The sequence below is a fragment of the Prionailurus bengalensis genome, chromosome E2 (genome assembly GCF_016509475.1).
Source record: "Prionailurus bengalensis isolate Pbe53 chromosome E2, Fcat_Pben_1.1_paternal_pri, whole genome shotgun sequence".
Lineage (NCBI taxonomy): Eukaryota > Metazoa > Chordata > Mammalia > Carnivora > Felidae > Prionailurus > Prionailurus bengalensis.
This window is the reverse complement of record NC_057352.1, coordinates 5979682-6123860: the sequence shown is the minus strand read 5'-3', so window position 1 is coordinate 6123860 and position 144179 is coordinate 5979682. Positions and strand designations below refer to the sequence as shown.

The window sequence follows — 144179 nt, the reverse complement described above, 5'->3', positions numbered from 1 at the left end:
GCACATTCCTCATAAATTTTCAAGCTGTATTTTGTTTGGTTCATCTTGTGAGTTTTAGGCAGCACGTGCCAAACAGCTCTAACCCATCTGTGAAGGATGCCTTTTGTAGATCTTCTCAGCTACAAAATGTTAAATTCAATATTCCCTCTCACTTGCTCCATTCTACTCTCAATACAAATACTAATCTTATTGGTCAGGTCAGACAGTGTTCATTTGTGAGGGACAGACCTCCTGGAAATCAGTGGCTGAAACAACTAGGTGGTTTACTATTCTCACATAACAGGAAGCCCACAGATGCAGGTTGGGATGGGATGGGTCCTGGGCAGTCCTCTGCATGCTCTACCTCCCTTAGCACTCAGCACTCTCTCTCCTTACAGCAGGATGACTGCTGTAGGACCAAGAAGGATGAATGGTAAGGGGCAAAGGCCTTTTCTTTATTAGGTTTTGTCTCATTTACATGGAAATAATCCCAGGAGGTTCATCCCAATCAGCTACACATTGTAATTCAATTTTGATAAGGGTCTTAGGGGGATGACTGGGTGGCTCAGTCAGTTGAGCATCTGCCTCTTGATTTGGGCTCAGGCCAACATCCCAGGGTTGTGGGATAGAGACCTGGGTAGGCTCTGCACTGATTGTGGAGCCTGCATAAGATTCTCTCCCTCTCCCTCTGCCCCTGTCCCCTACTAGCGTGCACCCTCACTGTAAAATAATAAATGAATAAATTAAAATAAGGGTATTGGGGAATTTTCAAATTTCATATTCACGACTAAACAACAGAAAGTAAACGATGGTAAAGAAAATATTTTGCAGACCAAATTTAAATATACCCCATAACTGGGGAATCTGGGTGGCTCATTCGGTTAAGCATCTGACTTTGGCTCCAGTCATGTCTCACAGTTTATGAGTTCGAGCCCCGTGTCGGGCTCCGCACTGACAGCTCAGTCTGGAGCCTGCTTAGGATTCTGTGTCTCCTTCTCTCTCTGCTCCTCTCCCACTTGTGCTCTGTCTCTCAAAAATAAATGAATGTTAAAAAATTAAAACAAAAAGTATGTACTCAATACTGAAAAGGTAGTGAAGGATAACTGTGGATAAGACCGATTTCATCACAGATTTTCTTTATCCTGAGTGTATAGTATCACATGCAACCCATGACCAGTATTGTAGGTATTCCAAATGAGTGAAAAGTTATTAGTCCTTAGTGTCTTCTAACTTACACATTTATTTCCTTTGAAATTTATTAATTTTATTTACCTGAATTTGACACTAATTTGCCAAGTTTCAATACAGAGCTTCCGATGCTAGTACCTTTTTTAAAAAGCTTCTTAAATTTTGTTTATTTTTCCATGCTCAGTGTTGAAACTGACCCAGGGCTCAATCCCATGATCCACGAGATCACAACCTGAGCCAAAATCAAGAGTTGGATGCTTAACCGACAGCCACCCAGGCAGTCCCTGCTTCTAGTGTCTTGGTAGCAAAATGGAAGGAATGATTTTGAGATTCCATTCTTTCCATTGTCCTTTAAAGTGAAACATCTACAGAAGGTTTGTAGCTGAGAATATTCTATCGTGTCTGAATGTATTTAATATTAGACCAAATCTTTATAGAAGAATTATGACATCACAAGTCTAAAAATATCTTCAGTAACTGAAATAAACAGTATTTCACAACCATTTTCCACAATCATACTGTGTGGTGGGGCTATGAATGCATCAGAAAGAAGAAGGTATTAGTTAGCACGAGGAAGATTGTGGTCTTTCCCCAGCAAGTCAGTAAACTTCAGTTTTGTATTACAGGATCTGACTGTACTTTTGATACCCGACTAATGATACCTGTGAAGCTTCATTACAACCTCTTACTATTCTGCCCATCTGGGCAGGAAAAGCTAATAATGAAGGCAGACAAGCCTTTCCTTTGGCAGCAGTTGTAAGTTCAGAGTGTCACTGAGTATCATCAACCTGACGCTGCACATTATGCATCGTAACAAAGTAGTTCACTATTCCCTGTTCTCCCTAGCCATTTTCAGAACTTGAGAAATCTATCCTGGGCTCCCAAGAAAGCATCATCAGATACTCAACTTCCTCCTAACACTTAGCTGCATGCAGCCATCATTCTTGACATGTGAACATCCTGTTCCAGTGGAGTAAGCACAAATGCAAATGAGCAAAAAATGTTTTAGAGGGTAAATGGAGATTTCTAGTTTTCAAATAAGATTCCCATTGTGTAATGTTCATTCTTGAGGGTAAAGTCATTACAATTTATCTTTTCAAATTATTCTCTGAGCACTATAGCACAAAATAAAGATTGTGTTACTTTTCTCCTCACATTTTCTCTTAGTTCCTAATACTTTTCATATGCTTGCCATTTTTCTAATTTCATTTAATGTAAAGGTGCAAACCATGGGTCACATTTCAGCACAAAAGACAGGGAGAAACAGAATCATATGGTGTATATTCATGAATGGGGAGGCCGGTGGTAGAGGGTGAGAGTTTGAAATTGCATTGCAATAGTATTTTCATTAGAGCCACAAAAATACTATGGGATATACGTTGGGTAGGTAACTCTCAAATACAACTTATGAATATATACTTCCAAAACTGTATGTTTAAATCTAACATGAAATGACATTGTTATACATGACATTCAACCACAAACCCTAAGGATGTATTTATTATTAGTGTTCATTATGAAATGACCCCAAAATGAGAAATAGGGTATCCCAAACAAAATGGTATCAAAATGCAGTTTAAGTGGCCAAAATTGAGTCTTTCTCAAGCATATTACATTTGAGTTTAGTTTTTCTTTTTCTTTTTAGAGCACAAGTAGGCGAGACGGACAGAGAGACAGAGACAGAGAAAGAATGAGAACAGCAAGCAGGCTCTACACTCAGCAGAGAGCCCAGTACAGAGGTCAACCCCATGACCCTCAGCCGAAATTGAGTCAGTCACCCAACAGAGTGAGCCACCCAAGCACGCCTACTTTGGTTCCTTTAAATGCTCTAAAATTTTCTCTTCAGTTTCCAAAATTAAGACTAGTTTTTACTCATCTGTGATATACAACAGTCATTACCTTTCAAAACATGGACAGACCATCATCCCCCCTCTATTTTCTCTAGTACAAATGCTATCCCAAGTAACCCATACTTCTCACATGAAAATCTCTTTCTCGGGGCAACTGGGTGGCTCAGTCGGTTAGGCGTCCGACTTCGGCTCAGGTTATGATCTTGCGGTCTGTGGGTTCGAGCCCCACGTCGGGCTCTGTGTTGACAGCTCAGAGCCTGGAGCCTGTTTCAGATTCTGTGTCTCCCTCTCTCTCTGACCCTCCCCTATTCATGCTCTCTGTCTCAAAAATAAATAAATGTTAAAAAAAATTAAAAAAAAAAAAAAAAAGAAAATCTCTTTCTCCATGTCCCAACCTACTATTTCATGATCATCTATCTGACAGAGTAATTCACTCCTATAATAATCAACAAAGGAACTCAATCATACCATCAAATCCAGAGAAGGGGCCATGACCTCAGAAAACATGACAATTTACATATCAGTGTTAGGTTTATTCCTTGCCACTCCCTATGCTTCCAAATGTATAGTACACTTTATCTTAAGCTTAGAATCCTAGCTTTTCCAGGGTATATATGCATGGCTAAGCACCCCCAATGAAAGAGGTTCCCTTCACCTTACCAATGCTTTCTCTCAGACCACCACTACGCTTGACAAATGAAATGCGTAAAATTGAAGTATAACATCAGTGGAGTCCAAACTTGAGGTTACAAGTCATCAATGATAATTCAGTGTCAAGAAACCTAAAATAATTGAGTAAAAAAAGTTATAGGGGTACCTGGCTAGCTCAGTCAAAAGAGCACGTTACTCTTGCTCTTGGGGTTCTGAGTGTGAGCCCCATGTTGGATGTACAGAGGAAAATAAAATCTTTGAAAAAAATTTTTTTAACATTTATTTATTATTGAGAGACAGAGAGTCACAGAGGGTGAGCAGGGCAGGTGTAGAGAGACGGGGAGACACAGACTCTGAAGTAGGCTCCAGGCTCTGAGCTGTCAGCACAGAGCCCGACGTGGGGCTTGAACACAAACTGTGAGACCATGACCTGAGCCGAAGTCAGGTGCTTAACCAACTGAGCCACCCAGGCGCCCTGACAATAAAATCTTTATAAAAAGATTTCAACGGAATATGATTAGGTCTTTCCACATATATACTTATTCCATTGACACACATCATCTCATGAGTTTTAAATACTTTTTATTTTCTGGAATTTAACACCTAAGATTGGTTAATTGTCAAAGCAAACCGAGGTCCCCCTAGCAGGAAGTTTTAAATTGTAGTCCATTGAAGAATTGGCGAAGTTATCGCCTTCATTACTCTTTAATGTTCCTGTCCAGTAAGAATTCTTTGGTGTATGCTGACGTAAAGACTTTGACACATTTATATGGTTTCCATGTTATGTGAATTCTTTCTAGACCACAAAGCACAAAGTTGTATATATATATTTTTTATCAATGGAAGTCTGTACCTCTTAACTCCATTCACCTGTTTTAACCCATCCCCAACTTGTACACTTTTTATAACCCAGATGACACTCATTTTATTTGTAAGGGTTCTCTCTAGAAGAAATTACATTCCCCAAACTATAAGAAGCTTTAGATAAGCCTTGTCATATATTCCTAGTGTGTGCTTTCTTTCAGAGGCTTCTATTCTATCAGGTGAGGTATGAACCCTGGTTACAAGCTTTCCTACTTATGTTAGTTTCATATGGTTCCTCTCCATGCTGAAATCTGATACTGAGCAAGTCTTGAACACTTGCTCATTGTTTATTTCTCCTACGAGTTCTTTGATGCTTCCCAAAGCTTGAGCTTTGAATAAAAGCACTGCCACACATATTAGGTTCACATTGAGTAAGATGTGAACGCTCCATAAAGGCTTTTCCACACTGAATACATTTGTATGGTTTCTATCCAGTATGAGTTCCATCATGACCCCAAAGGTGAGAACATTTGATAAAAGCCTCACCACATTTATTACATTTAAAAGGTTTTCCTCCTGAATGAATTCTCTGATCTTCCATAATGCTTGAACACTGGATAAAAGCCTTGTTACACACATTACATTTGAGTGGTTTATGCCAGTGTATATTTTCTGATGCTTAGCAAGGTTGCCCAATGGGGTAAAACACTTTGACACACTCATTACATTAGTAAAGTTTCTCCCCAGTACTGATTTTTTTTTATGTTGAGTAAGATTTGAGCACTCAGTAAGGTTTTGCGACACTCACTACATTTGTAAGATTTCTCTCCAGTATGAGTACTCTCATGACCAAAAAGGTTTGAACTTGTGCTAAAAGCTTTACAATATTTAGTACATTTACAAGGATTTTCACCTGTATGGATTCTCTGAAATGACAAAAGGCTTGACATTTGGATAAAAGCCTTGTTACACACATATTGTTTGTGTGATTTCTAGCCAGTGTGTATTTTCTGTTGATAAGTAAGGCTTTGAAATTGGGTAAACGCTTTGTCACACTCATTACATTTATAAGGTTTCTCAACAGTATGGATTCTCTGATGATTTGCAAAGTTTGAATTAGTAGTATAGACCTTGCCACATATGTTACATTTACATGTTTTCTTTCCGGTATGGGCTTTCTGATGTCTAGTGAGTTTTGAAGGCTGGGTAAAGGCTTTGCCACACTGATTACATTTGTGAGGTTTGTCACCAGTATGAATTTTCTCATGACTCCAAAGGTGTGAACGTTGGGTAAAAGCCTTACCACATTCATTACATTTGTAAGGTTTCTCTCCTGTATGGATTCTCTTATGCTGTGTCAGACGTGTACGCATCGCAAAGGCTTTGCCACAATCAATACATTTGTACGGTTTCTCTCCAGTATGGATTTTCTTATGCTGAGTAAGATGTGAACTACATGAAAAGGCCTTGCCACAATCAATACATTTGTAAGGTTTCTCTCCAGTATGAGTTCTCTCATGACGCAAAAGTTCTGAACGTTTGATAAAAGCCTTATCACATTTAGTACATTTATGAAGCTTTTCTCCTGTATGAATTCTCTGATGTGCCGTAAGTCTTGAACTTTGGCTAAAAGCCTTGTCACACATATTACATTTGTGTGGTTTCTCCCGAGTGTGTATTTTCTGATGCTTAGTAAGGTTTCCAAATTGGGAAAATGCTTTGGCACACTCATTGACTTTGTAAGGTTTCCCTCCAGTATACATATCCTGATGATTTGCAGGGTTTGAATTTTTACTATGGACCTTGCCACATACATTACATTTATATAGTTTCTCTCCTGTATGGACTCTCTGATGAGTAGAGAGGCGTGAATACTGGGTAAACTCTTTACCACACTCATTACATTTGTAAGGTTTCTCTCCAGTATGAGTTCTCTCATGTCTGCAAAGCTGTGAATGTTTGATAAAAGCCTTATCACATTTATTACATTTATAAGGTCTTTGTCTTGTATGAATTCTCTGATGTGCTATAAGGCTTGAACTTTGGATAAAAGCCTTGTCACACACATTACATTTGTGTGGTTTCTCACCAGTGTGTATTTTCTGATGCCTAGTAAGGTTTCCAGATTGGGTAAACGCTTTGGCACACTCATTACATTTGTACGGTTTCTCTCCAGTATGGATTTTTCTATGTTGACTAAGATGTGAACCATCGGTAAAGGCTTTGCCACACTCAGTACATTTGTAAGGTTTCTCTCCAGTATGAGTTCTCTCATGACCCGAGAGGTGAGAACGCGTGCGAAAAGCCTTATCACATTTACTACATGAATAAGGTTTTTCTCCTGTGTGAATCTTCCGATGTTGATTAAGCCTACAGCTTCTGATAAAAGCCTTGCCACACACATCACATATGTGTGGTTTTTCTCCAGGATGTGTACTCTGATGTCTAAAGAGGTGTGAGCACTGCTTAAAACCTTTGCCATACTCACTACATTTGTAAGGTTTCTCTCCACTATGGATTTTATCTTGAGTAAGGCTTGGACGCTCAGCAAAGGCTTTGCTGCATGCATTACATCTGTAAGGTCTCTGTCCAGAAAGAATACCCTCATCACTCATGAGGTTTGAGGTGTTGCTAAAATCCTTCCCACAGTCAGTACATTGATAAGATTTTTGTCTAGTGCATGCTCTCCTGGCCTGTGCAGGTAACAAATGAAAAATCTTCCTAGATTTATTCCAAATGTTTTGGGCCCTGGGAATTCTTTCAAGTGGTAAGACTGAGGAACCACTGCTGACAGACTTCTCAGTTGGATTACATTCATACATTTTCTCCTCACTGTCAAATCTCTGGAGCTCATCCAGGTGTGCCTGCAAACCTAATCCCATTCTATTTTCCAAGCAGTTTATATACTGGTTTCCAGAACCACTTACGTTACTGTCCTGTTGTAACAAAGTCCTGATGAATGGTTCATTATTCATGACATACTGGTAGGTATTTTTTCTCACAGAAACACTCTGCTTTTCAGGAAGAGTAACTGAGGGCTGATTAAGTGGCTGATCTTTCCTACAAGTGAGATTTTTGTTATGGGTCAAAGGCACTTCTTTGTAATTTCTTGCATCATCTCCCCACCGATTTTCAAACTCATGCCTATTTTCCCAGACTTCCTTGAGACCAAAATCCTTGATGCCATGGCTTTCATTTCTCTCCAATATCACTAAGTGGTATAATACTTCTTTATAAATGTCCTCTACTGGTGAAAATTCCATGAGTGCAAATCCAGCAGAAAGGCTTCCTATCAAATAGAGTCGGAAGGTAAATATTTTATACTAAATTCAATAATTACACACCTAAATAATTATAGTAAATAAAGGAAGTTAGTCAACAATGGTCTTCAAACACTTTTGTCATATACAATGTTTTTGAGTTCTCTTTTTATAACGTTTTCCATATTAACAATTTCTCTGATTTTAAGGTAATTTTTCGAAAAACATTTTACATTATCCATAATTTTTGGACACATAACTGGATGATTAAATGACACTTCGTGATTACAGAGCCCATCTACACACTGGTTATTTTATAACTGTGCATGAAAATCATAGAGATGTCTATCTTCCTTAAATCTTAGTCTTTATAAAAATGTGTTTACCTGAACCCATTATCTCACATTTCAGTGATGCTCAATGAATCTTTCATTCCTCCTAGTATGTGTTCCTTATGGAATGTAAATCCTGTTTTTATGTCTCCGAGAAAAACTGCTTTAGAATCCCAGGGACTACTAGTTTGTGTAACTATGGTTACTTATTAACTTAACCTCCTAGATCTATCAATATGTAGGTTGTAACATACAGAGTCTTTAAATATCTTGTTTCTCTCAACATATGTTCACACATTATTAAACACACAGTATAATTAACCACCAGATCAAGCTGCTGTCCTGAGCAATTCATACGCATGTTCCCCTGTATGAATAGGGATCCTTCTGCAGTACAGGGGACAGGGGAGTCAGGTGCTGTGTAAACTGAGGTGCTTTGTTGATCAAAATTAATGTACCAGGATATACGAGGATGGTTTGTTTAGCTCAATGAAACATCTGAGGAAAGGCCAGGACTTGGATTCAGAAAAGCAAGAATGAAGCATAAGAAGTAACTGACCATGTGGGGACAGGGCTTGTGCCTGCACATCTATGGGAATATGATTGTGGTGTAAGTTTAATGCAGGACCTTGGGGAAAAAGAAAACACATTCAGCAAAAGGTATAATACGGACACATTCTGTAGGAACGCAACTATGGGCATGAAGCAAAGGTGGAAAACATTCAATAGGGAGACAGGGTTATAGGAAGACTGTACAGTTGTATCTATTTCAGTATTTGCTCTAAAAATTATCAAACTATCCCATGAATTCCACTTCTAGGTATATACTCAAGAGAATTACATAATGTATACATGTTCCAGGAGACATGTACTAGAATGCTTTTTAAGGTTGTTGCTTAGAGGGAGCGAGCTTGCAAAAGGGGGAGGGGTGGGGGAGGGGGAGGGGGAAATTCCCCTGAGGTCTCCAGCTTGTAAGCGCATTGTGCAATGCAGGGCTCAAACTCACATATTGTGACTTCATGATCTGAGTCAATATCAAGAGTCAGATCCTTAACTGTCTGAGCCACCCAAGCACCCCAACATAATGTATCATTACAGAAAAAACCTATGGCAAATCAGGTTAATGATATTTCTGGGACTAAACAGGAACTTAAAAAATATGTTTTCAAGATACCACAAATTCTTAAAGAATACCATAGCATCAGTTGCGGGGCTCAGTCAGTTAAGTGTCTGACATCGACTCAGGTCATGATTGCAGGCTTAGGACTTCAAAAGCCCACAACACGCTCTGTGCTGATAGCTCAGAGCCTGAAGCCTGTTTCGGATTCTGTGTCTCTCTCTCTCTGCCCCTACCCCGCTCATGCTCCCTCCCTCCCTCCTCTCTCTCTCTCTCTCAAAAGTAAACAAACATTAAAGAAAAGTCATAACTTTAATTGAGGAAAATATCTGTTGTAACAATTAGATATCACTGCACATTTATAAGAATGGCCAAAATCCACAACACTAACACCAAATACTAGTGAGAATGTGGAGCCATAAGAACTCTCATTCATTGCTGGGGGGAATGTAAAATGGTACTCCTCTTTGGAACAGTTTGCACTTTCTTACAAAACTAAACATGCCCTTAAATACAACCTAGCAGTCCCACTCTTTGGTATTCATACAAATAAGTGGAAAATTTCTGTCCACATGAAAACATACCCACTAAAGTGAAAAACCCTAAAATTTCTATGGAGCCACTAAAGATCCTGAATGGCCAAAGCATCTTGACAACAAAGTACGAAGCTGGAGGCACACATTCCCTGATTTCAAACCCCCTGACTACAAAGCTGTGGTAATTAAAACAGTATGGTATTGGCATAAAAATACACAAATAGATCAACAGAACAGAATACAGCCCAGAAATAAACCCACACACATGGTCACTTAATTTACAATAAAGGAGACATGACTATACAAAAGGGGAAAGCACAATTGATGGTTTGGGAAAACGGGACAGCCAGAGGCAAAGGCATGAAACTGTACCACTATCTGACACCATAGTTAACTAAGAATGGATTAAAGACTTAAACCTAAGACCTGAAATAATAAAACTCCTATTAAGAAAAGCTAGGGGGTAATGAGCTTCTTGAAACATGTCTAGGCAATGACTTTTGCTTTTGTTTTTTGACTCTCAACACCAAAAGAAAAAACAACAAAAGCAAAAACGTTTGGAATTATATCAAACTGAAACATGTCTACACAGCAAAGAAACACTTTTTCAACAAAATGAAAAGGCAGCCTACTGAACGGGAGAAACTATTAGCAGATCATGCATCTGATAATGGACTAGTAATCTAAAACATTCCTAAAGCATGCTCAAATAACCCAATTTAACAAATAGGCACAAGATCTGAATAGACATTTTCCAAAGACTTAGAGATGGCCAACAGGACCATGAAAGATGCTCAACGTTATTCATCATCAGGGAAATGCAAATCAAAACCACAATATCGCTTCACACCTAATATTAGAATGGACGTTAGTAAAAAGACAAGAAACAACACGTGTTGTCAACAGGGTGGAGAATCAGGTATAGCCAAGAGAACTACTGTGTGATCCACCAATTCTACTGGGTATTTATCTGAGACAACAAAAATACTAACTCGAAAAGATAGAAGCGTTCTGATGTTCACTGCAGCACTATTTATAACAGCTGAGATACGAACACAATCTAAGTATCCGTTGATGGGTGAATGGATAAAGATGTGTATATACAACACAATATTATCTAGCCACTAAGCAGAATACAATCTTGCCATTTGTGACAACAGAGATGGACCTTGAGGACAATATGCTATGTGGAATGAGTCAAAGACCACTACAGTATGATTGCTCCTATGTGTGCAATCTTAAAGAAACAAAAACCCATTAGATACAGAGAACATATTGGTGGTTGCTACACGCAGGTAGGTGAGCAGAAATGGGTGAAGGTGATCAAAAGGTTAATAAACAAAAAAGAGGGCTGCCTGTCTGGCTCAGTCAGTACACCATGCAACCCTTGACTTTGCAGTTGAGTTCAAACCCCACTCTGGTTGTAGAAATTACTTAAAATCAAAAATTGTTGCTGCCTCTTGAGTTCTTAAAACAAACAAACAAAACCAAAAAAATCAATATGGTAGTTACAGTATACCAGGAATGCAATAAACATCTGTAGAATGATACATGTTTTTCCTATAGAAAATCTTGGTGATATAGAGATATCACCAAGCTGAGCTGTATTTACACTACATCTACTTCTGGATTTTTCACTTTTGGAATTATCCACATCGTGACTTATGCCCAATTTATGCACAAGGCAGTGATCTTCAGAAGCCAGGATGGCCGAGGAAAGACACAGACTTTTATCTACTTTATTAGACAGATGCTATAATATTTGTGTCTCCTGAGAAGTTCTCCAAGGATACAAAGTGGAAATGCAAAGTGAATACATCCTGGGGTCTGCACTACAAAGGCCTCACCTCTGACCTGTATGGAAGAGAACCAAGAGGGATCAGAGAAAAGACTCCGTAGGGACAGCAATCCCAGTCCCTCTCAAACCACGGCTCCAGTATGGTCGGAGGGGCTAGGTAACAGGGTTGTAGGTATAATAGTGGAAGTTTAAATTTCTACACATTTAACAGATTGAGAAATGTTTGGGGGGTGGAGGTGGATTTCCTTTGAAAGTTCCTAAGAAATAAACTTGTATTTTCTCACAGATTCTTTCCAAACGATATTTACTGGAGCAGCTTCCTCTCTGCTCATCTGAGCTCTCACTTGTGCTCACACCCCAATACATTGCCCACTATGTGGATGTTCCCCTGTCTTCATTTCACTTTCCACTATCCAAGTCTCTTTCTCTTTTTCCAAAACAGAGATGATATTCAGCTCAAGAACAGATTTTCGTTTATCAAGAAAAACAGAACATGATCTGCTTGGCTCTTCCAGAACAAATTCTCTGCTCTTGGTTCAGCAAACAAGAAAGGATATTCATTTTAAGTGGTGTAGAAATATATTTCAAAAATTACTCAAATGAGTGCCTGTGTGCTTAAGGATTATTTTAGGTGTGCAGACATCTGGGTTTTTCCCAAGAACCACTTAACCAAAGGCACAAGGGTAAGACCACAGAATCAGAGATTTAAATAAATTCACCACGAGGTTTCCTTTTTTCCCTCCTACTTTAAATACTGTTTTTCTCTCTGAGCCTTATCTTTCAAGATGTCAGCAAACTTGGACTTTGCTAAGAATATAAGGGTTTTAGATCCTATTCCCCAACTCCGAGATTGTTACTTAGATTCTAGTTAGTTAACAGAGAATGTAATGCTGGTTTCAGGAGTAGAATTTAGAGATTCTTCACTTACACAGAACACCCAAGGCTCCTCATCACCAGTTCCCTCCCTTAGGCTTTTCTGACTGCTAAGTTCTGCAACCACATCAACAAGGAGGAATGCAGAACTTCTGAAGGAAAGGGAAGTTAGAGTCCACTTGCCACATTATGAACCCTTTCCACTCTCAATCAAAACAGCTGCAATCACTCCCTTAAGAACAGGAATTGGAACTCTTATGATCAAAACAGGGGCTCTCATTAGAAAATGCACAGCACACAGATAAAAAGTAACTACCGACTTCTGGAGGCAAGTTATCCTCACCCACGGAGACCAGGTTCCTGTAGTTCTCCAACATCACATCCCTGTACAAGGCCCTCTGAGCAGGGTCCAGGCACTCCCACTCCTCCTGAGAGAACTCTATGGCCACATCCCTGAAGGTCAACCGTCCCTGAAAGGAAAACACATTTCACCAAATGGACAGGGAACATGTTCTTATTTGACCAAAGACAAGAGAAGCACAGATGTGTAAAGACTGACTTGACTGGAGTGAGTGTTCTTTGATCCATGTAAGATAATTTTGAGTGAGTTACAATGAACATAAAATTAGCCACTTTCAAATACCATTAGGAGGCAATTATTGCACTCAAATATTGCACAAACATCACCTCTGTCTAGATCCAAAACTTTTTTATCAGCCCCATAGGAAAGACTTTACCCATTAACAGGTGCTTCCTATTGCCCAGTCCCTGGCAACCACTAATGCTTTTCTCTGTGGATTCACCGATCTTGGATCTTTTCGTGTAAAAGGAAAGGGATCAAAAATGTGACCTTTTGCATCTGCCTTCTTTCACACAGAATCATCCTTGGGGCTCATCCACGATATAGTATGTATCAGTGGTCCATTTCCTTTCTTCTGGCTGCAGAATATTCGATTACTGGAGTAGACCATATTCACTCAACTACTGTAAAGCATTTGGTAGTTATGACCTTCGGCTAATATTACTAAGTTCCAGTAGAAGTTAAGTGTTTGGATGCCTGTTTTCAATTCTTTTGGTTATATACCTAAGAGTGGAATTACTGGGGCACATGGTTTAATTTTTTCAGACTCTGTCACACTCTTTTCCACAGTACCTATATTTTTACAGCAACGTGTCATGATTCGAATTTCTCCACATCTTTATTTTTGTTTCACAACAGTCATCCTAGTGGATGTGAAACGAGAGCTCACTGTGGTTCTGATTTTACATTTTAATAATGCCTACTTTCATTGAACATCTCTTCATGTGCTGGATTCATTTGTGTATCTTCTATGGAGAAATGTCTATTAAAATCCTTTGACCATTGTTCAAGTTGGGTTCTTTGTATGTTGGTTGTGAGTTGTATAAGTTCTTCACATATTCTGGGTTGTAAATGCTTAGTAGATATGTGTTGGCAAATTATTTCCTCCCATTTGCTAGATTGTTCCACTTAGGTGATAATGTCCTCCAGTGAACAGACATGAATAATTGAGATGATGACCAATTTATCTACTTTGTCTGGTTCTCTTTTTCTTTTGGGAGCATGTGTAAAAATCCACTGCCAACCCGAAGGTGATGAAGACTTACCCCCTATGTTTTCACGTGAGACTTTTATAGTTTAGGCTCTTACACTTAATCTTTGATTAAATCTGAATTCATTTCCTTACATGGCACAAGGTAGTTTCAATTTCATTCTCACACAGATATCTAAATGTGTCAGTACCATTTAAGCGACTTTTATTTTTCCAGTGTCTGTTTTCAGCACACTTGTAAAAAAAGGAATGGACTGAAGATGTGTGGGTTTACTTGTGGATGCTCAGTTCTATTGTTTTGATCAATATTTCTAGCCTCTGGTGCAATTATGCTTTTGATTACTTCACGTAACTATATTAGTATTGATGTTGGGAAATGTAGGTCCTCCAATTTTGTTCCTTCTGACATTTATTTTGGTTATGTGGTGTCCATACCAATTCAACATGAGTTTGAGAATCACGATTCCCAATATAGCAAGAAACACTGTTGAGGTTTTGCCAAGGACTGCATTACTCTTTATGTTACTCTGGGGAGCTCTCCGTTTTACAGTCTTCCAAGGCAGAAACACAAGATATCTTGGCATTTACTTAGGTTTTAATTTCCCTCACCAACATTTGTAGTTTTCACTCTGTATACAACTTCAAACTCAAATTTATTCCCATTTGATGTCTTGCTCTTGTAAATGGAAGTGTTGACTTACTTTCCCTTTGTTGACTGCTAGTGTACAGAAATGCAACTGAATTTTGAGTGTTGATATTGTATTCTGTAACTTCAGTAAATTCACTCTAGTAATGAGTATTCTTTATTTCTAAAGAGGAGATCATGCATACTATAAGTAAACATAATTTGATTTCTTTTCCCATTTTGACACATTTTATTTATTTTTCTTCTGTAATTTCTCTGGTTAGAACTTCCAGTAGAGTGCTCAGTTGGAGCAGCAACATGGGGCATGCTTGTTTTGTTCTCAGCTTTAAGGAATGTTTTCAGATGTTCACGAGCGAATATGAGGTTAGCCAGGGAAATTTAGTAATAAGCTTTTTCAGACTAAGCCAGTTCCCTTCTACCCCTAATTTTTGAGTTTTTGCAGGATGCATTGTTCTGTATATGTCTGCTGAGCCTTGCTGGTTTACAGTGTTGCTCACTGCTTTATTACTGATGTCTGGTTGTTCTATCAACTATTAAATAGGGAGCATTGAGTGCTCCAACTAGTATAGTAGAACAATCTCCCCAATGTTTGCTTCAAATGCTTGGGGGCTTTGTTGCTATGTACCTATTATTTATAGTTGTTTTATCTTCCTCAATGATTTGCCCTTTTTTCAATATATAATGAGTCTCAACATGCTTGGTAACAATTTTACACCTTCAAGCCCATTTGGTCTGAAACCTGTATAGCTATCCAGCTAGGGTTCATTACTATCCACATAAATATCTTTTTCTATCCTTCAACTTTCAACCTATTTGTATATCTAAAGTGAGCCTCGGAGTGCCTGGGGGGCTCAGTCGCATAAGCATCTGACTCTCAATTTCAGCTCAGGTTATGATCTCACAGTTTATGAGACCGAACCCAGCAATGGTCTCTGCACTGACACTGCAGAGCCTGCTTGAATTTCTCTCTCCCCCCCTTTCTCTCTCTGCCCCTCTTCCACTCACGCTCTCTCACAATCAATAAATACTTTGAAAAATAAAGTGAGCTGTATGTAGACATAGAGTGGAACCATTTTTAAAAATTCCTTTCTCTTTTATTGAAGAGTTTAATTTAGGTACTTTTCAAGTTGTTACTGATAAGAATTACTTCTAACATCTACTGTTTGTATGGCTAACATTTTGTTACATAATTCCTTCCTTCTTCGGGTGTCTGTGCGTGCATACCATTTTGATGGTCTATTTATTTTTCTGTATGTTTTCAGGTTATATTCTGAGTGGTTATCCTGGGGATTACAGCTTACATATTAAACCACTAATATTTGAATTTCAGTTGATGCTAACTTAGCTTTAATGCCATACAAACAACTGCTGTTACACATTCTCCCTTTATGCTGTTGTCAAAAACTACTTCATAAAAGATATGAACAGATGTTGCATACACTCAAGAGCAGATTTTTCTGATTGTTTTACTTATCTATCTCTTTAGACATGTAGGAAAAAATCGGTTACAAAACAAACACAATAATTAGCTTTTATATTTACTTATGTAATTACCTTTACTAACGTTACTTGTTCCTATGGCTTTGAGGTACTGCTAGTTTCTATCCATTTCAGCCTGAAGAACTCCACGTGGCATTTCCTATAGTCTAAGTCTGTAAGTGTGAACCCCCTCAGCATTTGTTCATCTAGGAATCTCAACTTCACTATCAATTTTGAAGTATAGTTTGCCTTGTAAGGAATTCCTGATACAGCTTTTTTTTTTTTAATTTTTCAATCTTTTATTACCAAAGGAGATGGATTCCTGGCCTCCACAGTTTCTAACAAGAAACAGACCATTAATCTTATTCAGAATCCCTGTACATGAGAAGTTGTTTCTGTCTTGCTACGTTCCACATTCTATCTTATAAAACTTGACTGATTATGTGACTGCCAGGGATCTCCATGCATTGGACTTAGTTGAAGTTCATTGAGTTTTTTGGGCGTGTAGGTTCTCTTTGATAAATTTGGGAAGTTTTCAGCTCCTTTCTTCAATTATTCTTTCTGCCCTTCCTTCTAGAACTCCTATTACGTTTATAGGAGTATTAGTTATAGTGTCCCAAAGGTTTCTTGGCCTCTGGCCATTTTTCTTCTTTTATTCCCTTTTATTCAGCTTTATTCCCCTCTCTCCTCCTCACACTTGACCATTTCAGTTAACCTCTGTTTAAGCTCACTAATTCTTTACTCTTTTTATCCATCTGCTGATGAACCCTCTAGTGAATTTTCAATTCTGGTGTTTATACTTTAACTCCAGCATTTCTATTCCATCCTTTTGCTATAATTTCTATCTCTTTACTGATATTTTCTATTTGTTGAAACATTGTTCTCCTACTTCTTTAGTTCTCTTCCACGTTTTCCTTTAGCTGAGGATGGTCAAGACGGTTGATTTAAAATCTTTATTTACTAAGTGGAATGTCTGTGCCTCCTCAGAAAGACCATCATCAACCTGGTAATCATGCTTAAAAGATGTACAATCTTAAAACATCCTTAGAAGTCTGTAGTGAAGTCGGCCTGCTCAGAAGCAGCCACCGTGGCATTCTTTGAAACAGTAAGGAGTTGTAAAGGACCCATGTTATCTTCATTTAGAGAATGCTCCCATGAGGATCTAAAAAAGCAGTAATCTCTTGCTGACTTCCATGAAAACGACTTCAAGTCATATGGCATGTAAAGATACCAATTTGCAGAATAAAATAGGATTATACACTTACAGAAGAATATATTCTAAACTCATGCTACAATATATAAACGCACGTTTGGAAAATATGTACGAAAGAGAACATCAGTTCTTAATGAAGAAAATCAGTGATGGTGGAAGATATGACAGGGAAGAACATGTTTTACTTCTTAGTTTCAAAAATGTATTAGTGTGTAGAACTGAACTGCAAAAATCTGTACTACTGAAGTTTAATACATACACACAAAAATAATAAAAAGAATTTAATAATATTATGTAAAATTAAAACTGAGCACCATCCTCTGTGATGAAAGTTCTGCTCCTATGTCTGGCTAAATTATACACATTTTTCTCTAAAAGATGTGCAACGTGTGAGAGTTCCTAAAAGAACACCATGGTCTTTATGAGATGGATGTGCTACCAATAATTTATAAAACATTTACTATTATGGGGGAAATAGGTTCTAGAATCACTTATACTTACCTAAATAAGTTACGAAAGTTTACGGCGGAGGGCGGCCACCAAGGGGCAAAATCACCCAAGATTCGTTAGGGAAATATTGTAAGGGGATACCGAGCAACTTGTTACATCACTGGCAGGAAATTACTTTCCATCTGACCCCAATCTACTAATGTATTTTGATCACAAACTCCACTTGCCCCCAATACCCTCTGCTTCCTACACACACAAGTTAATGATTCCCGTCTGATGGCTTTCTCCATGTTCACATGTGTAAGATCTTCTTTTCTTCATGTTCCCAACGTATGTACTATCTTGAGAGCTCAATAAATACAAGATGAAACCCATGTTGGGGGCTGTTGTCTTCTCCCAGGCAGTACCCTCTCTCGTATCCCATCTGCATCTGCTCTCTTGCTGGGCAAGAGAGAACTCCAGGCTCCTAGTCTTCGCCAGATGGTGACCGCGACAGGATAGAGGTCGACATGATAAAAGCTGAGGTGACAGACGTCCACGTGATAGAAGGCGACGAGAAGTCAACATGATTAGAAGAAAAGCCAGCGTGACTAAGAACTGGATGTGTCAGCAGGAGACGTGGCTAAGAAGGCAATGTGGGAGAACCCATTGTGGCTAAGGGCCGACGAGACTGGAAGGCGACATGGCTACGAAGCCAACATTACTGAAGGATGCGGAAAGCTGTGTAACAACTAGAGCTCCAAAAATAGAAAAATGCATGGGACTATAATCTCTCCTGATGAGGTAAGAGAAACCGAACTTATGGGGATTCACTGCCACTGAACTTTTGAGAGAATTATTATGGGAGACTCTCTATCCCTAGAACAGAAAAAACACATTCATATAGCACTCCTTAAATCATTAATGACTATCCAGCAACACTGTCTTGGGTCTCCTAAGCAAGGAACCTTTCACTTAGACCCTTGGGAATGAACAGGTAAAACACTAAAGGCATGACATATGGAAGGCGCCAATGTTCTGCCTGAGTTATTCTTACATGATCTATTGTTCTGACAGACACTCTCCCCTTATGTGCAGATGATGTTTATGAACATATAGACGCACTCAAAGTAAATAAAAACTTTTTGTACGGAACCTAAACTTCCTTATTGTCAGCCAGCCCCTTCAGCATCCCTACATCCTGAGAATGCCAACTATACCATTTGTCAATGGGAAATATCTGACCTGTCAAAGGAACAAAAGATTCCCTCTGAAGACATCCTCACTCCTTTGCAACTACCTATTAAGAATGCCCTTACTATGTTTACAAACACCACGGGAAAACTCACAAGACATCTCGCCCTTGGAAAACTCGAAAGAACTGGGAGCATATATTATACACTACACCGGGGTCTACCCAAAATTCATCCATATTATGACCTATAGAAACCTTTCCCAATCTTTAAACATGGTCTCTGATATGTCAACGAGCCAAGATCATCCACTTCAGATTTCCTCAGCAGTGTTTCAGGTAAAAATTAACCATGGGGAACAAACTGTCTTAGGGGGACCCGAATGTAAGTTTGTTGGTTTGAAATACACCTGTTAATCAAAGGTCAAATAAGCTCATGTTACAACTTAAATTGGAAACTTGGTCTCACAGGTTTCATGAGTCATTGTTACACTAGCTTCCAAAGGCTTTAGTAACTCGAAAAGTTTTCCGTGCATGATAAATTGGGATTGAATTTGTTGGGACATCTAGGCCTTTTCTAAATAGGATGGGATGCTAAATCACTGATTACTAAGTAAAGCTTATCTGCTTTCAGCTTCTTATTGCAGGGAAAGTGAGGATATTGGGGTCTGATGGTAAACACACTTGGTGCATTACAACTTTCTGAGTATTTTACTAACAAATTTTCAAAGATTTAAATTGTAAATGAAGTCTTTTTGACTGATTAGGCTTCTTTAGAAAGTTAAATTACTCTGGAAGCACTGTCAAACAAATAATAATCCTTAGGTTACATTTGAGTACATGCTATACCTATTATAGAGATTATATGCAATTCCTAGTTTTAGTGTTTTTTGGCATAAGGTCATCACTTGATATTCTGATAATTGAAGTGTTATGTGCCACAGAAGTAACTGAATTTCCTTCTCACCTCCATTAGATCTTTTAATCACGTCCATTTTTGTGTCTTTTTTGTCATAGTTTTGTGACTCCTGTTGGAAGACTTACTCACCGCTATCACTTCCAGTAGACAGATAATCCTTTATGCTCAAGGAGGCTGTTTCCCCTGCACTGTCTTTCCTTTTCCTAACTCTGCTATACCTACCCCAACTTACCAATGTTGCCCCTAGGGATGGACTCTCTATGACCCTATTCAGCAAGAAGAAGTTACAGAAGAGAAGACCATCCACCCTCAGCAACCTTCAAGATTTTAAGAGTCAAAACTTTCACAGGGAACAATGTGGAACAAAGGAAGAAGGAAATGGCAGATAAAATTAAAATTCCCTACAATCCACAAGGACAAGCAGTTGTAGAATGAGCACACTAAAAAATATGTTAAAAACAACAAAAAGGCAGAATTACCCATGGTTATCTACATTACAAGCTCAACTTCTCCTCGATCACACTATGATCACTCTTACGTTTTCAAATCTTGACCCTCAAGGACTAACGCAGCTAAGCTCCATTTTCCTAAATTCCATAAACCCTCTCACCTATGGTGCCAGTTCAAACTTCTCACTTGGGTCTGAGAATATGCTTGTATTCTTTCAGATTCTGGACCTCTGGGGATTCCCTCTTGGTAGGTGAAGCCGTATTATAGCATGGGGGAGACCCCCAGAACACCTTCCCATCAACCGGGACTTCCAGAGAATGACTCAGAATGAACCACCACCGCTCCATTTTCAGGATGGAAGAAACCACTTCACTGTTCCTCATCCTGAAGTCGCTCCACAAATGCAATTCCTAGCTCCTCATATAACATGAGGGAAGCCTAAACGCCTGTCAAACCAGGCCCACTTCCTCTTACAACGCAGTGGTATTGCCTACACACCTGATCTGCATCTGATGGCAATGATCACCACTGGTATTAAGCAGGCAAAGGCGTTTCATAGGCCCCTTAATCATGGGGATCCAAGCCATAGTAAGCGTTATAGCCTCTGCTACCATTTCTCGAATTAGTCTTCAGCACACTATGAAACTGCACATGTAACTTAACCCAGTTATGGTCAACCTTATCAAAGAGCTAATAAGCCAAACTTCTACAAACAAATAATGGCACACCTAAAAGCCCTTATGGCTGCCATCCAATTTATAGGAAAAGGACAAAAGGTGCTAATCCTCTATTGTAATTCTGTGAAGTGGAATACTTATATGATGTCTCCTTTTATGCCATTGCAGAATCACTCTTCAAACCTTGAGACAGCAAAATATGGATCAGGTAGCCATCATGACTGTCCTCACACGCAAACTTAAGATGAAAAAAAACAAACGGGGAGCCAGGGGGAAATAGGTTCAAGAATCCCTTAGACTTCCACAAACAGGTTACAAAGCTTAGGGCAGAAAGCTGCCACCACGGGACAAAAGCACCCAAGGTAAAGTCATTAGCTAGAGAAAAGCTTAGGGCGAAAATCTCCCACCATGGGGCGAACGTGTCCGAAGTTAGCTAGCGAGATATTGTAATGGGATCACGAGTAACTTCTTACAGCACCTGCAGGAAATTCCTTTCCATCTGACCCCAATCTACTAATGTACTTTGGTCACACACTCCACTTGCCTCCAGACCCTCTGCTTCCTACACACACAAATTAATGATTCCTGTCTGATGGTTTTCTCCATGTTCATGTGTGTAAGATCTTGTTTTCTTCACGTGTACCTCGTAATATCTTGTGAGGTCAATAAATACTGAGACAATACCCCTGTTGGGGGACCCTGTCTCCTTGCGGACATCACCCTTTCTCGTATTCCATTCTGCATCTGCTCTCTTCTGGACAAGAGAGAACTCCAGTCTCATCGTCTGTGACACTGTTTGACATGTAAGTTGGTTCTACATTTGAAAACCAATTGTGTTAATAAACCAAGACACCCTCTCTACTTCTCATTCCTACTTTCAACTTTCTATTCTATTCCAAAGTATTAATATCGTGGAGTCAGAAGCACAATGAGTCCCTGGTTTAACATCAAAATGCATTTGTAAAACCGGATGAAGTAAATTTCCATCACTCTTATTTTCCAGGGTTCCTCAGGTACTTTTGCACGTTAATACCTGACTTACATACATAATCTCTTTAATCCTGGTTTATATGAGCTGAAAAAGGATCCAGGAGGGATCTCTGAAGAATCCTTCCTGAAGAGACCAAAGAGCTAACTCCCTATCTCCAGTCCTAGCCTGTGTAGAACAACATTCCCAGGATGACCTCCTAACAGGTGCCTCTTCCTAAGTTCCGCGTCACTTGGTCACAGTTAAGATGAAATATGCATGGAGAGGAGGGGAGACTGGGAGAAAGCCCTGGGTGTGAGTAAACAACTCAGGCAGGACACCTCACAGACAGACAAGATTAACAAGTCCAAAGTGACATTTTAGGAAGAAAAATCAACAAAAAATGGGATTTTACCTGGAAAAGAGCCATTCCTTCTTTTTTCCCCCCTTCTTCTGGTCTTCTTTCTCAAGTAAGGTTATACTGTGTGACAAAAAGGATGTTGTTTAATTTTCAGAATCAACATAACCCCATCCTCTGCCACAATATACATATGGGGAGACACTTGCCATGGGAAAAAGGCCTTTGCTGCCCACTGCAACAGGAGGGATGCGGAAACAATAAGGTCCTATGTGGAGGCCAACAAGTGCATTTTTTACCCACTTCTTCACGAAGGCCTCCCCTACCGCTCAAACTTACACACTCACTGCAACTGCATTGTCTTGTCTACCTGGCACTTGGCCAAAGGGAATGGGCTCCTTCTAGTTCTTGGCTCCTCCCTAGGTAGCCCGCATCCAAGGAGTGGATGATGCAGGACACAGAAACCTGTCCATGCCATCAATATGGACCAACTCTTAAGGGCCACCCAGCTCCAGAGCTCCCTGGAAGCCGTACTGAGAAGTTTAGATCTTTGTCCTGATGCTGACGGGAAGCCTGTTAGAGGGTTTAATGTCAAAAGATGACACAATCAAATTTTTAAGATTTAGCCAGGATACACAGAGAGGGTGGAGGTGACAGAGGCACGTCCCTGTCTCTGAGCTATGCTCCTGCTTCTTTCCCAGTGGCTTTCGATATTTTTGGAACTGGGTCACATTGTGAACTCCCATTATAACTGCACACTCTCTCCCAGAACACTACCAAAGACGCACCTAGTTTTGAAAATCATTTCACGCATCTTATTAACTCAGGTTCAGAATTCTTGGTCTATTGTCTCCTGTTACAGGTGGGTCCATTGGGGGTTACAGGGGGAGTGAATTTGCCAAGTTACCCTGAAGAAGTCTCAGTTGAATGAGCAGAACTGGGTGTAAGAAATCTCTGAAAAGGTGGCCTGGACAGGTTGAAGTAGAAAGGGCTTGTCCTAATTCCAGATTACCTTTCATGTTCCTGAAGGAGAGAAGCTTCTCTTTTATGGGTTTAAGCAAGCCCAAGCATTTAATTCCTCTTTTCCAGAAAAGCTATATGAAATTACAAATAGTTACTGGTCCTGGAAAACATGAAAAAGGGTCACCTGTGGGCACGAGGTCTGAACACTCTCTGTATTATGAACGGATGAGCTCTGCTGGAACCAAGTTCCACATCAATCAAGACCACCCTTCAACATCTGTACAGAGAAGACAGAGGGGACCTGAGGCGATCATCTACTTAGCTGGAGAACTCACCTCAAAGCTTGATAATTTATAAACTGCTTTAACGCAAGAAGAGAACTGCTGAATTATTAAATTAGCACACTAAACTAGGTTTTGAGTGTTAAAAGGTTACCAACATCCTTAACGGATGTGTAATGAAATACCATCAAGTTCTTTAAGAGACATCAAAGAATCCTTGCAACATATGGTAGAGTAGAAAGCATAGAAAACTCATACTCTGAACAATAAAATTACAGGAGAAAATAATTTGGAAATTGAAAAGCTCTCCAGTGGAATCTGAGATTAACGTCACAACAAGTGTGAGGATACATCAAATTCAGAAAAGAATGCCGTGAGCCACGAAAAAACGGGGAGAGACAAACAGTATTGTTAATAATGGCCATCGTAAAAGCACCATGTGGTTACAGAAAGTCCCCTTTAACTGACAGTTCTAATCCCCCTGGATGAGTAGGGGTTGCCAATGGCATTATCTTCTGATGCAATGCTTAGAAAGTGCAGATGCCTCAAACACCAGGTTTCACAACTCTCGATCTCTTCTCCACAACTGAAACAATTCACCAAATGTTGGATTAACGAGGTCATAAAACTTCAAGTCGGTACTTCACAACTTAATATCCTCGGTTCTTTACTAGGGTTTGGGTCCTGTGCCTTGTCTGTGACCCCTACGCGTTTTTTCTCCGTATAAGTCTGTGTCCTTGTTTCTCTTGAGTGCTTTTGTCCACTTCCGTTTCCCTCCGTCGCTATTCCTCCTCCAACAGACAGTTTCACCCTATTCTGCGGCAGCCTGTTTCAATCCCCGACGGATTTTCTCCCCACGCTTTCTGATGACCCTCTAACTCCGCAGATTTCTGCGTCCTTCCCCGCCAGCTCCGTCCACACCCTGACGGACGGCCACCCTGCGGCCAACTGCCTGCACCCACCTCCCTAGTGACGACTGTGCCCGACGCAGTATGGGGTTGGGGGCACGGGGGACACTCGGCAGTCACAGAAAGGTTCTGAGCAGGAAAGTGACCGGCAAGGATATCGAGGTCTGCAAGGGCCACAGGCAGAACGGCTTGGCCCGAACCTGCCTCGGAGCGATTTTAACCGAAAACGACCACAGACCCCCGGGACCCGCCCCGAGAGAAAGGACTCGGAACGTCTTAGAGCCAGGCCGCGAGAGATGAAAGGGAGAAGACGGTTCAAGAATTTTACCTTACCAGGCGACCCCGGAACCTGGGGTGGAGCCGGGCACTGAGCAGCGCAACCGCCGGTGCGAACCAGAAAAATGGAGACTCACCCAACCCACAGCGCACGTTGCCCTGCTGGATCAGCTTCCGGGGCTGCAGAAAATGGCGCACGCGCGTGCGTCGCGGGGCGGTGCCGGGGCGTGTCCAGGACACATCCGGTGGGGCGGGTCCAGCGCACCACTCTCCTCCTAGCGTCTGCGGGTCTGTTTTCTCTTCCGGCCGCCCGGTTTCGGGTTCCGCTTTTGGATTCCGTCCGATCCCGCTGGTGTCGTTTCGAGCCAGGCTGGGTGCAACCTCAGGGAAGGGTGGGCCGCTTCTATTGGGAGCGGCGGTATTTCACAAGTTGCGCCCGGTGCCCGGGGAAGCAATTTTTGGAGGGCGGGGCGGGTTGGGGTGAGAGAAAAGTCTTTAGAGAGCGGTGGACATGCGCTCTAGGGGGAGGCGGAGCAGTGTGGGGACCTGGCGCCCGGGGTCCTCGTGGGTCGACTGAGACCCGCATAGTGACAGCTCCTTGTTTAATGAAGTAAAAGCCGGGGTGGTCAGTGTCGGTGATGGACGCTAGAATGCGACACGCACAACTGTTCTGGGGGGCGGGGGGCGCCTGTGTGGCTCAGTAGGTTAAGCCTGACTTTGGTTCTGGTCCTGATCTCCCTATGGTGGGTTGGAGCCTCCCATCGGGCTCTGTGCTGACACCTCAGAGCTTGGAGCCTGCTTTGGATTCTGTCTCCTTCTCTCTCTGCCCCTACCTCGCTCGCACTCTCTCTCTTTCAAAACTAAAATAAACATTAAAAGAAATAAACACTGTCCTGTGGGAATTGTGCTGTTCGGTATTAACTCGTCATCAGACTTTTCACTCAACTGTCACTTCTCGCCATCCCTTGCACTGCACTCCAGGCTTTCCCCGCCGGGCCTTGGGCTGTGGGAAGGAGCGCTGGCACGTTGCTTTAAAGGAATAAAAGTTTCTGCGTCAATGAGTGTTGATTAATGTCTCTCTCTTAAATTTGATATTCAACTCCACACCTCTCCAGATGAATTACAAATCCAAATGTCTTTGAGACCTACCAGTGGGACCTGTATGTGCTTAAGCCCTTAACTGCCAAATGTCATTGCAATTTTAATTAAACAAAGTGTTTGTTCTCAGGTATTTTAGAAGTCTATTTTTTTCTTGAAAATTAGAGTTTTAAAAATTTATTTATTTTGAGAGAGAGCACGGGAGGGAATGCAAGCGGGAAGGGGCAGAGAGATAGATCTAGAATCTCTAGCAGGCTCTGAGCAGAGCCCTCTGTACGCCGCCCCTCACCCCATGTCTGGACTGGATATCGCAAACCCTGAGATATGACCTCAGCCGATACGAAGAGTCCCTGGCTCAGTCAACTGAGACACCCAGGTACCCAGAAAATTAGATATTTTAACTGATCCTTTTGTTTTCGGTTTCTGATTGCTTGGTGTCAAGGGCAGATAAGGAAGCTTCTAAAAGGTGGACTCCTGGGGCGCCTGGGTGGCTCAGTCGGTTAAGCGTCCGACTTCAGCTCAGGTCACGATCTCACATTCCGTGAGTTCGAGCCCCGCGTCGGGCTCTGGGCTGATGGCTCAGAGCCTGGAGCCTGTTTCCAGTTCTGTGTCTCCGTCTCTCTCTGCCCCTCCCCCGTTCATGCTCTGTCTCTCTCTGTCTCAAAAATAAATAAACGTTAAAGAAAAATTAGAAAAAAAAAAAAGGTGGAATCCTTCAGAGAGATTAACTTTTCCTAGTACTGATGAAATTCTGGTTTTGAAGTATTTCCACAAACAGGTGATAAGGATTTCTGTTCTGTACGTAAATGGTGCAAGCAAACTCTACCACTAGTGTTTCACGTTTTCAGCAGCGTCATATACACTCTTAATAATTTTTAATAGGAAATGTGCCAGTTAATAGCTCCTCTTCTGTTTCCTGTGGAAGTTCTGAAGGTGGTGCTGGCTGCATTTGCTTTTCACATCCTCTCTATTATGTGACTGCCCCTTCCAGGGCTTAAATCTCTGCGAGGAGTGAATTAAAAAGTAACTACACGTTGTCTAACAGTTTACAACAGTTTATAGGTATCTTGTCATTTTAGACAGTTGTGTATTCCTGTTGTGTATTCCTTCTGCAGCGTGCAGAGACGATCCTGGACACAATAAGGTCAGGGCTCCGGAGAACAAAAGGGCTGACTTAAGAAAAAACAAAACAAAACATGGAGTGATTAGAGCACAGGGGTTCAGCTCCCACCAACTGGGATTTTCAGAAAGAGCCAAATGACATGAAAAGGTGGACGAGGGAGCTTAAAAAGACACAAAGGTGCTTACCAAGACAAGGATGCCTTGGGTAGACCTCACCTCTGGGGAAATTCTGGAGATGTTGTTCCTGTAAATGTGCTGGACCCACTGCTTGTATCTTAAAAGCTTGAAAACTAGGGAGATACTGCCCCAGGGCATGAATTCCCAAATGTCTGACAGGAGGGAAGGTTAAAAGTGGTGATTGGGTGATCTTGGTATTCAGCACCCCCAGTCATGTTTCTATGTGATGTTTTCACGGTTCAGTCACAGGAAGATTGAAAGTGGTATTTACCACCAAGTTATGATTGGGCAGCTGACTGTTAGGCAGGCACGCAGAGCCTCTATTTTAAGTTCTATCATCTTGGAGTTCCTGGGGCCAATCGTGATGTCCTGGAAGACACTCAAGAAGCAGGTGCTGCCAATGGATACACCACTGGCCACTCGGAACATACAAAACAAGTTGCATCAAAACTCAACAAAGATGTTTTTCAAGCCAAAAGTGTTGCTGAGCAACTTTTTTAATGAAGATGAGCCAGAGGTTGGCTATAGTCAGGTGCTTGAGAAGCAGGTCTTAGGAAGGTATTTAATCATTTTTAATTATTTTTTACTGTATAGACTTCTCTTTTGTTTGACCTTTATCCCGCTCTAGGATGTGAAGAATAAGAACACTTATTGTCATTTTGATAGGAATTCCCATTTCCCACATACCAAGCATTAATATTATCCCCACTTTAGTTTTTGCTGGTTATTAACTTTTCTTATGCACTTTGGCATACATTTAACTTTTTAACTTCACTGATATAATAGTCTGTTTATAAATAACATCTCATAAGTATAACTATACTCATTTTGGGTTTTTTGTTTTGTTTAGACTTTTTGGGCTATTCTTATTGTTTAGTATTCTGTAACATTTTTGCAATCACATTATTAGTTCGAAAAACTAACTGATCATATCTATATCAGGATCAAATTAAATTTATAAATTAGCTAAAGGAGAATTGATAATATTGAGATTTTCTTTTATAATATTGAGATTTTATATTATTGAGATTTTATAAAATTGAGATATTCTACCCAAGAACATGATGTAAATTTACATTCATTTATTTCTCCTTTCACATATTTCAGGAATGTTTTAGTTTTTTCCCCATATAGGCTTTACACATTTTTGTTAGATTCATTCCTGGTAGTTTCTTTCATTTTACTTTTCTAAAGCTATTTAGTTGTTTATTTGAGAGATAGAGATGGCGGGGGGGGGGGGGGGAGAGAGAGAGAGAGAGAGAGAGAGAGAGAGAGAGAGAGAGAGAGAGAGAGAGAATGAATCCCAAGTGGTTTCTATGCTCAGCACAGACCAAGACACAAGGCTTGATCCCATAACCCTGGGATCACAATATGAGCTGAAATCAAGAGTCGTACTCGTAACCGACTGAGCCCCCCATGTGTCCCTATTTTATGTTATACTTTGGTAATTGCAGACCCTCCTACTAAAACCCATAAATGATTCTTTGTTGTACATAATCTATTGTACAAACAAATAATATATACAGCAGCACCTAGGTGGTTCAGTTGGTGGAGCCTGCCACTCTTGACCTTAGGATCATGACCTGAACCTCATCTTGGGTATAGAGATTACTTAAAAATAAAATCTTGTTTTTAAATATAATTTACTGCCAAATTGGTTTCCATACAACGCTCAGTGCTCGTCCCAACTTAAAAATAAAATCTTCAAAATAATACCCCATGTACAAAAGGCTATGGTTTTGTATATCAGTACCAAAACCTATTAGCCTACTGAATTATTTTTCAAAGTGGATTTTCTATGAGGTCCTTTCTGTTTCCAGAGGTATACTTGTATCGTCTGCAAACACAGTTCTACATCTAATTCCTCTACCATTTTAAATGGCCCTGGCTAAACCTACAACACAATGACAAATGAATAGAACAGGTGATCATGTACTTTTTCTACTGGGGTTTTCTGGCCTCAGTGGAATATCTCTAGCGCTTCCCTATGACCAAAATGAAGACTTTGTCAAGTTGAGAAAGATCCTAAAGAATTCCCTAATATCGAGTGTTTTAACATTCTTATATGATGAATTCTTCCAAATAATGTTTTTGTAACTACGAGTAAGATATCCTGACTTCTCTTCATAAATATGATGAAGTATATTAATGAACTTCCTAAAGGTGAATCATTTTTGTATTTGAGACACAAATTGCTTTCTTCATCATATTTTCATATAGTTTCAGGAGTTTTGGCTATTTTATTTTACATGGTACCATCTGTATGAAGAGGTGATTTTTTCTGTGGTATTCTTTCTGGTACATACTTTATGATGTTTCAGTATCAGAATTTTATGTCATGTATAAAGATAATTTGGATATTTTACTTCCTCTTTAATGCTCGCGAATTGAGTAGGCAGCATTAGCTTATATGCTATTTAAAAGAATGCAAGAATCTGGCTGCTAATCTGATCCAGGTGCTTTTTATTTATGAGGGATACTGATAAATGTCTTCGTCTTCTCTATGGATTTTGATCTGTTTAGATTCCCTCTTACTGAGGTCAATTTTGGCAAAATGTATTTTGCTAGTAAATGTCCATTTTATGTAGGCTTTCTGGTTAACTTGTTTTGAGTTGGGGAAATGGGACAAGTAATTTTTAATGTCACTTATTGACCTCATGTCCTTTATTTCCCTTCATTGAAAATTTAAAATGTATTGCAGATATTGAAAAATTTAAAACTAGAAAATCCTTCTTGGGTCATATGGAGGATTCTTTCTCTCTGCCCATAAGTTAAATGGTGGTGGTACTTGGGTCTGAAGACTAACAAAGAATTAGACAGGAATAAAAAAAATTCTCAGGGAGGCACAGAATCCAATGAGGCTGGTCTTTAATGGCTCAGACCTCAGCATTTCCTCCTTGCATGTGAGACCATGTCTGCTTCCAGAAATAATGGAAAAGGAAGAGTCTCTCTCAAACACTCCAACGGTCCCTTTGGACCTGCTCACTACAAACTTCTAATAGATCCTGGTAATTAGAGTTTTTCAGAACCATTCTCAGTTCCCCAAGTGTTGAACTATCATTGTCACTACAGCTGATATAATGATGGCAATTCTTTGGGGAGGTGAGGTCACAGAATCACTAACCTCTATCTCAGGGTTTGGCTCCCTCCCTCCCACACATGCTTTGCCTGCTACTTTACACCCAGCTTCCAGTCCTGGCAGCAGGAAGGAGTCTGTGAGAATCTTCTAGTTTAGTGTGAGAGCACAGTCTCTAAGGTTGGGAGATGCGGCAGGAATCTGGGTAGGTGAGAATGTCAGGGGAAGAATCTTCCGGCACAGGCTGAGCTTGTGAGAGAGACTGCTCAATCAGTGCATGACTGCTGCTAATGTAATTTACCAAAATCCTCATTGAAGGGGTGCTTTGTGTTTGATCCAAGTGCTGTCAGAGGCTGAATTTTAAGCTGCTTCAAGATTATAATTTCAGGGGGGGCACGTGGGTAGCTAAGTCATTTAAGCATCCAACTCTTGATCTCACCTCAGGTCTTGATCTCAAGGTCACGAGTTCAAGCCCCACACTGAGCATGGACAGCCTACTTAGAAACAAAGATTATACTTTCAGATTTAATCTGCTTTTCAATACAGTGAGCAAGAGTCACAGAGATATTTTCAGGAGCAATACTGTGAGCACTGTAAGGGCATGTGCATGTGATAATGAGAATGATGGAACTAACTGAAATACTTGATTCACAGCAGAAACAGCATGTCTAACAGGAATTGCTGAAATTTATTCTTCTGTAATTTGAGTGTGATGTGCTTAATGGAGACAGTAAATGTGTCTCTACTGAAAAATCTCTGTGGACTCTCGATCTGTGAGACAATCTTCTTTCCAAAAATTAGGAAAGGTCCTTTAAGAAAAAGTTAACGTCAAAAAAAGAAAGAAAAAAGAAATGAAAACGTCAGTATAGAAGGTTTTAAAGAGTAAAATATTAAGGACTATGTTTTTAAAATGTAATTTAAATAAAATAATAAATTAATTTAAAAATATAATCTCATCAAGAAAAAAAGCAATTTTAAGCTATGTTTCTACTGGTGAAAATCATTTCAATAGTATTCCCAGCTCACCACTCACCTCTCTTGCTTTTCAATTCATTAAATGCTCAAGATTTCAAGTCTTCAAATTCCATTTTGCATGTTTATATAGAATTTTAATAGCTTTTCCAACTCAAATATCAATTTAATTTTCAATTTGTTTATTCTAAAATAACAAATATACAGTTATGTGATCTTTAAATAGGATTAATTTATTTTCTGCCCTAACATGTTTTATCACTATGTGATGTTTCATGTCCCGTATGTTAGCACACAGTGCAGTTCCACACAATAATATCTGTTATGGATGCCATTATCCTTTTGGTCCAAGAAAAAAATGAAGTGAGTTCTGCTGTCATCCTAACATTGTCTATATTAAATAAATCAGACTGGCTCATATAAAATTATTCAGTGCATGTATAATTTATTAAGACCTTTGAATCTTCACTCCTTAGTTATATTACTCACAAAGAATACTTAAACAAAAATGGGAAATGATCACACCATGTTAAGTAAAATAAATTTAAAATATGAGAAGGTGTCTGTGTGTGTGTGTGTGTGTGTGTGTGTGTGTGTGTACCCATGATGAGGTTCCTGGCGGTGTATAGTACAGTAGGATGCATTCTTGTCATGGCAACTAGGCTACCAAGGTTCAAATCCTGAGTCTACTGCTAGTTACATGAGTCACTTAACTTCCCATGGTTAAATTCTCCTTGTCTATAGAATGAGAGTAATGTTAGTTCCTAACTCATAAGGTTAGGGAAGTTCCATGTCAATTCTCAGGGGAAAGAAAAGGTAAGTGATTTTATTTTCCAGGAAAATGCAGCCTGTAACTCATATTTTCATGCAGAACCTTCTGCCTGTGCATTTGAATACTGAGTTTTGGACAATAACAGAATGGCCTCGGTGGATTTGAATATAGCAGTGATCTTCCTATCCCACATTGTCATCGGAATCCTGGGCAATTTCTGACTCTTCTATCATTAGATGTCCCTTAGCTTCAGGTAATGCAAGCCAAGATCCACCAATTTCATTCTCAGGCACCTGATCGTAGCCAACTCCTTGCACATTCTCTCTAGAGGAATCCCAGAGACCATAGCACCTCTAGGGCTGAAACATTTCACCAATTATTATGGATGCTACATTCTCTTATATGTTCACAAAGTGTTCAGAGGTATCTCCATTTGTTCCACCTGCCCCTTGTGTGTCTTCGAGGCCATCACGATCAGCCCTGGAAACTCTAGATGGGCAGAACTTAAAGTGAAAGCTCCAAAGTACATTGGTCCCTCCAGTATCCTGTCAGGGTGTTCCACATGTTGATAAATATGTTTTTTTTTCCTATTTATATGGCTGTAAATGGAACAACAAAACTATTATCAAAAAAAGTAGATTGGGGGCGCCTGGGTGGCGCAGTCGGTTAAGCGTCCGACTTCAGCCAGGTCACGATCTCGCGGTCCCTGAGTTCGAGCCCCGCGTCGGGCTCTGGGCTGATGGCTCAGAGCCTGGAGCCTGTTTCCGATTCTGTGTCTCCCTCTCTCTCTGCCCCTCCCCCGTTCATGCTCTGTCTCTCTCTGTCCCAAAAATAAATAAACGTTGAAAAAAAAAATTAAAAAAAAAAAAAAAAGTAGATTGGGATATTGTTCTGACTTATAGTGTACTGACAAGATCACAGGCTCATTATATGCAGCAATGACATCTTTCCATGGCATTTTGTGTTTGAGACTCATGACCTTAGCCAGCAAGTCCCCCATTTTGAAGTTCTGTGAGGGAATTCCATGGTTTTTCTCCTTCACAGTCACAAGCAGAGGGTCTAAGGCATCCATAGGAACAATCTCTCCCCCAGACCCACCCTTGAGACCATGAGACCAGAGCCATCCAAAGCATCTTTGTCTTGGTGACTACCTTTGTATTGTCTTATGCCGTTTTGCCTATCATTCATGATTAAGTGGCTCTCGAATTCTAGTTGGTGGCTGGTGAATGTCACTGTACTAATCACTGCATGTTTTCCAATTATTAGCCCTTTTTCTCTCATGCACCATGACCCCAACATATTCAGGCTGTACTGTGTCTCCTGTGGAAGAAATACATAATTACCTCATCTCATCAGGGAAATATGAATTGTCTTCACATGTTCAGACATGGATGCACAGAGATCTCAAAAACATTAAGAAAATTATGAGTAGTTTCTTGCAGAGACATGGCTGAATGAGACAGACTGACACCCAGCCTAATATTAAAGAGCATGGTACATGAAATCTTCTTGAATTAATATGTGTGTACTTATATAGTTTTATTTTTATTGATAACCATGGAGAAATCAAGATTCTATAACAGGTTTTACTTATCGTTGGCTTTGGGGGTTATGTTGTGAATATTATGCCTCGTATCTAAGAGATATTGGGGATGTTTGAAATATGATCACGTTTGTGGAGCAAGATGAGTGCTTTAATTAAAATACTTTCTGGTCAACATTTGAACACTAAACTGCAGAGAACAAAAAGGAACACAGGAATAGGTGTCAGCTGAATTTTACAAAGGGTGCAGATGGGTGGCAGCCAGTAAACACATTGGGTATGTGGGAAAAAGACTGAATGTACTTTTGAGATGTTTAGAAGGTAGAATCTTCTGTGTTAAATCTTGACACCAGTTGGGTGTGTTGGTGAGAAAGAGACACAAGCAAGCAAGATGGTCTTTCACTTTTCTGTCTTGAGGATACAAGACATTACAGAGGACCCTTTCATCAAGCATGGTGCAGGAGGCAAGTAGCAATTTGCAGGTGGAGTATATGAACATATTTTGTCTAACAAGGGGCAGTATCACTTTTGAAATCATCAAAAAAACAATGTAGACACCGTTGAAAGGAAAAAAAAATGATGTAACTCAAACATAGAACTATTTTAGGGCGACCTGGTTGGCTCAGTAGTAGAGCATGTGTCTCTTAATCTCCAGATAATGACTTTGAGTCCCATATTGGGTGTAGAGATTACTTAAAAATAAACATATCTTAAATGAAATATGTTAGGGGAGCCTGACTTGCTCAGTCCATTGAGCATCTGGCTTCAGCTTGGGTCATGAACTCGCAGTTCGTGAGTTCCAACACAGAACTTCAAAATGGGGTACTGGACACCTCTGAAAGACCAACTACATGATTGGATGGAAACGCTCAGCAGCCCAACCTCTGGGAAGAGAAAGGAAGCTGGCTGGGGATTGGGTTCAGTCATACGGCCAATGATTTACTCAACCAAGTCTAGGTAGTGAAGCCCTGATTAAACACCTGGAGAAGCTCCTGGGAGCTTCTTGGTGGGGAACAAAAGCTACTGTATGGGCAGTCCTCCTCCCAAACCTTACTCTGGATGTCTTCATCTGGCTCTTTACTGCTATCCTTTACAATAAAATGTGAAATGACAAAGCTAAAACAATTTAGTAACAAGTTTGCTGTAATTTATTCCAGGGAAGACAACCCTTGATTTGGGGGAGGACAGAGCCTCTCATACAGTGAATGGAGTGCTCTTCCTGAGGGATTTGGGGCAAGATTGAGTTTTAGAAGAGGCAGTACAGAAACAGGGCATGACTGGCCAAGAGATTGGGGATTTCCTTACAAGACCTGCTGTTTTCCAGGGTAAGGTCCACTAGCTGAAGCTGAGTTGGAGGATTGTGATTGGTGTATGTTAGGTTTCCTTCTGATGTTTCACATAAGAGCAGGCTGACTTAGGTTTAGGTTTGTGATGTGGGTGGGCCACTGGCACGGCCTCCATTTTTGTGGGTCCCAAAATACGAGTTAACTTTATCAAGGATTACCATACAGATAGCACTTTCCAAGTTCTGTGAGTCTTCCCAGCAAATATTGAAGCAGAGAGGGTTGGAGGAAGCCTTAAATTTGTAGTTGGCTGGAGATGCACAGGTATGGGAATGCCTGACTTGTAACTGGTGTCTGAAGTGGGGGCAGTGCTGGGAAGGACCTTGATCTTAACTTGTGGGGTCTCTACTAACACCAGATAAAAGTCAGAATTATATTGAATTGCATGACACCCAGTTGGTACCAGAGATTTGGTGACAGGCTGCAGGAGCTCTTTCAGGTTTGGCTATTATGTCCCTTTGATATGTACATTTTTTTTTTTTAATTACTTCCTTACTCTTAACATTCTGTCACTTCAAGATCCTCTAGGCTCCTCTTGTATTTTCCCTGCTCCTGCCATAGAATCAGCCATAACTCCAAGGAGTCTTTTTCTTAGAGAATTGTTAGAGACCAAGATGTGGGTGCTGAGTGTTCTCCTTGCTACTGGGGTGTCATTGCTCTTAGACTCTGAGTAGACCGCCCTGGGAATTACCTGTCCTCACACAGATCTATAGTTTTCTCTTTGCCATTTTATTTACTTATCTACAGCTACTTCTGTGCTCATAGTGATGCCCCTGACTCGGATCCTGTATTTCAGAGTTCATTTTAGCCTTTTCCCCTTGCTTTTCTGTACCTGTCTGTATTTACCAAGCACTATGGCAACATATGCCTTTGAAGAGTTTTGTGTCTATTCCTCCAGACTCCCATGCTCTCTGCACACGAACTATAATCCTCTCCCTCTGGCCTCATTTGGACCCTGCTCTATCACTCTGATAGGTTACCCTGAAACCTATCAACTCTGCCCCGTTCGCCTGGACTTGCAGTGGCAATGCTCACGGTAGTTTAAGATACTGCATGTGGCAAATATTGTTAGGGGTTGTTGCAGGGATGGAAGAAGTAAAAAACATGGAAAGTCCTCCCCATTTTTAGGCATCCAAGGTCAGAAGATTCCTGAATTCTTCCATCATGTGAGAATATTGTCAAGACACGCATGTGCATACAGACTGTTTGAATGTAATTACATACACGGGACTGGGAATGTGGGAGTATGGGCAAGTGCGTGTAAACGTGTGTGCTTGTATTTCATGAGTGAGTGCATGAGTGTGCGTTTGCTATGGAGTGTATGTGAGTGTGAGGGTATATGGCTGTGCATTTGAGTGTTATGTTGCCCACATGCATGTGTTTGCATCTATATGTAATATTTATGTATGAGTGTGTGTGTTTGTGCACACATCATGGTCCTACTCTGTGACTTGGATATGGGGAGTATTTGATTATGTATTTGTGTGTAGTGAAAACCAAAGGGATTAATTAGGATTCTCATGTCATTCTGGTGAATGTAACTCTTTATGATTAGGAAATAGATTTCATTATCCCATCATATTACTTGCTCTTGAAATTACTTTGATCTTAATATAGCCATTCTATTTTTTATAGCGTTTATCTTTTGTACAGGATTTTATTTTGTGTTCTTAATTTGTGAAGTGAATTTCTCATAGGATATATTGTGTTGCCTGTCTTTAAAAAATCCAATGGTCAGGGATGGCTGGTTGACACACATGGTTATTGGTATAAGACTCTGCATTTCTTTCAAGTCATAATCTCATGGCTCTTGAAATGGAGCCCCATGTTGGGCCTATGCTGACATCACAGAGCCTCCTTGAGTGTCTCTCTCCTTCTCTCTCAAAATAAATAAAACTGAAAAAAAATCCAGTGACAATTTTTGCTTTTCAATAGGGCCTTTAGACAATTCCCTTTTACAGATAAATACAGATAAATTGTTTTGCTCCTGCTTTTATAAAGTCTCCTTTCCTCTATTCCCTCTGTCTTCTTTGAAATCACTGATTTTTACAGATGATTTAAATCCTTTTCTTTGGCTCACTGGTGTTAGCTCTTCGTTTTGTTTGCTCTTCCTTTTGTTTGCAATGGGGGTTATCCTATACAGCTGACCACAGTACCTTCAAAGAGTTTATACATCTTCATATAGATCATCCAACCTTTCCTTTCCACAAAGACTTCCATTTCTCCACTCCTGCCCTGTGCTACCATTAGTATAGGTTTCTTTTACATATGCTATACACATAAACACTAGACTGTTAGTTTCTTTAATGAGGCTTAAAAATAGGGAAGACAGTTTTTATTTACCATATAGTTACTATTACTATATAGCACTCTTAATTCCTTTGGGTAGATCAGGGGTCTGCCACCTACAGAACATGAGCCAAATGCAACTTATTGTCTGTTTTTAAGTGAAGTGTAACTGGAATGCAGGCACACTCATATTTAGGTGTTTTTGACTCAATAAGGACATACTGGAAGAGTGGTAACAGAAACAGTGTGCCCTGCAAAGAATAAAATATTTACTATATATTCCTTACATAAATATTTGCTGACCTCGCACATAGTCCCATTCTCATCACATCTGATTTAGTATAAAACTGGAATATGAAACATACTGAAGTCAATTTTATAGCCAAAATATTAGGCAATGCTGACAGGATTGGTCTCAACTGGAAGAATAAAACCAGGAATAACTGGGAGTTACTAGGTCTTGAATTAGTAAGGAAAACATGAATATGTTTTATGCGATAGTTACTATTCAATTTGTAAGTACAGTATTTATTATATGTAAAAAATGTTTTTGATGATATTGACATTGAAGATATAACTGGGGCATAAAAGACCCAACTAGTATTACTTGGTACACACTCGTAAGTGGAAGAAGCAATATACCCTTGTCTGGGTATAAGCATAGACAACAGGATAAGTATGTATCTTAACAACTCCTGGGATCAATTCCCTATACAGTTTTCACAAACGGTATTTAGCAACTTTCCATTAACTCATTACTCCACCCCATGGCTGTGTTCTCTTGGTAGGGGTAAGGCTGCCATAAAGAAATAGGTCTGTGTATGCTCCAAACAGGTCATGGTTTGGATCTATCACATATACTCTTTAGCCTTCTGGGGAGTTTTGTTATTAAAATTTTTAAAATTTTAACTACAAGGAGTCCATAATTTTAAATATCTCAAGTAGAAACTTGGCCTCACATTTCACCAAGCCACACGCCAATTGTAGATTTTCCCAATCCACTATAAACATGTTCCCATGTGGGCAATTTTCTGCCTCTTTCCTCCACCCCCTTGCCCTTCCTCATTGGTATTTGCATGATACACTTTCAGTGGTTCTACTCAAAGATGACCTCATCATGTGGACATTGCCTGAAAACATTGTTTAAATTAGGAAACCCTGTGATCTATCATTGTACATGCACATGTTTATGATACTTACCACTATCATATTTCATCCTTATAGACTCAACTTTATAGAATATAAGTTACTTGAAGACAGGAAGTTTTGTTTCCTGCTAATATCAGTGATTAGGCTAGTTCCTGACTGGTAGAATGAGCAAATGAATTTTATCTGTGGAAAGTAAAAAGTTACTATAGTGCATAAGGTCAGAGACTAAGTTCACATGCTCAACTTTCTACCCTAGCATTCTGAACATTCGTCATAAATTCTCAAGCTGTATTTTGTTTGGTTAACATTTTGAGTTTTAGACAGCACGTGCCAAACAGCTATAACCCATCTGGGAATGAGGATACCTCTTGTAGCTCTTCTACACTATAAAATGTCAAATTCAGGATTCTCTCAAATGCTCCATTCTACTCTCAATACAAATATTAATCTTATGGGTCACATAAGACAGTTCTTATTTGTGAGTGACAGACCTCCTGGAATCAGTGGCTGAAACAACAAGGTAGTTTATCATTTTCACATAACAGGAAGCCCAGAGATGCAGGTTGGGATGGGCCACCTCCTTTAGCACTCAGCACTCTCTCTCCTTACAGCAGGATGGCTGCTGTATGACCAAGAAAAATGAATAAAGGGCTCTTAGGTGGCTGAATCACTTAAGCCTCTGACATTGGCTCAAGTCATGATCTAGTGGGTCAAAACTTTGAGTCCAACATCAGGCTCTGTGCTGACAGCTCAGAGTCTGGAGCCTGCTTTGGATTCTGTGTCTCGTTCTTCTCCGTCCTTCCCCTGCTCACAATATGTCTCTCAAAAATAAAAACATAAAAAAAATAACACAATTTTAAAAGGGTATTAGGGGGGCAGTTGGGTGGCTCAGTCAGGTGGCTCTGGCCAACATCCCAGAGTTGTGGGATCGAGATCTGTGTACACTCTGCACCAAGCGTGTAGCCTGCTTAAGATTCTCTTCCTTTCCCTCTGCCCCTGGCCCCCACTTGTGTGCACTCTCTTCCTAAAATTAATTTAATAAATTAATTAAAATCAGGATATTGGGGAATTTTCAAATTTCATATTCACACCTAAACAACAGAAGGTAAAAGAAAAAGATGGTAAAGAAAACATTTGGAGACCAAATTTAAATATACCCCACAATAATATTAAATGAAAAAGTAGTCAAGGATAACAGGATGACAGATTTAATCACTAGACTTTTTCTTTATCCTGTATGTATAATATTGCACACAACCCATCACCAGTGTCATAGGTGTTCCAAATGAGTCAAAATTTATTAGTCCTTACTGTTTTCTGAGTTACAGATGTCTTTCCTTTGAAATTTATTAATTTATTTTTTTTTTTAATTTTTTTTTCAACGTTTTATTTTGTTTTTGGGACAGAGAGAGACAGAGCATGAACGGGGGAGGGGCAGAGAGAGAGAGGGAGACACAGAATCGGAAACAGGCTCCAGGCTCCGAGCCATCAGCCCAGAGCCCGACGCGGGGCTCGAACTCATGGACCGCGAGATCGTGACCTGGCTGAAGTCGGACGCTTAACCGACTGCGCCACCCAGGCGCCCCTGAAATTTATTAATTTAACTTACCTGAATATAACACTAATTTGCAAAGTTTCAATACAGATATTCTGATTCTAGGACCTTTTTAAAAAGTTTTTTAAAGTTCAGTTATTTTTCCACTCAGTGTGGAGCCCAATACAGGGCGTGATCCCTTGAACTGTGAGACCAAGACCTGAGCCAAAATCAAGAGTTGGAAGCCTCACTGACTGAGCTGACCTGGCAATTCCTTGATTCTAGTACCTTGGGAGAAAAACTGAAGCACTGATTTTGAGATTCCATTCGATGCTTTCTCCCTTAAAGTGACAGATCTACAAAAGGCTTGGAGTTGGAAAATATTCTCTTGGTTTTGAATATTATTTTAATATTAGACTATAACTTAATAGAAAAAGAACCATGACATCATACAAGTCTAAAAATGTCTTCAGTAATTGCTCTAAACAGTTATTTCACAGCCATTTTCCATAATCAACTGTGTGGTGGGGCTATGTGTGCATCAGGAAAAAGGAACTAGTAGTTAGCCTGAGGAAGATTGTGGTCTTTCCCAACCAAGTCAGTCAGGAGTAAACTTCAGTTTTGTATTACTGGGTCTGACTGTACTTTTGATGCCCGACTGATGATACCTATGAAGCAGCATTACAACCTCTTACTATTCAGCCCATTTGGGCAAGAAAAGCTAATAATGAAGCCGGAGAGGACCCTCCCTTGGCAGTAGTTACAAGTTCACAGTGCCTATGAGTATCATCACCCTGGCCCCACACAGGATGCATCATAACAATGTAGTCACCATTCCTTGCTTTCTCCAGCCATTTTCTGAACTTGAGAAGTCTACCCTGCTCTCCTGAGTAAGCATCAGTATATAATTAACATTCTCCTAACACTTCAGTGTATGCAGTCAACATTCCTGACATCTGAACATCCTGTTCGAGGAGTAAGCACAAGTGCAAATGAGCAAAAAATGGTTTAGAGGCTAAATATGTGAGATTTCTAGTTATCAAACAAGATTCCCATTGTGTTGTTCATTCTTGAAAGTAAACTCATGACAACTTATCTTTTCAAATTATTCCCTGAGCAGTCCAGCACAAAATATTGTTACCTTTATCCTTACTTCTCAACTTTTCTTTTAGTTCCTAATACTTTTCACATGCTTGCTATTGTTCTAATTTCATTTAATGTAAAGGTGCAAACCATGGGTCTCATTTCAGCACAAAAGGCAGGGAGAAATAGAATCATATGATGTATACTCATGAATGGGGAGGCTGGTTGTAGAGGGTGAGAGTTTGAAATTGCATTGCTATGATATTTCCCTTAGAGCCACTAAATACTATGGGATATACAATGGGTATACTCATTTGGGTAACTCTCAAATTCAACTTATGAATATATATTTCCAAAACTATAGGTTTAAATATAACATGAAAATTACTACAGATGACATTCAACATACAGAGCTTAAGGATGTATGATTAGTGTTCATTATGAAATTCCCCAAAGAAGTGTGATGCACATAGGATAATAAGGCACAGGATTCATTTAGGTTTACACAAAAGCTTATATTTTACTTACTTAGATATGAGAAATAGGGTATCCTAAAAAAAATGGAATCAAAATGCAATTTCAGTGCCCAAATTTGCGTCTTTTACAAGCATACTACTTCTGGGTGTATTTTTGTTTTGTTTTTTTTGAGAGCACAGGTAGCAGAGAGTGGCAGAGAGAGAGAGAGAGAGAAAGAGAATTGTAAGGAGGCTCTACACTCAGTGGAGACCCCAACGTAAAGATTGATCCCATGACCCTGAGCCAAAATGGAGTCAAATACTCAACATACTGAACCACACAGGCAATCCTACTTTGGTTCTTTTGATTTAAATGTCCTCTAGAGCTTTCTCTTCAGTTTCCAAAATTAAGACGAATTTTTACTCATCCATGATATATAATAGCTATTACCTTTCAAAAGGAGAGACCATTGCTCACTGTCCATTTTCTCTAGTACAAATGCCATCCCAAGTAACCCATCGTTACATGAAAATATTCTCTCAATGTCCTGACCTACTGCTTCATGGTCAACTATCTGATAGAGTAATTCTTTCCTGTAGTAATCAACAAAGGTGCTCAATCGTACCAACAAATCCAGAGAAGGGGCTGTGACCACAAAGAAAACATTACAATTTACGTAAGAGTTTTAGGTTTATTCCTTGCCACTCCCTATGCTCCCAAATGTATATAGTATAGTCTATCTTAAACTTAGCATACCAGTTTTCCCGGGTATATAGGTATGACTAAGCCCCTCACCCCCATTGAAGAGGTTCCATTCACCATACAGATGCTTTCTCTGAGACCACCACTATGGTTGCCAATGAAACACATATAATGAAAGTATAACATCAATGGAATCCAAACTTGAGGCTATAAGTCATCAATAATAATGTAGTGTCAAGAAACCTCAAATAATTGGGGTGCGTGGATGGCTCAGTCGGTTAAGCATCCAACCTCGGCTCAGGTCATCTTGTGGTTCATGACTTCAACACTCCAGTCTGGCTCTCTGCTGTCAGCTTAAAGCCTGGAGCCTGCTTCCGATTGCCTCCCTCTCTCCCCCTCTCCCACTAGATCTCTCTTCCTCTCACTCTATGAAAAATAAAAACATTAAAAAAAAAAAACAGAAACCTCAAATAATTGAATAAAAAATGTTAACCTGGCAAGCTAAGCCAAAAGAGCATGTGACTCTTGCTCTGGGGGTTGTGAGTTTGAGCCCCATGTTGTGTGCACAGAAAATAAAATCTTTATAAAATATTTGAACAGAAGATGATTAGGTCTTTCCACAGATATACTTGTACCATTGACACACCATCTCATGAGTTTTAAATAATTTTAATTTTCTGTGGAACTTAACACCTAAGATTGGTTAATCCTCAAAATAGACCTACTTCTCCCTAGTGTGAAGGTTTAAATTGTAGTCCATTGAAGAACTGGCTAAACAAATCACCGCCTTCATTATACGTTAATGTTCCTGTCCAGCATGAATTCTTCAGTATTTCCTGAGGTAAAGACATTGACACATTTATATGGTTTCCGTGTTATGTGAATTCTTTCTAGACCACAAAGCACAAAGTTGTACATTTTGTTTTCTTATCACTGGAAGTCTGTACCTCCTAACTCCATTGACCTATTTTTATCCCCTCCCCAATTTGTACATTTTTTATAACCCAGATCACACCTATTTTATTTGTAAGGTTTTTCTCTCTAGTAGAAATTACATTCCACAACTTAAAATAAGCTTTGGATAAGCCCTGCCATACATTCCTTCAGTGTTCTTCCTTTCAGAGGCTTCTATTCTCCTATCAGGTGAGTTGTGAACCCTGGTTACAAGATTTCCCCCTTATGTTAGTTCCATATGGTTCCTCTCCATGATGGAATCTCTGATGCTGAGCAAGTGTTGAACCCTTGCTCATTTGTTTTTTTCTCCTATGAATTCTTTGATGCTCCCCAAAGCTTGAGCTTTGAATAAAAGCACTGCCACACATATTAGGTTCACATTGAATAAGATGTGAATGCTCCATAAAGGCTTTTCCACACTAAATACATTTGTACAGTTTCTCTCTAGTATGAGATCTCTCATGACACCAAAGGTGAGAATGTTTGATAAGAGCCTCATTACACATATTACATTTGTAAGGTTTTTCTGCTGTATGAATTCTCTGATGTGCCATAAGACTTGAACAATGGATAAAAGCCTTGTTATACACATTACATTTGTGTGGTTTCTGCCCAGTGTGTATTTTCTGAGGCCCAGTAAGATTTCCAAATTGGGTAAACGCTTTGCCACACTCATTACATCTGTTAAGGTTTCTCTCTAGTATGGATTTTTCTGTTAACATGTGAGCGCTCAGCAAAGGTTTTGCCACACTCACTACATCTGTAAAGTTTCTCTCCAGTAGAAGTACTCTCATGACTACAAAGGTCTCAACGTGTGCTAAAAGCTTTATCACATTTAGTACATTTACAAGGTTTTTCTCCTGTACGGATTCTCTGAGGTGCCAAAGGCCTGACATTTGGATAAAAGCCTTGTCACACACATCACATTTGGGTGGTTGCTAGCCAGTGTGTATTTTCTGATGATTAGTAAGTTTTCCAAGTCGGGTAAACGCTTTGCCACACTCATTGCATTTGTAAGGTTTGTCGCCAGTATGAATTCTCTTATGACACCAAAGGTGTGAAAATTGGTTAAAAGCCCTCCCACATTCATTACACTTGTAAGGTTTCTCACCAGTATGGATTCTCTTATGCTGAATAAGATGTGAACTCCTCCAAAAGGCCTTGCCACAGTCAATACATTTGTAAGGTTTCTCACCAGTATGAGTCCTCTCATGACGCAAAAGTTCTGAATGGTTGACAAAAGCCTTACTACATTTCTTACATCTATAAGGTCTTTCTCCTGTGTGAATTCTCTGATGTGCCACAAGGTATGACCTTTGGATAAAAGCCTTGTCACACACATTACATTTGTGTGGTTTTTCCCCAGTGTGTATTTTCTGATGGATAGTGAGATTTCCAAATTGTGTAAATGATTTGCCACACTCTTTACATTTGTAAGGTTTCTCTCCAGTATGCATTCTCTGATGATTTGCCAGGTTTGAATTTTGACTATAGGATTTGCCACTTACGAAACACTTATACACTTTCTCTCCTGTATGGACTCTCTGATGTGTAGTGAGTTTTGAACGCTGGGTAAAGGCTTTGCCACACTCATGACATATGTAAGGTTTGTCACCAGTATGAATTTTCTCATGACGCCTAAGGTGTGAAGATTGGATAAAAGCCCTACCACATTCATTACATTTATATGGTTTCTGTCCTGTATGGACTCTCTGATGTTTAGTGAGTCTTGAAGCCTGGGTAAAGGCTTTGCCACACTCATTACATTTGTAAGGTTTGTCGCCAGTATGAATTTTCTCATGACACCAAAGGTGTGAAAATTGGTTAAAAGCCCTGCCACATTCATTACACTTGTAAGGTTTCTCTCCAGTATGGATTCTCTTATGCTGAGTAAGGTGTGAACTCCTCAAAAAGGCCTTGCCACAATCAATACATTTGTAACGTTTCTCACCGGTATGAGTTCTCTCATGACGCAAACGTGCTGAATGTTTGATAAAAGCCTTATCACATTTAGTACATTTATAATGTTTTTCTCCTGTGTGAATTACCTGATGTGCCTTAAGTCTTGACCTTTGGATAAAAGCCTTGTTACACACGTTACATTTGTGCTGGTTCTCCCCAGCATGTATTTTCTGATGACTACTAAGGTTGCCAAATTGGGTAAACGCTTTGGCACACTCATTACCTTTGTAAGGTTTCTCACCGGTATGGATTTTCTTATCTTGAGTAAGGCTTGAACACTCAACAAACGCTTTGCTACATGTATTACATTTGTAAAGTCTCTGTGCAGAAAGAATACCCTCATGATTCATGAGGTTTGAGCTCTTGCTAAAATCCTTCCCACATTCATTACATTTATAAGATTTTCCTCTGGTGTATTCTCTCCTGGCTTGGGCAGGTAACAAATGATAAATCTTCCTAGATTTATTCCAAATGTTTTGGGTCCTGGGAGGAATTCTTTCAAGTGGTGAGACTGAGGAACCATTGCTGACAGACTTCTCAATTGGATTACTACATTCATACATTTCCTCCTCACTGTCAAATCTCTGGAGTTCACCCAGGTGTGCCTGCAAACTTAATCCAATTCTATTTTCCAAGCAGTTTATATACTGGTTTCCAGAACCACTTACGTTACTGTCCTGTTGTAACAAAGTCCTGATGAATGGTTCATTATTCATGACATACTGGTAGGTATTTTTTCTCACAGAAACTCTCTGCTTTTCAGGAAGAGTAACTGAGGGCTGATTAAGTGGCTGATCTTTCCTACAAGTGAGATTTTTCTTATGGGTCAAAGGCACTTCTTTGTAATTTCTTGCATCATCTCCCCACCGATTTTCAAACTCATGCCTATTTTCCCAGACTTCCTTGAGATCAAAATTCTTGATGCCATGGCTTTCATTTCTCTCCAATATCACTAAGTGGTATAATACTTCTTTATAAATGTCCTCTACTGGTGACAATTCCTTGAGTGCAAATCCAGGAGAAAGGCTTCCTATCAAATAGAGTTGGAAGATAAATATTTTATACTAAATTACATAATTACATACCCAAATAACACTTTATTATAAACAAAGGATGTTAACCAACCATGGTCTTCAAACACTACTGTCATATATAATGTTTTTGAGTTCTCTTTTTATAACGTTTTCCATATTAACAATTTCTCTGATTTTGAGGTAATTTTTCGAAACACATTTTACACTATCCATGTTTTTTGGACACATAACTGGATAATTAAATGAAACTTCATGATTACTGACCCCATTTATACAATGGCTATTTTATAACTGTGCATGAAATTATAGAGTTGTCTCTCTTCCTTAATTCTTAATCTTTATAAAAACGTGTTTACCTGAACCCAATATCTCATAATTCAGTGATGCTCAATGAATCTTTCATTCCTTCTAGTAGGAGTTCCTTATGGAATGTAAATCCTGTCTTTACATCTCCAAGACAAACTGCTTTAGAATTCCAGAGACTACTAGTTTGTGTAACTATGGTTACTTATTAACTTAACCCCCTAGATCAATCAACATGTAGGTTGTAACATACAGAGTCCTTAAAATATCTTGTTTCTTTCATCATATGCTCACACATTAGTAAACACACAGTATAATTAACCGCCAGATCAAGCTGCTGTCCTGAGCAATTCATACGCATGTACCCTGTGTATGAATAGGGTTCCTTCTGCAGTACGGAGGGCAGGGGAGTCAGGTGCTGTGTAAACTGAGGTGCTTTGTTGATCAAAATTAATATACCAGGATATATGAGGGTGGTTTGTTTAGCTCAATGAAACGTCTGAGGAAAGGCCAGGACTTGGATTCAGAAAAGCAAGAGTGAAGCATTAAGAAGTAACTGACCATGTGGGGACAGTGCTTGTGCTTGCACATCTATCGGAGTATGACTGTGGTGTAAATTAAAAGCAGGACCTTGGGGAAAAAGAAAACACATTCAGCAAAAGGCATAATACTGATGCATTCTGTAAGAACTCATACTATGGGCATGAAGCAAAGGTGGAAAACATTCAACAGGGAAACAGTAGGGGGTTATAGGAAAACAGTACAGTTATATCTAATTCAATATTTGCTCTAAAAATTATCAAACTAAATATACCAAGACTTCGCTTCTAGGTATATACTCAAGACAATTATATAATGTATACATGTTCCAGGAGACACGTTTTTAAGGTTGTAACTTATAGAGAGAGATATTGAGAACAAGCTTGTGAATGGGGGAGAGGCAGGGAGAGAGAGAGAGATTCCCCAGAAGTCTCCACACTGTAAGCGCACTGCCCAATGTGGGACTTGAACTCACTAACTGTAACTTCATGACCTAGGCCAAAAAAAAGAGTCAGATGCTTAACCGACTGAGCCACCCAAGCCCCAAAATAACATATCATTATAGAAAAAGCTACAGCAAATCAGGTTAATGATACTGCTGGGACTAAAGCAGGAACTTTAAAAAATATGTTTCTAAGATATCACAAATTCTTAATTTAAAGAATGCCATAGGATCAGCTGCGGGGCTAAGTTGGTTAAGTGTCTGTCATCAACTCAGGTCATGAACACAGAGTTAGGACTTCAAAGCCTGTGACACGCTCTGTGCTGAAAGCTCAGAGCCTGGAGCCTGCTTTGGATTCTGTGTGTCTCTCTCTCCGCCTCTATACTGCTCATGCGCGCTCCCTTGCTGCCTCTCTCTCTCTCTCTCTCTCAAAATAAATAAACATTAAAGAAAAGTGGTAACTTTACAAGGAAAATATGTGTTGTAACAATTAGATATCACTGCACATTTATGAGAATGGCCAAAATCCACAAAACCAACACCAAATCCTAGTGAGAATGTGCGACTATAAGAACTCTCATTCATTGCTGGTGGAAATGCAAAATGGTACTCCCCTTTGGAGAAGTTTGCACTTTCTTACAAAACTAAATGTACTCTTAAATATGACCTAGCATTCCCACTCCTTGGTATTCATTCAAAAAAGTGGAATATTTCTGTCCACATGAAAACATATCCGCAAAAGGGAAAATCCTAAAATTTCTATGGAGCTGCTAAATTCCCGAATCGCCAAAGCATCTTGACAAAGAAGTACACGTTGGAGGCATCATGTTCCCTGATTTCAAACTCCCGGACTACAAAGCTATAGTCATTAAAACAGTATGGTATTAGCATAAAAATACACACATAGATCAACAGAACAGAATAGAGACCAGAAATAAACCCACACACATGCTCACTTAATTTACAACAAAGGAGACATGACTATAAAATGGGGGAAAGTATAATCTCTTCAATCAATGGTTTGGGAAAACGGGACAGCCAGAGGCCAAAGCATGAAACTGGACCACTATCTGACACCATACACAAAAATTAACTCAGAATGGATTAAAGACTTAAACCTAAGACCTGAAACCATAAAACTCCTATTAAGAAAAGTTAGGGGTGGAGGGCCGGGGTGGCTCAGCTGGATAAGCTTCTGACGTTGGATGAGGTCATGATATCACGGCTTGTGAGTTCGAGCGCCATGTTGGGTTCTGTGCGGACAACTCAGAGCCTGGAGCCTCTTAAGATCCTGTGTCTTTCTCCCTCTGCCCCTTCCCCACTCAACACTCTGCCTCTCTCTGTCTCTCAAAAATAAACATTAAAAAAAATTGAAAAAAAAAAAAAAAGAAAGAAAAGTTAGGGGGTAATGAGCTCCTTGACACATGTGTGGGCAATGATTTTATTTTTAACTCTCCACACCAAAAAGGAAAAACAAGAAAAGTAAAAAAGGTGGGATTATATCAAACTGAAACGTGTTTACATAGCAAAGGAAACAGTTTTTCAACAAAATGAAAAGGCATCCTACTGAATGGGAGAAACTATTAGCAAATCATGCATCTGATGATAATGGACTGGTAATCTAAAACATTGCCAACACATGCTCAAATAACCCGATTTAAGAAATGGGCACAAGATCTGAATAGACATTTTCCAAAGACTTAGAGATGGCCAACAGGACCATGAAAAGGTGCTCAACGTCATTCATCATCAGGGAAATGCAAATCAAAACCGCAATATCGCTTCACACCTAACATTAGAACGGCAGTTAGTAAAAAGACAAGAAACAACACGTGTTGTCAACGGGTGGAGAATGGTGTAGCCAAGAGAACTACTGTGTGATCCACCAATTCTACTGGGTATTTATCTGAAGACAACAAAAATACTAACTCGAAAAGACAGAAGCATTCTGATGTTCACTGCAGCACTATGTATAATAGCTGAGATACGAACACAATCTAAGTGTCCGTTGATGGGTGAATGGCTAAAGATGTGTATATACAACACAATATTATCTAGCCACTAAGCAGAATACAATCTTGCCATTTGTGACAACAGAGATGGACCCTGAGGACAATATGCTATGTGGAATGAGTCAAAGACCACTGCAGTATGATTGCTCCTATGTGTGCAATCTTAAAGAAACAAAAACCCATTAGATACAGAGAACATATTGGTGGTTGCTACACGCAGGTAGCTGAGCAGAAAAGGGTGAAGGTGATCAAAAGGTTAATAAACAAAAAACTGGGCTGCCTGGCTGGCTCAGTCAGTACACCATGCAACCCTTGACTCTGCAGTTGAGTTCCAACCCCACTCTGGTTGTAGAGATTACTTAAAATCAAAAGTTGCTGCTGCCTCTTGAGTTCTTAAACAAACAAACAAAACCAAAAAATATCAATATGGTGCTTTTGGTATACCAGGAATGCAATAACCATCTGTGGAATGATACATGTTTTTCCTACAGAAAAGCTAACTAGGTATCACCAAGCTGAGCTGTATTTACACTACATCTACTTTTGGATTTTCACTTTTTGGAATTATCCACATCATGACTTCCTCCTAATTAATGCACAAGGGAGCAACCTTCGGAAGCCAGGATGGCCAAGGAAAGACATAGACTTTTATCTACTTTATTAGACAGATGCTACAATTTTTGTGTCTCCTAAGAAGTTCTCCCCAGAATACAAAATGGAAATGGAAAGTGAATAGGTCCTGGGGTTTGCACTACAGAGACCTCACCTCTGACCTGTACGGAATGAGAACCAAGAGGGATCAGGGAAAAGACTCCTTACGGACAGCCAGTCCCTCTCAAGCCACAGCACCAGTATGGTCGGAGGGGCTAGGTAACAGTGTTGTAGGTATTATCACTGGAAGTTTAAACTTCTACACATCTGATTTACTCGTTTGAATAACAGAATGAGAAGTGTGTGTGGGGTGGGGGAGGATTTCCTTTGAAAGCTCCTAAGATATAAACTTGTATTTTCCCATAGATCCTTCCCAAACAATATTTACTGGAGCAATTTACTCTCTGCCCTTCTAAGCGGACTTGAGCTCACATTCCAATACATTCACATCCCCTGTCTGGATGTTTCCCTATCCTCACTTCATGTTCCACAGTCCAGGGCTCTTTCTCTTCTTCCAAAACCGAGATGATATTCAGCTCAAGAAGAGATTTCCATTCATAAAGAAAAACAGAACATGATCACCTCTGCTCTTCCAGAACACGTTTCCAGCTCTTGGTTCACCAAACAAGAAAGAACATTCATTTTGCTTGGTGTAGAAACCACGTATTTCAAAAATTACTCAAATGAGTGCCTGAGGGCTTAAGGATTATTTTAGGTGTGCAGACATCTGGGTTTTTTCTAAGAACTACTCAACCAACACCCTTACGAGGGTAAGACCACAGAATCAGAGATTTAAATAAATTCACCACAAGGTTTCCTTTTCCCCCAACTTTAAATAACGTTATTGTCTCTGAGCTTTATCTTTAAAGATTTCAGCGAAATTAGACTTTGCTAAGAATATAAGCGTTTTTATATCCTATTCCCCAGACTCCCAGATTGTTATTTAAATTCTAGTTACTTAACAGAGTGTAGTACTGGTTTCAGGAGTAGAATTTAGTGATTCATCAGTTACATACATACAACGACCAGGGCTCCTCATCACCAGTTCCCTCCCTTAGACTTTTCTGACTGCTAAGTTCTGCAACCACATCAACAAGCAGGAATGCAGAATTTCTGAAGGAAAGGGAAGTTAGAGTCCATCTGCCACATTATGAACCCTTTCCACTCTCAATCAAAACAGCTGCAATCACTCCCTTAAGAACAAGGAATTGGAACTCTTATGATCAAAACAGGGGCTCTCAATAGAAAATGCACAGCACACAGATAAAAAGTAACTACCGACTTCTGGAGGCAAGTTATCCTCACCCACGGAGACCAGGTTCCTGTAGTTCTCCAACATCACATCCTTGTACAAAGCCCTCTGAGCGGGGTCCAGGCACTCCCATTCCTCCTGAGAGAAATCTATGGCCACATCCCTGAAGGTCAACCGTCCCTGAAAGGAAAACACATTTCACCAAGTGCACAGGGAATGTGTTCTTATTTGACCAAAGACAAGAGAAGCACAGATGTGTAAAGACTGATTTGACTAGAGTGAGTGTTCTTTCATCCGTGTAACATAATTTTGAGTTACAGTGAACATAAAATTAGCTACTTTAAAATACCATTGGGGGCAATTATTGCATTCAAATATTGCACAAACATCACCTCTGTCTAGATCCAAAACTTTATCAGCCCCATAGGAAAGACTTTACCCATAGTAAAGCAATAGCTGCTTCCTATTGCCCAGTCCCTGGCAACCACTAATGCTTTGTCTCTGTGGATTCACCGATCTTGGATCGTTTCATATATAAGGAAAAGGATCAAATATGTGGCCTTTTGCATCTGCCTTCTTTCACACAGAATCATCTTTGGGGTTCATCCACGATATAGTATGTATCAGTGGTCCATTTCCTTTCTTCTGGCTGCAGAATATTCCATTGCAGGAGTAGACCATATTCATTCAACTACTGTAAAGCATTTGTTTGTTACTACCTTTGGCTAATATTACTAAGTTCCAGTAGAAGTTAAGTGTTTGGATGCCTGTTTTCAATTCTTTTGGTTATATACCTAGGAGTGGAATTACTGGGTCACATGGTTTAATTTTTCAGACTCTGTCACACTCTTTTCCACAGTATCTACATTTTTATAGCAACATGTCATGATTTGAATTTCTCAACCTCTTTATTTTTGTGGTTTCATAATAATCATCCTAGTGGACGTGAAACGATAGCTCAGTGTGGTTTTGATTTTACATTTTAATAATGACTACTTTCATTGAACATCTCTTCATGTGCTGGGTTCATTTGTGTATCTTCTATGGAGAAGTGTCTATTAAAATCCTTTGAGGGGCGCCTGGGTGGCGCAGTGGGTTAAGCGTCCGACTTCAGCCAGGTCACGATCTCGCGGTCCGTGAGTTCGAGCCCCGCGTCGGGCTCTGGGCTGATGGCTCGGAGCCTGGAGCCTGTTTCTGATTCTGTGTCCCCCTCTCTCTCTGTCCCTCCCCCGTTCATGCTCTGTCTCTCTCTGTCCCAAAAATAAATAAACGTTGAAAAAAAAATTAAAAAAAAAAATAAAATCCTTTGACCGTTGTTCAAATTGGGTTCTTGGTATGTTGGTTGTCACTTGTGTAAGTTCTTCATATATTTTAGGTTCTAGATGCTTAGTAGATATGTGTTGGCAAATTATTTCCTCCCATTTGCTAGATTGTTCCACTTAGGTGATAATGTCCTTCACCGCACAGACGTGAATAATTTTTTTTTAATTTTTTTTCAACGTTTATTTATTTTTGGGACAGAGAGAGACAGAGCATGAACAGGGGAGGGGCAGAGAGAGAGGTAGACACAGAATCAGAAACAGGCTCCAGGCTCTGAGCCATCAGCCCAGAGCCTGACGCGGGGCTCGAACTCACAAACCGCGAGATCATGACCTGGGTGAAGTCGGACGCTTAACCGACTGCGCCACCCAGGCGCCCCAGACGTGAATAATTGAGATGATGACCAATTTATCTACTTTGTCTTTTTCACTTTTGCTTTTAGGATCATGTATAAAAATCCACTGTCAACCCTAAGGTCATGAAAATTTACCCCTATATTTTCAGTTAAGACTTTTATAGTTTAGGCTCTTACATTTAGTCTTTGATTAGTTCTGAATTGATTTCCTTATATGGTACAAGGTAGTTTCAATTTCATTCTCACAGATATCTAGATATGTCAGTACTATTTAAGAAACTTTTCTTTTTCCATTGTTTTCCGCACACTTGGAAAAAAGGAATGGATTATAGATGTATGGGTTTATTTGTGGATGCTTAGTTCTGTATCTTTGATCAATATTTCTGGCCTCTGATGCAATTATACTTTTGATTATTCCAAGTTATTGTAGAAGGTTTGATGTCGGGAATTGTAGGTTCTCCAATTTTGTTCTTTCTCATGTTTATTTTGGTTATGTGGCGTCCTTACCAATTCAATGAGTTTTAGAATCACGATTCCCATTTGGGCAAAACATGTTGGGATTTTGCTGAGGACTGCATTACTCTTTACATCGCTCTGGGAATCCCTCTGTTTTATGGTCTTCCAAGCCAGAATCACAAGATATCTTGACATTTACTTAGGTTTTCTTTAATTTTCCTCAGCAACATTTGTAGTTTTCACTCTGTATGAATCTTCCATTTCCCCGATTAATATTATTCCCATTTACTTTCTTGTTTTTGTAAATGGAATTGTTTACTTTCCATTTGTTGATTGCTACTTTACAGATATTGAGTGTTGATATTGTATTTTGTAACTTCAATGAATTCATTCTAAGTCTGAGGATTCTTTATTTCTAAATAGGTGATCATGTAATCTATGAATGGAGACAGTTTGATTTCTTATCTCATTTTGACATATTTTATTTATTTTTTTTCTGTAATTTCTCTGGTTAGAACTACCAGGAGAGTGTTGACTAGTGGAGGCAACATGGAGCATGCTTGTTTTCTTCTTGGTATTAGGGGGAAGTTTTCAGGAGTTCACCATTGAGTATATGGTTAGCCACGGAATTTTAATAACGCTTTTTCAGACTGAGCCAGTTCCCTTCTACTCCTAATTTTTGACTTTTTGTTGGATGCAGTGTTTTGTATGTGTCTGTGGAGCCTAGCTGGTTTACAGTGCTGCTCACTGCTTTATAATTGATATCTGGTTGTTCTATCCATTATTAAATACGGAGCATTGTGATCTCCAACCACTATAGTAGAACAAGCTTCTCAATGTTTGCTTCAGAAACTTGGCGGCTTTGTTTCTATGTAAGTATTGTTTATACTTGTTTTATCTTCCTAATGGATTGGCCCTTTTTTCAATATATGTTCTTCAATATCTTTGATGACTATTTTACAACTTAAACTCTATTTGGTCTGATATCTATATAGCTCCCCAACTAGGTTTCATTACTATCTGCATGGAATATCTTTTTCCATCCTGCTGTCAACCTATTTGTGTATCTAAAGCGAGCCTTGGAGCGCCTGGGTGGCTTAGTCACTTAAGCGTCTTACTCTCCGTTTCAGTTCAGGTCATGATCTCACAGTTTGTGGGTTCCAACCCAACACTGGTCTCCGGGCTGACAGTGCAGAGCTTGCTTGAGAGAATTTCTCTCTCCCTCGCTCTCTCTGTCCTTCCTCCACTCACACTCTCTCACAATCAAAAAATGCTTTGAAAAAATAAAGTGAGCCATATGCAGACATAGAGTGGAACCATTTGTAAAATTCCTTTCTCTTTTATTGAAGAGTTTAATTTAGGTAAATTTTAAATTGCTACTGGTAAGAATTATTCTAACATCTGCTGTTTGTATGGCTAATATTTTGTTACATAATTCCTTCCTTCTTCGGGTGTCTGTGCATGCATACCATTTTGATGGTCTATTTATTTTTCTGTACATTTTCAAGTTATTTTCTGAGTGGTTATCCTGGGGGTTATAGCTTACATATTAAACCACCAATATTTGAATTTCAGTTGATGCTAAATTAGCTTTAATGCCATACAAACAAGTGCTGTTATACATTCTCCCTTTATGTTGTTGTCAAAAACTACTTCATAAAAGATATGAACAGATGTTGCACACACTCAAGAGCAGATTTTCTGATTGTTTTACTGTCTCTTAAGACATGTAGGACAAAATGAGTTACAAAACAAAAAGACAATAATTAGCTTTTATATTTACTTATGTAATTACCTTTACTAGCGTTGTTTACTTGTTCCTATGGCTTTGAGGTACTGCTAGTTTCTATCCATTTCAGCCTGAAGAACTCCACGTGGCATTTCCTATAGTCTAAGCCTGTAAGTGTGAACCCACTCAGCATTTGTTCATCTAAGAATCTCAATTTCACTATCAATTTTGAAGTATAGTTTGCCTCGTAAGGAATTCCTGATACAGCTTTTTTTTTTAATTTTTCAATCTTTTAATACCAAAGGAGATGGATTCCTGACCTCCACAGTTTCTAATGAGAAACAGACCACTAATTTTATTCAGAATCCCTGTACATGAGAAGTTGTTTCTGTCTTGCTACATTCCACATTCTTTGTCTTATAAAACTTGACTGATTATGTGACTGCCAGGGATCTCCATGCATTGGACTTAGTTGAAGTTCATTGAGTTTTTTGGGCGTGTAGGTTCTCTTTGATAAATTTGGGAAGTTTTCAGCTCTTCTTTCTTCAATTATTCTTTCTGCCCTTCCTTCTAGAACTCCTATTACGTTTATAGGAGTATTAGTTATAGTGTCCCAAAGGTTTCTTGGCCTCTGGCCATTTTTCTTCTTTTATTCCCTTTTATTCAGCTTTATTCCCCTCCCTCCTCCTCACACTTGACCATTTCAGTTAACCTCTGTTTAAGTTCACTGATTCTTCACTCTTTTTGTTGATCTGCTGATGAACCCTCTAGTGAATTTTCAATTCTGGTGTTTATACTTTAACTCCAGCATTTCTATTCCATCCTTTTGCTATAATTTCTATCTCTTTATTGGTATTTTCTATTTGTCAAAACATTGTTCTCCTACTTCTTAGTTCTCTTCCACGTTTTCCTTTAGCTGAGGATGGTCAAGACGGTTGATTTAAAATCTTTATTTACTAAGTGGAATGTCTGTGCCTCCTCAGAAAGACCATCATCAACCTGGTAATCATGCTTAAAAGATGTACAATCTTAAAACATCCTTAGAAGTCTGTAGTGAAGTCGGCCTGCTCAGAAGCAGCCACCGTGGCATTCTTTGAAACAGTAAGGAGTTGTAAAGGACCTATGTTATCTTCATTTAGAGAATGCTCCCATGAGGATCTAAAAAAGCAGTTATTTCTTGTTGACTTTCATGAAAACGACTTCAAGTCATATGGCATGTAAAGATACCAATTTGCAGAATAAAACAGGATTAAATATTTACAGTAGAATATATTCTAAAATCATACTACAATACAAAAATGCACGAAAGAGAACATCAGTTCTTGATGAAGAAAATCTGTGATGGTGGAAGACATGACAGGGAAGAGGATGTTTTACTTCTTAGTTTCAAAAATGCATTAGTGTGTGAAAATGAACTGCAAAAATCTATACAACTGAAGTTTAATACATACATACAAAAATAATAAAATTTAATAATAATATGTAAAATTAAAATTGAGCACCATCCTCTGTGATGACAGAAAGTTCTGCTATGTCTGGCTAAATTATACACATTTTTCTCTAAAAAATGTACAACGTATAAGAGTTCCTAAAAGAAACCATGGTCTTTTTTTTTTTTTTTTAATTTTTTTTTCAACGTTTATTTATTTTTGGGACAGGGAGAGACAGAGCATGAACAGGGGAGGGCAGACAGAGAGGGAGACACAGAATCGGAAACAGGCTCCAGGCTCTGAGCCATCAGCCCAGAGCCTGACGCGGGGCTCGAACTCACAGACCACGAGATCGTGACCTGGCTGACGTCGGACGCTTAACCGACTGTGCCACCCAGGCGCCCCGAAACCATGGTCTTTAAGAGATGGATGTGCTATCAATAATTTATACATTTACTATTATGTGGAGAAATAGGTTCTAGAATCACTTATACTTACCTAAATGGGTTAAGAAAGCTTAGGGTAGAAAGATGCCATCACAGAGCTAAAGCGCCCAGGGTTAAGTCATTAAACAGAGAAATGCTTTGGACAGAAAGAAGCCACAATTGAGCAAAATCACCCGAGGTTAGTTAGCTAGATATTGTAATGGGGATACTGAGCAACTTTGTATATCATCTGCAGAAAATTACTTTCCATCTGACACCAATCTACTAATGTACTTTAATCACAAACTGCACTTACATCCCAGACCCTTTGCTTCTTACCCACACAATTTAATGATTCCTGTGATAGTTTTGTCCACATTAACACGTGTAAGATCTTATTTTCTTCACATTCACCATGTGTGTAATATCTTGGGAGCTCAATAAATACAGAGATGAACCCCTGTTGGGGCCTCCTGTCTCCTCCCGGACATTAGCCTCTCTCGTATTCCATTCTAGGTCTGTTCTCTTCCTGGGCAAGAGAGAACTCAAAGCTCATAATCTTTGCCAGATGGTGATCCCGATGGGATAGAAATCGACATGATAAAAACCGAGGTGACCAAAGTCCATGTGATAGAAGGTGACGTGAAGTCAACATGATTAGAAGAAAAGCCGTCGTGACTAAGAAGTCGACGTGAAGCAGGGGACGTGTCTAAGAAGACAATGTGGTAGAACACAATGTAGCTAGAGGCCAACGTGGCTAAGAAGCGAATGTAACTCAGGGACTGCAGAAAGTCACAGAACGACTAGAACTCTACAAAAAGAAAAAGTGCATGGGTCTACAATCTCTCCTGATGAGGTAAGAGAAAAGCAAAACTGTATTAGGATTCACTGCCGTGGAACTTTTGAGAGAATTATTATGGGAGACTCCCTATCCCTAGAACAGAAAACAACAAATTCATACAGCACTTCTTAAATTACTAATGGTTATCCAGCAACACTGTCCTTGGTCTCCTGAGCAAGGAACCTTCGACTTAGACATTTGGGAACGAACAGGTAAGACACACTAAAGGAAGGACATATGGAAGGCGCCAATGTTCTGCCTGAGTTATTCTTATATAGTTTACTGTCCCTATGGCCATTTTCCCCCTGAGCGCAGAAGATGTTTATGAAGATTAGACCCACTGAGAGTAAATAAAAACTTTTGGCATGGAACCTAAACCTCCTTATTGTCAGCCAGCCCCTTCAGCAACCCTACACCCTGAGAATGCCAACTCCCTGCTTTGTCAATGGGAAAAATCTAACCTGTTAAAGGAACAAAAGATTCCTTCTGAAGACATCCTCACTCCGATGCAACAACCTACTAAGAATGCCCTTATGGTGTTTACAGACACCTCAAGAAAACTCACAAGACTTATTGCCTTTGGAAAATTGGAAAAAAATTGGAACACATATTATAAACTGAACGAGGGTCTACCTAATATTCATAACTGCAAGCCATATCATGACCTATAGAAACCTTTTCCAAACCTTAAAATTGTCTGAGACGTCAACACGCCAAGACCATCCACTTCAGACTTCCTCACCAGTGTTTCAGGTAAAAATTAACCATGGGGAACAAACTGTCTTAGGGGGACCCGAATGTAAGTTTGTTGGTTTGAAATACACCTGTTAATCAAAGGTCAAATAAGCTCATGTTACAACTGAAAGTAATTGGAAACTTGGTCTCACAGGTTTCATGAGTCATTGTTACACTAGCTTTCAAAGGCTTTAGTAACTCGAAAAGTTTTCCGTGCATGATAAATTGGGATTGAATTTGTTGGGACATCTAGGCCTTTTCTAAATAGGATGGGATGCTAAATCACTGATTACTAAGTAAGGCTCATCTGCTTTCAGCTTCTTATTGCAGGGAAAGTGAGGATATCGGGGTCTAATGGTAAACACACTTGGTGGTATACAACTTTGAGTTTTTTTCCAACAAATTTTCCAAAATTTAAATTGTAAATGAAGTCTTTTTGACCAATTAGACTTCTTTAGTATGTTAAGTTACTCTGGAAACGTGAAAAAAATAATAATCCTTAGGTTACATTTGAGTAAGGCTACACATATTATAGAGATTATATGCAAATCCTAGCTTTAATATTTTTTGGCATAAGGTCATCACTTGATATTCTGATAATTGAAGTGTTATGTGCCACAGAAGTAACTGAATTTCCTTCTCACCTGCATTAGATCTTTTAATCATGTCCATTTTTGAGTCTTTTTTGTCATAGTTTTGCGACTCCTGTTGGAAGACTTCTTCACCGCTATCACTCCCAGTAGACAGATGATCCTTTATACTCAAGGAGGCTGTTTCCCCTGCACTGTCTTTCCTTTTCCTAACTCTGCTATACCTACCCCAACTTACCAATGTTGCCCCTAGGGATGGACTCTCTATGACCCTATTCAGCAAGAAAAAGTTATACAGGAGAAGACCATCCACCCTCAGCAACCTTCAAGATTTTAAGAGTCAAAACTTTCACAGGGAACAATGTGGAACAAAGGAAGAAGGAAATGGCAGATAAAATTAAAATTCCCTACAATCCACAAGGACAAGCAGTTGTAGAATGAGCACACTAAAAAATATGTTAAAAACAACAAAAAAGGCAGAATTACCCATGGTTATCTACATTATAAGCTCAACTTCTCCTTGATCACACTATGATCACTCTTACGTTTTCAAATCTTGACCCTCAAGGACTAACGCAGCTAAGCTCCATTTTCCTAAATTCCATAAACCCTCTCACCTATGGTGCCAGTTCAAACTTCTCACTTGGGTCTGAGAATATGCTTGTATTCTTTCAGATTCTGGACCTCTGGGGATTCCCTCTTGGTAGGTGAAGCCGTATTATAGCATGGGGGAGACCCCCAGAACACCTTCTCATCAACCGGGACTTCCAGAGAATGACTCAGAATGAACCACCACCGCTCCATTTTCAGGATGGAAGAAACCACTTCACTGTTCCTCATCCTGAGTCGCTCCACAAATGCAATTCCTAGCTCCTCATATAATATGAGGGAAGCCTAAACGCCTGTCAAACCAGGCCCACTTCCTCTTACAACACAGTGGTATTGCCTACACACCTGATCTGCATCTGATGGCAATGATCTCCACCACTGGTATTAAGCAGGCAAAGGCGTTTCATAGGCCTCTTAATCATGGGGATCCAAGCCATAGTAAACGTTATAGCCTCTGCTACCATTTCTCGAATTAGTCTTCAGCACACTATGAAACTGCACATGTAACTTAACCCAGTTATGGTCAACCTTATCAAAGAGCTAATAAGCCAAACTTCTACAAACAAATAATGGCACGCCTAAAACCCCTTATGGCTGCCATCCAATTTATAGGAAAAGGACAAAAGGTGCTAATCCTCTATTGTAATTCTGTGAAGTGGAATACTTATATGATGTCTCCTTTTATGCCATTGCAGAATCACTCTTCAAACCTTGAGACAGCAAAATATGGATCAGGTAGCCATCATGACTGTCCTCACACGCAAACTTAAGATGAAAAAAAAACAAACGGGGAGCCAGGGGGAAATAGGTTCAAGAATCCCTTAGACTTCCACAAACAGGTTACAAAGCTTAGGGCAGAAAGCTGCCACCACGGGACAAAAGCACCCAAGGTAAAGTCATTAGCTAGAGAAAAGCTTAGGGCGAAAATCTCCCACCATGGGGCGAACGTGCCCGAAGTTAGCTAGCGAGATATTGTAATGGGATCACGAGTAACTTCTTACAGCACCTGCAGGAAATTCCTTTCCATCTGACCCCAATCTACTAATGTACTTTGGTCACACACTCCACTTGCCTCCAGACCCTCTGCTTCCTACACACACAAATTAATGATTCCTGTCTGATGGTTTTCTCCATGTTCATGTGTGTAAGATCTTGTTTTCTTCACATGTACCTCGTAATATCTTGTGAGGTCAATAAATACTGAGACAATACCCCTGTTGGGGGACCCTGTCTCCTTGCGGACATCACCCTTTCTCGTATTCCATTCTGCATCTGCTCTCTTCTGGACAAGAGAGAACTCCAGTCTCATCGTCTGTGACACTGTTTGACATGTAAGTTGGTTCTACATTTGAAAACCAATTGTGTTAATAAACCAAGACACCCTCTCTACTTCTCATTCCTACTTTCAACTTTCTATTCTATTCCAAAGTATTAATATCGTGGAGTCAGAAGCACAATGAGTCCCTGGTTTAACATCAAAATGCATTTGTAAAACCGGATGAAGTAAATTTCCATCACTCTTATTTTCCAGGGTTCCTCAGGTACTTTTGCACGTTAATACCTGACTTACATACATAATCTCTTTAATCCTGGTTTATATGAGCTGAAAAAGGATCCAGGAGGGATCTCTGAAGAATCCTTCCTGAAGAGACCAAAGAGCTAACTCCCTATCTCCAGTCCTAGCCTGTGTAGAACAACATTCCCAGGATGACCTCCTAACAGGTGCCTCTTCCTAAGTTCCGCGTCACTTGGTCACAGTTAAGATGAAATATGCATGGAGAGGAGGGGAGACTGGGAGAAAGCCCTGGGTGTGAGTAAACAACTCAGGCAGGACACCTCACAGACAGACAAGATTAACAAGTCCAAAGTGACATTTTAGGAAGAAAAATCAACAAAAAATGGGATTTTACCTGGAAAAGAGCCATTCCTTCTTTTTTCCCCCCTTCTTCTGGTCTTCTTTCTCAAGTAAGGTTATACTGTGTGACAAAAAGGATGTTGTTTAATTTTCAGAATCAACATAACCCCATCCTCTGCCACAATATACATATGGGGAGACACTTGCCATGGGAAAAAGGCCTTTGCTGCCCACTGCAACAGGAGGGATGCGGAAACAATAAGGTCCTATGTGGAGGCCAACAAGTGCATTTTTTACCCACTTCTTCACGAAGGCCTCCCCTACCGCTCAAACTTACACACTCCACTGCAACTGCATTGTCTTGTCTACCTGGCACTTGGCCAAAGGGAATGGGCTCCTTCAAGTTCTTGGCTCCTCCCTAGGTAGCCCGCATCCAAGGAGTGGATGATGCAGGACACAGAAACCTGTCCATGCCATCAATATGGACCAACTCTTAAGGGCCACCCAGCTCCAGAGCTCCCTGGAAGCCGTACTGAGAAGTTTAGATCTTTGTCCTGATGCTGACGGGAAGCCTGTTGGAGGGTTTAATGTCAAAAGATGACACAATCAAATTTTTAAGATTTAGCCAGGATACACAGAGAGGGTGGAGGTGACAGAGGCACGTCCCTGTCTCTGAGCTATGCTCCTGCTTCTTTCCCAGTGGCTTTCGATATTTTTGGAACTGGGTCACATTGTGAACTCCCATTATAACTGCACACTCTCTCCCAGAACACTACCAAAGACGCACCTAGTTTTGAAAATCATTTCACGCATCTTATTAACTCAGGTTCAGAATTCTTGGTCTATTGTCTCCTGTTACAGGTGGGTCCATTGGGGGTTACAGGGGGAGTGAATTTGCCAAGTTACCCTGAAGAAGTCTCAGTTGAATGAGCAGAACTGGGTGTAAGAAATCTCTGAAAAGGTGGCCTGGACAGGTTGAAGTAGAAAGGGCTTGTCCTAATTCCAGATTACCTTTCATGTTCCTGAAGGAGAGAAGCTTCTCTTTTATGGGTTTAAGCAAGCCCAAGCATTTAATTCCTCTTTTCCAGAAAAGCTATATGAAATTACAAATAGTTACTGGTCCTGGAAAACATGAAAAAGGGTCACCTGTGGGCACGAGGTCTGAACACTCTCTGTATTATGAACGGATGAGCTCTGCTGGAACCAAGTTCCACATCAATCAAGACCACCCTTCAACATCTGTACAGAGAAGACAGAGGGGACCTGAGGCGATCATCTACTTAGCTGGAGAACTCACCTCAAAGCTTGATAATTTATAAACTGCTTTAACGCAAGAAGAGAACTGTTGAATTATTAAATTAGCACACTAAACTAGGTTTTGAGTGTTAAAAGGTTACCAACATCCTTAACGGACGTGTAATGAAATACCATCAAGTTCTTTAAGAGACATCAAAGAATCCTTGCAACATATGGTAGAGTAGAAAGCATAGAAAACTCATACTCTGAACAATAAAATTACAAGAGAAAGTAATTTGGAAATTGAAAAGCTCTCCAGTGGAATCTGAGATTAACGTCACAACAAGTGTGAGGATACATCAAATTCAGAAAAGAATGCCGTGAGCCACGAAAAAACGGGGAGAGACAAACAGTATTGTTAATAATGGCCATCGTAAAAGCACCATGTGGTTACAGAAAGTCCCCTTTAACTGACAGTTCTAATCCCCCTGGATGAGTAGGGGTTGCCAATGGCATTATCTTCTGATGCAATGCTTAGAAAGTGCAGATGCCTCAAACACCAGGTTTCACAACTCTCGATCTCTTCTCCACAACTGAAACAATTCACCAAATGTTGGATTAACGAGGTCATAAAACTTCAAGTCGGTACTTCACAACTTAATATCCTCGGTTCTTTACTAGGGTTTGGGTCCTGTGCCTTGTCTGTGACCCCTACGCGTTTTTTCTCCGTATAAGTCTGTGTCCTTGTTTCTCTTGAGTGCTTTTGTCCACTTCCGTTTCCCTCCGTCGCTATTCCTCCTCCAACAGACAGTTTCACCCTATTCTGCGGCAGCCTGTTTCAATCCCCGACGGATTTTCTCCCCACGCTTTCTGATGACCCTCTAACTCCGCAGATTTCTGCGTCCTTCCCCGCCAGCTCCGTCCACACCCTGACGGACGGCCACCCTGCGGCCAACTGCCTGCACCCACCTCCCTAGTGACGACTGTGCCCGACGCAGTATGGGGTTGGGGGCACGGGGGACACTCGGCAGTCACAGAAAGGTTCTGAGCAGGAAAGTGACCGGCAAGAATATCGAGGTCTGCAAGGGCCACAGGCAGAACGGCTTGGCCCGAACCTGCCTCGGAGCGATTTTAACCGAAAACGACCACAGACCCCCGGGACCCGCCCCGAGAGAAAGGACTCGGAACGTCTTAGAGCCAGGCCGCGAGAGATGAAAGGGAGAAGACGGTTCAAGAATTTTACCTTACCAGGCGACCCCGGAACCTGGGGTGGAGCCGGGCACTGAGCAGCGCAACCGCCGGTGCGAACCAGAAAAATGGAGACTCACCCAACCCACAGCGCACGTTGCCCTGCTGGATCAGCTTCCGGGGCTGCAGAAAATGGCGCACGCGCGTGCGTCGCGGGGCGGTGCCGGGGCGTGTCCAGGACACATCCGGTGGGGCGGGTCCAGCGCACCACTCTCCTCCTAGCGTCTGCGGGTCTGTTTTCTCTTCCGGCCGCCCGGTTTCGGGTTCCGCTTTTGGATTCCGTCCGATCCCGCTGGTGTCGTTTCGAGCCAGGCTGGGTGCAACCTCAGGGAAGGGTGGGCCGCTTCTATTGGGAGCGGCGGTATTTCACAAGTTGCGCCCGGTGCCCGGGGAAGCAATTTTTGGAGGGCGGGGCGGGTTGGGGTGAGAGAAAAGTCTTTAGAGAGCGGTGGACATGCGCTCTAGGGGGAGGCGGAGCAGTGTGGGGACCTGGCGCCCGGGGTCCTCGTGGGTCGACTGAGACCCGCATAGTGACAGCTCCTTGTTTAATGAAGTAAAAGCCGGGGTGGTCAGTGTCGGTGATGGACGCTAGAATGCGACACGCACAACTGTTCTGGGGGGCGGGGGGCGCCTGTGTGGCTCAGTAGGTTAAGCCTGACTTTGGTTCTGGTCCTGATCTCCCTATGGTGGGTTGGAGCCTCCCATCGGGCTCTGTGCTGACACCTCAGAGCTTGGAGCCTGCTTTGGATTCTGTCTCCTTCTCTCTCTGCCCCTACCTCGCTCGCACTCTCTCTCTTTCAAAACTAAAATAAACATTAAAAGAAATAAACACTGTCCTGTGGGAATTGTGCTGTTCGGTATTAACTCGTCATCAGACTTTTCACTCAACTGTCACTTCTCGCCATCCCTTGCACTGCACTCCAGGCTTTCCCCGCCGGGCCTTGGGCTGTGGGAAGGAGCGCTGGCACGTTGCTTTAAAGGAATAAAAGTTTCTGCGTCAATGAGTGTTGATTAATGTCTCTCTCTTAAATTTGATATTCAACTCCACACCTCTCCAGATGAATTACAAATCCAAATGTCTTTGAGACCTACCAGTGGGACCTGTATGTGCTTAAGCCCTTAACTGCCAAATGTCATTGCAATTTTAATTAAACAAAGTGTTTGTTCTCAGGTATTTTAGAAGTCTATTTTTTTCTTGAAAATTAGAGTTTTAAAAATTTATTTATTTTGAGAGAGAGCACGGGAGGGAATGCAAGCGGGAAGGGGCAGAGAGATAGATCTAGAATCTCTAGCAGGCTCTGAGCAGAGCCCTCTGTACTCCGCCCCTCACCCCATGTCTGGACTGGATATCGCAAACCCTGAGATATGACCTCAGCCGATACGAAGAGTCCCTGGCTCAGTCAACTGAGACACCCAGGTACCCAGAAAATTAGATATTTTAACTGATCCTTTTGTTTTCGGTTTCTGATTGCTTGGTGTCAAGGGCAGATAAGGAAGCTTCTAAAAGGTGGACTCCTGGGGCGCCTGGGTGGCTCAGTCGGTTAAGCGTCCGACTTCAGCTCAGGTCACGATCTCACATTCCGTGAGTTCGAGCCCCGCGTCGGGCTCTGGGCTGATGGCTCAGAGCCTGGAGCCTGCTTCCAGTTCTGTGTCTCCCTCTCTCTCTGCCCCTCCCCCGTTCATGCTCTGTCTCTCTCTGTCTCAAAAATAAATAAACGTTAAAAAAAAAAGGTGGAATCCTTCAGAGAGATTAACTTTTCCTAGTACTGATGAAATTCTGGTTTTGAAGTATTTCCACAAACAGGTGATAAGGATTTCTGTTCTGTACGTAAATGGTGCAAGCAAACTCTACCACTAGTGTTTCACGTTTTCAGCAGCGTCATATACACTCTTAATAATTTTTAATAGGAAATGTGCCAGTTAATAGCTCCTCTTCTGTTTCCTGTGGAAGTTCTGAAGGTGGTGCTGGCTGCATTTGCTTTTCACATCCTCTCTATTATGTGACTGCCCCTTCCAGGGCTTAAATCTCTGCGAGGAGTGAATTAAAAAGTAACTACACGTTGTCTAACAGTTTACAACAGTTTATAGGTATCTTGTCATTTTAGACAGTTGTGTATTCCTGTTGTGTATTCCTTCTGCAGCGTGCAGAGACGATCCTGGACACAATAAGGTCAGGGCTCCGGAGAACAAAAGGGCTGACTTAAGAAAAAACAAAACAAAACATGGAGTGATTAGAGCACAGGGGTTCAGCTCCCACCAACTGGGATTTTCAGAAAGAGCCAAATGACATGAAAAGGTGGACGAGGGAGCTTAAAAAGACACAAAGGTGCTTACCAAGACAAGGATGCCTTGGGTAGACCTCACCTCTGGGGAAATTCTGGAGATGTTGTTCCTGTAAATGTGCTGGACCCACTGCTTGTATCTTAAAAGCTTGAAAACTAGGGAGATACTGCCCCAGGGCATGAATCCCAAATGTCTGACAGGAGGGAAGGTTAAAAGTGGTGATTGGGTGATCTTGGTATTCAGCACCCCCAGTCATGTTTCTATGTGATGTTTTCACGGTTCAGTCAGTCACAGGAAGATTGAAAGTGGTATTTACCACCAAGTTACGATTGGGCAGCTGACTGTTAGAGAGGCACGCAGAGCCTCTATTTTAAGTTCTATCATCTTGGAGTTCCTGGGGCCAATCGTGATGTCCTGGAAGACACTCAAGAAGCAGGTGCTGCCAATGGATACACCACTGGCCACTTGGAACATACAAAACAAGTTGCATCAAAACTCAATGAGGATGTTTTTGTGCCTATTCTTCAGTATTCTGTAAGATTTTTACAGTCACATTGATAGTTTGAAGAAACTGATCGTACCTATATCAGGATCAAACTAAATTTATAAATTAGCTAAAGGAGAATTGACCTTTCTATAATATTGAGTTTTTCCACCCAAGAACATGATGTAAATTTCCATTCATTTATTCCTCCTTTCCTATATTTCAGGAATTTTTTTCCCCCATATAGGCTTTACACATTTTTGTTAGATTCATTCCTGGTTACTTTATTTCATTTTATTTCTTTACAACAACATTTGTTTGTATGTTTGTTCATTTATTTGAGAGAGAGAGAGAGAGAGAAAGGGGGTGAGAGAGAGAATCCCAAGCAAGCTCGATGCTCAGCACAACAAGACACAGGGCTCAATCCCATGACCCTGGGATCACAACCTGAGCTGAAATTAAAAGTCATATTCTTAAGTGACTGAGTCCCCTATTCCCCTCTTTCATTTTATATTACACGTTTGTAATTGGAGACACTCCTGCCAAAACTCATAAATGATTCTTTGTTGTACATAGGCTATTGTACAAACATATGCTATGTACAGGGGCACCTGGTTGGCTTACTTGGTAGGGCCTGCCACTCTTGACCTCAGGATCATGACCCATCTTGGTTGTAGTGATTACTTAAAAATATAATCTTAAAAATAATACCCTATGTACAAAAGCTTATTGTTTTTGTATATCAGCAATATAACCCATTAGCATACTGAATTGTTTTTCCAAGTGGATTTTCTATGAGTTCCTTTATGTTTCCAGAGGTATACTTGTATCATATGAAAACATAATTCTAGGTCTTTCTTTCGAATTCCTCTGCCATTTTAAATGGCCCTGGCTAACCCTGCAACACAGTGATAAATAAATAGAACAGGTGATCACGTACTTTTTTTACTGTGGTTTTCTGGCCTTAGTGGAATATCTCTAGTGATTTCCTATGAGCAGGATGAAGACTTTGTTTTCTCAAGTTTGGAAATATTCTAAAGAATTTCCTAGTGTTTTGATTTCACATTCTTACATGATGAATTCTTCCAAAAAATGTTTTTGTAACTATGAGTAAGATTTCTTGAAAACTCTTCATAAATATGAAGCATACTAATGAACTTCCTAATAGTGAATCATTCTTGAATTGGAGACACAAATTTCTTTGCTCATCATATTTTTGTTTTATTTCTCAGGGGTTTGGGGCTATATTATTTTACATGGTACCATCTGTAGGAAAAGGTGACATCTTTCTGTGGTATTCTTTTTGGTACAAACTTTAGGATGCTTTAGTTTCAGAATTTTATGTGATGTATAAAGATAATTTGGAAATGTTACTTCCTCTTTGATGTTCTTGAATTGAGTAAGTAGCATTAGCTTACCTGGTATTTAAAAGAATGGAAGAATCTGGCGGCTAATCTGATCCAGGTGCTTTTATTCATAAGGGACTCTGATAAATGTCTTCCTCTTCTCTATGGGTTTTGATCCGTTTAAATTCCCTCCTACTGAAGTCAATTTTGGCAAAATGTATTTTCTTAGTAAATGTCCATTTTATGTAGGCTTTCTAGTTAATTTGTTTTGAGTTGGAGAAGTGGAACAAGTTATTTTTAATCTCACTTACTGACCTCATATCCTTTATTTCACTTCATTGAAAATTTAAAATGAATTGCAGATATTGAAAATTTTAAACATAGAAAATCCTTCCTGAGTCATTTGGAGGATTCTTTCTCTCTACCCATAAGTTAAATGGTGGTGGTACTTGGGTCTGAAGACTAACAAAGAATTAGACAGGAGTAAAAGAAATTCTCAGGGAGGCACAGAATCCAATGAGGCTGGTCTTTAGTGGCTCAGACCTCGGCATTTCCTCTTCCATGTGAGACCCTGTCTGCTTCCAGAAATAACGGAAAAGCAAGAGTCTCTCTTAAACACTCCAACAGTCACTTTGGATATGTTCACTAGAAACTTCTAATAGATCCTGGTAATTAAAGAGTTTTTCAGAACCATTCTCAGTTCCCCAAGTGTTGAACTATCATTGTCACTACAGCTGACATGATGACGGCAATTCTTTGGGGAGGTGAGGTCACAGAATCACTAACCTCTATCTCAGGGTTTGGCTCCCTCCCTCCCACACATGCTTTGCCTGCCACTTTACACCCAGCCTCCAGTCCTGACAGCAGGAAGGAGTCTGTGAGAATCCTCTAGTTTAGTGTGAGAGCACAGTCTCTAAGGTTGGGAGATGCGGCAGGAATCTGGGTAGGTGAGCATGTCTGGGAAAGAATCTTCTGGCACAGGCTGAGCTTGGGAGAGACTGCTCAATCAGTGCATGACTGCTGATGATGTAATTCACCAAAATCCTTATTGAAGGGGTGCTTTGTGTTTGATCCAAGTGCTGTCAGAGGCTGAATTTTATGCTGCTTCAAGATTATAATTTCAGGGAGCACTGGGGTGGCTCAGTCGTTTACACATCCAACTCTCAACCTCAGCTCAGTTCTTGATCTCAGGTTCATGAGTTCCAACCCCTCACTGGGCAGGGACAGACTACTTAAAAAAAAAATCATACTTTCAGAATTTGTCTGCTATTCAATGCCATGAGCAAGAGTCACAGAGACATTTTCAGGAGCAATACTGGGAGCCCTGGGAAGGCATGTATATGTTACAATAAGTATGATGGAACTAACTGAAATACCTGATTCACAGCAGAAACAGCGTGGCTGAATGCGAATTGCTGAAATTTACTCTTCTGTAACTTGAGTTTCATGTGCTTAATGGAGACAGTAAATGTGTCTCTACTGAAAATCTCTGTGGACTCTTGCTATGTGAGAGAATCTTCTTTCCTAAAACTAGGAAAGATCCTTTAAGAAAAAGATAACATCACTATAGAGGGTTTTAAAGAGCAAAGTATTAAGGACTTTATTTTTACATTTTAATTTCATTTTAAAATAATAAATTAATTAAAAATATAATCTCATCAAGAAAAAAAAAAGCAATTTTAAGCCATGTTTCTTCTGGTGAAAATCACTTCAATAGTATTCCCAGCTCACCACTCACCTATCTTGCTTTTCAATTCATTAGATGCCCATGATTCCAAGTCTTCAAATTCCATATTGCAGATTTGTTTTATTTACTTATTTTAATAGCTTTTCCAAATCAAATATCGATTTGAGTTTCCATTTGTTTACTCTAAAACAAGAAACATACAGGGATGTGATCTTTAAATAGGATTAACTTATTTTATGCCCTAACATGCTTTATCACTATGTGGTATTTCATGTCCTATATGTTAGCACACAGTGCAGTTCAGCACAATAATTTGTTATGGATGCCATTGTCCTTTTGGTCCAGGAAAAAAATGAAATGAGTTCAGCTACTATCCTAACAGTTGTCTACATTAAAGAAATCTGACTGGCTCATATAAAACTATTCAGTGCAAGTATAATTTATTAAGACCTTTGAATCTTCACTCCTTAGTTATATTCGTTATAAAGGATACTTAAACAAAAGTGGGAAATGATCAAACCAGGTTTATTAAGTAAAATAAATTTAAAATATGAGAAGGCATCTGTATGTGTGTTTATGCCCATAACGAGGTTCCTGGCAGACTATAGTACAGTAGGAAGCATTCGTGTCATTGCAACTAGGCTACCCAGGTTCAAATCCTGATTCTACTGGTAGTTACATGAGTCACTTAACTTCCCATGGTTAAATTCTCCTTGTCTATAGAATGAGAGTAATGTTAGTTCCTAACTCATAGGGTTGTGAATATTATATAAGTTACAATAGGGAAAGCAGTAATAACAGTGACCCACACATTGTAAGTGCTATAAAAAGACACACATGTAACTTTGGACATCTCTTAACAAAAGACAATATAGTTTAGATGTTCATTCTGAAGGGGAAGGAAAGGTAAGTGGACATTTTATTTTCCATGAAGTCTGAAACACCTTTTCAGGCAGAACTAGCTGCCTGTGAATTTGAATACTGTGTTCTAAATAATGATAGAATGGCCTCAGTGCATTTGTATATACAGTGATATTCCTATCCCACATTGTCATTAGAATCCTGGGCAATTTCTCCCTCTTCTATCATTAGATGTCCCTTTGCTTCAGAGGATGCAAGGCAAACCCATGAATTTGATTCTCAGGCACTTGACTGTAGCCAACTCCTTGCACATTCTCTCTAGAGGAATCCCAGAGACCATGGCACCTCTAGGGCTGAAACATTTCACCAATCATTATGGATGCTATGTTCTCTTATGTGTTCACAGAGTGGCCAGAGGTATGTCCATTTGTGTCTTTCAGGCCATCAAGATCAGCCCTGGGAACTCAAGGCAGACAGAGCTTAAAGTGAAAGCTCCAAAATACATTGGCCCCTCCACTATCCTGTGTAGGGTGTTCCGCATGTTCGTAAACATGTTTTTTTCCTATTTATATGACTAGTAAATGGAACAACAAAACTATTACCAAAAGAAGTGGTTTGGTATATTCTGCTTCACAGCGTAGAGACAAGATCACAGGCTCATTAGATGCAGCAATGACATCTTTCCATGACATTTTGTGTTTGGGACACATGACCCTGCCCAGAAACTCCATGGTTTTTCTCCTTCACAGGCACAAACAGAAGGTCCAGGGTATCATTAGGAATAATTTCTCCCCGAGACCCTCCAGCAATACCATGAGACCAGAGCTACCCAAAGCATCCTTGTTTTGGTGACCACCTTTGTACGGTTTTATGCTGTTTTGTCCATCATTTGTTTACTTGGCTCTCTTGGATAATTCTAGTTGGTGGCTGGTGAATGTCGCTGTACTAATCACTGCGTGTTTTTCAATACTAGCCCTTTGTTCTCATGAACCATGACCCCACTATATTCAGGCTGTATCTTGTCTTCTGTGGAGGAAATACTTAATTCCCTATCTCATCAGGGAATTATGAATCTTCTTCCACCTGTTCAGTCGTGGATGCATTGAGACCTCAAAGAATGTTAAGAACAAACATGTGCCATCTTCATTGCAGAGAGGGGTGAACAGAACACATTGACACTAGCCTAATATGAAGTAGTAAAGAGTATGGTACGTGAAATCTTCTGTAATCAATATGTGTGTACTTTTATAATTGTATTTTATTATTGGCAATAGTGCCTAAGTTAAGATTCCATAAGAGTCCTGAAATACTGTGAACATACTGGAAATATGTTTGAATGTGTAACTTTCAAATTAAGATATTAAATTTTCCAAGACATTAAATTCCAATTATCCAGGAATTGTAAATCCTGATTTGTGATGCAAATGGCCTGGGGTGAAGGTGGAGGGAAAACTAGGTTTTACTTATTGTTGGCTTTGGAGGCTATGTTGTGAATATTATGCCTCATATCTAAGAGAAATTGGAGATGTTTCAATATGATAATGTTTATGGAGCAAGATGAGGGTATGAAAATATTTTCTGCTCAGCATTTGAAGAGTAAACTGCAGTGGACAAAGAAGAACATAGGAAGAGTTGTCAGCTAAATTTTCCAAAAAGTGCAGGTGTGAGGCAGCCAGTAAACAGATTGGGTATGTGGGAAAAGACTGAATGGACTGTTGAGATGTTTAGAAGGTAGACTGTTCTGTGTTAAATCTTGATGGCAGTTGGATGTGTTGGCTAGGAAGAGATTTCAAGATGAACTTCTGCTTTTCCAACCTGACAATACAAGATGTTACAGAGGACCATTTCATCAAGCTTGGTGCAGGAGACGAGTAGCAATTTGAAGGTGGAGTATATGAACATATTTTGCTTAACAAGGGTAGTATTGCTTTTGAAAACACCACCAAGGCAATGTAGACACCATTGAAAGGAGAAAAAGAAGAGAAAACTGCAACCTAGAACTATTTAAGGAGGGCCTGACTGGCTCAATCAGTATAGCATGCATCCCTTAATCTCTGGATTGTGACTTTGAGCTCCATATTGGGTGTAAAGATTACTTAAAAATAGAACATTTCTTAAATGAAATATTTTAGGGGTACCTAGGTGGCTCAGTCCATTGGAGATCTGACTTTGGCATGGGTCATGAACTCACCATTCGTGAGTTCCCCCACAGAACTTCAAAAAGGGGACTGGACACCTGTGAAAGCCACCTACATGATCAGATGGAATCACTCAGCAGCACAGCCTCTGGGGAGAGTTAGGAGTCTGTCTGGAGATTGAGTTCAGTCATATGGCCAATGATTTAATCATTCATGCCTAGGTAGTGACGCTTGGATTAAACACCTGGAGAAGATACTGGAAGTTTATTGGTGGGGGACAAAAGCTACTGTATGGGGAATCCTCCCAAACCGTGCTCTATGGATGCCTTCATCTGGATCTTTACTGCTATCCTTTACAATAAAATGAGAAATGACAAAACTAAAACAATTTAGTAATGAGTTTGCTGTCTTTTATTCCAGGGAAGACAACCCTTGATTGAGGGGAGGACAGAGCCTCACATGCAGTGAGTGGAGTGCTCTTCCAGGGGGATTTGGGGCAAGATTGAGTTTTAGAAGAGGCAGTGCAGAAACAGTGCATGATTGGCTGGGAGGTCAGGGATTTCCTTAGAAGGAAGACTAGCAGGTGTTTTCTAGGGCATGGTCAGCTACCTGAAACTGAGTTGGAGGATTGTGATTGGCTCCCTTGCTGGATGTGTCACATAAGAGCAGGCTGATTTAGGTTTAGATTTGTGATGTGAGTGGGGCCACTGGGGTGGCCTCCATTTTTGTTGGTCCCAATATATGAGTTAACTTTATCAAGGATTATCATACATATAGCAATTTCTGAGTTCTAGGAGTCTTTCCAGCAAATATTGAAGACCAGGGCTCAGAGGAAGCCTTAAATTTGTAGTTGGCTTGTAGGAGGCTTGGGAATGCCTGACTTGTAACTGGTGTCTGAAGTGGGGGCAGTCCTGGAAAGGACTTTGCCCTTAACTTGTGGGGTCTCTACTAACACCAGATAAAGTCAGAATTACACTGAATCGCAGGACACCCAGTTGGTATCGAGATTTGGCAACAGGAGGCAGGAGCTCTTTCAGGTTTGGCTATTATGTCCCTTTGATATGTCCCCATTTTTTTTTTTTTTTTTTTATTACTTCCTTACTCTTAACATTCTGCCATTACAAGATCCTCCGGTCACATCTTGTATTTTCCCTGCTCCTGCCATAGAATCAGCCATAATTACAAGGAGCCTTTTTTTTTTTTTTTTAAGAGAATAGTGTTAGAAACCAAGATGTGGGTGCTGAGTGTTCTTGCTACTGGGATGTCATTGCTGTTAAGACTCTCTGAGTAGACTGACCTGGGAATAACCTATTCACACCCATATCTATAGTTGTCTCTTTATCTGTCAGTTTATTTGCATAACTACAGCTAACTGTTCTCATACTTCAGGGTTCATTTTAGCCTTTCCCCCTTGCTTTTCTGTCCCTATCTGTATTTACCAAGTACTATGGCATCTTATGCCTTTGAAGAGTTTTGCATCTGTTTCTCTATGGTCCCATGCTCTCTACATACTGCCTATAACCCCCTCCCTCTAACCTCATTTGGAGCCCACTCTATCACATGCCTGCAACCTTCCAACTCTGCCCCATTCACTTGCACCTGCAGTGGCAATGCTCACAGCACTTTAAAATATTGCATGTGGTAAATACCATTTTTGGGGGTTGTTGCAGGGATGGAATGAGTAAAAAAACGTGAAAAGTGCCCCCCATTTTCAGGCATCCAAGGTCAGGAGATTCCTGTATTCTTTCAACATGTGAGCACATTGTGGAGACACACATATGCATGCAGACTCTTTTAATATAATTACATACACGGGACTGGGAATGTAGGAGTATGGGACGAGTGTGTGTAAACGTGGTGCTTGTATTTCACGAGTGTGTGCATGAGTGTGTTTGCTGTGAAGTGCATGTGAGTGTGAGTGGGTAAATGTATATGGCTGTGCATTTGAGTGTATGTTGCGCATATGCATGTGTGTTTGCATCTATGTGTAATGCTTGTGTGTGTGTGCGTGTGTGTGTTTGTGAACTAAGGGATGTCCGCCATCATGGTCTAGTGTCTGACTTGGAAATGTGGAGCATTTGATTACATATTTGTTTGTAGTGAAAACAAGGGATTAATTAGGATTTTCATGTCATTCTGGTGAATGTGCCTCTTTATGATTAGGAAATAGATTTCATTTTCCCCAGTCATATTGCTTGGTCTTGAAATTACTTTGATCTTAATATAGCTATTTTTTATAGCATTTGTTTATCTTTTGTTCAAGAGTTTACTTTGTGTCCTTAATTTGTGAATTTCTCATAGGAAATATTGTGTTGTCTTTAAAAAGTCCAATTGTCAGGGGTGCCTGGTTGGCTCACATGGTTATTGGTGTAAGACTCTTGATTTCAGCTCAGGTCATGATCTCATGGCTCTTGAAATGGAGCCCCATGTTGGGCCTACACTGACATCACAGAGCCTCCTTGAGTCTCTCTCTCTCAAAATAAATAAAACTAAAAAAAAAAAAAATCCAGTGACAATTTTGCTTTTCAATGGGCCTTTAGATGATTTCGTTTTACAGATAGATTTAAATTATTTTGCTCTTGCTTTTATAATGTCTCCTTTGCTCTATTCCCTCTCTTTCTGTCTTCTTTGAAATAACTGATTTTTACAGATGGTTTTAAATCCTTTACTGTGGTTCACTGTTGTTAGCTCTAAGTATTGCTTTTGTTTGCTTTAGGGGTTATCCTACACAGATGACCACAGTATATCTTCACGTGCATTTATACTTCTTCATACAGAGCATCCGACCTTTCCTTTCCACATGGACTTCCATTTCTCCACTCCTGCCCTGTGCTACCATTAGTATAGGTTTCTTTTACATATGCTATACACATATACACTAGACTGTTAGTTTTTTTAACGAGGCTTAAAAATAGGGAAGACAGTTTTTATTTACCATATAGTTACTATTACTATATAGCGCTCTTAATTCCTTTGGGTAGATCAGGAGTCTGCCACCTACAGAACATGAGCCAAATGCAACCTACTGTCTGTTTTTTTTTTTTTTTTTAATTTTTGGGACAGAGAGAGACAGAGCATGAACGGGGGAGGGGCAGAGAGAGAGGGAGACACAGAATCGGAAACAGGCTCCAGGCTCTGAGCCATCAGCCCAGAGCCCGACGCGGGGCTCGAACTCACGGACCGCGAGATCGTGACCTGGCTGAAGTCGGCCGCTTAACCGACTGCGCCACCCAGGCGCCCCTACTGTCTGTTTTTAAGTGAAGTGTAACTGGAATGCAGCCACACTCATATTTAGGTGTTTTTGACTCAATAAGGACATACTGGAAGACTGGTAACAGAAACAGTATTGCCTACAAAGAATAAAATATTTACTATATGTTCCTTAAATAAATGTTTGCCGACCTTGCACATAGTCCCATTCTCATCACATCTGATTTAGTATAAAATTGGGATATGAAACATACTGAAAAGTCAATTTTATAGTCAAAATATTAGGCAACGCTGACACAAGACTGGTCTCAACTGGAATAAAACTAGGAATAATTGGGAATTACTAGGTCTTGAATTAGTGAGGAAAACATGAAATATGCGATATTGTTACTATTCAATTTGTAAGTACAGTATCTTCTTACATGTAAACAATTTTTTTGATGATATTGACATTGAAGATATAACTGGGGCATAAACGACCTGACTAGTATTACTTGGTACACATTCGTAAGTGGAAGAAGCAACATAACCTTGGCTGAGTATAAACGTAGACAACAGGAAAAGCATGTATCTTAACAAGTCCTGGGATCAACTCCCTAGACAGTTTTCACAAATGGTATTTACCATCTTTCCATTAATTCATTACCCCACCTCACTGCTGTGTTCTCTCAATAGTGGTAAGACTGCCATAAAGAAATAGGTCTGTGCATTCTCCAAACAGGTCATGGTTTTGGATCTATCACATATGCTCCTAAGCCTTCTGGGGAGTTTTGTTACTAAAATTGTACAAATTCTAACTATAAGGTTTCCCAAATTTTAAATGTCTCCAGTAGAAACTTAGCCTCACATTTCACCAAGCCACATGCCAATTGTGGGTATTCCTGATCCCCCGTAATTATGTTCCCATTGTGGTGATTTTCTGCTTCTTTCCTACACCCACTTGCCCTTCTCCATGTGTATTTGCATGATACTTTCAGTGGTTCTGCCCAAAGATGACCTCAGCTGTGGGCATTGCCTGAAAATGTTGTTTAAATTAGGAAACCCTGTCAGCCGATCATTACATATGAACACGTTTATGGTATTTATCACTATCATATTTTATCCTTATAGACTCAACCTTATAGAATATAAGTTACTTGAAGACAGGGAGTTTTGTTTCCTGCTAATATCAGTAATTAGAATAGTTTCTGACTGGTAGAATGAGTGAATGCATTTTATCTGTCCAAAGTAGAAAGTTACTGCAGCGTATACACTCAGAGACTAATAGTTCACATACTCAAGTAAACATGTTATTCCATTTATGGCACCAAATTCCTTACTCCTGTAAGTCTCTACCCTAGCACCCTGAACATTTGTCATAAATTCTCACGCTATATTTTGTTTCATTCACATTGTGAGTTTTAGGCAACATGTGCCAAACAGCTCTAACCCATCTGTGAAGGATGATGCTTTTTGCAGCTTTTCTCAGTTACAAAATGTTAAATTCAAGATTCCCTCTCAAATGCTCCATTCTACTCTCAATACAAATATTAATCTTATTGGTCAGGTCAGACAGTTTTCATTTGTGAAGGACCGACCTCCTGGAAGTTAGTGGCTGAAACAACTAGGTGGTTTACCATTCTCACTTAACAGGAAGCCCAGAGATGCAGGTTGGGATGGGACGGGTCCCCTGGGCAGTCCTCTGCATGCTCCACCTCCCTTAGGACTCAGCACTCTCTCTCCCTACAGCAGGATGGCCGCTGTAGGACCAAGAAGGATGAATGGGGAGGGGCAAAGGCCTTTTATTAGGTTTTGTCTTATTTACGTGGATATAATCCCAGGAGGGTTTTTTCCCCCCAATTAGCTACACATTTTAATAATGCAACTTTATAAGAATATTAGGGGGCAGTTGGGTGGCTCAGTCAGTTGAGCATCACTCTTGATTTTTGCTCAGGCCAACATCCCAGGGACTTGGGATCGAGCCTGTGTCAGCTCTGCACTGAGAGTGAAACCTGCTTAAGATTCTCTGCCTTTCCCTCTGTCCCTGCCTCCCACTTGTGTGTACTCTCTCTCTCTCTAATTAATTAATTAAGTATATTGGGGAATTTTCAAACTTCATATTCATGCCTAAACAACAGAAGGTAAAAGAAAAAGATGGTAAAGAAAACATTTTGCAGAACAAATTTAAACATACTCCTTATTAATATTAAAGATCAAGGTTGTCAAGGAGAACTGTGAATGAGACAGATTTCATCACCAGACTTTGTTCTTTATCCTCAGTGTGTAATATTGCATGCAACCCATGAACAGTGTCATAGGTGTTCCAAATGTGTCAAAATTATTAGTCCTTAGTGTTTTCTAACTTACAGATTTATTTCCTTTGAAATTTATTAATTTTAAGTTAATTTTATTTACCTGCATCTAACACTAATTTGCAAAGTTTCAATACAGATATTCTGATTCTAGTACTTTTTAAAAAAGTTTCTTAAAGTTTATTTTTCCATACTCAGTGTGGAGCCCAACCCAGGGCTCAAACCCATGAATCATGAAATCATGCCCTGCACAAAAAATCAAGAGTTGGACTCTTAGCTGACTGAGCCACTCAGGCACTCTCTGATTCTAGCATCTTGCTAGAAAAATGATAGGACTGATTTTGAGATTCAATTCATTCTAACCTCCCTTAAAGTGAACGATCTACAAAAGGTTTGTAGTTGGGAAATACTGTATCATTTCTGAATGTATTTTAATATCAGGCTATAACTTAATAAAAAAAAATCCTGACATCATAACAAGTCTAAAAATACCTTAAGTAACTGATCTAAACAGTGTATCATAACCCTTTTCCACAATCATATTGTGTGGTGGGGGCTACATATACAGCTGGAAAAAGAAGGTAGTAGTTAGCATGAGGAAGATTGTGGTCTTTCCCAACCAAGTCAGTCAGGAGTAAACATTCAGTTTTATAGAAAAGAGTCTGACTCTAGTCTTGATGGCCGACTAATGATACCTGTGAAGCGTCATTACCTCTTACTATTCTGCTCATCTGGGCAGGGCAAGCTAATAATAAAGCCCGAGAGGCCCTTCCCTTGGCAGTAGTTCTAAGTTCACAGTGTCAATGAGTACCATCACCCCGGCCCCACACAGGATGCATCGTAACAAAGTAGTCACCATTGCCTGCTTTCTCTAGCCATTTTCAGAACTTGAGAAGTCTGCCCTGCTCTCCCGAGAAAGCGTCATTATATAACCAACATTCTTCGAACACTTGAGTGAACGGAGTCATCATTCTTGACATCCGAACATCCTGTCCCAGTGGAGTAAGCACAAATGCAAACAAAAGCAAAAAATGTTTTAGAGGGTAAATATGTGAGATTTCTAGTTACCAAACAAGATTCCCATTGTGTTGTTCATTCTTGAGAGTAAACTCATGAAGATTTATCTTTTCAAATTATTCCCTGAGCACTCCAGCACAAAATATAGATTGTGTTACCTTTATCCTTACTCCTCAAATTTTCCTACAGTTCCTAATACTTTTCATATGCTTGCTCTTTTTCTAATTTCATTTAATGTAAATTTCACTTAATGCAAACCATGGGTCTCATTTCAGCACAAAAGGCAGGCAGAAATAGAATCATGGTCTGTATTCATGAATGGGGATGCAAATTGTGATGGGTGAGAGTTTGAAACTGCATTGCTATGGTATTTTCATTAGAACCACAAAAATACTTGGGATGTGCTATGGGTGGGTAACTCTGAAATTCAACATATATTTCCAAAACTGTAGGTTTGAATATAACATGAAAAAAAATTGTTATGGATGACATTCAACCTAAGAGTCTAAGGATGTTTTATTAATGTTCATTATGAAATGCTCCAAAGAAGTGTGATGCACTTGGGATAATAAAAGGAACAGGATTCATTCAGGGTTACATAAAAGCTTATATTTTACTTACTTAGATATGGGAAATAGGGTACCCTAAATAAAATGGTATGAAAATGCATTTTAAGTGGCCAAATTTGGGTCTTTCACAAGCATACTCTTTTGGGTTATTTATTTACTTATTATTTTTTAGAAAGAGCATGAGTAGGCAAGAGGGACAGAGAGAGAGAGAGAAAATTGTAAGCAGATTCTACACTCAAGAGGAAAGCCCAACATAGAGGTTGATCCCATGACCCTGAGCAGAAATTGAGGCAGATACTAAACATACTGATCCACCTATGTGCCCCTACTTTGGTTCTTTTGATTTAAATGTCCTCTAGAACTTTCTCTTCAGTTTCCAAAATTAAGACTAATTTTTACTCATCCATGATATATAATAGCTATTACGTTTCAAAAGAGGGAGAGACCATCATTCCCCTTCCATTTTCTCTAACATAAATACCATCCTTAATCACCCCTCATTCCCACATGAAAATATCATTGTCTCAATGTCTCAGTCTAATGTTTCACGATCACATATTTGATAGCATAACCCATAGTTATCAAACAAGGCTCTCAATCATACCAACAAATCCAGAGAAGGGGCTGTGACCACAGAAAACATAGTAATTTACATAATAGCTTTTAGATTTATTCCTGGTCACTCCTTATGCTCCAAAATATATACTATTCTAGATCTTAAAATCAGCATCCTAGTTTTTCCAGGGTATATAGGTATGACTAAGCCCCACCTAATAAAAGAGGTTCCTTTCATACTTTCTCTGAGATCAGCACTATGGTTGACAAATGAAACACATGTAATGAAAGTATAACATCAGTGGATTCCAAACTTGAGGTTATAAGTCATCAATAATAATGTAGCATCAAGAAACCTTAACTGAGTGAAAAACGTCATAGAGATTCCTGGCTGGCTCAGTTGGAAAAGCATGACTCTTGCTCTCAGGGTTGTGAATTTGAGCCCCACGTTGGGTGTAGAGAGGTAAATAAAATCTTTACAAAATATCTAAACAGAAGATGATTAGGTCTTTCCACAGATCTACTTGTTCCATTGACATACATTATCTCATGAGTTTTAAATAATTTTAATTTTCTGTGGAATTTAATACCTAAGAATAGTTAATCCTCAAAACAGACCTAGTTTCCTCTAGTGTGAATTCTTTAATTGCAATCTACTGAGAGAACTGGCTAAAGAAATTATCGCCTTCATTACAGGTGTAATGTTTCTGTCCAGGATAAATTCTTAGCTGCTTCCTGAGGTAAAGACCTTGACATATTTGTATGGCTTCCATGTTATGTGAATGCTTTCAAGACCACAAAGCAGAGTTGTACATTTTTTTTTATAACTGCAAGTCAGTACCTCTTAATCCCATTCATCTATTTTACCCCCCTCCCCAATTTATACATTTTTTATAAACCTGATCACACTCACTACTTTGTAAGAATTCTCTGGTAAAATTTATGTTCCACAAGGTGTAACAAGCTTTGGATAAGCCTTGCCATACATTTCTTCAGTGTCCTTCCTTTCAGAGATTTGTATTCTGATATCAGGTGAAGTGTGAACCCTCATTACTAGCTTTCCCAAATATGTTAGCTTCATATGGTTCCTCTCCATGATGGAAAATCTGATGTTAAGTAAGTGTTGAATACTTGCTCATATTATTTGCAAGGTTTCTTTCTCCTATGAGTTCTATGATGATCACCAAAGCTTGAGCTTTGAATAAAAGCACTGCAACACATATTAGGTTTATACTGTTTCTTTTCATTATGTATTTTCTGATGCCTGGTAAGTTTTGCAAATTGGGTAAAAGCTTTGTCACACTCATTACACTTATAAGGTTTCTCCCCGGTATGGATTTTCTTATGCTGAGTAAGATGTGAACGCTCCGTAAATGCTTTGCCACACTCAATACATTTGTATGGTTTCTCTCCAGTATGAGTTCTCTCGTGACCCCAAAGGTGTGAACGTTTGATAAAAGCCTTATCACATTTATTACATCTATAAGGTTTTTCTCCTGTATGAGTTCTCTGATGTTCCATAAGGCTTGAACTTTGGATAAAAGCCTTGCCACACACATTACATTTGTGTGGTTTCTCTCCAGTGTGTATTTTCTGATGCCTAGTAAGGTTTGCAAATTGGGTAAACGCTTTGCCACACTCATTACATTTATAAGGTTTCTCTCCAGTATGGATTTTTCTATGCTGAGTAAGATTTGAGCGCTCAGCAAAGGCTTTGCCACACTCACTACATTTGTAAGGTTTCTCTCCAGTATGAGTTCGTTCATGACCCCAGAGGTGTGAACGTCTGATAAAAGCTTTATCACATTTATTACATTTATACGGTTTTTCTCCTGTATGAATCCTCTGATGTTCTACAAGGCTAGAACTCTGGATAAAAGCCTTGCCACATACATCACATTTGTGTGGCTTCTCTCCAGGATGTGTACTCTGATGTCTAATGAGGTGAGAGCACTGTTTAAAAGCTTTGCCACACTCATTACATTTGTAAGGTTTCTCTCCAGTATGGATTTTTTTATGTTGAGTAAGGCTTGAACGCTCAGCAAAGGCTTTGCTGCATTCATTACATTTGTAAGGTTTCTCCCCAGTATGAATTCTCTCATGACTCCAAAGGTGTGAACGTTGGATAAAAGCCTTACCACATTCATTACATTTGTAAGGTTTCTCCCCAGTATGCATTCTCTGATGATTTGCAAGGTTTGAATTTTGACTACAGACCTTGCCACATATGTTACATTTATATGGTTTCTCTCCTGTATGGATTCTTTGATGCCTAGTGAGGTTCGAACATTGGTTAAACGCTTTGCCACACTCATCACATTTATAAGGTTTCTCTCCAGTATGGATTTTCTTATGTTGAGTAAGATGTGAGTGCTCCGTAAAGGCTTTGCCACAGTCATTACATTTATAAGGTCTCTGTCCAGAATGAATTCTTTCATGACTCATGAGGTTTGAGCTTTTGCTAAAAACCTTCCCACATTCATTACATTTGTAAGATTTTCCTCTAGTGTGTGCTTTCCTGTCTTGTGCAGGTAACAAACGATATTTAAAAATCTTCCTAGACTTATTCCAAATGTTTTGGGTCCTGGGAGGAATTGTTTCAAGTGGTAAGACTGAGGAACCATTGCCAACAGACTTCTCAGTTGGATTACATTCATACATTTTCTCCTCACTATGAAATGTCTGCAGTTCAGCCAGGTGTGCCTGTAAACTTAATCCAATTCTATTTTCCAAGCAGTCTATGTACTGGTTTCCAGCACCACTTCTATTATTGTCCATTTTTAATACATTCCTTACAAATGGCTCATAATCCATGAAATACAGGTATGTATTATTTCTTACAGAAGCACACTGCTTTTGAGGAAGAGTAACTGAGAGCTGATTAAGTTTTTGATCTTTTCTCCATGTGACATTTTTGTTTTGGGTCAAAGGCACTTCTTTGTAATTTCTTGCATCATATCCCCAGTGATTTTCAAACTCATGCCTATTTTCCCAGACTTCCTTGAGATCAAAATCCTTGATGTCATGACTTTCATTTCTCTCCAATATCACTAAGTGGTAAAATTCTCCTTTATTAATGTCCTGTATTGGTGATAATTCCTTGATTGCAAATCCAGCAGAACTCCCTATCAAATAGAATTGGAAGGTAAATATTTTATACTAAATTCCATAATTAACGCCAAAATATTATTTTATAATGAATACAGGAAGTTTCTCAAGCATAGACTTCAAACACTATTGTTATTTACAATGTTTTTAAGTTTTCTTTCTATAAATGTGGGGACAGTGCTTGTATTTGCACATCTATGGGAATATGATTGTGTTATAAGTTTAAAGCCTGATATTAGAAAAAGGAACTGATTTAGCAACAGGCATAATAGTGACTCATTCTGTAAGAACTTATACTACGGGTATGAAGTAACAGTAGAAAACATTCAACAGGGAGACAGTATGGTATTATAAGAAGACTGTAGGCTTATATCTATTTCAGTATTTGCTCTAAAAATTATCAAACTAAATATCCCACAAATTCCTTTTCCAGGTATATAATCAAAAGAATTATATAATAGATACATGTTCCAGGAGACATGTACAATAATTTTTTTTTTTTTAAGTTTATTCACTTAGAGAGCGAGAGCAAGCTTGTGAATACGGGAGGGGCAGGAAGAGAGAGAATATCAAGCAGTCTTCACACTGTAAGCACACTGCACAATGCCAGACTCGAACTCAGGAACTGTGAGATCATGACCTCAGACAAAATCCAGAGTCAAGACGCTTAACCGACTGAGACACACAAGCTCACAAAAATAATGTATCATTATTTAAAAACCTATGACAAATCAAGTTAATGATATCTCTCTGACTAAAGCAGTAACTTAAAAAAATACGTTCTGAAGATATCAAAAACACTCAGTTTAAAGAATGCCATAGGGGCGGCCTGGGTGGCTCAATCGTTTGAAGGTCCGACTTTGACTCATGTCATGATTGCATGGTTTTTAGTTTTGAAACCCATGTCGGGCTCTGTGCTGACAGCTCTGAGACTGGAGCCTACATCAGAGTCTCTCACTCTCTCTCTGTCCCTATCCAAATCACGCTCTCTCTCAAAAATGTTTTTTAAAAAAAGTCATAAATTTAACTGAGGTAAATATGTAACAATGAGTTATCACTACACATTTAGGTGAATGGCCAAAATCCAGAACACTAACACAAATACTAGTGAGAATGTGGACCAATAAGAATTCTCATTCATTGCCGGTGGGAACGCAAAATGGTGCACCAGTCTGGAAGACAGTTTGCACGTTCTTACAAAACTAAACATACTCTCAAATGTGATGTAGCAACTGCACTCCTTGGTATTTACACAAATAAGTTGAACATTTATGTCCACATAAAAACCTACACATGAAACAGAGAAATCCTAAAATATGTATGGAACCTCAAAAGACCCTGCAAAGTGAAAGCATCTTGAGAAAGAAGAACAAAGCTGGAGGCATCATATTCCCTGATTTCAACACCCTGATTACAAATCTGTGGTAATTAAAACAGTGTGGTATTAGCATAAATCTAATAGACACATAGATCACCAGAACAAAATAGAGCCCAGAAATAAACTCACACAGATGGTCACTTAATTTACAACAAAAGAGAAAAGACTATACAATGGGGAAAGCACAATCTCTTTAATAGATGGTTTGGGAAAACTGGACAGCCACAGGCAAAAGAGTGAAACTGGACCACTGTCTGACATCATACACAATAATTAACTCACAATGCATTAAAGACTTAAACTTGGGGCGCCTGGGTGGCACAGTCGGTTAAGCGTCCGACTTCAGCCAGGTCACGATCTCGCGGTCTGTGAGTTCGAGCCCCGCGTCAGGCTCTGGGCTGATGGCTCAGAGCCTGGAGCCTGCTTCCGATTCTGTGTCTCCCTCTCTCTCTGCCCCTCCCCTGTTAATGCTCTCTCTCTCTCTCTGTCCCAAAAATAAATAAAAGTTGAAAAAAAAATTAAAAAAAAAAAGACTTAAACTTAAGACCTTAAACCATAAAATTCCTGTAAGATAGGGTTATAGGAAGAGCTCCTTGACACAGATCCCAGGAATGATGGTTTTGTTTTTGTTTTTGTTTTTTTGACTGTTGACACCAAAAGATAAATCAACAAAACCAAAAGTAAGTGGGACTACATCAAACTAAAAAGTGTCTGCACAGCAAAAGAACACCTTTTCAACAAAATACAAAGGGAACCTACTGAATAGGAGAAAATATTAGCAAATCATGTATCTGATAATGGACTGGTAATCTAAAATATTGCCCCAAAATGCTCAAATAACCCAATTTAAGAAATGGGCAGAATATCTGAATAGACATTTTCCAAAAACTTAGAGATGGCCAACAGGACCATGAAAAGATGCTCAACATCATTCATCATCAAGGAAATGCAAATCAAAATCACAATCAGGTTTCACTTCACACCTCTTAGAATGTCAATTATCAAAAAGACAAGAAATAAACAAGTGTTGGTGATGGGTGGAGAATTTGTGCACTATTGGTTGGAGCCAAAATTGGTGTGGCCACACACTACTGTGTGATCCGCTAATTCTACTTCTGAGTAGTTATCTGAAGAAATCAAAGTACTAACTCAAAAAGATAGAAGCATTCTAATGTTCACTGCAGCACTATTTACAATAGCTGAGATACAGACACAATCTAAATGTCCACTGATGGGTAAATAAAGATGTGTGTATATGACACATTATCCAGCCATAAAAAAGAGTAGAATCTTGCCATTTGTGACAAAAGGGACGGACCTTGAGGAAACTGTACTAAGTAGAATGAGTACAAGACCAAGACAGTATGATTTCTCTTATATGTGGAATCTTAAAAAAACAATACAACCCCTCTTAGATAGAGAGAGCATATTTGTGGTTACTAGAGGCAGGAAGTTGAGGGGATGGTGGCACAAACGGGTGAAGGGATCAAAAGGGTGCAGAGATTACTTAAAAACAAAACAAAAATTACTGCTGCGTCGAGTTCTTAAAACAACTCCCCCCTCCTGCAGGAAAAAAAAAAATATATATATACACATATGTATGTATCAATATGGTACTTTCTGTATACTAAGAATACAATAAACATATATGGAATAATACAGGTTTTTTCAATAGAAAAGCTAACTAGAAATATCAGTTAAGCTGTGCTATATGTAAACTACATCTAATTTTGGAATTTCACTTTTTGGAATTATCCACATCACGACTTCCTCCTAATTAATGCAAAAGCACCCGACCTCAAGAAGCCAGGATGGCCCAGGAAAGAAAGAGATAAACTTTAGCTCTACTTTATTAGACATTGATTACATTTTGTTTGTCTCCTTAGAAGTTCTCCCAAGGATACAAAATGGAAATGGAAAGTGAATAGGTCCTGGGGTCTGCACTACAGAGGCCTCAGCTCTGACCTGTATGGAATGAGAACCAAGAGAGATCAGGGAAAAGACTCCTTAGGGACAGCCATCCCAGTCCCTCTGAAAGCTCAGAACCAGTATGGTCAGAGAGGCCAGGTAACTGTGTTATAGGTTCTAAAAGTTGGAGTTTAACCTTGTACATATTTGATTTACTCATCTGAATAACAGAATGAGAAGTGTGTAGGGGGTGGCAGGGGATTTCCTTTGAAAGCTCCTAAGAAATAAACTTTTATTTTCCCACAGATCCTTCCCAAACAATGTTTACTGGAGCTGCTTACTCTGTGCCCATCTGAGCTCTGACTTGTGCTCACATCCCAACACATTCCCACCTGTCTGGATTTTCCCATATATTCAGTTCACTTTCCACAGTCCTGGGATCTTTCCCTTCTTCCAAAATGGAGATGATATTCAGCTCAAGAAGAGATTTCCATTTATAAAGAAAAACAGAACATGATCTGCTTTGCTCTTCCAGAATACATTCCCAGCTCTTTGTTCAGTAAAGAAAAAAGGACATTCATTTTATGTGGGTGTAGAAACATATTTCGAAAATTAATCAGCTAACTGCCAGAATGCTTAAGGATTATTGTAGGAATGCAGAGATCTGGTTCTTTTCCAAGAACGACTAACCAAAAGCACAAGGGTAAGACCACAGAATCAGATATTTATGAAAATTGACTATAAGGTTTCCTTTTTTCCCCCAACTTTAAATAACTTCTCTCTGAGCCTTATCTTTAAAGATGTCAATGAGAGTTGACTTTACTAAGAATTTAAGGGTTTTTAAATCCTATTTCCCAAACTCCCAGATTTTAAATTCTAGTTGGTTAGCATATAGTATAATATTGGTTTCAGTAGTAATTAGTGATTCATCACTTACATATAACATCCAGTGCCTGTCATCACCTCCCAACTAAACATGCAGGAATGCAGAACTTTTGAAGAAAACGAAGTTAGAATCCATTTGCCACATTATGAGGTCTTTCCATTCTCAATCAAAACAGCTGCAATCACTCCCTTAAGAACAGGAATTTGAAACTCCTATGATCAAAACAGTGGCTCTGAGTAGAAAATGCAAAGACATAAAAAGTAATTACCGACTTCTGGAGGGAAGTTATCCTCACCCACGGAGACCAGGTTCCTGTAGTTCTCCAACATCACATCCCTGTACAAGACCCTCTGAGCGGGGTCCAGGCACTCCCACTCCTCCTGAGAGAACTCTATGGCTACATCCCTGAATGTCAACCGTCCCTGAGAAGAAAAGACATTTCACCAAGTGGACAGGGAAAGTGTTCTTATTTGACACAAAATTAGAGAAGCAGAGATGTGTAAAGACTGACTAGGCTCGGGGCGCCTGGGTGGCGCAGTCGGTTAAGCGTCCGACTTCAGCCAGGTCACGATCTCACGGTTCGTGAGTTCAAGCCCCGCGTCGGGCTCTGGGCTGATGGCTCAGAGCCTGGAGCCTGTTTCCGATTCTGTGTCTCCCTCTCTCTCTGCCCCTCCCCCGTTCATGCTCTGTCTCTCTCTGTCGCAAAAATAAATAAATGTTGAAAAAAAAAATTAAAAAAAAAAAAAAAAGACTGACTAGGCTGGAGTGAGTGTTCCCTTTCCGTGTAAAATAATTTTGATGAGCTAATAAAATTAGCCATTTTAAAGTACCATTCAGTGGCATTTAGTGCATTCACAATGTTGCACAAACATCACCTCTGTCTAGATTGAAAACATTTTCATCACCCCCAAAGGAAATCCTTTACCCATTAACAGGTGCTTCCTATTGCCCAGTCCCTGGCAACCACTAATGCTTTGTCTCTATGGATTTACCGATTTTGGACTTTTCATGTGAATGGAATGGTATCAAAAATGTGACCTTTTGCATCTGCCTTCTTTCACTTAGAATAATGTTTGGGGTTCATCCATGATATAGTATATATCAGTGGAACATTTCCTTTCTTCTGGCTGCAGAGTATTCCACTGCAGGACTAGACCATATTCACTCAACTACTGATGGGCATTTCGTTGTTATCAACTTTGGCTAATATTAGTAAGTTGCTATGAACTTTCGAGCACAAGTAAGTGCTTAGATATTTGTTTTCAATTCTTTTGGTTATATAAATACCTAGAAGTGTAATTACTGGGTCACGTGGTTTAAAATTATTGCCACACTCTTTTCCACAGAAGCTACTTTCTAACACGGTGTGTCATGATTCTAATTCCTCCACCTCTTTACAGACACTTTTTTTGTTGTTGTTGTTTTACAATAGTCATCCTAGTGGGTGTGAAATGATATCTCATGGTGGTTTTGATATGCATTTTACTAATGACTCCTTTCACTGAACATCTCTTCATGTGCTTATTTCCTTTGTGTATCTTCTATGGAGAAATGGCTATTAAAATCCTTTGACCATTTTTTAAGTTGGGTTCTTTGTATTTTGGTTGTTGACTTGTATATGTTCTTCATATATTGTACATGTTAATGTATAATGAAATGTATAAGGTATACGTTCTTATATTCTAGGTTCTAGACCCTTAGTAGATATGTGATTGGCAAATTATCTCCTCCCATTAAGTAAACCAATTCATTTATGTGATAATGTCCTTCAATGCACAGACATGATTAATTATGATGATGACCAATTTATCTACTTTGTCTTTTTCTCTTTTGCTTTTGGGGTCATGTGTAAACATCCACTGCCAACCCTAAGGTACTAAAGATTTACCCCTATGTTTTCACTTAAGACTTTTATAGTTTTAGCTCTTACATTTAATCGTTAATTCTGAATTGATTTCCTTATATGGTACAAGGTAGTTTCAATTTCATTCTCACACAACTAGTTGTACGATTTATAAGACTATTCTTTTTCCACTGTTTTTGACACACTTGTAAAAAAGCAATGGATTATAGATGTATGGGTTTATTTGTGGACACTCAGTTCTATCGCTTTGATCAATATTTCTAGCCTATGATGCAATTATACTTTTGATTACTCCAAGTTATTGTAGAAGGTTTGATGTCGGGAATTGTAGGTCCTCAAATTTTGTTCTTTCTCATGTTTATTTTGGTTATGTGGCATCCTTATCAATTCAATATGAGTTTTAGAATCAGGATTCCCATTTGGGCAAAAAACGCAGCTGGGATTTTGCTGAGGACTGTATTACTTTATACTGCTCTGGGGAGGACTCACATTTTACAGTCTTCCAATCCACAAACACTGGATATCTTGACATTTAAGTTTTCTTTAATTTTCCTCAGCAACTTTTTGGTTTTCACTGTATATAAATCTTCCATTTCCTCGGTTAAACTTATTCATTTCCTTGCTCTTGTAAATGGAATTGTTTACTTACTTTCCATTTGTTGATTGCTACTGTACAGAAGAAATACAACTAAATTTGAGTGTTGATATTGTATTTTGTAACTTCAATGAATTCATTCTAAGTCTAAGGATTCTTTATTTCTAAGTGGAAGATCATGTATACTATGAATATAGATAGTTTGATTTCTTTTCCAATTTTGACATACTGTATTTATTTTTCTTCTGTGTTTTCTCTGGCTAGAACTTCCAGTAGTGTTGACATGTGGTGGCAAAATGAGTCACACTTGTTTTATTCTTGATATTAAGGGGAAGTTTTCAGCTGTTCATTGAGTATGAAGTTAGCCATGGAATTTTAATAATACACTTTTTCAGACTGAGCAAGTTCCTTTCTACTCTTAATTTTTCAGTTTTTGTTGGATGCAGTGTTCTGTGTCTGCGGAGCCTAGCTGGTTTACAGCATTGCTCACTCCTTTCTTATTGATGTCTGGTTGTTCTATGCATTATTTAAAAAAAGGGAGCACTGAGGTCTCCAACTACCATAGAACCATCTCCTCAATGGTTGCTTCAAAAATTTGGGGGCTTTGCTTCCATGTACATATTGCTTATACTTGTTTTATCTTCCTGATGGATCAGCACTTTTTTCAGTATAGGTCCTTCCACATCGTTGATAACAATTTTACAACTTAAACTCTATTTGGGCTGATATCTGTATAATTACCCAGCTAGGTTTCATTACTATCTGCATGGAATATCTTTTTCCATCTTTCCACTTTCAACCTATTTGTGTACCTAAAGTAAGCCTTGGAGCACCTAGGTGGCTCAGTCGCTTAAGCATCTGACTCTCGATTTCAGGTGAGGTCATGATCTCACAGTTCATGAGTTCGATCCCTGCATTTGGTTCTGCGCTGACAGTGTGAAGACCGCTTAAGATTCTCTCTCTGTCTCAGCCACTCCCTCACTCAACCTCTCTCTCAAAATAAAAATAAAGACTTTAAAAAAGTGAACCTTTTATAGACATAGAGTGGAATCATTTTTAAAACCAATTCCTTTGTCTTTTATTAAAGAGTTTAATCTATGCATATTTTAAATTACAACTGGTAAGAAATACTTCTGACATCTGCTGTTTGTATGTCTATTTTCTTTCATAATTCCTCCTTTCTTTTGGTGTCTATGTGTGTGAGTAACATTTTGATTGCCTTTGTATTTATTTTTGTCTATTTTCAAGTTATTTTCTGAGTGGATATCCTGGGAACTACAGTTTACAGTTTAGTTGATATTAACTTAGCTTTAATAGCATACAACAACTGCTGCTATACAGTCTCCCTTTATGTTACTGTCAAAACTACTTTATAACAAATGAACAGATGTTTCACTCACTCAAAGTCAGGTTTGCTTATTGTTTTACACATTTGTCTTTTAAGACACATAGGAAAAAATGACTTAGAAAACAAATATATAATACTGGCTTTTGTATTTACTTACATAGTTACCTTTACTAGTGTTCTTTATTATTAGTGATGTACCACTAATTACTACCCATTTCAGCCTGAAGAACTCCATTTGGTATTTCACGTAGGCTGAGTCTGTAAGTGTGAACTCCACCTGCTTTTGTTCATGCAGGAGGCTCTTAATTATGCTATCAATTTTAAAGCATAGTTTGCCTGATAACGAATTCCTCATAGATTTTTTTTTTTAATCTTTCAAATTTTAAATACGTCATGAGAATGCTTCCTGGCCTCCACAGTTTCTGATGAGAAACAGACCATTAAACGTATTCAGAATCCCTGTATGCGAGAAGTTTTTCTGTCTTGCTGCTTTCCACATTCTCTTTTTTGTCTTATAAAATTTGACTGATTATGTGACTGCCAGGGATCTCCATGCACCTGTCAGAGCTGAAATTCATTGAGTTTTATGAATATGTAGGTTGTTTTTGATACAATTAGGTTTTCAGGTCTTATTTCTTCAAATATTCTTTCTGTTCCTTTTTTCTCTGTCCTTTTCTTCTGGGACTCCTATTATATGTATATAAGTATTCTTGATAGTATCATAAAGGTTTCTTAGTCTCTGGTCATTTTTCTTCTTTTTTTCCCCTTTTATTCAGCTTTTTTCCCCCTTTCTTCTGCTTGATAATTTCAGTTAATCGATGTTTAGGTTCACTGATTATTCTTATTGCCCATCTGCTAATGAACCCTCTAGTGAATTTCTAATTTTGGTGTTTATACTCTTTCAACTCTAGAATTTCTATTCCTTCCCTTTACTATAATTTGTCTCTTTAGTGATATTTTCTATTTGTTGAAACACTGTTTCCCTACTTCTTAGTTCTCTTCCATGTTTTCCTTTAGCTGAGGATGTTCAAGACAGTTGATTTAAAATCTTTATTTAGTAAGTGGAACGTCTGTCTCCTCAGAAAGACCATCATTAATCTGGTAATCATGCTTAAGGTACAGAATCATTAAGATATCCTTAGAAGTCTGTAGTGAAGTCGGCCTGCTCAGAAGCAGCAACCATGGCATTCTTTGTAACAGTAAGAAATTGTAAAGGACTCACATATCTTCACTTACAGAATGTTCCAATGAGGATCGAAAAAAAGCAGTTATCTCTATGTTTACTAACATGAAAACAACATCCAAACATATCATATGTAAACATTTCAAATTTGCAGAAAATGTGATAAAACATTTACAGAAAAATATTTTCTAAAATCACATTATAATATATAAATGTATTTTTAGAAGATCTGCACTAAAGAGAACACCACTTCCTGATGAAGACAATCATTGATGGTGGAAGATATGACAGCGAAGGAGGTATTTTACTTCTTAGTTTCCAGAATACATACCTGTGTGGAAATGAACCACAAAAATACATATTCTAGGGGAGTTTAACAGAAAAATATAAAAATAACAATATTTAACAATAATTCATAACATGAAAATTCAGCACCAGCCTCTCTGATGACAGAAAGTTCTGCTCCTATGTCTGGTTAAGTTAAAAACATTTTTATCTAAAAGATGTATGGTGTAAGAGTTCCTAAAGGTACTCTTTTGAGATGGTCTTTTGAGATGGATGTGCTATAAATAATTCAAGGAACACTTAGTGTTAGAGAAATAGGTTGATTCTACACTTTAAAACTAATTATGTTGTATGGAAACCAATTTGACAATAAACTTCATGTATTAAAAAAAATAATAAAAAAAACAAAAAAATAAAACTAATTATGTTATTAAATAAAACACCCTCTCTATTTCTTATTCCTACTTTGAACTTCCCATTCTATTCCAAAATATTAATGTTTTGTAGTCAGAAGCACACTGATTCCCTTGTTTAATGTCAAACGGCATTATGAAATTGGACAAGCAAACTTCCCCCATTAGTCGTCTTATTTTTCAGGGTTTCTCAGGTACTTGTGCATACTATTACTTACATAATAGTAATCTCTTTAATTCTGGTTTATATGAGCTGAAGGGCATCCAGAAGGGGTCTGTGAAGAATCCTTACTGCCCAACCTCATGGACACCACAGAGCCTACTCCCCATCTCCAGTTCCTGCCTGCGGAGAAAATCCCTCACAGGATGACCACCTAAAAGGAGCGTCTTCCCAAGTGCTATGTCACTGAGTCACAGTGAGATGGAATCTACATGGAGATGAGAGGAAATAGGGAGAAGGCCGTGGGTGTCAGTAAATAATTTAGGCAGGATACTATGGAGACAGAGATTAATGAGTCCAAAGTGTGACATTTTAGGAAAAAGAACAATCAGTGAAAAATATGACTTTTACCTGGAAAAGAGCCATTCCTCCTTTTTTCCCTCTTCTGGTCTTCTTTCTCAGGTAAGGTTATACTGTGTGGCAAAAGGTATGTTGTTTAATGTTTGGAATCAACATAACCCCTTCCTCTGCCACAATACATAGAACCTCAGTGTGGGAGAAAGAGTTCTTTGCTGCCCATTGCAACAGGAGGGATGCAGGGACAATAAAGTCTTATATGGAGTCCAACAGGTGCATTTTTCACCCATTCCTTCAGAAAGCCCTCCCCGCTGCTGAAACCAACACACTCCACAGTCTACGTTATCCTGGCACTTGACCAAAAGAAATTGCTTCATTCAAGTTCTTGGCTCCTCCCTAGGCAGCCAGCATCCAAGGAATGGTTGATGCAGGATACAGAAGCCTGTCCATGCCATCAATTTGGAATAACTCTTAAGGGTCACCCCAGCTCCAGAGCTCCCTGGTAGCCATACTGAGAGTTTAGATCTTTGTCTTGATGGTGATGGGAAGCCTGTAAGAGGGTTTAATGTCAAAAGATGACATGATCAAATGTTTAAGATTTAGCCAGGATACCCAGAGAGGATGGAGCTGACAGAGGCATATCCCTGTCTCTAAGACTATGCTCCTGCCTCTTTCTTAGTGGTTTTCATTATTTTTGGAACTAGACCACACTGTAAACTCTAATGATAACTGCACACCCTCTCCTAGAAAATGGCCAAAAACAAACACACACCCGATTCTGAAAATCATTTCAGGGATCTTATTAGCCCAGGTTCAGAATTCTTGGCCTATCATCTCACGTTACAGGTGGGTGCACTCCAAAGGGGAGTAATTTGACCAAGTTAGCCTTAAGAAATCTGAGTAGAGTGAGCAGAACTGTGTGTAAGTAAATTCTGAAAAGGTGGTCTGGACAGGTTTAAGTACAAAGGGTTTATCCTAATTCCAGATTACTGTTCATATTCCTGAACAAGAGAAGCTTCTCTTTCATGGGTTTAACCAAACCCAAGCATTTAATTCCTTTTTTCCAGAAAACCTATATGAAATTACAAATAGTTACTAGTCCTGGAAAACATGAAAAAGGGTCACCTGTGGGGATGAGCTCTGAGCAATCTCTGTATTATGAACAGATGAGCACTGCTGGAACAAAGTTCCATATCAATCCAGACCACCCTTCAACATCTGTACAGAGAAGGCAGAGGGGACTTGAGGGGAGCATCTATTTAGTTGGAGATTTCGGCTCAGCATTTGGTAATTTAAAAGATAACTTAGGGGAAGAAGAGAACTGTTGAATATTAAATTAACTGGCTAAACTAGGTTTTGAGTGTTAAGAGATTATCAACATCCTTAACGGATGTGTAATGAAATACTATAAAGTTCTTTAACAGACATCCAGAATACTTCCAATATATGATAGGTTAGAAAGTAAAACTCATAATCTGAACAATAAAATTAAGAGGTAAAATAATTTGGAAATTAAAAAGATAGCCAATGGATTCTGAGATTAAAGATAAAACAAGTGTGGGGATAACATCAAGTTTAGCAAAGAATGCCATGAGCCACAGAAAAAAGGGGGACAGAAACAGTACTGTTAATAATGGCCACTGTAGGGGCGCCTGGGTGGCGCAGTCGGTTAAGCGACCGACTTCAGCCAGGTCACGATCTCGCGGTCCGTGAGTTCGAGCCCCGCGTCAGGCTCTGGGCTGATGGCTCAGAGCCTGGAGCCTGTTTCCAATTCTGTGTCTCCCTCTCTCTCTGCCCCTCCCCCATTCATGCTCTGTCTCTCTCTGTCCCAAAAATAAATAAACGTTAAAAAAAAAAATTAAAAAAAAATAAATAATGGCCGCTGTAAAAAGCACCATGTGGTTACAGAAAGTCTTCCCCATTGACTGACTGAGCTAGACCTCTGCCCTCTAGATGAGTAGGGGTTGCAAATGGAATTATCTTCCGATGCAATACTTAGAAAGTGCAGTTGCCTCAAACACCAGGTTTCACAACTCTCATTTTCTTCTGCACAACTGAAAAAATTTACCAAATTTTAGATTAACAAGATCATAGAGCCACAGATCAGTACTTCACAACTTACTATCTTCTGTACTCGCTAGCGTTTGGGTCCCGTGCTTTGTTTGAGATCACTACATGTTTTGTTCTCTGAATAAGTCTCTCTGTGTCCTTGTTTCTCTTCTGTCCTTTAGTCCATTTCCGTTTCCCTCCCTCACTATTCCTCTTCCAAAAGTTTCACCCTACTCTGTGGCAGCCTTTGTTTGAATCCCCACCGTTCTTTCTCCCCACACTTTCCGATGACCCTCTAACTCCGCAGATTCTTGCGTCTTCCCCTGCCATCTCTGTCCCCACTATGCCCTCCCTGAGGCGGGGCGAAGGGCCTGCATCCACCTTCCTAGTGACGACTGTGCCGGACGCGGTTGAGGGGAGGGGGGAGTTTCGGGAGTCAGAGAAAGGTTCTGAGCAGGAAAGCGACTGGCAAGGCGACTGGGGTCTGCAAAGGCCAGAGGCAGAAAGGCTTGGCCCGAACCTGCCTCAGAGAGATTTTAACCAGAAACGACGCGGACACCCGGGACCCGCACCGAGCGACTGGGATCGAAACGTTTTACGGTAACGCCGCGAAGGCGAAAGGGACGAACTCCCAGCGAGAGGGGTGAGAGGGTTCAAGGATTCTACCTTACCAGGCGATCCCCGAAATCTGGATGTGGAGGCGGGGACTAAGAACGCCTCCAGGGCAAGATCCAGAAAAATGGAGACTCACTCCCGCCAGCTCGATCGTTGCTCCGCGGGATCCGCTTCCGGGTCTGCAGAAAGGCGCGCATGCGCGTGCGTCGAGACGAACGGGCGGGGCGATCTCGGGGTGGGGCCGAAGCTGTCTAGGAAGAGGCGGGTGCTGGCGGGGGCCTGGGCTAGCCGGGTCTCGCCTCCGGCACCGTCCTTCGCCTGGCATTTGGTCCTCTGTCCTGCAGACCGGCGGTTTCGGGTTCCGCTTTTGGATTCATTCCAATCTCGCTGGTGTCGTTCGGATCCAGCCTGGGTACAACGTTAGGGAAGGGTGGGCCGCTTCTGTTGGGAGTGGTGGTATTTGACATGTTGATCTCAGCACCCTGGGAAACATTTGTAGCCAGCGGTGGAGACGCGCTCCGGCTACTGAGGCGGAGCTGTGCGGGAACCTGTGACCTGGGGTCTTTGAGGGGCGACTGAGACTTGGACAGGGACAGCTCCTTGTTTAATGCAGCAAAAGCCGGGGTGGTCAGTGTCGGTGATGGACGCTACACTGCGAAATGCAAAACTCTTCTGTGGACAATGTGCAGTTTGGTACTAACTCCCCATCAGAGCTTTGCACTGAATTGTCACTTCTGCTCCCCGATTGCTGGACTGCCTTCCCTGGCGTTCACCGCTGGGCCCTGGGCTGTGGGGGTGGAGGGCGGCTTGTTGTTTTAAAGGAACAAACATTTCTGCCTATGTGGGTGGTCATCAATTTTCTCTCTTTGATATTCGAATCTACACCTCTCGAGATGAATTATAAATCCAAACGCCTTTCAGAACTACCAGATTGCACCTGTATATTGATTAAGCTCCTTAGTTGCCAAATATCATTGCAATTGCAATTTTTAAAAAACTTTGTTCTCAGTTACTTTGGAAGACTATTTTATGCTTGAAAATTCGATTTTTAAGAAAAGTTTACTCAGGGAGAAAGAAGCAAGTCTTACGAAGAATTTAACCTTGTTTTAATTATTTTTTACCCTATAGACTTCCCTTTTGTTTGACCTTTATCTTGCTGAGGGATTTAAAGAAAAGACCATTCATGGTCATTTTGATAGGAATTACCATTTCCCAAATACCAAGCGTTAATGATGTGTCCCCACTTTAGTTTTTGCTGGTTATTAACTTTTCTTGTGCACTTTGGCATGCTTCTCAATTTTTGACTTCACTGACCTAATAGTCTGTTAATAAAAAAACATCTCAGAAGGATAACCATACCCATTTTGTGGGGGTTTTTTTTGTTTTTTGTTTTTTTTAGAGTTTTTGTGCCTATTCTTCTTTGTTCATTATTCTGTTAGATTTTTGCAGTAACATTGTTAATTCGAAAAACTGATGGTATCTGTATCATGATCCAATTAATTTTATAAATTAGCTTAAGGAAAATTGACCTTTTATAATATTTAGTTTTTCCACTCAAGAACATGATGTAAATTTACATTCATTTATTTCTACTTTCGTATATGTCAGGAATATTTTATTTTTTCCTACATATTGGCTTTACACATTTTTGTTAGGTTCATACCTGGTGGGTTTATTTCATTTTATTTTTTTAAAGCTATTTATTTCATGAGCCCTCTTTCATTTTTCTTTGTATATCAATAGTATATCCTATTAGCTTACTGAATTATTTTTCATACTGATTTTACTTGCATATCTACAGCCAACTCTGTGCACATACTGATGTCCCGGACTCTGATCCCATACTTCAGGGTTCATCTTAGCATTTCCCCCTTGCTTTTCTGTCCCTATCTGTATTTACCAAGTACTGTGGCATCTTATGCCTTTGAAGAGTTTTGCTTCTGTTTCTCCATGCTCCCATGCTCTCTGCACACTAACTATACCCTCTCCCTCTGGCCTCATTTGGACCCTGCTCCAACACACCTGCAACCTTCCAACTTTGCCCTCTTTGCCTGCACCTGCAGTGGCAATGCTCCCAGCACTTTAAGATGTAGCACGTGGTAAATATCATCTTTGGGGTTGTTGCAGGGATGGAAGAAGTTAGAAAGGTGGAAAGTGCCCCCCCGCTTTCAGGCATCCAAGTTCAGGAGATTCCTGTATCCTTCCAACATGGGAGCATATTGTCGAGACACACATGTGCATGCAGACAGTTTGAATGTAATTACATACACGGGACTGGGAATGTAGGAATATGGGTGAGTGTGTAAATGTGAGTGTGTGCTTGTATTTGATGAGTGTGTGCATGAGTGTGAGTTTGCTATGGAGTGTATGTGAGTGTGTAAATGTGTGTGGCTGTGCATTTGAGTGTATGGTGTGCATATGCATGTGTGTTTGCCTCTATGTGTAATGTTTCGGTATTTATATTTGTGAACTAAGGGTTGTCCACCATTATGGTTCTAGTGTCTGCTTGGATACGGGGAGTATTTGATTGTGTATTTGTGGGTAGGGAAAACAAAGGATTAATTTGAACTCTTGTTTCTTAATAATAAAGTTAATCAGAGCTGATGACTGAAAAATCAGCAAAACTACAGGTGTGGAAAGATGTGGTAACCACCCAGTGCTATTTAAAAGAGTATTGGGGAACCTGGGTGACTCAGTTGGTTAAGCATCCAACTCTGAATTTCGACTCAGGTCATGATCTCACAGTTCGTGAGATTGAGTTCCATGTCAGGCTCTGTGCCAACAGCCCAGAGCCTGCTTGGGATTCTCTCTCTCTCTTTCTCTCTGCCCCTCCCCTACTTGTGTGCTTGTTCTCTCTCTTTCTCTCTCTCAAATTAAATTTAAAATTTTTTAAATTAATTTAATTTAAATGAATATTGGCTTAACTGATATTTAAAGGAATTATTGAATCTTCGCATTTCACCTTCTGATCCTGGTGCTTTTATTTGTGAGGGTCTCAGAAACTTCTCCCTTTTTGTAGATACTGTTCTGTTTAGACTTCCTGTTAACACTAGGGAGATCAATATTGGTAAAGCATATCTTCGTACCAAATTTCCACATCATGTACACTTCCAAATATACTGGCACTGAGCTGTGCAAATAATCCAGTGATCCCTGATGTAAATTATTGTTGGCATGTTCTTCTCTTTGATTGTAACTCTGAAAATCCTTTTCAGGTACTTTCATTTCATTTCTATGTTTATAACTTATATGATAGGTCACCCTAGTGGTCTTAGTGCCCTCCTTCATGCCCGTCACCCAAAACCCATTCCCCCCACACACCCCTTCTCCAGCAACCCTCAGTTTGTTCTCTGTACTTGAGAGTCCCTTATGGTTTGCCTCCCTCTTGGTTTTTATCTTAATTTCCCTTCCTTTCCCCTATGTTCGTCTGTTGAGTTTCTCAAATTCCACATATAAGTGAAATCATATGTTTGTTTTTCTCTGATTTACGTTGCTTGGCATAATACACTCTAGTTCCATCCACATTGTTTCAAACGGCAAGATTTCATTCTTCTTGATTGCCGAATAGGACTCCATTGCATATATATACCACTTCTTTATCCTTCATCAGTCAATGGACAATTGGGCTCTTTCCATAATTTGGCTATTGTCCATAGCGCTGCTCTAAACATTGGGGTGCATGTCCACTTGCCCCACTCTTAATGGATTTTTAAGTGTACAAATACATTGATGACTATATGTACAATATTGTACAGGAGATCTCTGGAGCTCCTGCTTAACTAAAAGTTTACTCTCATCTTTTTTTCTTTTTCAGAGTTTTCTTGCATATTTTTATTTGTATTTTCAGCTGTAGGGATTTTTTTTTTTTTGTAATAACATGCTTGGATTCAATAAGGAACTGGTGGTATCTGTTTCAGAAACAAATTAAATTTATAAATTAGCTTAGGGACAATTGATGTTTGATAATATGGAGTTTTTCTATCTAAGAACAATGATGTGACTTTATATTTGTTTATGTCTACTTTCATATATTTCTGAAATCTTATATGGTTTCTCATATACACTTGATACATTTTTATTGGATTTATTCCCAGGTGTTCTGTTTTTTATTTTATTTTGTTGTATTATTTTATTATTTTAAAATTTTATTTTTCATCCTTTGGTAATAGCACCTCCAATCCCCAAATGTAACTTGCCAATTGTAATTTTTTGTACACATGCAGGCACTTGTTTTGTATAATTTGAAGCCAGGGCGTGGGTTCAAACTGATTTAAATATATTATAATTGAATTGCCCCATTCAGTGGGATAATTAACTGCTATCCCCGTCCTACAATAAGAGCTGCTAGGTGTAGGAAAGTCGAGGTGGAAATGCAGTAGAGGTGAAAAGAAAACAGCCTCCTTCCTAACCCTCACTTGCCATAAAACAAACTCCATCTAGATAAATATGAAATTATCTAAGACCTACAATCCATGAGCAGCATTTTTATCGTTGTTATGTAGACATTAGGAACCAAAGGACAAGACAATACGGAAAAAGGTTTATTTTGCTTACATAAAATTCTGCACATTTATAGATGAAAGACTACATGATCCCAGTGTAAAATACAAATTGGAAAGTACATAAAAATATATATTAAATGACAGCATCTATCTTGGATTTAATATCCTTTCATAAATAGGATAACTTGAAATCTGCAAAATAGAAGAAATCTTAAAATTTGGCATATGAGCCAGCTGTGAGAATAAGCACATACGGTCAATAACACTAATGTATCTTGAACCAGGTTTCATATAGAGTAACTGAAGAGCGAAGGACAAACCGACATGGTGACTTCACCAAACTGAACAGTACAACCATCCCTCCACATAGTTGCTCCCCCAGGCCTGTGGCTTCAGTCCTCCAAGACTGGAGGCAGGGGACCCAAGACTTAGCGCCTTTTCGGATCAAAGGGGAGGAGAGAAGTATGTTTACTTGGCGAGACGTTGGCAACAACAGAGGAATTACACCCAATACCTGTTCTCATCAAGAAATAATGCTCCGCCATCCTAAGACCCTCAAAACACACTACAGTGCCTAACACGAAATCGGACACGAGCTCGTCAGCTCCGCACTCGGTGTTTGCAGTGCCTTTGCTCCGAGCGCCCCAAGTCTGACACGCGCGGTATCCGCAGTGTGGGCGGTAGCAGGGCCTTGGCCTCACCCCGGGGGCTGCGCGCGCAGCTCTGCGCCAGCGCGGGTGCCTTCCGGGGCGCGGGCGGCCTAGCTCCCGACCCGGGGAGGGGAGGCCCTGTATCCCTCGCGGGGGGAGCCCCGGGCTTCTCCTGTACCCCCAGCTGGAGCCCGGGGGCCCGGCGGCGGGGCTGGGACGAGCCAGCTCTCTGCAGGGAAGACGTAGGCCGCCTGGTTGGCCATGGTGTAGACGGTCTGCAAGGCCGCGCACAGAGGTGCCCAGAGCCGCCCGAGCTCGGAGCGCTGCTCCCAGGTCAGCGGGGAACGCTCCCGCTGCTCCCACGCCCCAGCCACGTCCTGACGGACGGCCTCAGACAGGGCGCGCACGGCGGTCACCAGCCTCTTCCGAAGTGGGGGCGGCCGGTCTCCCGGGGACCTGCACCTGCTCCGCCGGCCGCGCCCGGCGCCCCGCGTCTCCTGCGCTGGGCACGCGCGGTCTCCTCGTTCTCGCTGCCCTGGCCCGAGTCCGGCGTCGTCCGTTTCCTCTTTCCCGGAGTCACACTGCGCTCACCTGCTGGAGAGGCCCCTGCGGAGGCGGCACGTGGCCGAGCGCCCCGCCAGCTGGATTCCCGGGGACCCCACCCCCTCGGGTGAACCCCGCCGGCCTCCTAAGCCTTCCTGCCCCGGCTCTGGGACGAGGCGAGGCCAGGCCCGGCACGGGTCCCCCAGAGCTCCCTGGATTCCAGGGCCTCCTCACCCGATTCAGCCCCTCAACAACCCTCTGTGCCCACGCCCCGCGTGCTTGACCTGCCTTCCTCTCCGCGCACCTCCGCCCCAAAGCAAGATCCTACCTGCTGCTGGGGGGCAGGTGCTGTCGCTGGAAGTGACTTTCCTCTTGCCGGAGCCCTCCCAACTGAAGCAGCCTTCCGATTCTGTGGACAAGGCCAGAGGTTTTGTGACCGCCTCGGGCCGACACCCTCGCGGCCCTAATCCGTCCTGCACACGCGAGGACCGGGGCTGGCAGCCAAGGCCAGGTTCCCAGCTCTTCCTAGAGCCCAGGATGTGCGAGGGTGCCACCGAGCTCCAGTTCCCTGACCGGGGAGACTGAGCCGCCCCACGTCCTGTGCCCCCTCCCCAGCAAAACCAGCTCTCACCTGATCCGGAAATGCAGCTGTCCCTTTTGGGCTCACTTTCCCTGGGATCCTCCTCCTCTGTCTTGGGCTCTGACCCTGGGGGAAAAGAGGCCGTTTGCGCGAATGGCCTCTCTCGAGGCCCGCAGAACCCTCTAGTCCATCCCAGACCCCGATTTGTGGACGGTTCTCTCAACAGAGGCTGTTCAGCCAGGGTCCGAGGTGAACCTGAGTAAGTTGGTCCCAGGGGATCAATGCCCCGTTTCTCAAAGCCTCCCTGGAGCTGGGTGATGTTCCCTACCACCGATTTCCGAATACAACCCTGACCCCTACCCCTCCTTCCAGCCCCCCCACACAACCCACCCGACTCCTACCTCGCCTTTGGGTGCGGCTCTCTCTCAACGGCGACAGTAACGTCTCCTCTTTCCCTTCCAGTGCTTTCTCCTCCACATCTGAGCCGCTTTCTGGGAACGAGTTCTGGTGGCAGGGCGGCGGGTCAGTGGGGTGTCGCACGGATGAGCTGCGGGGCTCTGAGCCTTCAGTTCCAGAGTCCATCTGGAAGCCCCCGGGGACTGCCTTCTCCCTGCCCCGCCAGGTCTCCCAAGTGCAGACTGCCCGCTGGCACCTGCCTTTTATAGGCGCCCTCGCAGGCGTGGCTCGCTCCTATTGGCTGGAAAAATTCCACCTTCCTGCCGCTCGGGAACCTGGGCTCTCGCGAGAGATGGAACGTGGCCGCTTGTGCTTCCTGTGGGGGGCCCCACTCAGCCAAGGGGAGCCTTTTGCAGGGGCCTGTGGTGGTGACAAAAAGCGGGTCAACAAAGCCGGGGGGCAGAGGGACTGGAAGGCTGGGGACCCCTCCCTGTCTTACTTCTGGTCCAACTCCCACCCACAACTAGTTAAGACCCTGCTGGATTTGTGTTCCTTCTTCCCAGGAATACAGGGATTAGGTAGGTTTATCAGAAAGATTTCTTCCCTATCGTTGGAAAACATGTATTGTCAGTATTCTTCTCACTGATAATTTCGTTCTGAGTAAGTCACAGGAAAATCGGACTTAAAAAAAATGTCCACCAGACCCCTCTGATGCAAAGGGCGTATTTCTCTCCTGTGTTTCCATTCTTGGCCAAAGAGAGCGGGAACTCTGCCTGGACCTTTAACGACTGGATGTCACTGTAGGAACATCAACAAGTCAATCTTACCTATAAGTACATCTGACAAATACCACATGTTTATATAAAAGTGAAACCAGCAATGAACTAAAAATAATTCACGGTGAAGATAGTTCGCCAATATTGATTTATTTTCATTAAAGGTTTTTAAGCCTTTTTAATAGTTTATTTATTGAGAGAGAGAGAGAGAGAGAGAGAGAGAGAATGCACGTGCAAGTGGGGGGAGGGGCAGAGAGAATCCCAAGCAGGCTCCTCACTCACAGTGTTCAGCACCATGTGGGTCTTCAACCCACCAACCCTGAGATCAAGTCCTGAGCTTCACTGACTGAGCCACTCAAGTGCCCTCATTGAAGGTTTTTTATGGAAATTTCAAGCATTCACACAATTAAAGAAAATAAAGTGAATCTGTTTTTTAAGGCCACCTCAAAATGTGTCGGTGTTTTGCCATTCTTGTATCATCCACTGAAAACTTCTCCTTTGGAATGGGGGTTCGGTGGGAAATGGAGCTGGAATCTTGAGTGCAAATCGTGGAATTCAGGATTTCTGTAATCAACCAGTGGCGAGCCATAAAATTCATCTCTAGTAAATAACTACTCGAGGATATAAAAGATAAAAAAAAAAGACTCCCAGTCTATTACAACACAAATTACTTTTTACTTTATTTTTTGGAAGATTTTATTTTTTTTTTAATTTTTTTTAACGTTTATTTATTTTTGAGACAGAGAGAGACAGAGCATGAACGGGGGAGGGTCAGAGAGAGGGAGACACAGAATCTGAAACAGGCTCCAGGCTATGAGCTGTCAGCACAGAGCCTGACGTGGGGCTGGAACTCAGGGACCGCGAGATCGTGACCTGAGCCAAGTCGGCCGGCTAACTGACTGAGCCACCCAGGCGCCCCTGAAGATTTTATTTTTAAGTAATCTCTACACCCAACCTGGGACTCAAATTCACAACTCTGAATACAGAAGTCACATGCTTTACTGACTGAACCAGCCAGGCACCCCTATTCTTTAGTTTCTTAATATCATCTAATACCCAGTTCATAGTCACATTCTCCCAAATTACTCAAACACATTTTTAAATTGTTTTTGTTTGTTTGTTTTGAACCAGGATCTAAATAAAGTTCCTACATTACTAATACTTATTATCTGGTACATTCTGTCTGAAAATATAATTTAAGGCCAGGTACAAAATGGAAGTGCATACTTGCAATTCCCATCACTTTGAGAGAAATATATCCAGAATATATAAAAAGTAATGTCTACCCATTGAAAGGAAAGAAAAACAATACACAGTGAATTGAATAAGATATTCAAAAGGACAGTTCACGTGTTAGTAAGACTGTGATGAATATGATGTTATGTTATGTACAGCACTGCTTACAATAAAACAAATGGAAATAAACAACATCACCAATTCACATGCATATAAGTAGTAAAAATTCAGACATTACCCTGTGTACCAAGGATGTGGGGAATTGAAGACTCTCCTCCAGGGTTAGTGTGGGTTGTGATTGGTTTAACCCCTTCAGGGGACAATATGGGGACTAAATATAAAGATGCCTGAAAACCATGATCCAGAAATTTGGTTCCTCACTTTCTGTTTATAGCAACAGGGAATTCATAGCAAACAAGAACATGGGCCGAGTATGTTCGTGGCAGCATTGCCAGTGGAAGGAAAATATTAGAAACAACATAAATCCCCTCGAATAGGATCAGAGATTAAAACCAAAGGTCCAGTCCAAGTAAATGGCAAACAGTGCTGAAACAGGATGAACTACAGGTATATGTGTGAAAGGGAGACTCTTCAGAAACAATTGAGAGAAAAGTCATGATACAGAATTGAACAGTATATGGATGTGTATACATATCTTGCACTTGCAGAAAGCAATATATAATTTAAAAAATAGGTACATATATGTTAAAATATCTTAAATGCTTGGAAATGACACTCATCAAATTATAGTTGATGATATCAGATGTGTGGCAAAATAAAAAACAAATAAAAATGAAATAAAAATGCAGAGGAAAATAAACAGGAAATAATCCCTTTATATCTTCAGAGTGATTAATCAAAGTGGATTGTCTCCAGCTGGTGCAGTGAGCTCCAAAGCTTGAGCAGGGCCTCCTTGGGCAGTAAAAACGCCAGCTGGAGGGAGAGCCTTCTGGTCCACCTCATCCTTTCTCAATTATCCTGGACATATTCAGTATGTCCCATGGAGTTTGCTCGGGATCCAAAATTTGAGTTGCAAGGACAGCTGAGCCATTATCATCCTCCTCAGACCTTTTGATCTTTTGTCCTTGGTTCCCGATTTAAAATGGGTTGTGAATTGGAATTTCAATAAAAACTTAAATAAAAAAAATTTTTTAAATAAAATAAAATGAGTTGCGGATATGACTATTGATTGCATCATGAAGTTCCAGACACTTAACAGGTTACATGTCTGTGTCCCCTCCAGAAAAAACAATTCCCAAATCAAAACACTTGTCCTGATAGGAACCTTTGAAAACTGCCTGTGATTGATGCTGTCTCACTGACCACTGTCCTCTTCGACCCACAGATAATGTGCAAGAACTGTTATCAGGCCTGTGGACACATGGCGAGGACCAGGAGATGTCCCCTGAAGGGCTGGGCTGGGGCCCTTGTCTCCCAGCCCTCGGCCTCCAGGGAGGAGAAGAACCTGGAACCAAGGAAGCCTCAGCAACTCCAGACCCCGGGCCTCTTGGCAAGACTGACAGAAGCAAAAAAGGCAAAGGTGAGGAATCTGGGTGGTTGAAGCCATTCTTAGAACTGGAATCCGAGGACGCTGGAATCCGATGTCTTTTTCTTTGTTCTGCATGCACAGCCATCTCCAAGCTCAGACGGAGATTCAATAGAAATATACAAAGAGCTCAATAGTTTTCAGGGTTCCTCACTCAGGAACGCAAAATGATAAATAATAATAATATATGTATAGAATATAATAATACATAAAAATTTACCCATTGTATACGTAAATATATATTTTATGTTATATAAATATATGAAATATATATATATATAACATATTTTTAAGGATTTTACTTTCACGTAATCTCTGCACCCAATGTGGGGCTCAAACTCATAACCCTGAGATCAAGAGTTTTATGCTCCACTGACTAAGGCAGCCAGGTCCCCCTATAACACATATATTTTAAATTGTATAATATATATGTTATATATAACTTGTATGTTATATATAACAGATACATATTTAGTATATAATGTTTAAATTTCTATATATTATTATATTACATATATTTTAATTTTGTATTGCATATAAAATATATAAAAATATAAAATAAAATTATAAAATTTAAGGAATATGTATGCTGAAATTTCTAGTTTTGTAGTTTATTTTTATTTATTTTGAGAGAGAGATAGAGACTAAGTGGGGGAGGGGCAGAGAGAGAGGGAGACAGAATCCCAAGCAGGACCTGTGCTGCCAGCGCAGAGCCTGATTTGGGGCTGGAACTCACCAACTGTGAGATCACGACCTGAGTCTAAATCATGATTCGGATGCTCAACCAAGTGAGTGACCAGGCGCCCCTTGAGGTTGGATACCTCTGTATATGTGAAATGACCATTTGCATTTCTTTTACTGTGAAATGTTTCCATAGGTCCTATGTCTCTTTTTCCGTTTTTGAGATGTCTTTTTACTCTTCATTGAGGGTAAAACATATTTTATTTGACTGGTGTTTTTCTACAACATCCTACCAGGCTGACGCCTACCCACATATCCAGGAATAGATCTGACCTGTCAGGAAACCTGAGATGATATCTGCCCATGTGGATCCATCCAGCCTTCCATCTAAAGACTTGATTTGAAGGGGCACCTGGGTGGCTCAGTCGGTTGAGCATCTGACTCTTGATTTCAGCTCAGGTCATGATCTCGTCATTTTGTGAGTTCAAGCCCCATGTTGGGCTCTGTGCTGACAGTACAGAGCCTGCTTGGGATTCTCCCTCTCCTTCTCCCCTCCCCCACTTGCATTCTCTCTGTCTCTCTCCAACTTAAAAAAAAAAAAAAGACTTGAACTGAATTCTCTCTTAGCTCATGAACCAGCCTTAGGATGGGAGGTGGACTTATTGATGCACCCCATGCTGCACCCAAGCACTTTGGCCAGGACCCCAATTTCACTGCCATGCTGGCAGTCACAGTGTGCACAAGGTTTGCAGTGCCCAGCAGGAATGGTCCAAGTAAGAAAAATAGAGGGGCTCCTGGGTGGCTCAATCAGCTAAGCTTTGGACTCTTGATTTCAGCTCAGGTCATTATCCCGGGGTGATGAGATCAAGCCCCACACTGAGCTCCATGCTGAGCATGGAGCCTGCTTAAGATCCTCTTCTCCCAATCTCTCCTTCTGCCCCTACCCCATTTGCATGTGCTCTCTCTCTCTCTCAAAAAAAAAAAATGAAAAAGAAAAGAAAAATAGAAGCAAAACTATTGGCATCCTCCCACAATACGGAAGGGATTCTAATATGTTAAGCAAGCACCATGAAGACAATGAGTGTTTTTCCCTCCCAGTTTTATTGAGATACAGTTGACATGTAACATTGTGCAAGTTTAAGATATACAACGTGACAATTTGATACACATATATATTGCAAAATGAATACCACAACAGGGGTAGTTAAGACCTTTATCTCGTTACGTAATTCTTTTTTTTTTTGGTGTATTGGGAATGTTTAAAATCTATTCTCTTAGCAACTTCCAAGTATATAACACAGTATTGTTAGCTATAGTCACCATGCTATACATTAGAACCCCAGGAACTTATCATCTTATAACTGGAAGCTTGTACCCTTTGACTACCATCTCCCCATCTCCCCTGGCGCCCATCCCTGTCAATGACCATTCTAGTGTCTAGGAGTTTGGTTTTATTTCTATTCCACATACAAACAATATCATATATGCCATATATGCATCTTTGTCTATCTGACTTATCTTGCTTAGCAGAATGCCCTCGAGAGCCATCTGTGTTGTTGCGAATGGTAGGATTTCCTTCTTTTGTGTTGCTGGATAATGTTCCATTGTATATGGATACACCACATTTTCTTTATCCATTGAAGTGAATTTCAGTAAAGTGGAAGCCTCCCCCTTACTTCCTCACCTTAGACATTTGAGGGTGCTCCTCCCAAATCTCCCTCATTCCAACATGGCCAACTGGCATCCTCACACTTTAAAGAAAAACCTACCTTCTACAAATTCATGCCAGGTTATCCCAGATGGCATGTATTTGGGTGTTTTTCCTTTTTTTAAATTTTTAATTGAAGTAGAGTTGACACATAATATCATATTAGTTTCAGGTGTACAACGTAGTGATTTGACAACTGTGTACATTCTGATATGCTCACCATGATAAGTATGGTCACCGTCTGTCGCCTCACACAGTTGTTACTGTATTATTGACTATATTCCCTATGCTGTAACTCTCCACCCTCATGGATTATTTATTTTATCACTGAAAGTGTGTGCCTCTTAGTCCCCTTCATTTCTTTCATCTATCCCTCTACACCCTCCCCACTGGCAACCACCAGTTCATTCTCTGTGTTTGTGAGTATGTGTCTCTTTTGATGTTGTTGTTCATTCATTCATTTCTTTTGATTTTTAGATTCCACAAATAAGTGAAATCATATGGTATTTGTCCTTCTCTCTCTGACTTATTTCATGGAACATAATAAACTCTAGGTCTATTCATGTTGTCACAAATGACATGATTTCATTCTTGTTTATGGTTGAGTAATATTCCATCATGTATCTATATCCCATTTTTATCTATTGATGGACACCCAGAATGCTTCCGTACCTTAGCTATTGTAAATAATGCTGTAAACAGCGGCATTGTGTGTATCTTTTCAAATTAGTGTTTTAATTTTCCTCGGGCATATACTCAAAAGTAGAATTACTGGGTTGTATTATATTTCTGATTTTAATACTTTGTGGAAATCTCCATACTGTTTACTAGTGGCCACTAAAGTGGCTGCACTAACTGACATTTCTACCAATAATGCACAAGGGCTCCCTTTTCTCTATATCCTTGCCAACACTTGTTATTTCTTATATCTTTGATACTAGCCACTCTAACTGGTGTGAGATGATATCTCATTGTGGTTTTGATTTGCATTTCCCTGACGATTAGTGATATGAAACATCTTTTCATGTGTCTGTTGGGCATGTGAGTGTCTTTTTTGGAAACATGTCGATTCAGGTCCTATGTCCATTTTTAAAAAAAAATTTTTTTTCAACGTTTATTTATTTTGGGGACAGAGAGAGACAGAGCATGAACAGGCAAGGGGCAGAGAGAGAGGGAGACACAGACTCGGAAACAGGCTCCAGGCTCTGAGCCATCAGCCCAGAGCCCTACGCGGGGCTCGAACTCACGGACCGCGAGATGGTGACCTGGCTGAAGTCGGACGCTTAACCGACTGCGCCACCCAGGCGCCCCTCCATTTTTTTTTAACCTTTATTTTTTTGAGATAGAGAGAGACAGAACATGAACAGGTGAGGGAGACACAGAATCTGAAACAGGCTCCAGGCTCTGAGCTGTCGGCACAGAGCCCGACGCGGGGCTCGAACTCACAGTCTGTGAGTTTGTTGACCTGAGCCGAAGTCGGACACTCAACCTACTGAGCCACCCAGGCGCCCCCCATGTCCATTTTTAAAAAAAGTTTTCTTATGTTTATTTATTTTTGAGAGAGAGAGAGACAGAGTGAGAGTAGGGGAGGGGGAGAGAGAGGGAGACACAGAATCTGAAGCAGGCTCCAGGCTCTGAGCTGTCAGCACAGAGCCTGATGCGGGGCTTGAATTCACACACTCTGAGATCATGACCTGAGCTAAAGTCAAACACTTAACCAACTGAGCCACCCAGATGCCACTCCTCTGTTCATTTTAAAATCAGATTATTATTATTTTTTGGTTGAGCTGTGTGAGCTCCTTATATATTTTGAACATTAACCCCTTATTAGATATATCATTTGCAAATATCTTCTCCCATTCAGTAGGTTGCCTGATGTGTTTTTTAAAATTGCCACCCACTCACTTTTTTCATCAGTGACAACAGGTTTTTGTGCTTTCCTTTGTCCCAACCCAGGTCCCTTTGTCCATTTCTGTGTTAAATGCCTTAAATGTGCTAATATCCCTCCATGTCATCATATTTTAAAGATTACTGTCTCCCTAAGGTTTAAACTACAAATTTTATAACTTAGTCCCAAATGTTCCTAACTGAACCTGAATTTGCACTCCACCATCACCCCATCCTACTTCATTATTACTTGAGAACATTCTTTTCTTCACTTTCTTGAATGGCCGTCTCACATGTTAACTTCTCTTGCAACTTTTCCAACAACTCCAAGCGTAGTTAATTTCTGGATATATTTAGTATGTCAAATTAAAAATTACAACACTCAAATACTCCCTCACAATCTCTAGATTGTTTCAGGAACATTTTTTAATTGCACAGATTCCAAACTCTTTCACTGGAAGTGTGAACAAAATTTCAGTTACATAAGTATTTTCATAATAATTGCATTAATATTTCATTTACATTTACTATTACCACTGATTGTTTTTTTTTTTGGGACAGATGCTCATTCTGGCTTGCTGACCACTCTCCTGGGGTGTGATTGTTGCGTCATTATGCTGGCAGCTCGGGGAATGAATGAAGTAACAACTGTACACTGTGCAAAAACGTACAATTTACGCATTTGTTATCACTTTCGTGGATGTTGTGTTCCTCAGCCAGGGAAGGTAGAACCTGGACACACAGGAGTTACAGTTCATGAGAACAAAGGGGCAGGCAGTTGGGAAACATCCACTGATCAAGGCAGAGACGTTCACCAGCAACCAGCTGGGATTATCAAAAACAGCAATAAAGACTTGGCAGATGGTGGAGAGGGAGTAGAAACACACAAAGGTGCTCACCAGGACGAGGATGCTCTGGGTGGCTCTGGACTCAGGAGAGGATCCGGGGGAGACATTAGTGCTGTGAATGTGCTGGACCCTCTGCCTGTGCCTGTGCAGGATGAAGACCATGTGGCCACTGGCCCAGACCATGATCCCCAAACATAACACATCAGGGAATGATAACAACACTGCATGTAGCAATTGTGTGATTTTGTTATCAGTTGTCCCCGAACAGTATTGCAAATCCTTTCTCATTGAGATGCTCACGTTGTTACGTTTGCCAGTCACATGGATAGGGCAAATGATATTTACCAGCATGTAGACGGTCCAGCACAGGAATATAGAGAAGTCAATGTATTTGAGAGCTTTCCTTTTAAGTTTTGTCCCCCTGGCGTTCTGGGGGCTGATTGTGATGGCCTGGAAGGCACTCAAGAGGCAGGTGCTGCCTATGGACACACCCCTGCCTATTCTGTGAAGATAGAAAAGAAGTTTGCATCCAAAATCACCTGGAAAATTGTTCCACCCGAAAGCTGCCATCATCTGGGGGACTCCTTTACAGAGGAGGGATAACGAGTTGGCTGCAACCAGGTGTTTGACAATCAAATCTGTGGGCCTCAACCTGCACCCAGTGAAAGAGAGGAAGATATAATAGTAAAGAAGAGAGAAATTCCCCAAGATTCCGACCACAGTTTGGGTTAGGAAGATCACTCCTATGACCAAATCCCTGGAGGCCATTCTGCCGGTTTCCAGTCACTGAGATTTATCTTCAGAACCAGAGGATCCTGCATGGGAATATGAGGTGTGGGCATCATGCGTCTTGTCAACTAAAATCCAATATTCTCCACTTATCATTAGTTTCTCCTTCGAAATGGTGTTGAGAAAACCAGATATCCATATGTAAAAGGGTGAAATTGGACCCCTATCTTTGACCATACACAACAAATCAACTCAAACTGGATGAAAGACTTAAACATAAGATGTGAAACTGTAAAACCCCTTCAGGAAAACATAGGGGAAAATCTTCTTGACATTGGTCTTGGCAATGATTTCCTGGATCTGATAGCAACAGCAGAGGCAGCAAAACCAAAAAAACACAGGTGGGATTATATAAACCTAAAAAGCTTCTGCAGAGCAAAGGAAATAATCACTAAAGTGAAAAGGCAGTCTATGGAATGGGACAAAATACTTGCAAAGCATTCATCTGACAAGGGTTTAATATACAAATCGTAAGAATCTCCAACAACTCAATAGAAGAAACCACCAAATAACCCAATTAAGAAATGGGCAACTTTAGGAATAGACATTTCTCCAAAGAACATATGAATGATCAAGTATATGAAAAGGTGGTCGACTCTACTAATCATCAGGGAAATGCAGATCAAATCCACAATGAGATGTTATCTCACATCTGTTAGAATGACTAGTATCTTCCAAGCCCCAAAGATAACAAGTGTTGGTAAGGATGTGGAAAAATTGGAGTCCTTATACACTACTGGTAGAAATGTAGAATATTGCAGCCACCATGGAAAAGTATAGAAGTTCCTCAAAAAAAATGTGATAGAACTATCTCATCATCCAGAAATCCCGCTTCTTGGTATATATCCAAAAGAATTGAAACCAAGGTCTCAAAGAGGTACCTGCATGCCCACATTCATTACAGCATCATTCACAATAGCCAAGTTATGGAAGCAATTGAAATGCCCATTGGCTATGAATGGATGAGCAAAGTGGAGTATATACATACAATGAGATATTATCTAAGCTTCAAAAAGAAGGAACTCCTACTTGGATGAACATAGAAGAACGTTATGCTACATGAAATAAGCGAATCACAGAAGGAAAAATACGGTATGGTTTCACCTACATGCGGAATCTAAAATAGTCAAACCCATAGAAGCAGAGCATAGAACAGTGGTTGCCAGGGGCTGGAGGGAGGGGGAATGGGGAATTGTTGTTCAATGTGTGTAAAGTTTCAGTTATACAAGATGAGTGAGTTGTAGAGATCTGTTGTACAATATGGTGACTATAGTTAGTAGTACAGTATTGTGCACTTTCAATTATGAAAACAGCCTATACTTTAAGTGAAGTGCTCTGACCAAACACACACACACACACACACACACAGGAACACAAGGAATGTTTTGGAAGTGATAGATATTTTAGTGCCTTGATTGCGGTGATGGCATCAAAGAGGTAAGCAGATTTCCAAACTCATCAAAATATATACATTAAATATGTGCGATTTTTGGCATGCCAATTGTATATCAATAAAGGTTAACAAGAGAAATATTAATCTTTAAAGAGATTTTCAAGAGTTGAGTATATAACCTTTTTTTTTAAATTGTTTAATCAGTTTTGAGAGAGAGTATTGGGATATCCAAAGCAGGCTCCGTGCTGACAGCAGCAAACCCGTTGTAGGGCTTACATTCAAGAACCTTGAGATCGCAACCTGAGCTGAAGTCAGATGTGCAACTGACTCAGCCACCCAGGCGCCCCAAGAGTATAAAGCAAATGAAAATGTACGAGCCATTGCTATGAGGTTCATACATGCTGTAACTTACTTTTTAAACAAAAATCTGAGTCATCACTACTATCCCTTTCATTTTAAAGACAAGGAGAATACAGACAGGATAGGTGATTTGTCTAAATTCATACCGTACTTGGGGCAAAGTTTGGACTTGAATCTGGCTGAGTTGTTTGCAGAGACAGTGCATCTAACGGCTATGCTATGCTAAGTAAGCTAGACAGCTGTGTTCTTTGAAAAATCTATATATAGAGTTTTGGTTTTAGCTTTGCCTTTTTATTTTAGCTTGATAGTATGTTACTTTATAATTTTTGTTATAATTTTCACGATGTGTAAAGATTTGTTCTGTAGACCAATATCAAAATGAATAAAGCTTTAGAGATTTAATAAAATGTAGATGCACTGATTGCAGATTCATGTTATAGGAACCTGTCCCATGACAAATTGAATTGAATGAATGCAAGCAAGAATGACTCAAGAGTAGGATGGAAACAGAAAGAAAAAAACCTTTGGGGCATTTGCCTTTATGTCAAGAACAAAAATAAGGAAACCTATCATAATCTCATGTCTTGCCCTGAAGTATGGGATGTTGAAATCTAGGGGCGCCTGGGTGGCGCAGTCGGTTAAGCGTCCGACTTCAGCCAGGTCACGATCTCGCGGTCCGGGAGTTCGAGCCCCGCGTCGGGCTCTGGGCTGATGGCTCAGAGCCTGGAGCCTGTTTCCGATTCTGTGTCTCCCTCTCTCTCTGCCCCTCCCCCATTCATGCTCTGTCTCTCTCTGTCCCAAAAATAAATAAACGTTGAAAAAAAAATTAAAAAAAAAAAAAAAAGAAATCTAATATGGGATAAAATAGAGTAAGGTAAAAACTGAAGTATTAGTAATTTTAGATCATATGCTTATTTATTAATACCAGGTTAGGAACTATTAACCATGTGGTAAGTTCTCTGAAATATATTAAAATATGACATATGCAAATTGTAAACTCTAATACAGGACCGTTGTGTGCTTTACAAATTGATGTTATAGAATTTACAACTGATACCAGAGAAAACACCATAGGATACACGTAAGCCTAACAGCCTCTCTTTGAAACACATTATTACAGAACTGTCTTTTCCTTAAATGCTATTTTCAATAGCTTCCAGAAGAAAACAGTCTCACCGTAATCCACAGACCATGATATTTTCAGCAGAGATACTACTGTCTCCATTAAGCACATCATACTCAGAGAAAACATTTTTATTCTGGCAGTTGTCATTGGGATATCCTGTTTGTTCATAAGATTGCATGATTCGTACAGATTTATTTATCCTAGTCCTTATTATAAACATGGAGGGATTACAGGCACACCTCTAGTAATGCTACAAAGTTGGTGTTTGATTCCTGTAAGGTAGGCTGAAAGCAATTGCTTTCAGAACTACAGGCCAGGGAAAAAAATGGGGCACCTGGGTGGCTCAGTTGGTTAAGCGTCCAACTTCTGCTCAGGTCATGATCTCACAGTTTGTGGGTTCGAGCCCCACGTCAAGCTCTGTGCTGACAGCTCAGGGTCTGGAGCCTGTTTCCGATTCTGTTTCTGCCCCTCCCGTGCTCACCCTCTGTCTCTCTCTGTCTCTCAAAAATAAATAAACGTTAAAAAAAAAAAAGAACTCCGGCCCAAATTACCTGAAAAATCAGGATTCCTTTTCACTGGACAAAATACCTACAATCATTGTCATTGTGGATTACACTAAATCACACCAGGAGCCAGCAGGCATTAGGTAAAGTCTAGGACCCCATCTCTCTTTACTAACCCAGCTCATGTTTCTGTGGCTATGACACTGGATCCATCTCAAACCCAGAATAATCCCCGTTTCATATACGATCACTTACCCACATTTACTCCCCATAGACGTCTATACCTTATAGACTTGCTTCTCAAACTGAAATGGAAAATATTTTCCCAGAAACATCCCTCTGTGTGGATGGTGAGCTCAGTGCAAGGTCATGAGGGCTCGTGCATGTGGGAGGGAGGCAGCCACGAGACCCTGTGATATGGGGCAGTGATCGTGACCTCCCCTCCCTTCAGAATTGCAATTATCATTTCACCTTTAGTGGCCATGACAGCGCCGGCTGGGGATCTGAGAGCATTTATAAAGAACTTGTTTTCTGAAGTTGGTAATTACCGCAACCAATTACCAATTTCCAGTTAATAACTACAAAGGGACCATTGAAATGACTGGTACAGGCTGTTTTCCATTCCTGAAGGCAGACAGGTCTCACGTGGAGGGGAGCAAAAGGCAGAGGTCTGACAGGTGAGGGACTGGGAACGAGTAGGTGTCTCTCCCTAGATCTGCTTTGCTGACAAGTTCTTCCACCCAAGAGTGATTTCTTCCTAATCTTCAGACCACAGAGGTGAACTACCATTAAATTAGAAGCAAAAAGTTGGTACCAGAAAAAATACCTGAGGGTTTTCAAAAGTTGAAACTCAAAGACAGGCACTCAATGCCAATTAATTTGGGAGTCTAAGTTAAGCCTCAGATGGTTCCTTTCCTATGAAATAAATGCTACATATGCAACTCAAGAGCACTGGATGGTTACCACAGTTTTCCATACTTGTTTTTTGATGTATTTTCAGTAATGAGAACTGTTGCTTTTGTAACACATGAAGAAATATAAAATAGGAGTTCAGATTACCCCTTAGTTGTCTCCTACAAAGAAATCTACATCTTATCCAGGCCCACTATCTAATGCCTCTCAATTTCCAAGCCTGGGATGAGAGCCATACGGTGGGCAGCCTCTACTGCACATGCATATGAGCACACGCACACAAGCACACACATACAAACACATGCACACACCTCCATATAAATCACATACACAGTCACGTATACTCACATACTTATAGACACACATATTCTCTCACCAACTCATGCCCATCCCCATGTACAAACTCTCAGCCAGAATCATACATGCCGACTACGACTCACACTCACACGGACTCCCACAGTCCCACCATATCTCAAAAATTACACTCACACGCATGTATGTGTATCTAGCCGTCATATCCATGTATGCAAGAAGAGAGCAGTACATGCCCCTGTATGAATCCATCATTTATACTTCCCACTTTGCAACCACCCACAAGGATATCATGATGTGCAATGTATAAAAAATGATGTGAGTATTGCTACTCTAGGTTAAGGCACAAAGTGGAAAAGTTGGAGTGTTGGGGGTCTGATATTGCACGTGTCCTGGATGCCCTCCTTTCTGGCACAGGCAGAGTCTATACGATAAATAATATATCATCCTGTGGGATTATTTTCTTGGGTCAAGTGGAAATGTGCTGTGCAGATTCGCACTCATTACACTGCTGGGTGTGCCAGGGCTCCTCGCCCACCATCACGCTTTCAGAGTCTTTAATAAAGACCACATGGAGAACTAGCCCATTTTGTCTCCACGTGGATTCTTTCAGGTTGGCGATGTTGGGGGCTGAGTTCTAGGTCTGTGTGGATATGAGGCAAAGATGGGTTTTATGGGGGAAGGTTAAGGGGAGAACAGAGAAAATCATGAGAGTATTGATCCCTGAGAATTGGCAACAACTCTTGGTGAAGCTTCTGACCTTTAAATTTGTGGAAAGGATGGTATCATAACCAAGATTTCCACAGAGTGAAGGTGGACCCCTGTGATGTAGGGGTTGCATGAGGAATAAACAGAGTCAACAAAAATATATGCACGATATGACAAGAGGGGAGGTGGAGGTTCTGCAGGACTGGAGAAGGATGGGCGAGGGAGGGTCCACTTCCTTCTTTTGGCTCCAGCTTCCATCCTTGGGTCTCCTTCATGACTGCTCCATTCCTCTGTGATGCAGACCTGGGACTTCTGTCTCCACCCACAGGTCCACCTGAAGGTATGTCTTCTGATGACAGAAGACTGCTAAGTGTTGCCTGAGGAGACTTGTGCCTGTGGTGATGTGAAGCTGGACTCGGTGCCTCACGGATCCCGTGTGGGGTGTAGCGCCTCTTTCTTTTTCCCGGCTGCCTACAGAAGAATTGTTTTTTGAAAAAAATCAGAATTTGCGTAAAACAGAATAATCGAGTAAGACAGTTCTCCTCTCAGCGGCCAGCATTTTCCTTTTCCCACTTAGCATCAATTATACTGCAGTGAGGAGACAATGGAAGAGAGGGAATCTCAGGAAAGATTAGAACATCGTCCTTCTAAGAAGCAGTGTGAGCGGGGCTGAAGTTTCCATGAGAACGGGGATACATAGGGCTTCTGTCCCAAACTCCCGATCTATCTCTGCATAGCCCAGCGCTCAAGGACAAAATCCAAGCAGTGTTTCCACTTCAGTTCAAGGTTAAAGAGAGTCCAGGCATTCCCACTGTCAATTTTATATGGACATAAAATTCTGAAGGGAAACATTTTCTGAAATGAAAACACATTTGGCAAGACTCAAGAGAAGCCTCTTAATTTACCCCAAGACAAAAGGAAAGGGTTGTAAGAACCGTTTCAGTTGATATGAGCGATCTGGTGGATTCAATAAGTAACTTTTTGGGAAAATAATACTTATTTTAATTAAAAATTTTTAAATTCTTTTTGATAAATAGAGAGAGAACCTCGGTGCTCTCACATAAGTGGGGGAGGGGTACTGGGGGAGGGAGAGAGAGAACCCCACGGAGCCCATCATGGGGCTCAGTCTCACCAACCATGAGATCATGATCTGAACTGAAATCAAGAGTCAGATGCTTAACTGACTGAGCCACTCACGCTCCCTGGGAGAATAATATTCTTTAATTTAGTCTTAGATACTGATGGAAAGAAAGAGGGTAACGTCAGAGTTGTTAAACTATCATCAGTACAATATTTTTGAGGAACAAAAAAACATACAGGCATGGAAGCAACACAGATTGTCTGTCTATCCAGCACCTGTCCACCTATCTTAAATTTTTTTTAACATTTATTTATTTTTGAGACAGAGAGAGACAGAGCATGAACAGGGGAGGAGCAGAGAGAGAGGGAGACACAGAATCTGAAACAGGCTCCAGGCTCTGAGCTGTAAGCACAGAGCCTGACTAGGGGCTCGAACTCACGGACCGTGAGATCATGACCTGAGCCGAAGTCGGACGCTTAACCGACCAAGCCACCCAGGTGCCCCCCCTGTCCACCTATCTAATATGCACCTATATGCATATCTAAGAGCTCTTTTTAAAAATTTTGTTAATGTTTTTATTTATTTTTGAGAGAGAGACAGAGCAAGTGAGAGAGGGGCAGATAGAGAGAGGGAGACACAGAATCCAAACCAGGCTCCAGGCTCTGAGCTGTCAGCACAGAGCCCGACATGGGGCTCACAGTTTGTGAGATCATGACCTGAGCCGAAGTCGGACAATCAACTGACTGAGCCACCCAGGCGCCCCTAAGAGCTCTTTTATAAATCATACATAGTAAGTGTTGTGTATTTTTCAGGAGGTGCAGGGTGACTTAGAAATGCACTTTACTCCTTATAAACATAAACACTTTTGTATGCAGATACATTTTGAGATAAACTTACTGGGGCACCTGGGTGGCTCTGTCGGTTGGGCTTCCGACTTGAGCTCAGGTCATGATCTCACAGTCCGTGAGTTCAAGCCCCATGTCAGGCTCTGTGCTGACAGCTCAGAGCCTGGAGCCTGTTTCAGATTCTGTGTCTCCCTCTCTCTCTGACCCTCCCCCCGTTCATGCTCTGTCTCTCTCTGTCTCAAAAATAAATAAACGTTAAAAAATTTTTTTAAATTTGAAATAAACTTACTGGTATATTTCTTACAAAAAAAAGTAATGCACTTTTCAAATTTTCATTTACTCAATGATTACTTGGAGACCATGTTAAATAGCAGAACTTTATAGAAAAATGCTGGGTGGGACCCAAGCTTCTCCATTTGTGGAAGATCTCTGATGCGAATACTGCCAATCTGTGGTTCACACTCTGAGCGACAGGGAATGAAGATACTGAGGAAAGGTTTAATGAAGCACTTTGTAATCAAGAAATTTTATAGAAATAACAGGGTGTAAAGTAGTTTTGAGAAGAGCAAAAACAAAGAATTTTACCATTTTCCATTTACTGGAAACCATTCTAAATACTTTTCACATTAGAATACATAAAACCACAAAAATAATCTGTTTTTATTTTTTGAGTGAGCCAACCTTGACTTGAATGAGAATCGAGGGAACAAAGTGGTTTTAAAAACTCACTAGGGGGGCTCCTGGGTGGCTCAGTCGGTTAACCGTCCGACTTCGGTTCAGGTCACGATCTCGCGGTCCTGCGTCGGGCTCTGGGCTGATGGCTCAGAGACTGGAGCCTGCTTCCGATTCTGTGTCTCCCTCTCTCTCTGCCCCTCCCCCGTTCATGCTCTGTCTCTCTCTCTGTCTCAAAAATAAATAAATGTTAAAAAAAAATAAAAAAAAAAATAAAAACTCACTAGGCTGGAACATCAGAAGTAGAGAAATCAATGTTTCCAAGGTCTAAGAATATGGTGTTTGTAGAGGCAGGGAGAACACATTAATCCATCTAGGATGGGACATTTACCTGAAACCAGTCATTCCCTCCACCTCCCCCTTCTCTTTCTCCTCCTAATTCTCTGAGCTTCGCCTACAGATGGGATTATCTTGGACATCACCCCTGCGTTTTGAGAAATGGGTCATCAGTATACCCACCCCCACATCGCCCCCGCATCCTCTGGCAGAAGGACTCTGAAATGCAGAAGAGCCTTCCCTTTCCCCAGTCCTAGGAGAGAGTCAGGAAGCATGTGGGTGGAGAAACCCACCTGAATGCCGACCCCACCCCGCGAAATGCCTCCCTGTGAATTCTGCTGAGTTCCAACCATCTCCTTCTGCACCCCTCCGTCCTCATAAACAAATCCTCCCGAGATCCCTTTCCATTGCAGAGCATCTCCCTCCCAGCCCAGCCAGGCCTGCTGGTTTGCAGGTCCCCTGGGGACTGGAGAGCAGCATCCTGCCTGCGCTATCCTGGAACCTGGCCCTGGCCATGGAGTCTGGGAATGCTGGCATTCTCTGCATCTGAGCGGGGATCTGATTCCATGCATAAAGAAAGCCATTCTTCCCCCTTGGTTTTTGAAGCCCTGGATGCCAATGAGCTCCTTGCCTTGGGGAGACTAACCTTATCCCATCTGCAGCAAGATGCAGAAGGTATCAGCCAGTGCGTTGGCATATGCGTAACTATTTTTTAAAAATGAGATTTTATTCTTTGGGGCAATTTGTGGCTCAAACGATACTGAGCAGAGGTTCAGAGATCTCCGATAGAGCCCCGCCCCCATGCAGGCACAACCCCTCCCACTGGCAACATGTGTGTAAACATTTTCAGCATTGTGTATAGTGTTAAAATTGCCTAGTTATAGGTTTATCTTTTTAAAATCCCTGGGAATGGCAAAGACCAAATTATAGTGTATTGTATCAGACACAGACATATGAGATACAATGAAAGTGCTGAGGGTGTAAACACTCAATAACTCAATAAACATTTCTTCCAATAAAACGTCCTTTCCCATCCTGGGTGAGCCGGCTAAAACCAGCTCACACACAAAGATAAGCTCACACTCAATTAGGTTAAGCTGATTATTGGTGGGAGGGGATTTCCTGGGATTCCTGAGCTGTATAAAAGCCCAGCAGAAGACCTGACCTTCTCAGTCATCCCGGAAACCCTTCTGGGTCCAGTAGTATTGGACCAGCGTCTACGTTATCTGAGTGGCCACTGACAGACACAAAATCACAGGTTCGTTTCCATGACTATTTGGGGCCTCCCTTTAACCCTCACAGAATAGGAGGAAATAAGGGGAGAGGGCCATTTTAGGTGTTGAAGTAAGGATTCCTTAACTAATTGAATTTTGTTATTTTTTAAAAACTTTTTGTAATGTTTATTTATTTTTGAGACAGAGAGAGACAGAGCATGAGTGGGGGAGGGCCAGAGAGAGAGGGAGACACACAATCTGAAGCAGGCTCCAGGCTCTGAGCTGTCAGCACAGAGCTGGACACAGGGCTCGAACTCATGAGCTGTGAGATCATGACCTGAACCGAAGTCGGACGCTCAACCGACTGGGCCACCCAGGCACCCCTGAACTAATGGAATTTTTAGCACAGAGCCTGATTAAAAAACTATTTCAAAAGTGTTAATTTTTAGACAAATGTTAACTTTTATTATTTTATTTTATTTTATTTTATTTTATTTTATTTTATTTAAGAGAGAGAGAAAGAGAGAGAGTGATTGGGGGGAGGGGCAGAGAGAGAGAGAGAGAGAGAGAGAGAGAATCTTAAGCAGGTTTCATGTTCAGCAAGGAGCCAGACATGGGGCTTTATTCCAGAACCCTGAGATCATGACCTGAGCACAAACATAGTCGGTTGTTCAACTAACTGAGCCTCCCAGATGGCCCTTTTTTATTTTTAAAGTTTATTTAAAGTTTTGAGAGAGAGAGAGAGGGAGGGAGCAAGAGGGAGAGAGAGCATGAGCAGGGGAGGGTCAGAGAGAGAAGGAGAAAGATAATCCCAAGCAGGATTCGTGCTGCCAGTGAGAAGCCTGACTTGGGGCTTCATCTGAAGAATCGTGAGATCATGACTTGAGCAGAAATCTAGAGTCAGACCCTTAACCAGGAGCCCCAAGGAAATGTTAACTTTTAGATCATTGCAGAGAATGATCACCCAGACCCAGGGTTTTTAAAACTGTGAGTGATTTAGTAATTTATCTTTTATGCCAGTGTATTCATGAGAACTTGTTTGAAAGCTGGTTGAAATTCGCAACCCTGATCCTGAACCTGTAAATAAAACAGCAGTACCTGAGCTATGAAGCCCCCAGTCGAATGGAGAGGCAAGAATTACTCTACCTTCATTTGTACTTGGGAAAGGCTTCCTCCTTACTCAGTTTTGGCCATTTGAAATGTGAAAAGGATAGGGGTGGCTGGGTGGCTCAGTTGGCTGAGCGTCTGGCTTCGGCTCAGGTCACGATCTCAGGGATCTCAGAGTTCATGAGTTTGTGCCCTGCATCGGGGTTGCTGCTGTCAACACAGAGTCTGCTTCAGATCCTCTGTCCCCCTCTCTCTGCCCCTCCCTCGCTGGTACTCTTTCTCTCAAAAATAAATAAACATTTTTTAAAAATGTGAAAAGGGGGTCAGGTGTTCCAGCCCCATGTTGGACATAGAGTTTACTTAAATAAAATAAAAATTGAAAAGGAACAGATACTTTATTCTAGGTTTTCAAATACATTTCCCTGAGATTAGATACAGATTCCCTGACCCCTTTCCTTCCTGTTTCTATGGGAAAATGGTCTTTTTTTTTTAAGTTTATGTATTTATTTTGAGAGAGAGAGAAAGAGAATCTCAACAGGCTCCACAGTCTCAGTGCAGAGCCCATTTCGGGGCTCAAACTCATCAACCGTGAGATCATGACCTTAGTCAAAATCAAGAGTCAGAAGTTTAATCGACTGAGCCACCCACATGCCCCTGGTCTTTTTTTTCCCCCTAATATAATCTATTATGATAAATTTTATTGTCTTTTTATTATGACAGTCAGTGATAATGGATTCTATTGCTGTTTTTGAAGATATAATATATTTTCCGATTACGCTCCATTTTCTCATTAGATTTTATTTACTTGTTTATTTATTTATGGGAAACTCTATACCCAATGTGGGGCTTAAATTCACCACCTGAATTTCAAGAATTGCATGCTCCACCATCTGAGCCATCCAAGCACTCCCAATCCCATTTAGGTTTTGATTCATCAATTTCATTTTTTTCTTCCTTTTGTAATCTTTTGTTTTCCTTGCTCCAATTTCTTTTTTTTTTCCCGCTCCAATTTCTTTTTTTTTTTAATTTTTTTTCAACGTTTATTTATTTTTGGGACAGAGAGAGACAGAGCATGAACGGGGGAGGGGCAGAGAGAGAGGGAGACACAGAATCGGAAACAGGCTCCAGGCTCTGAGCCATCATCCCAGAGCCTGATGCGGGGCTCGAACTCACGGACCGCAAGATCATGACCTGGCTGAAGTCGGACGCTTAACCGACTGCGCCACCCAGGCGCCCCTGCTCCAATTTCTTAAGATGAAAACTCCCTATAAATTTTATGTTTGTATATAATATGCATGTTTAGACTAAGGAATTTACCCCTAAACCACGTTTTGCCCTGCTCCTAAGTTTTGGCATAAACTGTTTTATCTTTTTTATAATTTCCATTTGAATTTCATTTTTGATTTTAAGGAATCTGATTTCAGAAATTGCTGGAAATATATTGCATAGTTTGAAAATAGTTCATCTGATAAAGAAGTTAAATAATGTAGTTATATTTAATTTTGTTCAGTTATGCCAGAGGGGAACTAGAGAATGTAAAATATCCGGTTTTATTACATTTTGAATTTTCTCTTTGAAACCAATTATGTGATCACTTTTTCCCAAGCGTTTTATGGTGTATTACATAAGGTCTCTAAATATGGAATCTGCATTTCATGTATATATAAAACATGTTAAGTCTAGTGGAGAAGTTTAGAAAAAATTTATCGTCTTATTTCTCGTTCATTGGTACTATGTTACTAGTAGAAGGATATGCACGTGTAGTTGGAACAAAAGGTGAAAGGGGAGATGGTGGGCAGAGAGGTAGGAGCTGGCTGCATCGCGCATGGGGGGGTCCAGGGGTGTGCGGCGTTCAGCGGTTTCATTTTCTATCCCGCACAGGGCAACAGAGTCCCTGGGACTGACCAACCCCGATGGACCCCAACAGGCTTTCCATGGAACAGGGGAAAGAGTTCTTAAAGCAGCTTGGAATTCCGCAGAGAGATGTAAGTGTGGGAGAGGTTGGGCAGGTGACATGTGGAGGAAGGAGGTGGCCTCCCAGTCTAGCGCTGAGGCAGCTTCCCCTCCCATGACCGTGACCATGGGTGAAAGCCCGTGATTAGCGATGTGGATATTTGCCGGCTGGCCAATAACAGGGATGTGCAGTGATCAGAAGGCAGGGTACAGGCATCTCAGTTCCCGCCTGGGACCGCCAGCATTCCCTGAGCACAGGGCTCCCCCTCGTGGAGGTCGTGGGCAAACTCACTGTTGAACCAGAGGAAAGAGCCTTTACTCTCTGAGTAACACTGAGTTGAAGAACTCACAGAATTAGGAGCTGGTTTATTATCTTCTCATATCTCAAGGCTTCCTCCTCCGTGTAGAACTCTGATTGTATCTTGGTTCTCTTTTCTCTCTGTCAGATTGACTCGATGACAGAGAAATGGGTCGTTGATGCCGCCGTGGAGGTTCTGTTACGGTTCCCACTGATGCCGGGAGAGGATCCAGGTGCCCGCTGTGTCTCCAGTAAGAAATGTCAGCCTTCAGTGGACCGGCTCACGGCTTCACAAAGACGCAAAGACCGAGAGGAGAGGTGGGACAAATGTCAGGAGTGACGTGGGTAGAGCCTGGGGGAAAATCCCCTCCGGGCGCAGGTGTGGGCTGTAGGCTTCTGCTCAGACCAAGGGGGGGTGAGGAAGGGGCTTCTGACTTGTGTGTCCCTCACCGTCGCACAGGCTTTTCTCTGTGAGCTTGCACGTGGATGTGAGCTGGCACGGGCGTCCACAGGTTGCGTGTCCCCGTGTGACTTTGTGCATGCCTCTGTTGAGAACTGGCATGTGGTTACGGGGGTCACGTATGACATTTCACAGGTGTTCATTAGCGTCACATCAAATCTCTGCAAACCTTTGTCAGAGGAAATGGCAGGTTTTCTCAGGAAGATGTTGTTCTATGAAAATTGTGAGTTTTCTGGAAATGTGTAGGGGGAAAAACTCAACAGTGTTGGCCTGCTTATTGGTTTTGATAAATATGGGTGAACGCTTTAAGCTTGGAGGAAGCAGTTGGACAAAAACCCAGCACACAGGCCTGAGCGACACTGAGGTTTTCGGGGAGGACCTGTACAGACATTCATGGCTGCCAATCTCATTTCACCATGTTTATTCCAAGTGGCCTTTTCTCAGGCAGTGTCCTATTCTGGGAGTACGTAATGAGGAAAACAGGTCACAAAATGGCACACAATGGGACCTCAGTTCATGAGAAGACCCCATCACTGGGGGGTCACTCAGTGATCAGCGAGTCCCCCACCCATTCCATGCAGAGAGGTAAAAGGCTATGAGGGACTTCTGTCTCCGTGTCTACATCTTTTTTTTTTTTTTTTGTCCTTTGCTTGTGAATAGGAAATCCAACAATGAGGTCCTGAAGGAGAATGACCAGAGGCCCAAGGACATGAGGCAGATGGCACGTCATTACATACACCAGCGGCCCATAAGACTCCCCATGACTCAGAACCTGAAGAAGCTCCAGAAGGGACCGGTGGGGCAGAGGAATCCCCCACCAGAAGAGGAGAATACCAGGGTAAGCGGAGGCGTGGCTGTTTCAAGAACCAGAGGAGCGGCATGGACCCCAAAGAGTGGGTTTCAACAGAAACCTGTGTGTCTCTGTCCTCCGGGATTCTTGCTTATCCAAGGCTGGCCGGGTTTGTGAGGGCCTCACCTGGCAGATGGGCCCATTCGGATCCTCTGAAGAGCAAACTGACTCCCTATTTAGCGTCACGTTCAGCTTGGTGGCTGTGCCACACTCAAATCCAGTTCATAGTCATCACCTTTAGCCACGAAATTCCTTCCTCTCAGGTCACTTTCTGTGAAATGGGCCCTGGGCAGGACCATAGCTTCTCGGATTTCCTGGCCAGGGGCCCTGGGCCTATGTCCTCCCCCCACTCGACTGATCTCCAAATACCTGTCCTTTTGTTAGCCTTTCTTTTCTGCCCTGATTTCCGCGGGCTCACGGAGGTCCCTCTCCCTCCATCCACAGGTGAAGTGCAAGAACTGCGGAGCCTTTGGGCACCTGGCCAGCAGCAGAAGGTGCCCCATGAAGTGCTGGGGTGGGGCCCTTGCCCCCCAGCCCTTGGGCTCCAGTAAGAATGAAAACCTGGAACCCAGGAGGCCTCAGGACTGCCACACCCCAGGGTCCTTCCACACGACTGGCAGCGGGAAGGAACCAGGACAGAGGTGAGGACTCGCGCGGTCAGAATGATTGGGGCAACGGAGCCCCGAGGACGGGGAGCCCCGCCCCCTGCTGTCCCCGTGCAGCTGTGTCAGGCACGGACCACAGAGAAGTAGGCAAGCGGTGCCCGGGGTTGACCTCAGAGCTCCCTCGAGTCCTCGGGATTTCCAAGGAGTCGGGCCGGGAATATCTATCTTGGGGTGTTGCACGCGGCAGAGGCGCAGGGAGTCTAAGTGAGAGTATTTCATGCCGAAGCCTGGGCGGGGAAGGGGATGCTTCCTGGAAGCGGGGGCTGCGCTGAGGTCCCGGAAGGAGCTGCCTTGGCAAAGTCCACAGGGGCTTCGGGGCCTCCGTCGCCCCTAAACCAGGCCGACGACTGGGCTCCGGGGTCCTCTTGGTTGCCAGTCAGTGGTGGCGACCGGGGTCGGGGGCATCCGACAGTTCCCGTGATTTGTTCCGCAGGCAAGAAGAGCGGAAAGAGAAAGACCTGCCCCGGAAATTACCCGGGAGACCCCAGCGGAAGCCGCAGAGCGCCTGCAGGGAACCCGCGGACTCGGGCGCCCACCTGCGGGTGAGTCTTGCTCGCTCCTGCTTCCGAGCTCTGTCTCCATCTGTGACTTGCTGGGGGGTGCAGGGCCACGTTCACTTCCGGGCTGGACTGTAGGAGCCGCACAGGCGTCCTAGGAGTTTTCAAATCCCAGCTTCTTTATTTGCAAAATGTATTTTTTCCCGATTTTGTGCAAGTCAGCCGGCAAACGCTGGTGGGGGCATTTCTGTGCACAGGTGAAGGGTTCTGTCGGATGCCTTCTGTGATCCTATGTCAAGACGAGGCCTTTTTTATTTATTTTTATCTTTTTCATAATTCAGACTTTTAAAAAAGTTATTTATTTATTTCCTTATTTATTTATTTTGAGACAAAGAGAGAGCAAACATGAGTGGGGAAGGGGCAGAGAGAGAGAGAGAGCGAGAGACAGAGAATCCCAAGCAGGCTCTGCACCACAAGTGCAGAGCCGAAGGCGGGGCTTGAACCCATGAACCGGGAGATCGTGACCTGAGCTGAAGTTGGCTGCTTGACGGACTGAGCCACCCAGGCGCCCAAGATGAGGCTTCTTTTAAACTTTTGTAAATACCCAAATTACCCTTGAAAAGGATGGTTGCCATTTACACTCTGCACATTGTGTGTTCACATTGTGTGTGAAAAGGATGGTTGCCATTTACACTCTGCACATTGTGTGTGCACAAAGACAAGGGAAGTTTCGATTGTCATATCTGATAAGCAGCAAAACCCAGATGGGCCTCGTAATTGTTTCCCCCCACCACCTCTGAGGAGCGGATCTCTGCAAATGTGCAGTGACTACGAGCACGTCGTTTTCGGTGACACTTAGTGTTGCATGAGTTGTGTGTTTAAATTGGGTTGCTCCTTTTTTTCTCCCTGACGTGGAGAGAATCCCAACTTGTCCTGACTCCTGAGGTGTCTAATATGAGGTTCCTTCTCCCACAGCGCCCCACCAGGCCGTTGCCCGTCCAAACCAATACGAAGCCATCTGTCCTGGGCCCTGTCCCCACGTGTCAGCCACCTGCTAGGACAGCTGACATGCGGTCGTCCTGCCCTACACGGCCCCTCTATAAAGCCCCTGAAGTGCGTGCTTGTGAACCAGCCCGAAGATGCGGGGCGGACTTGCCCTGCGAAGATCCAAAGAGCTCCTGCCGGGACCAGGCTCTCATTTCCAAGTCGACAGCCGGCTGGCCTGAGGTTTCCTCCCGTGATGTTCCCCTGTCGGCCAGGAAGACACTGGCCCTGGGTCCTGTGTGTCACCACCAGGCACAAGCCAAGCATCCTCCTGTGGACTCAAAGCCCCGCCCACAGCCTGCCACGGGAACACATGGCCAGAGCTCCAAAGTCAGCATCCAGGCACAGGGGAAGAGGCCTCCCCAGGTCCCCATGCAGCCTTCCCAGAACCCGCCAAAGAAAGCAAGATTCAACTTCTTCTAACCCCCCTCCCAGGTGGGTCTCAGTGACCTGGTCTGGGGGTTGTCCCGGTCTCAGCTTCCCCCCAGTATCCAAACAGATACTTCAAGTGACCGGGAAGATACCAGTCCTAATGCCCAGTCTTGAACGCCAGGCTCCACCTGACTCACCTGGTCTGAGCCCCGTTCAGACCTGTGCTGTCCCCTAACCCTGATCACCCAGGCATGTTCTCGGCCAGCAGGGGCGAGGATGGGACATGAGATGGGACAGGGTGTGACAGAGCTCCAGGTTTTCCACTGTTCCTGTCTCCCTCTGGAGAAGTCTCCACCCGCTGGTCAGAGCCCTCCCATCTCAGAGGCCTTGGAGAGACAGGTTCCCAGTGTTCCACTGAGAGGACCTCCTGGTCTCTTCCCCTGCTGAGAATGACTGAGTGTGGCCAATGTCCCACCCTGGAAGTGGCTGAAAGGTGGGAAAAGAGGCAGGAACAGCTGTGTCCCGGGAGTCGGCATTTCTGCCGGTGGTGCCTGTGCACCTGCTGGGGCTCCAGGTGACACTGTGGGTCACCGGACAGACATCACCTTTACATTTTGTACATTTAAGTCATGGTGGGAATGGAGCGTATGAAATTGTCATGGGTAGGCCTTTGTAAATCAGGTGTTATTTAAGAAACTAAGTCAACAAGGGGAAGCTATGTTGTACCCTAACATGAATAGAAAGCTATTATTCATCTGTGTGGGTGGATAAATGACTAGTATTTGGGTAACTGGGGAAAAGGCCTGTCTGTGATGGTGGAGAAGGCCTGAACCCTCCGGAAGAGTGCCCTCCCCTGGTTATCGAGATTTTGACTTTGAAGGAATTTCAGTGGAAATTCTCGTTGCCTTGGGGAAATGGGAATATTCTTTTCACCTTGCACATTTTGTTATTAAAAATGGTTGCAATGTTATGTTTGACTACTTTCTTTCAATATGAATAAAATTGTCTGAAATGGAACGTGTATTACAACTTTTGTCATTTTTCCTTACACCTCAGGTCAGTTTCTTTTTCTTCATCCAATTTCACCTGAGTAATGAGGACCTTGGTGTGAACCCCATAGTGTCTCACAAGGGAGAAGTCAGGGACTTTTAAAGACAAAAGGGAATGCACAGTCTAATCCAAGGACCTGTAACTTGTAGGAAATACAAACTCTCAGGCACAAGCTAGCCCTACTGAACCAGGATCTGGGGTTTCTCAGTAACAATCCCAGGCGTTCCAAATGCAGGTTGAAGAGTGAAAATGGAATGGTTCTGAATTGACACATCAGAATCACCTGGTAAGTTTTAACGACCATAATGACTGGTTCACTCCTGGGGATATTCATTTGCTGGGTCGGATTTGAAATGTGGCATGAGATAATAGAAAAATATGTAGAGATGGCTCAGTGGTTAAGTGGCTGATTCTTGATTTCAGCTCAGGTCATGATCCCACGGTTGTGGGTTTGAGCCCCGCATTGGCCTGTGCAATGAGCCTAGAGCCTGTTTGGGATTCTCTCTCTCTCTCTCTCTCTCTCTCTGCCCCTTCCCCACTTGTGTGAGCATGATCTTTCAAGTAAATTAATAAACTTGAAAAATATGTGTATATATATAGACTATACATACACACACACACACACACACACACACACATATATATATATGGATATGGAACCTGCCCCAGGTTCCTGACACAGGGCTCCTAAAGTCCCTGTAATATCCTTGTGAGTGATAAGAGCATTATCACTAATAGGCGCTAATAGGTGACTCTGGGTGGGCTCCTGGATGGGGCTGGTCTCCAGAAAGAGCAAGCCACCACCTTCCTTCAGCCCCACCCCCACCTCCCTTCTCCCCCATAGGGCGGAGCTAGAAATGGAGTTAATGATCCATTTTGCTCACGTGAGGAAGCCTCCATAAAATCCTAAAGGTGGAGCACTTGGAGCGCTTCCAGGCTGGCGCACACACCCATACCAGGAGGGCGACGCATCCCAGCTCTTTAATAGAGTGATAAATGTAAGTGTTTCCCTACGTTCTGTGAGCTGCTCTAGCAAATTAATCAAACTCAAGGAGGGGTTGTTGCAACCTCTGGTCTGTCGCCCATTGCTCTGAACCCCGGGTGATAACAGGCATTTGAAGTGCGTATGTGTGTGTGGGGTGGCCTTTGGGGCTGAGCCCTCACCCTGGAACCTGCTGCTGTCTCCGGTAGATGGTGGCAGAATTGAGCTGAATTCTTGGACACCCAGCTGGTGTCGGAGGCTTGCCTGTTGGTCTCGGAAAACTGCCCACCTGTGGGGCCCAGAAATGTCACAAGTGAAGTGCTCTGTGTGACCTCAGTGGAGATGCAGGAGATAGAAACTGTTTCCTTATCTGTGTGGATGTTGGGTGTTTGGGTGTTAAACCCACCGTGGTTATTTGTAACACGCAACCAAGGCCAGGAAGCTGGAGGGAGAGGGCAAAGATAACACATCATTAACCTCTCTTCTCTTTTAATTCTGGGGAAAGCTCTGTCTTGAATCAACAACAGCAAATGGCTCTCATGACCTAAAATTTCCAGGAGGCAATAATTAAGCAAAAGCGTTAATCTAGGATCAAATAATTGCAATGCAGGGGATACAGACTTGGGTGGCAACCCCCATAGTGTCTCACAAGGGAGAAGTCAGGGATTTTAAAGATAAAAGGGAATGCACGAATACATTGTTTACAAAGAATTTTGATTGGTATTGGCGGCCAAAATCCAATCCTGGTTGAACGTAACTGGTTGCTAAAGCTCTCGCTGAGCCAAAGTCAGTTACTGTAGGAACTCAAAGGCGTGTTCATCCACAGTCCTGGAGATATTTGCGGGTTGGCCTCATTCAAAGTTCCTGGTTCCACCTGGTGAGGACAGGCATAAGACCCGCCTCCTGAATGGCCTCCCAGCTCCACGTGAAAACCCCTGGACATAAGGGGCACCATGTCCATTCGACTTTCACATTTTCAGCAGAGTGGGATTTCTCTGGGGGAGCAAACCCGATGTCCCCTTTTTCCCTGTGAGATTGTGTCTCAGGAGAGCTTCTCTGTCTTGCTAGGACTCTGTCCCTAACAGGCAATGTGATAGGACTGTCCAGGCGGCCCCCTGGTCAAGGGCCCCAAACCCGTGAAAAGACAGGGGGAGATCAAAAGACTCAGCATCAGCACCGGTTCTTCAACCTTGGGGCTACCCAGTTTGCTGCAATGGGGTTTCTTGGAAACCGAAATCACACTCCCAGGATTCCCATCAGGGACTGCAGGATAACAACATGATACAGACATAAACTTCCAAATCTCAGTGAGTCCCCAGGCTCCTCTGTCCCCGGGCCTGCTCAGCACGTTGGAGAAAGCTAAGAGCAGTTGGACACCATCACCAGATGCTTTGATAAGTGGAAATTCAGGATCCTCAAAAGAAATTCTCACTATGTTGATTCAGGAACCTCTGTTTCTTGTTAGCGTCCTGGGTGTGTTTGAGCCAGGTGATCTAGAGACAAGTACTAACAAACACTCACAGGGAAATCTCAACTCAAAGACTCACCTGCTTTGCATTTGGTGTTCATGGTGTAATCTCCGGCATTAGATACTCTTTCCCTCTATTACCCAGCTGGTCGATTGGACCAACCCTGGAGTGAATACCTTTGAAAGGAGATATCTGTCCCCCATTTTTTTATTTAAAAGAATTTATTTGTACATGTAACTATCTTTTCCGTTTTATGAATTTATTCTTTATCCTTTCTGCCAAAAACTTGCAGATCTTCCTAGATCCACACATGCTTAAACTTAAAAAAAAAATTTAGTGAAAATAAGTGGTTTCATTTTCCTTATTTTCTTTATTTATATTCAAGTCAGTTAACATAAACCGTAGTCTTAACTTGAGGAGTAGAACCCAGTGATTCACCTTTAACATATGACGCCCATGGACCAATAGGAAATGTGTCTTCCTTATTGCCTGTTATCTATTAAACCCATTCCTCCACCCATCCCCCATTCAGCAACCCTGAATGTGTTCTCTGTATTTAAGAGTCTCTTATGGTTTTGTCTCCCTCTCTGTTTTTGTCTTAATTTTCCTTCCTGTCTCCTTTGTTCATCTGTTGAGTTTCTCAATTTCCACATAGGGCGTGAAATCACATGATACCTGTCTTTCTCTGACTTTTTTTTGCCTACCATAATATATTCTAGTTCATCCAGGTTGTTTCAAATGGCAAGTTTTCATTCTTTTTCATCACCAATTAGTATTCCAGTGTGTGTGTGTGTGTGTGTGTGTGTGTGTGTGTGTGCGTGTGTACACATACATACATACCACATCTTCTTTATCCATTCATCAGTTGATGGACATTTGAGCTCTTTCCATACTTTGGCTAATGTTGATAGTGCTGCTATAAACATTGGAGTACATGTGCCCCTTTGAATCAGTATTTTTGTAGCCCTTTGGATGAATTCCTTGTGGTGCAATTTCTGGGTCGTAATTTTTTAATTTTTTGAGGAACTTCCATACTGCTTTCCAGACTGGCTGAACCAGTTTGCATTTCCATCAACAGTACCAAAGGGTTCCCCTTTTGTCACATCTTTGCTAACATGTTGTTTGCTGAGTTATTAATTTTAGCCATTGTGACATGGATGAGGTGGTATTTCATTGTGGTTTTGATTTGTATTTCCCTGACAATGATGGTGAGCATCTTTTCATGTGTCTGTTAGCCATCTGTCCTTTTTGGAAAAGTGTCTATTCATGTGTTCTGCCCATTTCTTCACTGGATCATTTGTTTTTTGGGTGTTGACTTTGGTAAGTTCTTCATACATGTAACTATTTAAAACATATACATTTGTGGGCCATCTGGGTGGCTCAGTAGGTTGAGCGTCCAACCTCAGCTCAGGTTATGATCTCACAGTTCATGGGTTCAAGCCCCGTGTCAGGCTTTGTGTTGACATCCCAGAACCCAGATCTTGCTTCAGATTCTATATCTCCATCTCTTTCTGTTCCTTCCCTGCTTGCACACATGTGCTCTTTCTCTATATATAAATAAATAGGTAAATAATAAAAATTTAATTAGACATTTGATATTGGATTTCTTTTCCATAGTATGCCTAAACACTGTATGAAGGACAGTAATATTTGTAATATGATGACAACCTCCTTCTTGGTGCTAGCATTTGGTCCATGTTGGGAGCCGAACTAAGTGGTTCTTTATATACTTTAGGTCATTCTGTCTTCCTGACAGCCCTGATTCCTAGTGTAGATGTACAGGTGCCAATGGAAAGAGAGAGGATATACCAGGTGTTGGTTTGCCAACTTGAGAGCTTCCCAGGTAAGATCTGAAACCAGCCCCCTGCACAGAGGGCCAGGGGGGGACCAAAGAAAGAGGCAGGTCGCCCTAGATGGGTAGGTGGCCAGTGTAAGAGGCAACACACACATATCTACCTACTGTACTGAGTGTTCTTGGTATCATACAGACAACATGCCCTACTTTTCACATATGGGAGAAGTCGGGTTAGTGGAAAATGTACATTTCAAATTTTAACGTTCACCAGATTGTATTGGGATCTTGTTACAATGCTGACCCTGTTTCAGGAAGTCTGGGGTGGGCCCTGAGATTCCACATGTTAACAAGTGACAAGGTCCAGTGATGTCAAAGTTTGGGGTCTATGGATCACCCCTTGAATGGCAAGGAGATAGAACATTAAGAAAATATTCCTTGGATAACTTTTAACATCAAGAAATTGATGGTTTGTTCCTGGGTTTCATGCTACAAAAAAAAAAAATTACACAAATAAAAAAGTCTCAAGTAATAATTTAACACTTACACATTAGATGTCATTTATCTGTTTACATTATGAACATTTTTTATATTATAAATTGTATTATCATTACACTAATGTATAAAACCACACATTCATGAGACACCTTAATTCCCATTTGATGAGAATATTGTATAAAATACCTAGTGAACTTTTGGGACTGAGTTTGAACCTAGTTTATTGAGCCTAGAATTTACTGGGAGAGGTTTAACAATTGAGAGAAACAGTAAAAATGAGATAAGGTAGCAACAGATAATAGTTTTAAAGTGTTTGGTATAAATTTGGTAACCATATACTATTGAAAAATTGATAGAATGGAAAACATTCATCACAGGAAATGTTCAATTTCCTATGTTCAATATATATTTCCAATTTTGAAGATTTTTAAAACTCCTTGTAGAGCTGTTATTCTTGGTTTTTGAAAATATCTCAGTAAAGCTATTGTTTTTTGGTGATCTAGATTTTAGCATTTGGGGACAATCAAGATGCCAGTATTCTGATTCTTACTGAAATGAATGAAGTAGTGATTCCTGCAGATGAGACAAAATGCTTTTAGGCAGAGAAAATAGAAAATTTCTGGGGTGGGGATATATTTACCATGATGGTGTAAAATGCTGAGGATATATTTATGAGGCGTGTAAGTTTCTATTGCACATATTTAAAATCTGGGATTTCAGGAGCGCCTGGGTGGCTCGGTAGGTTCAAGTATCCAACTTTGACTCGGGTCATGATCTCACAGTTTGTGAGTTCGAGCCGCATGTTAGGCTCTGTGCTGACAGCTCAGAGCCTGGAGCCTGTTTTGTATTCTGTGTCTCCTTCTCTCTCTGCCCCTCTCCTGCTCACACTGTCTCTCTCCCTCAAAAATAAATATTAAAAAAATTAAAAATAATATACAATTTGGGATTTCAGATTTTTTTCTCAAATCTCCAAGACTTAAAACTCCAGACCTATGCAGGCGCCTGGATGGCTCAGTTGGTTAAGTGGCTGACTTCTGCCCGGGTCATGACCTCCCGGTCTGTGAATTTGAGCCCTGAGTTGGGCTCTGTGTTGACAGCTCAGAGTCTGGAGCTGCTTAGGATTCTGTGTCTCCCTCTCTCTCTGCCTCTCCTCTGCTTGCTCGTGATCGCTCGCTCGCTCTCTCCCTCCATCTCAAAAATAAATAAACATTCAAGTCCAGACCTATGTAAACTTATTTTGTATACTTTTGATGACGGATACTTCTTTTTAGGACCAACCTAAAGAAAAAATTCCCTAGGGATCTTCATATATGAATAGCGGATCCATAATCTGGATGACCTTTTTGGGGAACTCCTGGACCATTTCCTTTAGGACAACCTCAGTAATTCCTAGGGTGGGGTGAAATAATGAAGTCATGGAAAGACCGTTGATGTCGCTTGCCAGAACTGCCTGAGGTCTGTGATCGTAGCACTGCGCGTACTTTTTAGGACACAGCCTTCTCCTGGAGCCTAACAAGGCAGCCACCCAGGGGGTGGTGCTCCCTTCACTTATAAGCACGCAGCAAGTGAAACTAGTGGGTTTCTTAAAAAAAAAAACAAAACAAAAACATTTTAACCTCCAGTGTTCCCACCCTGCAACTTCAATGTTAAAGTCATCAAGGAAAATATTTTAACAAGGGAGATTGTAATCTCAACCACATTACAATACAAACCCTCATCTCTCTATTCACCCTGTTTTCAATCCAACACCTGGTGGCTGGGAATGATTGCTGGTTTCCTTTCAGCTGAGCCCAATCTTGTGTTCCCCCTTGCTTAAAACTTGCCTCAAAAAGGGACTTTTCTGTGTCCTTTTATTTCTGAAGTTTTGTAGTTTTATACATACGTGACAAATGTGAATCTGCATCAGAAATGGCCGTTTACTTTTCTTTAAATGGCCAGATAGTAAACGTTTTAGTCTTTGTAAGCTGCGTTGTCTCTGTGCAACCACTCCATCCTGACCCGGTTGGATCAGTTGCGTGTAATCAATGGCATCACTGATTTCCATGAAACCAGCTGTTGTGGTCCTGGACAAGAATCGGAACCAGGCCCTCTCGAACCTGCGTGACCTGGGTTGTCCTCGCACAGGCCCCCCATCTCTGTGATGTCCTGAGGATCCATTTCCTAGATCGGGAGGGGAAACTTCAAGATGTTTGACCACCTGACTAACCTCCGTGGGCTCGCTGGCCCCCAGGCTGGGCTGCGCAAGAATCACTTGGAAAGGCTCATGGTCAGGCATGACTTGGAGCCTCTGGAGCCCACAGACCTTTAGGGGCCCCTCTGGCATCCCCCAGGTGCCAGGACTCGTGCCTGAGCCTGAGCCTGCAGCCACGAGGCAGCTTTTTTAGCCTGCCTGGAGCCCTCGCCCAAGCTGCGGACCAGATGGAAACAGTAAGGCTTTTTGCGGCAAACAAACACAAACAGAAAACAGATGGTGGAGCGATTGAATGAAACTCCAGGCCCCATCTGTCCACAAAGGCAGCTGAAGGGCCGGCAAGCATTGTCAGAGGCAACTTTTGCAGAATCTGCCTCAAATAAAAAATTACAACCGGGGGAAGACTTCCTGTAGGAAGAAGACGCCACTTTGCCACAGGGGAGAGAGAGAGAGAGAGAGAGAGAGAGAGAGAGCACTGCGGGGCATGAAATTGCTTGCTGCTGTCCCCACAGCCCACTCGCGTCGTGGCCCAGCTGCCAGCCCGCTCCCCTATTCCTACTGCTGATGCCAGGACGAGTGATTAGAACGTCCTCTCGAGGAACTGTGCGTGATCTTTTGGGCCCATGTGCCTCAAGGGGCAGGGGAAGGGCTCGCCTCTGTTTGACGGGGATCCTGATGGGACGTGGGCAGCTTCCCCGGCTGGAGAGGGCGTGGGAGCGCCGTGCCCGGTGCCCCCACCTGGCCCGGTGCCCCCACCTGGCCCGGTGCCCCCACCTGGCCCGGTGCCCCCACCTGGCCCGGTGCCCCCACCTGGCCCTGTGCATCTCTTCCGTCTGACTATTCCCGAGTTCTCTGCTCTAACAATGAACACCTAATCTAGTGTGTGAGCTATTTTCCTGAGCTCTGTCAGCAGCTCTAGCAAGTTCATCAAACCCGAGGGGGGTGGGGGGTGGCGTTTGGAACCTCAGATCCATGACCAGTTGGTCAGAAGCACAGGCAGTTAGGATTGTGGAGGAAGGAGCAGCTGGAACATGGTGACCGGATCCGTAGGAGGTTTACCATCTCCTGTAATAGGATGTCTAGGGGCTGCCGTTCAGACGTGACAGGTGTTCTAGGAAGTCACCCGGGACCCAGCCGCCTCCTCTCTGCACATTCTGCCCCATCACCACACAGCTCTCTGAGCGGCAGGACGGCTGTGTCCTTAAGTGCTGTGATGGGCAGTTTTATGTGTCAGCCTGCCCGGTGCATGGGGTGTCCCCATATTGAGTTAAACATCATTCTGTGTGTCTGTGAGGGTGTGTGATGAGATTGACATTTGAATCCGTAGATTAAAGCCGATTCCCCTCTCCAATTCCTCGAGGGCCTGAACAGAACAAGTATGTTGAGTAAAGGAAACCTGTTCTCTGTGCCTTTGAGCCAGGACACAGGTTTTCTCTTGTATTTGGACTTGGAGAGGTAGCGTCTCCAGATTACCAACGACAAATTTGGGGATCTTTATTAAAAAGTTTTTTAATGTTGGGGCACCTGGGTGGCTCAGTCGGTTAAGCGTCCGACTTCAGCTCAGGTCATGATCTCACGGTCCGTGAGTTCAAGCCCTGCGTTGGGCCTGGAGCCTGCTTCAGATTCTGTGTCTCCCTCTCTCTCTGCCCCTCCCCCGTTCATGCTCTGTCTCTCTCTGTCTCAAAAATAAAATTTAAAAAATTTTTAATGTTTTTATTTATTTTTGAGAGACTGCACAAGTGGGGGAGGTGCAGAGAGAGAGGGACAGAGGATCTGAGGCGAGCTCTGTGCTGACAGCAGCAAGAAAGATGTGGGGCTCGAACTCACGAACTGAGAGATTATAACCTGAGCCGCCCAGGTCCCCAGGTTTTGGGATTTCTCAGCCTCCATTAATCCCATGGGCCAATGCTTTACAATATATCTCCCCTTCCCATATAGAACTATATCATCAAGATACACAATTGATGGCATGTGTGCGGTTTTATTAATGTGAATGGGAATGTGTGAGTATGGTCCGTGTGAGTTACAGAGGAAGATGTGAGGGTATATGCCTGTATCTGAATATGTTTTTTGCATATACATGTGTTGTCATTTATATAGAAATGTGTTTGTATTTGGGCGTGTGTGTGCGGTAAGTGTTGTCCACAGTTATGCCTCTAATCCCTGACTTGAATATGGGGAGTACTAGATAGTGGACATCAAGTTGTATGTTTATTTTTTAGGAAAAAAAAACCCAAAGAATTAATTTGAGCTCCTTTTATGTTTCTTAATTTAAAAAAGCGAACACAGGTGATTACTGCACATTCAGCAAAAAATAGGTGCAGAAAAATGTAACCACCCAATGCCATTAAAATGAGTAAGCAGCACGGGCTTATCCCAGCCTTCTAGAATCTGCCCATTGACTCATCTGATCCATGTGCTTTTATTTGTAGGAGATCGTTTTATATTTTTCTGATGGATGTTGTTCGTCCTTTATATCCCTACTAGAGGTTGGGGGGAGAGATCAATGTTATAAATCATGCTAAAGAATTTCCAACTCCCCTACACTTCCAAATTAATAGTGAACAACAACCAAAAAAACGAAAAACATCCGGTGGTTTCTAATGCAAATTATTGTCATGGTGTTCTTCCTTTTACTTGTATCTCTTTGAAAATCCTTCCCAGGAAATTTGGCTAAATGTCTCTACTCATAATTTAATGATGCTGCAGGCCAGGTGTCTGAAAATGGGGAACCCTTCTTTTTGGGGTAGAAAAATTTCTCTGGGGATCAGAAAATCAGATGAGATAGCAGAGTTTCATTCCCAGTCCCACAGGTATTTCCTGCTCTCTCCATGGGACATCCTGTCTGCCTCCAGGGGAAAGGACCAGTTTTTCCTAAACACTGCAACAGTCTTTGGAAATAACTACAAACTTGTAATTGTTTCTCAGTAATTAACAACTGGGGGTGGGGGGAGTTTTCACAAATATTCTCTGATCCTGATACCTGGACACAGAAAAAGTGAAGCAAAGGGCTTAACATTTGCTGAAAGGATTCTGTCTTTCAGGATAGAATCTGTGGTACGTGAATCCCTTTCAGTATTTGGTTGTCCATTCCTGGAGGCCCTTTATGAGCTCCACATTCATTAGCTAAAAACCACCCAACTACAGGAGCACAAGTGAACAGATGATCAAAGATCCTTCAGAACCGCTGGTCTGCATCCCCTTCCTACTCCCCTCTCCTCCATTAGGTTTACCCACCATGGTCCACACTCAGGAAGGCGACTCCTTATCTATATTCACCAGTATTCAATCACTTATGTGAATGAGTCCTGGGTGTTGCACACACATGTGGGATTCCAGTCACAGAGCCCTGGTCACAGTGCCCCTTGACTAACACACGTGTGAGCCCAGAGGAGATGCTCAGTAAGAACCAGTCTGGTGAATAAATGCATGTTGTTCCCCCAGTAAAGTGAGACTCCTAGTGGTGCTTCCTGCAAATCACTGGTGGGGTTTGAAGTGTTGGGGTTTGGAGCCACCAGCCCAGAAAAAACTCTTGAGATGTCTTTGGTACAAAAAGGTGGTTTTATTAAAGCACAGAGGCAGGACCTGTAGCAGGAATTGCTGCACTGGAGCTGTGAAGAGTGACTGGAGATATGCCTTCGGGTTGGGAGAGGGTTGGGGATAGAGTAAGTCTCTAAGGAATTTTGGAAACGAGGTTTCCAGGACCTTGAGGGGCTAGCTACTGTTAGGAAAAGGTCGTTTATTACTGTGTAGTAAAACCTGAGTCATGAGACCCCTCAGATGTGTAACACAGGGCCATAAGCTTGGAGTATGATTGCCAGCCTATATCTTTTGGGGGTAGAGCTAAGGGACGTTTCCAAAGGAATTTTGATTAATTATAGGAGACTTCTGGGATCCTGGGGGGCCAGGCTAAGATTGCCTTTGCCCTTAGCAAAGTGTCCTCATGGAGGAGTTGAGTTCCCAGCAGAAGGTTACTCTGCTTGTCTCAAGGACTTGTTCACAGGTTGTAAGGAAACTTTTCATTTGCCTTTGTTTCCCACCTCATTAACTTCTCATCTTCCAAAAGGGCAGCAAAGAAAGTGCTCTTTCCAGAGAGTGACAGGTGGTCTTCACGGAGAACCATCCATGAGTTTCTGTTTTGAGATATGATGGTTGGATGTAAATGGCTGTCAGTTTGAAACTTTCTTGGGATCTTCCCTGGTGAAATCTGAAACAAGCCCTTGTACTGAGGGCAGGGAGAGTTGAAGAAAGGGGCAGACCACTCAGGGCGGTAGGTGGCAGTTTTAAGAAGCAAAGGGTGCTTTTATACCAGACTTGTCTTGAACAGCAACAAGATGAATGGATCCCCTCACCCCTGAAATGCAAGTCACTGTGTGTTCAGGAGGGAGGGTTGTTGTAATAGAAAGTTTCCACAAGACTCTCCTTCCTGTGCCTGAAGGGGGCATATCGTTTACACCAAAGAGAGCTCTCTCTCAGTTGTTTCCGATATTACTGAGACGTTGTTGGGGCAGTCTAGTTTTGTTCTTGAATATTACGCTTCTATTTGTCAAGGATTTGGGCACCCTTTAAAGTTGTTAGTCATGTAGTTCAAGAGGGAATTTAAAGAGGGAATTTCAGTTTGGGGAGCCAAAGAGCCTCTCTAGTTCAGGCATCAGTTTTGGCATAAGGTAAGTAGCAAGATAATAATTGACTTCCAAAGGCAGTGTAGCTAGTAGTATTGAGAGGGAGTCCATAAAACAAAGCCCCAAGGGGGGCCCTCAGGTGGGGGATGTCTCCCTTTGCCAGAGGTTCTGGATCATAAAATAATCAGTCCGGGGTGCTTGGGTGGCTCAGTTGATTAAGCATCTCACTTTGGCTCAGATCATGATCTCATTGCTGGTGAGTTAGAGCCCTGTGTTAGGCTCTATGCTGACAGCTGGAGCCTGAAGCCTGCATCAGATTCTGTGTCTCCATCTTTCTCCCTCCCTCCCCCCCCCTCCACTTGTGCTTCATCTCTCTTTCTCTCAAAAATAAATAAGCATTAAGGGGAAAATTTAAAAAAAATGAGTCCACCATTTATAGTAATAGGTATTTACCCAAAGGATACAAAAATACAGATTCCAAGGGGCACATGTACCACGATGTTTATGGCAGCGCCATCATTGATAGCAAAATTATGGAAAGAGCCCAAATATCTGTTGACTGATGAATGGATAAAAAAGGTGTGGTATATGTATGCAATAGAATATTATTTAGCCATCAAAAAGAATGAGATCTTGCCATTTGCAATGATGTGGATGGAAAGTAGAGTGTACTGTGCTAAGTGAAATAAGTCAGAAAGACAAATACCATATTATTTATTCATATGTGGAATTTAAGAAACAAAACAAATGAACATATTGGGGGGGAGGGGAAAACAAACCAAAAGAGAATTAAAAAAATTTTTTTTTAATGTTTATTCATTTTTGAAAGACAGAGACAGAACACAAGCAGGGGTATGGTGGAGAGGGGGGTTGGGGGACACAGAATCTGAAGCAAGCTCCAGGCTCTGAGCTGTCAGCACAGAGCCCAACGTGGGGCTCGAACTCACGAACCATGAAATCATGACCTGAGCCAAAGTCGGGTGCTCAACCAACTGAGCCACCGAGACGCCCCCAAAAGAGACTCTTAATGATAGAGACCAAACTGAAGGTTGATGGAGGGGAAGTGGGTGGGGGATGGGCTAAATGGATGATGGGTCCTAAGGACGACATGTGTTTGGATGAGCACTGGGTATTGTATGTAAGTGATGAATCACTGAAACTCACTCCTGAAACCAATATTGCACTGTATGTTCACCAGAATTTAAATAAAAATGTGAAAAAAACAAACATTGGGAGAAAAAAAAAAAGAATCCGCCCACTTCCCCTAACTTCTGGAAGAGTAGGGCAGTATAAACTGACCTCATTGTTCCAAAAAGCCTTAAAGTGAAAACAGGACTCAGAGTTTCACCAGGGCTTTATTCACCACAGTCACGGACAGAAGACTCAATCCCTATCTGGGCTATTGGGACAGAAGCGCTTGGTGTTCACAACAAACACCCTCTCTCTACTGTGGAAAAGAGGACGTGGCATGTGAAGACCTTCACGATATGTTCTGACCCCCCCTAGGTGCCAAGATACAGTCGAGTTTTGGGGATCATCCCAGGCTGTATGGGGTGGGGAAGCAGAAGCATATACCATGTGCACTTCTGCTGAAGAGTCTCTCGTATAAAGAGCTAGAAGATCTGGAGTAGCCCGATCAGCTCCACCCTAAGTTCATATTGGCTTTCTTTTCCCTTCACTGTGAGTTCTGCCCTAATAGGACCAGCTTAGTTCACTTCGTTTATGGGGCTCCCCTGCCCCCGACATGAGCCAAGGGGTTTAAGTCTTGTGTGGGTCAGGAGTGGCAGCAAGATCATGTTCCCCATCAGGGCAGACAAGGGGACTGATGTAGTTGGGTGGGGGTCTCCTTTTCACTCTGGAGCCTGGGCTGCCTGCTACCTCTTGTTTCTCTGAGCACCTGACAGCACACGGGATCAGAAGCTGCTTTCCCTCTGTCCCCACTCCTTTAGTTTTGCTTGACCTCTCAGACCTCCATGCTTTCTCCCTGCACTTAGCACATCCTCCCTCTGGGTGCCGCTCAGGATGGTGACTTGGGCAACAGAACTACACAAGTTTGAGATCCTTTCCCTCCTCAGAATTCCCAAGCATCTCCAGCTTTTTCCTTAAGCTTGCAAAATTGGAGG

General features: G+C 41.4%; 5 protein-coding genes, 1 long non-coding RNA gene and 1 pseudogene across 10 annotated transcripts; 1 reads left to right on the top strand and 6 right to left on the bottom strand.

Annotated features, from left to right (window-relative positions):
- Window positions 1-4233: 4233 nt before the first annotated feature.
- Window positions 4234-26002, bottom strand: LOC122494762 (zinc finger protein 665-like). Of its 5 annotated transcripts, none has more exons than XM_043600182.1 (4): window positions 24775-26002; window positions 22347-22412; window positions 12732-12858; window positions 4234-7761 (listed from the first exon to the last, which is right to left on the bottom strand). In XM_043600182.1, exons 2-4 carry the CDS (start codon window positions 22359-22361, stop codon window positions 5465-5467), a joined length of 2439 nt encoding a protein of 812 aa, XP_043456117.1. In that variant the 5' UTR covers window positions 22362-22412; window positions 24775-26002; the 3' UTR covers window positions 4234-5464. The 5 variants fall into 5 exon arrangements, with proteins under 5 accessions (XP_043456117.1, XP_043456118.1, XP_043456120.1 ...); XM_043600183.1 differs by having other exon boundaries at window positions 24859-26002; XM_043600185.1 differs by having other exon boundaries at window positions 24770-24870.
- Window positions 26003-41369: 15367 nt separating this feature from the next.
- On the bottom strand, window positions 41370-65224 carry LOC122494766 (zinc finger protein 677-like). Its single transcript, XM_043600191.1, has 4 exons — window positions 64013-65224; window positions 61584-61649; window positions 51210-51363; window positions 41370-45979 (listed from the first exon to the last, which is right to left on the bottom strand). The coding sequence occupies exons 2-4, from the start codon at window positions 61596-61598 to the stop codon at window positions 43926-43928; spliced, it is 2223 nt and encodes a 740-aa protein (XP_043456126.1). The 5' UTR covers window positions 61599-61649; window positions 64013-65224; the 3' UTR covers window positions 41370-43925.
- A 3413-nt stretch (window positions 65225-68637) lies between these two features.
- Window positions 68638-69995, bottom strand: LOC122494813. Its single transcript, XR_006300280.1, has 2 exons — window positions 69864-69995; window positions 68638-69649 (listed from the first exon to the last, which is right to left on the bottom strand). It is a non-coding gene; the product is annotated as an uncharacterized LOC122494813 (long non-coding RNA).
- A 63-nt stretch (window positions 69996-70058) lies between these two features.
- On the top strand, window positions 70059-71718 carry LOC122495253 (annotated as a pseudogene).
- A 4554-nt stretch (window positions 71719-76272) lies between these two features.
- On the bottom strand, window positions 76273-96783 carry LOC122494768 (zinc finger protein 677-like). The gene is made up of 4 exons (XM_043600194.1): window positions 96659-96783; window positions 93993-94054; window positions 88002-88155; window positions 76273-83578 (listed from the first exon to the last, which is right to left on the bottom strand). The coding sequence occupies exons 2-4, from the start codon at window positions 94005-94007 to the stop codon at window positions 81594-81596; spliced, it is 2154 nt and encodes a 717-aa protein (XP_043456129.1). The 5' UTR covers window positions 94008-94054; window positions 96659-96783; the 3' UTR covers window positions 76273-81593.
- Window positions 96784-101129: 4346 nt separating this feature from the next.
- On the bottom strand, window positions 101130-103494 carry LOC122494786 (protein FRG2-like-2). Its single transcript, XM_043600234.1, is given in 4 exon segments — window positions 101130-102247; window positions 102250-102360; window positions 102626-103003; window positions 103279-103494. Coding segments are annotated over 4 exon segments (1116 nt in total). The 5' UTR covers window positions 103460-103494; the 3' UTR covers window positions 101130-101801.
- Window positions 103495-111672: 8178 nt separating this feature from the next.
- On the bottom strand, window positions 111673-113339 carry LOC122494800 (vomeronasal type-1 receptor 4-like). Its single transcript, XM_043600250.1, has one exon. The coding sequence runs from the start codon at window positions 112721-112723 to the stop codon at window positions 111782-111784; it is 942 nt and encodes a 313-aa protein (XP_043456185.1). The 5' UTR covers window positions 112724-113339; the 3' UTR covers window positions 111673-111781.
- Window positions 113340-144179: the final 30840 nt, after the last annotated feature.

Bases quoted from the DNA above. Each gene is read 5' to 3' on its own strand.
- LOC122494800 (XM_043600250.1), bottom strand. From the start codon at position 112,723: ATGGCCTCCAGGGATTTGGTCATAGGAGTGATCTTCCTAACCCAAACT.
- LOC122494768 (XM_043600194.1), bottom strand. The intron at 83,579-88,001 runs GTAATTACTTTT...TCTATTTGATAG, and splicing joins TAACTTCCCTCCAGAAGTCG to GGAGTTCTGCTGGATTTGCA.
- LOC122494762 (XM_043600182.1), bottom strand. The intron at 7,762-12,731 runs GTGAGGATAACT...TCTATTTGATAG, and splicing joins CAGGAACCTGGTCTCCGTGG to GAAGCCTTTCTGCTGGATTT.
- LOC122494766 (XM_043600191.1), bottom strand. The intron at 45,980-51,209 runs GTAGTTACTTTT...TCTATTTGATAG, and splicing joins TAACTTGCCTCCAGAAGTCG to GAAGCCTTTCTCCTGGATTT.